Source organism: Gopherus flavomarginatus, chromosome 16 (assembly GCF_025201925.1).
Source record: "Gopherus flavomarginatus isolate rGopFla2 chromosome 16, rGopFla2.mat.asm, whole genome shotgun sequence".
Taxonomy (NCBI): Eukaryota; Metazoa; Chordata; order Testudines; family Testudinidae; genus Gopherus; species Gopherus flavomarginatus.
The window spans coordinates 17838715-17977908 of record NC_066632.1 but is presented as its reverse complement, the minus strand read 5'-3'; the positions used below and the strand labels follow the sequence as shown (position 1 = coordinate 17977908).

Sequence of the window (139194 nt, the reverse complement as noted above, 5' to 3'; positions counted from 1 at the left end):
GTGTCCCTAACGACGGATGCCTCAGATCTCGGCTGGGGGGCCCACCTGGGAACCCTGAGAACACAGGGCCTGTGGTCCCCGCAGGAGGTGAAGCTGCACATCAACATGCGGGAGTTGAGAGCGGTCCGCCTTGCTTGTCAAACGTTTTATCACCAGCTTCAGGGTTGTTGTGTCGCGGTATTTACCGACAACACGACGACCATGTACTATATCAACAAGCAGGGCGGCACCAGATCCTCTCCCCTATGTCACGAGGCGATGCGACTCTGGGACTTTTGTATAGCCCACTCCATTCACCTCATGGCTTCCTTCCTCCCTGGAGTACGGAACACGCTGGCGGACCGCCTGAGCAGATCCTTCCTCTCACACGAGTGGTCCCTTCGCCCGGACGTCGCCCTCTCGATCTTCCAGAGGTGGGGTTGTCCCCGTGTGGACCTCTTCGCGTCCGGGGGGAACAGGAAATGCCAGGCGTTCTGCTCTTTTCAGGGCCGGGAACCCGGGTCTATAGCGGATGCCTTCCTTATTCCGCGGACGACCCACTTGTTCTACGCGTTCCCCCCGTTCCCGCTGGTCCACAGGGTCCTTCTGAAGGTGCGCAGGGACAGGGCCCGCGTGATCATGGTAGCCCCGGCGTGGCCCAGACAGCATTGGTACCCCATGTTGCTGGACCTGGCCATAGCCGACCCAGTTCCCCTGCCCCTTCACCCGGACCTGATCACCCAGGAACACGGAACTCTCTGTCACCCGGACCTCCAGTCGCTGCACCTAGCAGCGTGGCTCCTGCGTGGCTGACCAGTTCTGAGTTGCACTGCTCCACCCCGGTACGGGAGGTACTCTTGGGCAGCAGGAAGCCTTCCACTAGAGCGACATACTCGGCCAAGTGGAAGCGTTTCTCCTGTTGGTGCGTGGAGAAAGGTCTCCGCCCGATGGAAGTTTCGGTGGCCAATATTTTAGACTATATTTGGTCCCTCAAACAACAGGGCCTGGCGATATCGTCCCTGCGGGTCCACCTGGCAGCTATCTCCACCTTTCACCCGGGTGGGGATGGCCGCTCCATTTTTTCTCACCCGACGGTGACTAGATTCCTGAAGGGGCTGGAACGTCTATACCCTAACGTCCGACTCCCTGCCCCGACCTGGGATCTTAACCTGGTGTTGTCTCGGCTCATGGGGCCCCCCTTCGAGCCGTTAGCTACTTGCTCCCTACTCTATCTTTCTTGGAAGACTGCCTTTCTAGTAGCTATCACCTCAGCTAGATGGGTGTCGGAACTCCGGGCTCTCACGGTAGACCCCCCGTATACAGTCTTCCATAAAGATAAGGTGCAGCTGAGGCCACACCCTGCCTTTCTCCCCAAGGTGGTCTCAGCCTTCCACGTCAACCAAGAGATATTCCTCCCGGGTTTTTTCCCGAAACCTCACTCTTCAGGCAGGGAGCAACAGCTCCACTCGCTTGATGTCCGTAGGGCTCTCGCGTTCTATGTGGAGAGGACCAAACCGTTCCGCAAATCCCCCCAGCTTTTCGTGGCAGTAGCGGACCGCATGAAGGGGCTTCCCATTTCTTCGCAGAGGTTATCCTCATGGGTAACTTCCTGTATCAGGACCTGCTATGAGCTGGCCCATGTTCCTACGGGCCGTGTGACTGCGCATTCTACCAGGGCGCAGGCGTCGTCGCTGGCTTTCCTCGCCCGTGTGCCCGTCCAGGAAATCTGTCGGGCAGCGACCTGGTCATCGGTCCACACCTTTGCTTCCCACTACGCCCTGGTCCAGCAGTCAAGAGAGGACGCGGCCTTCGGATCTGCAGTGCTCCATGCCGCGACTTCTCACTCTGACCCCACCTCCTAGGTATGGCTTGGGATTCACCTAACTGGAATGGATGTGAGCAATCACTCGAAGAAGAAAAGACGGTTACTCACCTTTGTAACTGTTGTTCTTCGAGATGTGTTGCTCACATCCATTCCACACCCGCCCTCCTTCCCCACTGTCGGAGTAGCCGGCAAGAAGGAACTGAGGAGCGGGTGGGCCGGCCGGGGTATATATCGAGCGCCATGGCGGCGCCACTCTAGGGGGCGACCTGCCGGCCCACTGGAGTTGCTAGGGTAAAAAGTTTCCGACGAGCGTGCACACGCAGCGCGCACACCTAACTGGAATGGATGTGAGCAACACATCTCGAAGAACAACAGTTACAAAGGTGAGTAACCGTCTTTTCCGAGGAGGGCCCTTTGACGCGACCATTCATAAATACCTCAGAACCCGACCCCGAACCCTCATGACAGGGCCGGCTCCAGACACCAGCCCACCAGGCACATGCTTGGGGCAGCACCTCGGGACAGGGTGGCATTCGGGATTTGTTTTTGTTTTTTTGTTCGGTCAGGTGGCGCTTGGGGGAGGGGCTTGGGAGGCATGGTGCCATGCTGGGGGGCAAGGACTTGAGTGTCATGGCGCTCGGCTGGGGAGGGCTTCAGCGGCACAGCGCTCGGGGAGGCGGGGACTTGGGCGGTGTGACACTCGGGAGGGGCGGTGGACTTGGGCGGCACGACGCGACGCTGGGAGGGGGTGGGGACTTGGATGAGGTGACACTTGGAGGGGCAGGGATTTAGGCGAGGCGACGCTCGGAGGGGCGGGGACTTGGGCGAGGCGAAGCGACGCTCGGAGGAGGCGGGGACTTGGGCGACGTGACGTTCGGGGGAGGCGGGGTCTTGGGCGACACCACGGTTGGGGGGGTGGGGTCTTGGGTGACGCCACACTCGGGGGGCCCGCGCTCTTTGTTTTCGCTTGGGGCGGCAAAAATGTTAGAGCCAGCCCTGCCTCATGAAGAACCCTGATGAGTGTGATGGCCTCTCATTGTCCACCCCCCCAAAGTTGGAAGACGACATGACTTGGTTGAGTCACCAGCGGACAAGGTGAACGGGAAAGACGTCGCTCAGGTAAGTGAATGATTAAGAAGCAACGATCAATCATGGGGATATAATGGGGTTAAGAATCGACCTGGCATTGCATAAATCTAAGAACAAGGAGGGGAGGGCTAACACTGTTTTTTGTCTGAAAATCTCTCAACAGCTCGACGATGCCTTTCAAGAGGCCTTTGAGAACTTACACATCGGTAGCCCTGTCGTTCATCAGCTGTTTTTGTTCCTGTCTGAGACGCAGATCTCAAGAGGAAAATCCGGAAAAGGACAAAATAGAAAAATGTACCAGATCAGAGTCCCTCATTGTAAGGGTTATGGTGTCCATTTTTACAGACAGCTGTCAAAGGTTGTGTTAAACCAGGCAATTAATTAAACTTATTTAAATGTGTCCATATGACTGCATCCCCCTCCATGCTTGTGTTAGTAAAACACGGTACCAGAAACAGTCCCGTCTCCACAGACAGCTCTGTTAGAGAAAATATATTATACCCCCAGGGAAGCGGGGAGCTTTGGTGAGGTGAATCCTCTTTTTCGAGTGGCCAAAAAGCATAGTAAAACTTTCAATAGAAGACAGGCAACTGCTTGGCTTTCACACCAGGAGGCTTACACTTTACACAAACCGGCTCCAATACGTTTTAAAAGAAACAAGACCATTGTTTCAGATGTGAACGCGCAATAGCTGGCAGATTTGGTAGATGTGCGCCGGTTCTCCAAACACAACAGAGGCTTTAAGTACATCTTAAAGGTGATAGACATCCTATCCAAATATGCCTGGTCCTTAGGCCTAAAAGATAAGACAAGTGGTGAGGTATCCAAGGCCTTTAAAGCTATTTTTAGCGAAGGTCGAGCATCAAAAATTACAAACCCATCAGTGGAAAGAATTTTTAAACAAACCTTTTAGCAGGTTGTTAAAACGGACGGCGTTCACCATTTTGTTGCTAATAATGAAGTCAAAGCAGTGATTTAACAGAAGTTTAAAAAGATATGGAGGATGTGGAGATATTTTACAGCCCATAACACCTTTCGCTACATTGATGTGTTATCTGACTTTATAAAAAGTTACAATCAGAGCTTTCACAGAATTATATGTACCAGACCCGCTGATGTTAATCCTTCACATTCTCTGAAGATATGGAAAATGGTTTATAGAGATGGTTTTAAAATAAAACTGCTTGTTGCTTTTTTAGAAAAGGTGAGCACGTGAGACTATCTAAAATCAAAGGAGCCTTTGAAAAAGGTTACAAACAGACGTTTACTGACGAGCTATTTATAGCAGATGAAGCCTTAACCAGGAGCCAGAGACCTGTATACTGATTACAAGATTACGAGGATGAGACAGTTACTGGATCTTTTTACCCTGAAGAATTACAAAAAGTAAAACCCAAACAAGACAGGATTTACAGGATCAAAAATGTTCTAGTGGATAAAGGAAAAGGGAGAAAAAAGCAGCCACTGTTGAAATGGTTGAGGGGTGATAAGTTTAACAGCTGGGTGGAAGCTTTTCAACTCTGTGACATTTAGACATGAACAAAACAAACAAACAAAAAGATTCCTCCTGCAAAGACAGAGAGAAAAATGAGCGACAGCGGATTCTACATTTCTTTGCTCAGCAATGCCAGCTCTGCAGTTTTTCCTCAAAACACAGCTTGAACTTTACAATACGGCTAATTAAGCCCTGGGATCTCCGGAGTGCCTGGGAGGTGAGGTTAGTGGAAATACAATACCCGCACAGCCGGAACGCTATCAAGAAAGACACCTCTTTTGAAATCACCTTTGGAGATATGGCATGGAATTTTATCCTATGACGAGGTTATTAGTGGTCCGTGTTGTCAAGAGGTGTTGTCAGATGCTACCAGTGTGGTGCTCTGCTGTCTCCTTGTTGGTATCAGTCGGCTGCGTGCGTGTGCTCGCCCCGTGTGCTGCCCCAGCTCTGGAGATAGCTGATGCAGCAGACTCGACGAGAACCTCCAATGACCACAGACTCTAGTAAGGTGCAAAGTCACGTCTGCTAGGTTTATTGAGATCTCGGACACAATGGCAGTTCCCTGTAGGTTTCTTAGCCTAACTCAGGGCATACTACGAGAAAGTGTCTCTTAGCAATCGATCCGGCTCAGTCAGTGGCGGGACTTTCCACTGCCCCCTAGGCCAGACAAAGACACCGCCCCAGGGATATATTCTTATACACAGGTACAAACAAGTTACACATCACTCCTGACGTATTGAGGTGCAACCCTTCTACGTAGCAAAGTACAATCCCTCTACGTAGTAAAGTGCCACCTCTCACCTTGTACATGTTGGTTCAATCAAAACAACTCTATCCATCATTTTACCCTTTTGCCCGTCATTGGGATGGGTCGGCCTGTTCCTTGTTATCTGTGTGGAATGTGCAAGTATGTGAATGTTCTGATCTCTAATGTCCAGTACCTTTTAGGTATGTATCTTCTTGCAGCATCAGCCCTTTCCTTGCCAGCTTCTGTGAGCAGGGCCTGCCTCTGGCTCACAGCTTCACTTTGCTTTATGTTAGCAAAGTCTTGACCATTACTTTAGTTCAGGCCTTAGGCCTCATACCAGGCCTCTGATACCAAGGTTTACATCTTAGGGCCTCCTCTTACTACAGTCCATACCCGAATTATTGGATCATATGAACAGTACTGTGGCTCATCATCCCAAACCACCTGAGGTGGTCATGAACTATGACCCTGTGCGTAGAAAAGTTAGTCTTAAATCTGCCGATTTTACTTCTATGTTTTCTACCAGCGGGGAGCTAGCTAACATTCTAGGTTTGGGCCCCAAGCACAGCGTCCAAAAATTCCCCTTCTCAGCAGACCTCACAGGGCTTTTAACTTTTTGTGTCTGTTCACAGATATTGTAGAACACCAGTTTGTGGGGGACTTTTCTGTTCCTCTGTTACGCTGTGTTCCTGTCCAAGGAAGGAACAAGGAGTTTGTCACCATCACCTACGATAAACCTCATTACGTTCCTGTCAGAAAACACCACATCGATACCATTACCATTGAAATAAAGACAGATCAGAAGAGATATGTCTTATTTCGCTTTGGCAAGGTGATCATCAAGGTGCACCAGTGTCCCCGGAGAGAGCGAGGTTTCTAAAAGGTAACACATTAAGGCGATCCTAAAAAATTACAGCAACCCCACCATCTGCAGGAACTGTTACAAAGCCCAGGTGGGATATGACCTTCTTGGATGTACGGGGCTGGCGTGGGTGGAATATTCCGTAACCAAGCCTCTGCAACCAGGCTTCAAGGCAGGATGCTGCATGAGAGAATACATGAATCTGGTACAGACAGCTGGTAAACACATGAAAGATCATTCTCTGTTAATCAACCGTGAGGAGTTTGCACAGAGTTACACCTTGTTTGCCTTTGACCTATCTCCCGACCAGGAATGCGCCGATCGCTGTTCCCTGATTAAAATTGGGAACCTGAGAGCAGAAATAGGTTTTGGGATGGCTTTAGCCATCACCGTCAGTATGATCGTGTATGGGGTTTTTGATAACGTCATAGAGACAAATCAGAGAAGAAATGTTCTGCTTGGCTATACGTGAACATGGGCACCGTGCAGCTCTCACGTGTCTCATCAACGTCCTCTTACATGAAAAAGAATCCCCTTATGATTGGCTCCCTGGCAGCAAGCTGTCTCAGACATCCTTAGGTTTGGTGGTCATCACGCATCCACGTAACCAACCTGGTGAACACTAGCTCACCTTGTATTTGGCGAAGTGTAACTGTGGAGAGTTTTTTTACTCATACGGGCACCTCCCCGAATAGCGTGTTATTTCCTAAAAGCATTATGATATTTTTAAACAAAAATGCCACAGACAATGTGTTTCACAATAGACAATTACAAGACCCCCCACCCTGTCGCCAGCAGAGATCATTGCGTGTTTTTCTTACATCATCGTGGCAAGGGTTTATCTTTTGACTGGATTTTAAAATTGTATTCTAACGACTTAGTGCAAAACGACCAGATGGTGATGAATTTTGTAAAAACTAAATTTAAATGCTTGGGCATATCTAGCCTTGCTCAAAACTTGTTTCAACAAGTCCAGACATGCATATCTTGCGATGATTTTTATAGCCATGTTATCCAATACTCTTAGGCATAACAGACAACGTTTGTTTGGCATTATCCAATACATTTTTTATAAAGTAACTTTTCCCTTAGTTGCTGGGCCCCTCAAGAATTGCAGAAAAGGGGTGTTTCCACCTTGGATCCATTTTAAAAGCCGTAGGACAGGGTTTTAAACTCTTACCTTAGGACCCTCTTATTGAAAACGACTTTCTGTGTTTTCTTAAGGGTTTTTATCTCTATTTGCCACTGGTTTTTGTTCCTTATGATAGAGGGCTGCTGCACCTCTATCTTTTTGGAGGTGTTTTCTCACAGGCCTGTGCAATAGTCCAGGACTAAGTCTTTCAAACTGTGAACGTTGATCTTTTCACAGTTTGCTACGTTCAGGGTAATACCTTTTGACTTTCATACAGGCTTTTCCTCCCAACAGCTTATACCCGTATGTTTTCGGGCCTGCCGACACAAACTCGAGGATGCGTTGATCTGGTGGAATCTTGCTTGTGAGGTCCCCTAAATAATCCCGCAGAGGGGGATTCCAGTCACCCTCCCTTTTCACAAATATCACCAAGTCAGTGTCATGATACGGGCACCGCTCTTGCAACCTATCTAGCAGGTTTTATAGTTCTAAGCGGGCATAAGCAGTGGTGAAACAGGCCATGAAAACTTTGGTAATTCCAGAGACAGAGTACCGGTCTTTTGCATCCTTCCAAGACACTCATGCTGTTTCATCGTCGATAAACTCGCAGGATGAAACCTTGTAGTTGGAGCAAAACAGGTACTGAAAGAGTTTGTCAGGGTCTCTCACGCTGCTGGTGTTAGCTAGGTTTGTGAAGCAGAGAATATTATTATTATTACTATTATAAATCACATGAAAATGTCTTGTAAACTTAAAAATAAAACATTAATTAAGGTATTTTTCTATTTAAAAAGTCATAGCTTTAAAACAAACTAATCCATTTCAGGCTGTACAACATACAGGAGTTTTGAGTTTATTTCTACCACTTTAAAACAACAAACCCACAAACTTTTTTTTAAACACACCTCATTTTGCAAAATAAAAACTAAACTGCTTTTAAAATCAACTTTTAAAATCCAGTTTAAAACACATTTTGTACACCAAAAAAACCACCTTGTTAGTTTGAAACACACGATTACCATCAGTTTGCAGTCATATACTTTAAAAAAAAAAACCCTATGTTTTACAGAGAGAGAGTTTGAAACACAGTTTGCAACAAAATAGTTTTCAATAAACCCACATGCACTTAAAAGCCAATTGCAGAAAGTTATCTTCTACTATAGGATAAAGTGTTGCAGGCACATGCTTGTTCTGTTCCCTCCATGTGTGTTTGGGCCTTTTGGATTAAAGAACCAGCAAAAACTGTTAGTTAGTATTAGCCCCAAATCCCTATGCAACCTGTGTAGTATCTGAAGTTATTAAGCAAAACTACAGTTAAAATGGTTTTTACCTTGGCCTGGTGATGAAATGCAATTTCAAGTTACTGGTTCCATGCTAAACAGATCACACTGCAATAAACACAGGCATCATTATTTACTAAGACAGCATGGTCAAGGAGTGATATTATATATAATATATATTTTCAGAGTTTAAAACAGGGAGCATACCTCCTCTTGCAGTCCAGCAGCCATTCAAGAGAGTTTCTGTTGAAAACAAATAGTCTCCAAAATACCTGAGGTTTTTATATCATCCTAACCCTTTGTTTCAAACAGACTTCAAAATAGTAGCTAGCAGGTTGATTTGATTGCTACAGCTCTGAAATACTAGATATTTAAGGACTTTAGGCCCCTTCCTAACATTCCCTTTTGTGAGCTGGGGTGGAGGAATTAAGCTGTCTGAACAACTGAGTTGCTTTCGGCTACATTTTTTTCTTTTCTGTAGGGCCTTCTTACAGTATTAAACAGTAAATCCCCAATCCTTAATGTAACTGTCCCCATTCCCAAGTAGGGACCTTTTCCAGATATCAGTATATCTCTTTGGGGCTTGTTTTTTAAAATGTTTCTTTCATGCATAAAGTTTGGGGTGGCGATTGAAATAAAATGGTTGTATCACAACCATAATAAGCCCCCCAGAGCTTTTAAATGTTTGATTGTCTGTCTTTAGAGCAAATGCTTGTTCTAAAGCATGGTGAAGGTTTGTGAACTCTTGAGACAGTTCAGTTTTGGCTTAGACCCTTGTGTGTGTGTGTGGGGTGTGTTTGTTTTTTAAATATATTAATTTAAACTTTTAATGGCTTTGAATTGCTAGAAAGAGTGACCCATAGCATTCAAACAACTCCCAGGTCATATTTAAACTGTCCAATAGAGTTCTGCCAACTCCTGGGTCCTTTAAACTGTCCAATAGCGCTCGATCAACTCCAGGGGTTATATTTGAACTGCCCAATAGCAACTGCGAATTCCTGAGGTTTTATTTCATTTCATATTAATCAGAACTCACCCACCCACCTCTCTTACTATGGGTGCACACCAGTCAAATTTATCCCTATGGCAACAAGGGTAAGTAATCACAATTACCTTTGCTATTCAGTGGGGGTGTGGTTAAAACCATTCAGTTCAACAGAATGAGTCAACTCTATTGTACTCAAACACGTCTCTGAACCATCCCTGTTTGTTTTACTGTTGTAAGCAGAGTCAGGATGAGATCTGCCCTGACATCTGGTGGTGAGTTGTGGAAAAGAACGTCAGGGGCTGGTCATGAGCCCACAGTAGCCCAAATAGTCATTTTGGCTATGGTGGGATCCCCAGTTTCTCTGTTACTGAGGCAGGAAGAATAAACTGTTGTTATCCTGATTATGTAAATCAAGGACAGTGGAACTGTACTTGGCCTTTTGTGACGGAGGACTCACCTTCAACTAAGTAGCACTCGGTAGGCAAGGGACATGGGTTCCAAAATTCAGTAAATTGAGAGAGACTGGGGACAGGTATTTGTACCTGGTGATGCACTGACCCATCCCCCAATTCCATTGCCTCTACTGCATAATGTTAGTGCTAATTTTGAGTCCAAGAGGAGTTAGGTTACAGACTGCAGAGCGGTATTCATTTTGGGCTAATGGTGAACAAGTACTGAGGTCCTCCTACAACTTAACGCAGTAAGTGGTGATTTTAGCTTGTAGTAGGGGAGTCTCAGTGCCCCACTGGCTCGGGGCTTGAGCCAATTTTGCATTGTGTTATTGGAATGGAGTTCCTAGATACTGAACCCAGTCCTTGTTGTTGCCAACACTGATGGGCAGAATGGTTACACCGTAAACACATTTTTAGGATTTCCCCCCTCCCACAACATACATTTCAGCTTTTTGCTGTAAATGGATGTCTTTTTTCACAAGAACACAAAAATTAGATTCTCACAAACCATTTTTTTTTTAATTTAAAAGACATACAGCTCCTTGGAAAGAAACCAAGAGGCTCTATTAAAACTTTTAGCTCACTTAAGGGCCAGAGACCTTCTAACAGAAATGCAGATAGTCACAAAGCCCCTTTCAATAGATGGTTTTTTAATTTACATATTTAAATTTACATATAAAGTTGAAGTCCAAATCACACGGTCATGGTGGTGTTGGGCTGGGGCATCTATGACACAGCCCTCACAATCTTCAAAAAGCTTTTCCCTAAGATAGTGATTAAGAACAGGACAAACAGCAACGCATACAACAGCCCACATAAATTTTTACGCTCATGAGTGGCACTGGCTCAGCGAGTTCTATGCCAAACCTTCTTCTAAACTCCTTATAACCTTCATCCTCGAAGTCCTCTTCAACAATTTTTAGCGGCGTTCAGCAAAAACAAGGCGGGCCTGGTTCATCTTTGCTACTTGATGCAACGTTGTCCAGGGCCTCCGGGTCCTCTAGAAAGGCATCGTCAAGCTGTCTCAGACAAGAAACAAGGGTAAGTTCTCACTGCTTGTTTTTTAGATTTCACAACCCCAGGTTCCTAACCTCATTACACCTCATCATCAACTGTTGCTTCTTAATCATTCATTTACCTGAGTGACATTTTTTCTGTTCAGCTTGTCCGCCGGTAACTCCCCCAAGCAATGATCACCTTCCTCCTCCAGGGCGGCGGACAACGAGAGGCCACCATGCTCATCGGGGTGTCTCATGAATGGTTGGGCTTCAGGTTCAGGTTCTGGTATATCCATCAATGGCTGGGCCAAAGGAATCCCCTCGGCTGCTCCCTCCTCCTCTTCAGAACTGTTGCTGCTGTAGCAATTCTCCACACAAGTCCAAAGGTCCGTGGGGCTAAAACAAAGTCTGAAGTTCTCAGGGGAGTGGTAAAGGAGTCCACGTTTCCTCTCAGCCTTTCCACAATTTCTGAAACACGTCTTCTTGGTAAGAGATGGCCTCCTCTGCCCAGCGCTGAGACTTATGGGGTGATGGTGCTGCACTTTGATTGGCAGAGGGCATTGGGAGGAGTTCTTAGAGGGGTCACACGACCCTCTTCTGGGTGGTCACACCATCCCAGAACCTGCCCTATTTTGGTCAAGTCTCCTTTCGGGGCAGTCCTCTGCAGCCGAAATCCATCGCGACTGGTAGAGGGCGCTGGGAGGAGTTCTTAGAGGGGTCATACGAACCACTTCTGGATGGTCACCCTGTCCCAGAATTCCCCCCAATCGGTCTAATCTCCTCAGGGTGGTCTCTAGTGGCTGAAGCCCCTCCTGATTGGTAGAGGGCAGTAGGAGGAGCTCTTAGAGGGGTCACACACCCCAGAACTCCTCTTGATTGGTTAAATCTTCTCTCAGGGCGTTCCTATCGGGGCAAAACCTATCCTGATTGGTATAGTGGAAGGAGTTCTTAGAGGGGTCACATGACACACCTTGCTTCTGGTCATGTGTCCGCCTTGATCCCGGAAGTCATACCCCCATGGGGTGGGGCTTCTGATGACCAGTGGGCAGGGCTTATTGGGTCAAGGGATGGGGTTAACTTTTGATTGACAGTAGGGCCTTTACACTCCTCGCTCCTGCTACCCAAAACTGGAACAAGACAGAGACAACTATAATACTGGGCAGTAGTCGCTGTTGTCCTACTGCTCAGATGCTGTAAGTAAGAGAAGGATCAGGCCCTGTAAAGTAGCTTGTGTTGATTTTTATTACTCAAAGCATTTTTATTACACAGCAGGACATCTGGTCATTCTGATGGACATGCAGCCTCTGGACAAGCTCCGTGATAAGCATGTGCATTGTACTGGTTGCTCGGGGGTCATTACTATAGTAACAGCCAAGTACTAGCCCAGATCCTCAAATACAACTGAGCTCTAGGCTCTGGGTTGTTCTAAGTTATGCTGTCTCGTAACATCCATTGCTGCACTGGAGATAGCTATAGCACAATGCACACCGTGTGTGCCATCTTCTGTTCCCAGCTCATACCCCATATACTTGGGTGGGAAGCTAGGAGTTGGTGACATACAGCCAGCTACACTGCCTGTACACTCTATATGCTGGTTCTCTGGGTGTTAGGGATTTGCGCATGTTGGGGAATTCCTAGCTGCCTCTTAGGGCAGCTTTATGGCTACTTTGCCCTGCTCCACTGCAACATAGGGCAGCAAAAGGGTGACTTTACAACTAACCCCACCCCTAGTGATCCACCTACCCGTGGTTGTTAGGCGTCTGAGTTTAGGTATCCGGGGTTGGAAAACCCACTCACCTGGCATCAAGTTGTCTGATGCCTTTAAACATCAGTCCCCTTGTTTTTCAAATATCTATTTGAAACACTACAATGCTGATAGAGATTTAAATGCCCTAATCAGGACCTCTGCAGGTGGCTATAATGGGTATTTAGGCTTCTGTCTGCAGATTTCAGTGCTTAACTCTAGCCGCCCAAGGCCCTTGTATTTGTCTTTCCCAAGCCTAGGAGTTGCTGAGTGTTCTCAAACTCCCAGTGGTGTTATTGGGAGATAAGGATGCTCTGCCCTTCACAGAAGGTGCTCAGCAGATTAACTCATCCTCCAAAGTTAGCTACTATGATCCTCCACCTCATAGCAAAAGGTCACTGAATGGTCAGGTTTCTAGTCTCCATCACCACCTCATTCTCCAGTTTACTGTCCCCCTGGTTCAGGGCCTGTGAGGATTCACCAGGCAGCAGTTAGCAGAGGAGGGCGAAACTCAGAGGGAGTCTGGGATGTTGTTGCTTATAGTTCTCAATGGGGTGACAATGTTCCTGTAACAGTTGACTATTGGAAGGGAATCAATAGAGACCCCTGTTGAAGTGACACATTCTGCTAATTCAAAAGTGACTCTATTAAGTAATATGGGTTCTCCTAATCTTGTAGTGTTTCCTGTTTTGGTGATTGTTTTCTCTACCGTATCCAGGCGGCTTATCCCCGGTCCATGTTCTCATGTTGTTATTCCCTAGTATTCTCCACTCTTTTCATGTGTATTAAGGGGAACTGGACAAATCCTGATGACTCTTCACATTTCTTTTTCAGGTGCTGGCTGTGTATCACACAGACAAGGTCATATGTAAATAACCCAGCTGCAGATTTTGTATATACTGTGTACATATTTCCTATTAAACTGTTTGAAGTATCTGTTTCAATTCAGAGGCCTGATTTCGTTTTTCAGAGAAATTGGGGCTTCTTCAATGTCCACTGTAACCATGATGTGGGGGCTTCCTCCCTTGTCCTTTCTCCATGGAGCTGGAAGACTTCAGCTCAATGCCTCTCTAGGGTCTCTAATCACTCTTCCGGGATCCCCACAAAGTTAGAGCTAATCCCTGTAGTTAGTGATTGGGGGGTTGGTTCTTAGTCATATTCTCTTCTTTGTTTTTCTGGGAATTCAGTGTTGCTGATGAATTCTGGGTTGTAAGTGGAATGGACTGTGTTCTGGTGAGTTATCCTCCCTCCTGTCTAGCCTATTTCTGGGTCAGAAGGCTGTCTGTGAACTGTGTCTGTTTACTTACAGACTTAGGATAGGTGCCCGTAATAGTGTGTGAGGGAAGGCATCTCTGCTTTTCTAAGCCCTCGTCCAGACTAACCCGCGGCATCGGCGGGTTAAAATCGATTGCTCGGAGATCGATATATCGCGTCTAGTCTGGACGCGGTGTATCGATCCCCGAGCGCGTTTACATCGATTCCGGAACTCCATCAATCCGAACGGAGTTCCGGAATCGACACGGAGAGCCGCGGACATCGATGCCGCGCCGTCCAGACTGGTGAGTACCTCGATTTTAGAAATTCGACTTCAGCTACGTTATTCCCGTAGCTGAAGTTGCGTATCTAAAATCGATTTTAATTCCTAGTCTGGACGTGGCCTAAGCCAAGTGCCTGTTTGTGTACTGCAAGACTTTATCCAAGAAGAACCATTGGATTCCCTAGCTTCCCCCACTGCACTACAAGGGAACGACTGTCATTGGGTATCTCTGATAGGGAATGTCCTGCTGTGCTCTCGGGTCTTGTGACGTCTTCATGTGGGGGACCAGGTCATTTTGTTAATAATTCACATTGGACTAGAGCTGGGTGAAGGCTGATGGGGCAGTTCACTGCAGGGCTCACCAGTTAAACTCCACAGTTCAGAGAATCCTAGAAATGCAGGGCTGAGAGGGTCCTAGAAATATCATCCCATCCAGCACTCTACTTAGACCGTCCCTGACTGCTCTTTGTCCAATAGGTTCTTTAAAACCTCCAATGACGGGGATTCCACAACCTCCCTTTGAACTTAACTACCTTTATAGTTAGAAAGTTTTTCCTAATATCTAACCTAAATCTCCCTTGCTGCAGATTTAGCTGATTCCTACTTCTCCTGCGTCCAGTGCACATGGAGAACAGTTGATCAGGAGGAAAATTTTCTCATGGAGCTGATATCTAGTCAAGCATAACACCACCAGTCTGTTAGCCAGCCTACCAATCTCCATAGGGCTCTGCCAGCCCTGGCTCTGCCTTGCACGGTAACACTAGTTGCACCGCAGCCCCCAAAGCCCCTCTGAAAGTGTCCCCCAGTAGCATCAGGTTACTGTCACAGGACACTCACTCAAATTACCAGGGAACAGAATCTAAACAGCTTGATTGGTACAGCTCAGGATCAGATCTTTATAAGCTCACAGCACTGAGACATAAGTATAGTGGAATAATCCTAAATTTATTATCAAAGATTAAGATTTAAGAGGTACCGAGTCAAGATCATGGAAACAGAACTGGTTACATATAAAATGAAAATCATAACATGCTTCTTAGCGTCTAAAATCAATTATTACAGGAGTTTTTCACCTAAAGCAATCTCCCAGCAGCATTAACCAACATGCCTGGGATCCAGCTTTCCTGAGGAAGGAAAAGGGCTTTTTGTATGCTGTTCCCAGCTGTGCCCGTCACTTTGGGGGTTGGCTCATTTATCAGGGTTACTCTTCTAGGGGAGAGGTTCTGTAATTCTATCAACGTGCTGTGAAAGTCGCTTGTGTGTTCATATGGAGCTCTACTCCTTCCTTCTGCAAGTCCCCTTCCAATGGAGCTACCCTGCAGGACCTAGGTTCCCCAGGTATTACATGGGGGGCGGGGTCATGAGCTGTCAGTCTGCACCCCAAACCCCGCTTTGCCTCCAGCATTTATAATGGTGTTAAATTTAATTTATAAGGAGGGTCGCACTCAGAGGCTTCCTATGTGAAAGGGGTCACCAGTAGAAAAGTTTGAAAACTACTGTGCAAATAGATCCCAGAATGAGGTTTGGTTTTTTTGCAACAGCAGTAAACTTTTGACTCTTATTTAGCTTGGGATCCATGGCTTCATGGTCTGGGATACCGCTTTGTGAGGGTTGGGAGGGTACTTCAGTCAGGCTGAGAAAAAGATCCTGGCTGTTGGGGAGAACGGAGAGCTGTGTGCTCTCCTCAAGCTCGTCGTCCTCCTCCTCCTCCTCATCTTCTCTGTCCGCAGAATCCTCAGGCATGACTGAGATTACCCCCTCCTCGGAATCCACAGTCAGGGGTGGGGTAACGGCGGCGGTCCCCCCTAGAATTGCATGCAGCTCAGCATAGAAGTGGCATGTCTGTGGCTCTGCCCTGGGCCTTCCATTTGCTTCTTTGGTTTTCTGGTAGGCTTGTCTGAGCTCCTTAACTTTCACATGGCACTATAGTGAGTCCCTATTGTGGCCTCTCTCTATCATGCCCCTTGAGATTTTTTCAAAAGTTTTGGCATTTCGTCTTTTGGAACATAGTTCTGCTAGCACGAAATCCTCTCCCCGGACAGCGATCAGATCCAGTACCTCCCATGCCGTCCATGCTGGAGCTCTTCTTCAATTCTCAGACTGCATGGTTACCTGTCCTGATGAGTCCTCCATGGTCACCTGCGCTGATCAGCTCTCCATGCTGGGCAAACAGGAAATGAGATTCAAAAATTCGCGGAACTTTTCCTGTCTACCTGGTCAGTGCATCTGAGTTCAGACTGCTGTTCAGAGTGGTCACAATGGTGCACTGTGGGATAGTTCCCTGAGGCCAATATCGTCGAATTGCAGCCACACTAACCCTAATCCGAAATGGCAATACCGATTTCAGCGCTACTCCCCTTCTCGGGGAGGAGTACAGATATTGATATTAAGAGCCCTTTATATTGAAATAAAGAGCTTCGTTGTGTGGACGGGTGCAGCATTAATTCAGTTTAACGCTGCTAAATTCAAAATAAACGCATAGTGTAGACCAGGCCTTACTTAGCTTGTGATCCACTCTGACCCCCAGAGCCCTTTCTGCAGGGCTCCTTCCTAGGCAGTCATTTCTCATTTGGTATGTGGGCAACTGATTGTTCTTTCCTAAATGGAGAACTTTACATTTGTCCTAGTGAACTCCATCCTATTTACTTCAGACCATTTCTCCAGTGTGTCCAGATCATTTTAAATTTTAGTCCGATCCGCCACAGCACTTACAAGCCCTCCCAGCTTGGGATCATCTGCAAACTTTATAAGTGTTCTCTGTGTGCCATGATCTAAATCACTGATGAAGATATTGAACAGAACCGGACCCAGCACTGATCCCTGCGGGACCCCACTTGTTATGCCCTTCCAGCTTGACTGTACACCACTGATAACTGCTCGCTGGGAACGGTTTTCCAACTAGTTACGCACCTACCTTAGAGTGGCTGCATATAGATTGTATTTCTCTAGTTTCTTTATGTCACGTGAGACAGTGTCAAAAACCTCACTAACGTAAAGATATACCCCATCTACCGCTTCCCCCAGCCACAAGGCTTATTACTCTGCCAAAGGAAGCTATCAGGTTGATTTTACAGGATTTATTCTTGACAAATCCATGCTGACTTACTTATCACCTTATTATCTTCTAGGTGTTTGCAAATCGATAACAAACCTTCTAAAACTTCTGTAGTTTTGCTAGCGGCTGGTCCCCAGACTTACATACCCATTGTCTTCCTGCAGGAGAGCACTGAATCTACAGCCCATATACTCTGATTTCTTCTGCTGATTTTCATGCTGTTTCTTTCCAATATGCACTTCCGTGTCTCTCTGCATCTTCCTTCACTTCCTCTTTCCTCTCCCAACACGGAGCACTACAACATCTGTAAAAGACATGTGCCAGGGGACTGCTCTCTGGCTGCTTTCTGTCAATGCATCCAGCACCAATGTGAACAAAAAAGGGCTTAGTCCCAAGCCTTGATGTATTCCAGCTGCTACTAGAAACTGTTTCCTTTCTCACATGAACCTTTCGCTGTGGCAACAGAACCATTGTACATGTCCTGGACACATCCGATATAAAAGCTTTATTCACTCAATGTGGGGTGTCAGGATCAGGTCCCTGCATAAGGCAAACACCAATGTCGATCGCCCTTCCACAGCTGCAGAACTCACCCTCTGCCCTGGGTCTCCCTGCAGGGAAAGCGGAGCAGCAGGAGCAGCAGTTTTTGCTCTTTCTTTATTTCAACGTTAGACAGTTTCATGTCCACGTCTGGAGATGGGAGTGCGGCGTTATCACTGGAAAGGTGAGGCTCCGCCCCTTAAATGTGCCCTGCAGGCTAGTGCCCCTGAGTGTGCCCCAGAGCTCTGCGTGCTGCTGTGCCAGGTTAGGATTCTCACTGGAGGGGAGGGAGACATATAGATACTCCTCAGACAAGATCTGTGCCCTCCACTGCTGTGGGGAGGGGGGTGCACCCACTAGTGGTGTTTGTGTGAGTGCACGTTTGTGTTATCCACCCACATGCGCACTCTAGTGTTCAGAACTGTTGTTGTTCATCAGAGGTGCTATACTGCTAACAGTTAATGGGGATCGTCCTTCAACTCATCTGTCAGTGACCTGAGTGTTTCAGGCAGCAGGATCTGTGCCCTATCCCTGCCCTGCCAGACATTTCTGAGCAGCTGCCTGATGCAGCATAGAGACAGCCTAGGAAACCATGGGCTTGTGACAATGTTGTTCCCTGGCATCTGTAATGGAGGGATGGGGGAGCAGGAGTGAAGAAGAAAGGACAAAGGGTTCTAGCCCCAGTTAGCTTCAGGTCCCAGTGGGGCCCTGAGTCAGCCTCAGTGAACCTCCCTTGTATAGGGCTCCCCCTCTGAGAGCACTGCAACCCCTGAACTGGCATTGGCTGTGATGCCCGACACCCCCTGGGAACACATGGGACGTGGCACCTGAATCCCTGGGTGCCTCGCTCCCAGGGCTTTTCCTTTCCTGTCCCCAGAATGTGACTCTCCCTTTCAATGCCCTCCTGAAGAGCACCTCCCTCTGGGACAGCGGAGACATGGACAGGTCGGCCGTCATGGTCCTGCTGCAGAGCGTGGGACTGGCTGCACTGGCCACTGCGCTCCGGTCTCTGGAGAGGACAACACAGAACATGACGACAGAGTCTCTGGGTGAGGGGGGACGTGTGGCTCTCAGCGCCACCTGCTGGCTTCTGTGAGCTATGGGGTTACACTCTGTGCCCCAAATCCATTGGAAGTTAGAGCCTGTATCCCATTGTGATGTGAGCCTGTGTTCAGTACAGACAGAGAACCCTGCACCAGGTGCCCCTGCACCAGGAAATATAACCCAGCCCCGCCAGTGCCCCCAGGAGCAATAGCAATGCCCGAGAAGGGTTTAAATGTCAAATTTGGCATTTCACCACTAGGGGCTGCCACGCTGAGCCAGGTGCTTCCCCCCACTCACACTACTCCCCCTGCTGGGGTGCAGCATCCCCAGGGAGACACAGCCAGAATGGGGGGAGGGGTGATCAGTGCAACTCGGGGCGGGGAGGGACACGAACCTTCCCCCTCCCATAGTGCGGAAGAGCTCTGAAGCCCCTCCGGCTCCACGTGGAGTGAGATGGGGGTGGATCTGACCCAGAATGGACAGATTCCAGGGAAGTGGTTTCACAGCAAGGGGCTCTGTCATTCCTCACCCCCACGCCCCGCAGCTATCCAGACGTGGCTCGTCACAGGGAACTGCAGCCAGCACAGCGAAGTCTTCACGCCGAAAGCTCACAAGGAGACGATGGACGTGCACTGTGATACGGTCACCGGGGCAGCCACACAAGGTACCATCCTGGGGATGGCAACACCCAGGGCCCAAAGCACGGCACAGAGCGGTTCCCTGGCACCGAACCCCAGTCTGGGTTCCCCCGTTCCTTCCTCCCTCTCCATGGATCCCCAGGCTGGCCCCGGCCGCTGTCTCTAGCCCTGGAGTGCTCCTTGCTGGCTGAGCCAGTGGTTCTCAGGCCTTGGGCCATGAAGCTGACACCTTCTTTCCTGCCTGTCCCACAGCTTGAGCCCCAAGCACTGGGGATTTGGGGGTACAGAGGGGAGACGGCTCATGAGAGGGTCTCTGGTATGAAGTGAGCCCAGAGAATGGAAAGGGCAGGGACACCCTAGTCTAGATAGACCCCCAACGGAGATGTGGGGGTCCAGAGTAACGTGGACCCTCAGCTGCCTATTCAAGGCCTCAAATCCTCACTGTGACCCCTGGGCACCTGGCCGTCTCATTCTTTGCCCTAGCAACCCCATCTCCCTAATGAGGGGTCATCTTCTCTCCCAGCAGGTTTGGGGGCTGCTGCTTTTATGTCCTACTCCACCCTGGACTCCATCATCCGTGCAAGACGTCTCAGCGAGGGAAATCAACCAGGTGGTGGGAAGCTGGGGAAGAGTCACCTCAACTCCAGGGTGGTGAGTGGGGCCGTCGGAGACGGGAGACCCATTCATCTCTCCAGACCCGCAAACTTCACCCTGCTCTACAGACAGGTGCGTGGAGGGAGAGCCCCTGGCTTTGCTCCATAGCTGGGGCTCCAGAGGGGTATTTAGAAGGTATCATCTCCTTCTGGGCATTTGGACCGTGCTGCCTTTCTGGCTCCTGATGGTCCTGAGAAGAGGAGGTCTCCTTATTCCTGATGCACTGGGGCTGTGTTACTGGAGGAGGTAACCAGGGGTCACACCACAACACAGGGCTGTGCAAAGTGCTCTAGGGTTAGAGCTCCACCTAGCTCACTCCTGAGCCGGAATAACTGGAAAGCCGCTTTGTGTAGATAGTGAGGTTCAGGGAGTCAGCATGAAACTCTTTGATACGGTAATGAAGTGGTTAGGGTGCGTATGTGTATGTGTGCACACAGCACTGCCCTCTGCTGGATGCTGTCGGAACTGCTCAGCTCACATTCCTTATTGTGCTATTGGCTGGCAAGGATTTATTACCCTTTTTTCCAATAGCAGGGCCTGGGCTTTTGCAGCAGCAGGATCTGTGTTCTCTCTCTGCTGCCACTGGGATGGCCCCAGTGGGCACTGGGGGCTGCGTGGGGAGAGCCGTGGAGCTGTCAGTGGCCTCGGGTTTGCAATAGACATATGATAACAGAAACAACGTTCTGTGTTCCCATGAGGATGAGGATGATTCTGTTGTGTTTCCAGGCCAAAAAAGAGGAGGAAGAGGCTCTCTGCATCCAGGGCCAGTGCTTGCATTTAGGCAGCCTAGGCAATGGCCAAGGGTGCCAGGATTATTAGGGGGTGGCATTTTGCTGGAAGGGGCGGCAGACGGCTCCGGTGGAGCTGCCATAGTCATGCCTGCGGATGGTCCGCTGCTCCCGCGGCTCCGGTGGACCTCCCACAGGCACGACTGCGGCAGCTCCACCAGAGCCGCGGACCAGCAGGACCCTCCGCAGACACGACTGTAGCAGGTCCATCGGAGTCGGGGGACCAGCGCGTGGGGAGGCGAAATTGCCGTGCGCCTAGGGTGCTAAAACCCCTAGTGCCGGTCCTGTCTGCATCTACTGGAAAGTAGTGGCCGAGAGCGGCAGCTGGTCTCCGGACAGCTGCACCGCTGCGCACACGAACACCACTCACACCACCTGCAGCTGTGACCATCTCTCCATCTTCGCTGTCCTAATGGCTCCCATCGCAGTGACGATATCTCACCGTGAGACTCGGGTCACAGGGCAGGACCCTGAGCTCCTCACTCAGCCATGGGCAAAGCTCTCCCTGAAGCGACTGGAGGCTTTGCTGGGGAAAAGGCTGAGTCGGAGCTGAGGGGGCTCGGCTGGGATCACTGGTGATTTCCCCTTTGCTGTGTTACAGGAGAGTTCCCCACTGACCATCATCACCTACGTGGGACTGACCTTCTCCCTGCTGTGCCTCTTCCTCGCCATCCTCACCTTCCTCCTGTGCCGCTCCATCCGCAACGTCAGCACCTCCCTCCACCTGCAGCTCTGCCTCTGCCTCTTCCTGGCCAACCTGCTCTTCCTCACCCAGGTGACACGCATCCACACTCAGGTAAGGCCTGATTCTCCTCTGCTCTGTTCCTCCACTTGCAGCAGGGCTGGGGTGTGTGGTTTTGAACCCCTTTGTGATCCTGGATTCTGGGCTATGCAGGACACAATGGGGATTCCTGGGGGGCTATGCAGGACACAATGGGGATTCCTGTACCTCTCCACACTGGGCACAGTGCTCTGAGTGTCCACAATCCCTGGAGTTCATCCAGTTCTATCCCTATGTCATAGTCTCCCTGTGCCTCGATTCCTCTCCTACATGACTTGCCTATAGTCAGCCAGGGACTCTGTGGCAGGGCTGGGAACAGAACCTGGATCCCCTGAGCCCTGCTCCCCTCCTCTAACCACTAATCTCCGCTCCCTTCCTGCATCAGCAATGTGCACCTACAGGACTCTCCAGAAACCAAGGTACCTTCCATCTCTAGGTCACGGAGCACTATACCTGGACAGCTGTGCTAACAAGAATCCCGGTGTGACCCCCCCCCCCATACTCAGCATTTCTCTTCCCCATCGCAGTGTCCCGGGGCTCTCTCTCCCCCAGGTGGCGTGTGCTGTCATTGCTGGCCTCCTACATGACCTCTTCCTGGCCTGCTTCACCTGGATGTTACTGGAGGGCTGCACCTCTTCCTCACCATCAGGAAGCTGAAGGTCATGAATTACACCAGCGCCAGCCGGTTCAAGAAGAGATTCATGTACCCATTCGGCTACGGATTCCCAGCCCTGGTGGTGGCTATTTCTGCAGGGGTGAATTCTGAAGGCTACGGAACTTCCACACAGTACGTGCAGCGCCCATCCCGAAGGGGAGCTGGGATGTGGCTTCCATGTGCTTGTCTGGCTCACCCCAGGTCTGACTTGAACCTAGATTTCCCTGCTCACCCTGCCTGGGAGCTGAATGTCCCCCCGGGACCCTTCCCATCCCCAGGGACACTAAGCTACCCAACATTGAGGTGCCCCCTGTCAGACATCTGCACTCCTCACCCCACTGATGATATGGAAGAACAAGCCAGAAAGATCCCACTGGACTCCCAGCTCCCAGGCTGGGTTTGTGGGGCTGGTGGGTAGGAAACAAATGCACCTTCTTACTGTGAGCAAATCCCTGAGCATCCCCTCTCTAAAGTGAGCGACTCCACTAAAACGGGGGGTGGTCTGTTCTAGACATCTCAGGCTAGATCCTCAGCTGGTGTAAATCAGGGCAGCTCCACTTCCTTCAGTGCAGCTAGGCCAAGGTCCCTCCGCTGCATGTCTGGCCCTCCTTCAACACTGGCCCATCCACCAGAAAGGGTCATTTGAGGAGGTGGAAGAGGAAGTGGTGGCTGAAAGCAGGAGATGCTGAGGCACATGGGGAGGGCTGTTTGCCTGCTACCTGCAAGATAGTCGGCCATGTCACAGGCAGGCTGAGATCCATCTTGCTTTTGAGACCCAGCTGCCCTGTGACACTCCCTCTCTGCCCCTGGGGCTGAAAAAAGGCAGTAATCCCATTAAAGTCACTTTCTTCTTCCTCCCTGCCTGTAGCTGCTGGCTTAGCCCTGGATAGAGGCTTTCATTGGAGCTTCCTGGGTCCAGTCTGTGCCATAATCCTGGTGGGTACCTCACAGAACCACAGGGCCCCATTCTCCTCTCACCTCTGAGACCCCATTGATTTCAGTGAAGCAGGGAGGGGAATGTGGCCCATAAAACATAAGGAAAGACCCAGTTAGGTCCCACCTGGCTCATCAGCTGTGGTCAATCCCTGGATGAGTCCCTGTGCTGTATCCCCAGGCCTGCAGCCGTTACCCAGGCACAGCTCCCAGGGACATCAGCAGGAGTTTTGCCAAGTGAAGACAGAAGAGTTTGGTCTAGTTGAGTTAATGACACAAGGAACAAGGAAGGGAGAGGGCTCCACTATGCAGTGGTTTTTGTAGGGGAGGAAACAAATGTCCCTACATATTCCTCCCTACCCCTGGGGAAGTTGGAGGGGTGTGGGAATTTGTTACAGTCTGAAAATGGCAAGGAGTATTCTACAGGCAGGATCTGGAATCTCTGAGCCGGATCCTGCTCTCAGTTACATCAGTGTAAACCCCAAATAGCTCCTGACTGCACTGGAGAGGCTCCATATTGAACTCTGAGCAGCATCTGGCCTCTGTGATCCCATTGATCCATCTCAGCCCTGGCTGTGCTGCCAGCGCTATGCAAGCGGACGGACAGAGAGCTTCCAGGGGATATTACGGGGAGGGGATAATTCCCACTGGAAATGAGCAGTCTCCAGTTCTGCAGCGTTCGGCTCGGTCCCCTGGGATCGTTCTCTGCCTCAGCTGGTGTCACTGGCCCCGAATGGGATGTTTTAAAGGAAATATTTCCCAATGTTCCCACAGATAAATATAACGTTCTTTGTGCTGACCCTGTGGATCCTGAGAAATGGACTCTCCTCCCTCAATGCAGATGTGTCCACTGTCAGAGACCACAGGTGAGAGGGCAACAAAACAGTCCTGGAGGGTCAGATGTCTTGGTTTGGAAGGTCCTTGGCACCAGAGGGTGTGGGGGATTGCAGGAGGGGAACAGCATATCTAGGATCCATAGGAATGAATTCCCAGTGTGTTTGTATTGACAGTAACCCTGTCCCAGATAGGAAAGCCAGAGATGGTAGCTCCACCCTACTCTGCCTGGATCCTCCTGACCCAATTGCTCTCCACAGAGTTATTGTAACGGGATCTCTCCATCTGCCTTTATCCAGGTTACTGACCTTTAAAGCCATCGCCCAGCTCTTCATTCTGGGCTGCACATGGAGCCTTGGTCTCCTCCAAGTCAGCCCAGCAGCCACAGTCATGGCGTATTTATTCACCATCGTCAGCAGCCTGCAGGGAGCCTTCATCTTCCTGGTGCACTGTCTCCTCAGTGGCCAGGTAATGCCCACAGCCCATCAGTGCCCACCCAGCACCTTCATCGGCCTCGCAGTGGCCACGTCTGATCTTCTCTGTGTTAGTTACATAGTGCAGTGACTGTGTCCCTCACTCTTCAGGTGACAGAGGAGTACAGGAGATGGATCAAGGGATTCCGAACGTTCAGCACGAAATCTCAGACATCCGATCTGCCCATGTCTGCTGTCCCACCGCCAGCACCAAGATAGTAAGATGTCCTCTGCTCTGTTCCAATACCAGCCTGTGACACAGTCATCTCTAGCTGGGTCTCATTGCTGCTGTAAAGGTGCTTTGCCCCCTGAATGACGCAGGATTGGTTATGAGTCAGCTGGGAACATCACTGCAGGTGTTAGTGAGAGTCGGTCACTATCGAGGATTATCCTAGATGTCTTAGGCACCAGACCAGAATGTCCTGTCCTGGCACTTCCACGTTCCCTTCCCTTGGCTCTCCTGGGAGCTCCAGGGGTCACTCACTGTGGACTAGGCAGGCATTGGCTCTTGGGAGGTGGTGGAATCTCCATCCTTAAAGGTTTTTAAGGCCTGGCTTGACAAAGCCCTGGCTGGGATGAATTAATTGGTGTTAGTCCAACCCCTTGCTCAAAGCAGGACCAGATGACCTCCTGAAGTCTCTTCCAACCCTAATAGTCTCTGATTCTATGAAGTCATCTGTCTAGTCCCTTGCACTCAAGGCAGGACTAAGTATTACCTAGACCATCCCTAACAGCTGTTTGTCTAACCTGCTCTTAAAAATCCCCAATGATGGAGATTCCACAACTTCCCTAGGCAATTTATTCCAGTGCTTAACCACCCTGACAGTTTGGAAGTTTTTCCTAATGTCCAACCTTAACTGCCCCTGCTGCAATTTAAGCCCATTGCTTCTTGTCCTATCTTCAGCGGTTAAGAACAATTTTTCTCCCTCCTCCTTATAACAACCTTTTATGTACTTGAAAACTGTTATGTCCCCTCTCAGTCTTTTCTTCTTCAGACTAAACAAACCCATTTTTTTCAATCTTCCCTCATAGGTCATGTTTTCTAGACCTTTAATCATTTTTGCTGCTCTTCTCTGGAATTTCTCCAATTTGTCCACATCTTTCCTGAAATGTAGCGGCCAGAGCTGGACACAATACTCCAGTTGAAGCCTAATCAGTGTGGAGTAGAGCGGAAGAATTATTTCTCGTGTTTTGCTTAGAACACTCCTGCTAATACTGCCCAGAATTATGTTTGCTTTTTTTGCAACAGTGTTACACTGTTGACTTATATTTAGCTTGTGATCCACTGTGACCCCCAGCTCCCTATAAATTGCACAAACTGGGTTTTAGAAAACAAAATAAGTTTATTAAGTGATTATAAGGGATAGCAAACAGATCAAAGTAGATTACTGAGCAAATAAAGCAAACACGCAAATTAAGCTTAATACACTAAAGAAAGTAGCTACGAGTAGTAGTTTCTCAACCAAAAATGTTGTTTTAAGCAGGTTGCAGAGATTCTGGAAGACAAACTTGTTTTGCTTGCAGCTTAGAATTCCAGATATGCCTTTCATAGGCCAGACACTGGGTCCAGTTCTTCCCCAGTTCAGTCTTAGGTGTTTTTAATAGTTCGATCGGAGCCTGCTCTATGGGCTATCTGGCCAGAGTCAGTGCAGCATGCAGAAAGAACACACACACACAGCTGAATATCTGGTGGCATTGGTGACCCCAACCGTTGATCTGGTAAGTAAGCAAGCTGCCCTCTGTAGGAATTGTGATCTAACATGGCAGAAAGCTATGTGCTAGGGACCCCCCCAATCCCTTCCTGAAAATCCGCAGAGTTTGATAAGGTATGGACATGCTGGGTTGCCAGCAAAGGAGGTCCATATGAATTTAAAAAATATAGCGTGGAAGAAACTTGGAATGGAATCAATATCGTCAGATGTTCAACAGTGTTCTTTCTGCATGCTGCACTGGCTCTGGCCAGACAGCCTGTACAGCAGGCTCTGATTGACCTCGCAATGACCACAAGACTTGGTTTAGTTGCAAAGGTGCCTGGCTAGGTTTATTGCTGAGGAAGCACGGTCCTAGCTCTCTAGATCAATATCTACAGTTACACTAGCACATATATACCTGTGACAATGGACGCTGCTGAGTCAGTGGCAGGACTTTCCACTGCCCCCTAGGCTGGACAAAGCGTTAAGGTGAGTTATTCCAACATTTATTGACTGAGACAATGAAGCTGGGATAAACAGCTTACAAATCACCTTATGCATTTCATGACATGTTTGTTACCTTCCCTTGTACTTTCATTCCTGATGTTTCAGAGAAAATAGCACTATTCATCGTTTTGCAATGCCAGGTGCCCCAGAGGGAATGAATCTAACAGGCAGTGAGCAGGTGATCTCTCTCCTGCTAACCATCTCCACCTCTGACAAACAGAGGCTAGGGCCACCATGCCTTACCCATCCTGGTTAACAGCCATTAATGGACTTAACCTCCATGGGAGGAGAGAGCCCCTTGCCAATGGAGCAGGAAGGACCACATTGTGCTAGGGGCTGGGGGGTCTACTGCCTGTGGGATGAGAGTGTCATAAGAGGCCCATCACACCTGCAGGAGTAGGATGGGGCACAGAGTCCCCCACAGCGGGTCAGGGGGGCACATCACACCCACAGTCAGGGCTCATGGCCCTGGGGGCCACAGGCCAGACCCCGTGTGTGGAAGCAGCGGGGGCGGACCCAGTCCCGGTGTCTCGGGCCGATGGGTGGATGTGCCCGAGCAGGGCGCGGCCAACACTCCCCGCACGACCGCCCCGGACAATGCGGCACTGGGAGCTCTGTCGGGTCACGTGAGGGAGGAGCGGTGCGGGGCCCTGCACGTGATGCGGGCGGGCTGCGCGCTGTCGCTTCCGCTCGCACAGCTGACGGGCTCGTGCCGCCCGCACCATGTCCGCTCCCTGCCGCCCGCACAGCCCGCCCGCAGGTGAGGCCGCCCGGGTTCGAGCCTCCCTCCCGCTCGCTGCCGGCGGTGCCTCTCGGGGCCGAGCTGCTTCGCTCCCCGGCGGCTGCAGCAGCGCCCGCCCCGTCCCTCGGCTCAGCGGGCCGGGCTTGGCACGGCTCGGACTGGCGCCCGGGGTGGGAGTCCCGTGCGGCCCCGAAGGGACGGGGGAGGTTGGCCGAGCCCGGCTTTGCTGCGTCCTCCCCGGGCAGCAGGAACTGGGCTTGAGTGAGCGGGCGGCGGCCGGGAGCTCCCTGCGGGGAAAGCTGCTGGGCTCCTCCTGCTTGGAGCTCCTTCTGGCCCCTGGGGGAGACGAGGCCCTTTCTAGTTCCCCTCCTTTTGCGGGGCTGCTAGGGAGAGCATGCACTGGTACTGCCCGGGCAGGGTTCCCAGTGCGCTGGGGGCTCATCCCTTCCCCTGTCCCCAGCAGTTCAGCCGCAGCTCAGTGTGTGTGTGTGTCGTTTTTCGCAGGGCCAGGCACAGTTGGAACGGCTTGGGTCCATTCTGAAAGTTGGGAGAATTTCTCATCTTCCATCATAGTTTCTACAGTGGAGTAGAGAAGTTGTCCCCACTGCTCCTCTGTCGTGCTGCAGGGTTGCCGTTCTCTTGGTTTGCAATGTCCTCTGCCTCCCAGTTTCCATGTCAGGTTTATTGTCAATGATTTTGAGTACCTGGTAGGCGTTTGCCTTAGCTCTGCATGTTCCACTGCTGGGAAGTATCTGCAGGTGTGGTTGTTTTACCAAGGGATCTATAATAGTTCTCCTTAACCTTCCCAGAAGCCTGGGTGTTTTATGTTTTGGTCCAGTGGCTTTTAGCACTCAGACTCCTGGTGGCCAGGCTGTGTGTCTCCTCCTGATTGTTGTGGGAGAGGGCTGGGGGCTTCAACTATTCAACCCCTTCCCCAACTTCAAGGCTTTTGTGTTCTATTTTTTTTTTTCTGGTGGAGGAGGACCACCCTTTGGATTGTACTTGCTCCAGTGCTTGTGGTAACAGAACTTTTTCTCAAGCAGCAGCTAAGCAATAATATCGTTCTCATAACTTCCTCTGCTGCCCAAGGGTTCTGAATAGTAGAACTGGCCCTCTTCAAAATCTTGTTACGATTGCTTGGGAAAACTCTGAGCTGTGGTGGTGGTGGAGCTGCCTTCCAACGTGGCTTCAGTCTGGAAATCTTTATTCACAAACCTAAGTAGGACCAGGCCATTGAGCTGTTATCCCCCTCCTAGTGCACATGCTGAGGTGACACTGCAGTTATACCCGTTTCCCATGCCAGGACGATACAGAAAGTTCCTCTGACAAGGGACCATATCACAGAACAAAACACACATGCACTTGGACCTTTGGGGGAAACAATAGCCTGATCCTACAGGGTATCTTACTCCTTGGTTCTAGAGCTGCAATGAACTGGTGTCTCATGAAATGCTGTGTGGCCTGGTCGAACTGTAATGAAGATGTTACCTTGCTTAACCATGAGATCTTCCTGCTATAATCCGAATGCCTCCCATCCTTGTTTGTTACATTCCTGTCTAAATCTAGGCTATAGGCTCCTCAGGGCAGGACCCTGTGTTGTTTGTAGCTCTATAAAGCACCTAACAATTGTCTAGGTGGCGTTCTTCTGAGTCCTATGAGGACATGAAATCATCTGGCCAAACCCTAGGGAGTTGGTATCTAGGTCATTGCTGAGGCCACTGCCAGGTAGTAAATAGACCACCTTTCTGATGAGAAATCCATTTGGCCTGTTGATCGTCTTGTCTGACTCATCTGAGGAGCCAAAGTGGCTGGATCCATGAGGCTCCTGTCAGAGGGCACACCAGATAGATCAAGGGGGAAGAAGTCATTTTTGTTGGACGTACAGATGGTGAAGGGTTCAGTTGTAAGGATTATTGAGCCTGGGGGTTTAGGCTGCTTGAGAAACACCTGGACCCCCACCTCTAAGGCTATGGAAGGGAGGGTGTCTTGCCCTCCCCCTCCAACCACCCACTATTCAGATCTTTGTTTAGTGCAGTTAAGTTAGGCTGAGGTGACAAACCACTTTGCTGGAGCCTGAGAGCGGGAAGGGAGGCTGGTGAATAGAGCAGGCTGGCTAAACCTGGCCATGATCTGAAATCCCTCCTAGGGTTTGGGGCAGGTGAGTGGCTCTGGAGCATCTCTTATATCAGTGAGGTGAAGACCATGGTGACTTACATTTATATTCCTGTCTCTTCTACCTCCTGCCACTCTCCCCCTCCCAGAGACACAGAGGCTGCTGACCCCTGTGAATAGCTATGGGTCTCAAGACGGGGGGGCCGGGCCGGGCGTGGGCTCCGCCTCCCTCCTGCCTGAGGAGGAAGACTTGCGCAGGCGCCTCAAGTACTTCTTCATGAGCCCATGTGACAAGTTCCGCGCCAAAGGCCGCAAACCCTTCAAGCTGGTGCTGCAGATCATCAAGATCATCATTGTCACCATCCAGGTGTGTGGGGGCTGGCTGGGGGGGCATGGAGAGGAAAAGCACTGTACTCTGGCCTACGGCAACCTGCAGCCCATGACATTCGGGTTCCATTGTTCAGGGTAACTCTAGTCTCCTGTGATATATCAGGCAGCCTAGGGGACTGCTTTCTCTTGGGTAGTAATGCTAGGCTGGGGCACTCAGGCAGGCTCTGTGTGCAGGCTGAGCCTGCTGAAAGGAAAATCAGTACTTTGAAACCACGTGGTCTGTAGTCAGGCACATGATGAGAACATGAGGAAATGGCCTGACTATCTGACTGAAAACGAGCTTGGGACACTAGCCAATGGGCAGCATATTCAGCAGAGCGGGATCTACCGTGTAAGTGTGTGCTCCGCACGACCCCTCTGTTAGTGCACTGAATGCACAGAGCTCCATCAGTGCAGCATGAAGGCTGCCTCTTTAGGCTTGTGCTCGGTCGGTCTTGCAAAAATGGAAGGGGCCCAACTGGCTCAGTTCAGGTTTTATAAAAACACAAAATCAGTAGAAATATCTCCTCCTCAAACTGTCATCCTCCAGTGGCACTTGCAACTTAGCCATACCATTGCAGCCCTGTGCTAGCACATGAGAGGCTGGACACACAAATTAACATGAGCCCTGTCAGAGGAAGTCTTGCTCTTCTGCAAAATGTTTTTGATAAACTGGTGAGCTGGTCTCTTCATTTTGCAAGTGGAGAGCAATGCAAAAGGGAGAACTATCATGCGAGTAAATTGGATTTAGTAAATTAGAATAATTAAGCAAAGATGGTGGTAATAATACGGGGAAGGTAACTTTTTGTAATTATTTTAAACCCGAGTTTCTCCTAAAAAGGAATTCTCAAACTGTTGTTATTGCATGCCCCCTTCCAGATCTGGCAGCTGCCCTTCTCATCATTGATACTTCTTCTTAACACTACCTGTCTTTAGCCACCTGTCCATATTTCACTTATAGTGTGATGTGTACAACCAAAAAAATAACCCTGACTAAGTTCTGAGCTCAGTTAGATTGGATAGTTGCTAGGCAACTAAATCTACGCTGTACAGTCATTGGAGGTGAGGGCTCTGTATGTCAGCGTTTCTGTATATCTGTGTTCTCACTGGAACATCGTGAAGTAAATTAACTACTGTATTTTATAGAACAATTTCCCACAGTTTTAAAGCTTTGTCTGAGTAGCCTATTATGAAAATGCAATAAATGAAATCCACTGTTACACACTTTCTCCTGTGTTCCCCTTGAGATGGCTCGTGTACCCGCAAGGGTACGCATACCACATTTGGATCTCCTGCTTTAAAATTGTCAGAGAGGTTAATGAGGACACACTGCACATCTAATGCTCTGACCAGCATTTGCAAATGAGATGGGCTTGATCCTACTTTCCCATTGATTTTGAGTTCTGGGTGCTCTAGATATGTAACAAAAAGGGCAACAAAAATCATTAGAGGTTTGGAACAGCTTCCATATGAGGAGAGGTTAATGAGCCTGGGACTTTTCAACTTGGAAAAGAGATGATGAAGGAGGAGAATATGGTAAATGTCTATAAAATCCTGACAGGTGTGGAGAAAGGAAATAAGGAAGTGTTATTTACTCCTTCTCATAACACAAGAACTAGGGGGTCACCAAATGAAATTACTAGGCAGCAGGTTTATAACCAAAAAAAGGAAGTATTTCTTCACACAACGTACAGTCGCCTTGTACAGTTCTTTGCTAGAAGATCTTGTGAAAGCCAAGACTATAACAGGGTTAAAAAAGAACTAGATAAATTCATGGGAGATAGGTCCATCAATGGCTGTTAGTCAGGATGAGCAGGGACGGTGTCCCTAGCTCTTTGCCAGAAGCTGGGAATGGGTGACAGGGGATGGATCACTTGATGATTACCTGTTCTGCTCATTCCCTCTGAAGCACCTGGCACTGGCCACAGTTGGAAGACAAGATACTGGGCTAGAGGGACCTCTGGTCTGACCCAGTATGGCTGTTCTTATGTAAGATTGGGACATATGTGCAGTTTGACATGATTGATGTTGCTATTGGAACCTCTGCGTGTGCATTTTCTGCCTTGTGTTTGAATTGCACAATATAGTTGTGCAATTCAATAGGCTTGAAACTACACCAGGCTCTTGATAAACACAGGGACTTGGCTGCCCCCTGGGTAACTCCTCTGGATGCAGAGGTGATGTGATTAAAAACCACCCTCAACTGTTCTATTCTGCACTCATCTAAATGTTGGAATTGCTTCTAAAGCTGCTGTTCAAATCCCTTCCCAAGCTTGTCCATCAGTAGCTCTTGCTGAGGGTGAGCTGTGTGAATTATTCATTAGGATGATCTCATCTGATACCTAGGCCAGAGAATCTTCACCCAGTGAGTTCTGCATCTAGCTTGTTCAGTGGGAGCATATCTCTGTATTAATGTGTGAACGTCAAGGGGAAAATCCAAAGCACTTAAGAGCAGGGAGAAGAACAGTTGGTGGAAGGTGAATAATGTTCACATAGCTGTTGGCCAAGCAACTTGTGAAAACCCTCAAGTCTGGGAAGGCCTTCTGCAAGCGGCTCATCTACTGATGTGAAATGCTGGAGTCTAGATCTGAGCTGAGACTGAAACTTCCCTCCTCAAATCCACTGACAGAGGGAGCTTTAAATACCGCAATTGTGGCATCACCTCAGCTGCTACAATATCTTCTTCTGGGGCCTCCCAGGATCTCATCTTCTCCCTTCCCTCCAGCGTATCCAAATGTAGCAGCAAAGGTCATCTTCCTCTCCTGTCTCCTTCTGTTTCCAGGCCCCTCACTGGTCTTGTTTGGTTCAAGGTTGTTTACTCCCATTCTGCCTATGTATCTCCTTGCATCTGTTTCCCATCTAGGCTATCACTACCATTTCCCTTGTCATTTCTCCTCCTTTCAGCAGCTAACAGGCAGTTCGAATGAGTGGGAAGCTTTCCTTGGACAGTGGCACCAGGGAGGGTGTGAAAGGAGGGTTGGGACTCCAGATTTGGATAAGGGATGCAGCTCCCCTTTAACTCCCTGTGTGGGTGGGAGTGACTGTTCATGCTCCCTCTTGCACCTCTAAGAACTGTTCTAGGCTTGGTCTGGACTTAAAACTTGTACCAGCATAGCTGCCTCAGTCAGGTGTGTGAAAAAAACACCTCCCTCAGCCACAGACCAGTGCTCACAAATCCCTCAGTGTAGACATAGCAATGCTTACAGAAGGCGGCTTTTCTTGGGTAGCTAATATTCAGAGAATTGGCGTTCCTGTACCAGTAGAAAGACTCCTGTGGATGTACGCTGTGTTTATGCTAAGGGGCTATGCTGGCACAGCTATGACAGCATGGGCTCTGTAGTGTACACGCAGCACTAGTTAATCACTAGTTTCTCATTCTGGCATTCTGTAAAAAGCAAACTGTGTTCTCTGAAGCCATCAGATCTGGCTGACTTCCTCCCCCACATCTGCTGAGTACAGGAAACCCATTTGTCACTTGGGCAAAGCTGCACTTTTATCTTTAAAAATATCACCAGCTGGTAAGATTTCATCGATAGCGGTAATGAATAAAGACAGTTCGTAAAGACACACTTAAAAGAAAGCAATAGCTGGAGTAAAATCCCTGTCAAGAGGAAGGCCTTACCTCACTGAGTAGCTGCCTGATTTAGGGTAGGGAATTTGACCCATCAAAAAGTAATTGGTCAGTTGACCTGTCAGGCACTGGTCAAATATTCTAAAACTCTAACGTATTGTAACACTTTTTTTTGTTTTTTTTGGTTAGTAAGCCTTTATGGTCTCCAGTAGGCTCAGCCTTCAATACTTATGCCTAATTACAAAAAGTAAGTTACTTTAGCTATTTTAACTCAGAAAAATGCAAATTATGATGAAGTTTTAAAACATGAAAGTATGGCACCATGGTGCAATCAGAAGGGTAGGGTGGGCTGCCACCTGTTCTTGCTGGAATATTTGACAGTATTTGACTGTGGTCAAACATGTTGCCAAGCCTAGTCTCATTCTAATCTAAGATCCAAAGTATTACCTAACCAGACTGGATGAACAGGCAGCACGGTGGCATAACATTTCATGTTGATAAATGCAAAACATGTTGAAGGAAAAATCTGAACTCCTTCACCTGGTGGGTGTAAATTAGCTGCCCCCAGGAAAGGGACTTGAATGTCATTGTAGACAGTGTAGTTCTGCTCACTGTGCAGCTGCAGTCAGAAAAGCAAATAATGCATAAAGAGTAGGATAGTGAATAGTCAGAGAATATTCTAATGCCTTTATCCAGTAGGTGGTGCAGCCTCATCTGGATGCTGTGCGGTGCTGAGAACCTCATAACAGATAGGATACTGAAGCAGGGCCGCCCAGAGGGGGGGGCAAGAGGGGCAATTTGCCCCAGGCTCCGCAGGGGCCCCCACGAGAGTTTTTTGGGGCCCCTGGAGTGGGGTCCTACACTCGCTTTGGGGGCCCCGGAAAATTCTTGCGGGGCCGGGCCCCAGAGCTTCTTCCACTCCCGGTCTTCGCCGGCGGGGGGATCCTTCCACGCCGGGGCGGAAGGACCCCCCGCAAGCAAATTACCGCTGAAGCAGGACCTGCTGCTGAACTGCAACCTGGTCTTCAGTGGTAATTCGGCAGCTGGGGGCCCTTCCGTTCAGGACCCGCTGCCGAAGTGCCCCGAAGACCCGCAGCGGGGGCCCCCCCCCACCGAATTACCACCGAAGAATGGGCTGCACTTCGGCGTCGGGTCCCACTTCGGTGGTAATTCGCCGGCGGGCGGCCCCCGCTGCGGGTCTTTGGGGCACTTTGGCGGCGGATCCCGGAACGGAAGGGCCCCCCACTGCCGAACAGGGCCGGCTCTAGATATTTCGCTGCGCGGGGGGCGCCCTGCCGCTTGCCGGTCCCGCGGCTCCAGTGGACCTCCCGCAGGCGTGGCTGCGGAGGGTCCGCTGGTCCCGCTGCTCTGGTGGACCTCCCGCAGGCACGCCTGCGGATGCTCCACCGGAGCCGCGGGGCCAGCGGACCCTCTGCAGGCACGCCTGCGGGAGGTCCACCGGAGCCACCTGCCGCCGACAGCCCCAGGCCCCCGGAATCCTCTGGGCGGCCCTGTACTGAAGAACTAGAGGGGGTTCAGAGAAGAGTATTGAGAATGATTGATGGCCTGGAAAGTTCTCCTATGAAGAGAGACTGAAAAGACTGGGCTTGTTGCCTAAAGTAATGACTGAGGGAAAAGATATATCCTCTTTTCAGCTTTGAGTTTCCCACCTGTCAATTTGGGATCAGACTGTGGAGCTCTGTACCACAGTTCTGCCTTGAGTCGTTGAAGCCAAGAACTCAGCAAGATTTGAAAAGAGATTGGACGTTTATACAGCTAATGATAATATCCAGAGTTGTAATTGATAACAAGTGTTGTGGAAGGGGATATTGAACCCTCTGCTTCAGGTCTTTAGGCAATCTGCAGCTACCAGTGACACGTGTGAGCCCTAGGTGGGGACCGATATCCCTCATCTGCTACTGCAGGATTCTCACCCACTCCTCTGCAGCATCTGGTGCTTGTCAAGATGCATCTTGGTTCTAATCCAGTCTGTCCGTCCTGTGTTCCAGTCAGAGTAGCTCTAGTTAGACAAGGGGAAATGTGACGTCTTTGACATTTAATAATGATATATGTTCTTATTTCTCCTTATTCCCGCTTTTCCAGTAATTGATGGAGGTTAGCTGTGTTGAAGCAGAAGGCGTAGTGTGGAGGGGAGTATGGCTTTCTCCTTAAAGATGACTCCAACTTAATTCCTAAAACTATCAATGACAAGGAAGCTTATTGCAGAGATTGGGGCCATCACCGTGCTCTGAGACCCCAATAGCCTAATATAACACCACTTACGACTGCTGTCGCAAACCGTATGTCCTCTGTGGAATTGTACTGTTCAGTGGAAGCTCGTAGAGTGCTCTGCTGTTGCCAGAGATGATTGTCGGTCATTGCTTCTCTCCTCCAGCTCTTAATGTTCTAGCCAAAGAGGTAGTTCTAGTGATTCTAGAAACCAGCTTCTGGGTCAGGTTGACTGAGATGAGATTGTAACACTCAAAAGGCTGATGTAGCTGTGTAATAGAGGCTGTGTGAGTGAGTGAAGCTTGTGTTTCTATAGAATGACACACTCCAATGGTAAACTGTTGCTAGGGGCAGCGTTCTCAGCTGGTTTCATCCTCTTCTGCAGCTCATCCTCTTTGGGCTCAGCAATCAGATGGTGGTGACATTCAAGGAGGAGAACACCATTGCTTTCAAACACCTGTTTCTGAAGGACTATGTGGATGGGTCGGAGGACACATATGCTGTCTATACGCAGAGGGACCTCTATGATCACATGTTCTATGCCGTGGAGAAGGTGAGAGGAGCGCACTGGGGTCCTAGGAGACCTAGGTGGGCTGGGCAGGAAGCCATTGGTAGACCCCTGTGTGGGAGTATCCACATCTGATCCACATATAAATCCACAAGATTTGTATCCACATCTGATCTGCAAACATGGTATGCGGATATCTGTGGATACAAAGCGGCTATCTGCAGATTTTCAGGGCATTAGCCTTTGGGTTGAGCAGAGTGAGGGAGGAGTGGTGTGGGCTCAGACAGAGGGCTCTCCATGGCTCATAGCAGAGCATTGCTGACATGGGGGCTTTGGGGCAGGGTAGTAAAGTCTCCTCCTTCCCCAGTACCTGGCCATTCCTAACGAGACGATCGGGCGCTACGCCTACGTGCATGGGGAGTGCAGCGGGAACCAGTCGGCCCTCATGTTGTGCCAGCAGTACTATCGCAAAGGGCAGATCGACCCTGCCAATGACACTTTCAACATCGACCCCAAGATCATCACAGGTAAGTAGCCCCAGGCTGCACGGTGCTTCTGGGTCCCTGGAGTGCTGTCAGGCTCCCTGATGGATCTCTCTGCTGGGCCCCATGGGCTGGTGCTTACTACTGCCCACTCAGCTGTGTGCTCACCCTGGCCTTGTGAGTATCGGGTGGTGCCCAAGCTGCATGACAGCTGAAGAGGTGGCAACAGGCATTGACTGGCTGGCAGAGTTGAGGGCTTAGTTGGGTAAGGTGGCAATGCCCTGCAAAGTGTGGGCTTGCTGTCTGTGCCCCTGTCTCTACCTAGGCTTTTGTCCTGCACCTCTCCATGGGGTCCCCACACACCTTGGTGGGGAAAAAGTGAGTGCCAGTGGCTTATAGCCCTAGTGGTGCCTGGGAAGGGAAGTGCACCCAAGGCCTTGCTCAGGCTCAATCCAAGGTGGTGGGTGAGCTCTCTTTTGGCAGGTGAGTTCCTGGAGCCTTGCTGTGGCCTCTGTGGGGGCGGGGAGGGGGGTGCGTTTGCTGGGAGTGCCTTAGGCAGGCATTGCCTGTTGCACCCAGCCTGTGATGGCTGCCCATGGCGTAGTGGGACAGATGCCATGCTAAAGTGCTCTGTAAACATGTGAGGGGTGGATTGGCTTAGACTAGCTCAGGGGTAGGCAACCTATGGCACATGTGCTGAAGGCGACATGCTAGCTGATTTTCGGTGGCGCTCACGCTTCTCGAGTCCTGGCCACCAGTCCGGGGGGCTCTGCATTTTAATTTAATTTTAAATGAAGCTTCTTAAACATTTAAAAAACCTTATTTACTTTACATACAACAATAGTTTAGTTCTATATTATAGACTTATAGAAAGAGACCTTCTAAAAACATTAAAATGTATTACTGGCACGCGAAACCTTAAATTAGAGCGAATAAATGAAGACTTGGCACAGCACTTCTGAAAGGTTGTTGACCCCTGGACTAGCTCCTACATCTTGTTTGAAAAGCAGGCTTAGGTCCTTGTTCTCTGCTCCTTTCTGGCTCAATCCTGGGGACAGGCTGGTCCCTGATGGTGGCAAATGGTGCTATTGTGTGTGGGGGGGCGTGGTGGGGGGGGCTTTCCTTGCTGCTGGGAGGGGACAGTAGGCCCTGTTTGGGTGCTGGCTAGGCTGCGTCTCTGAGGACAGCCTCCCCTCCCTCTGCAGACTGCCTGGGTGTGGACCCCATAGAAAGGATGCCTTGGCCCCTGCAGTCCCACCCCAGCTACCGGAACTTCACCCTCAAGTTTCACAAGTAAGTGCCTTATCTCTCCCGGCATGTTGTGCGTGAGGTGGGGTCTTTTCTATTACCAAGGGCAGTGCACGGCTAACTGCTGAAAACAGGAGATGCAGTCAAAGCTAGGATCACTGGCAGTGTTACCTGGGGGAGGTGTCTCTAGAAGCAGTTTGGCTGGGACAGTGTGGAGGTTGAAGAGTATTGGCTCTTGCACTTGCTATGGGGTGTAGGCTGGGATTCCCGGTGTGGCTGGGAGGAAGTCCTTGTTTATTGCTCCAAACCAAAAGGGGCAAACAAGTTGCTGAGCACGGGAAGGGGGCTAGACTTGTTGCTGGGATACTATTAGGGAGCCGAAAGGGGTGAAACTGAGCAGTGGCTGGGTCTGATGCTGGTGGAGGGGAGACCTTGTTAGTTCCCTGGCAGCATTACCCAGGAGGCAGTTCATGCAGCATCATGTGTGGCTTCAGCTCTTCGAAGTTTCCTGCTGCGATGATTCCAAATCTAGGGCCTTTGTAGGAGAAACAGCCTCCTTCATGAAAAGGGTTGCTGGACAGAGATGAATCAACTTCCTCAGCCAGAGGGGGAGAGTCACTTGCTTGAGCTCAGTTCAAGTATATACAGGTCTGACTTGCTTCTGTGGGCCCTGCTAAGCTGGCACCATCTCCCACCACAGCGTCACTCAGTTCCTGTCACAGATCTGTGCAGTGTGCTGCACAGATGCCTAGTGAGGCACAGCCCCCACCCCCAAAAGCCTTATCTGAGTAGACAAGACAAACACAGGATAAGAGGGGAACAGGCATGGGGAGGGAATTGACTCTCCCAAGGTCACCAAGCAGGCCAGTGGCAGAGTCCCAGGCCGGTGCTCTATTGGCTGGACCACACTTCATGCAGAATTATTACTAAGGGCTTGTCTACACTAACTGGGGGTTCGATGCACAGAGGTTGATGCGTCAGTGGTCGATTTAGCAAATCTAGTGAAGACCCACTAAATTGACTGCCCGTGGACTCCTGTACTCCACCTGAACAGCAAGCACAAGGGGAGTCGATGGGAGAGCGTCTCCAGTCGACATAGCATAGTGTGGACCCCGCGGTAAGTAGATCTAAGTTTGTCGACTTCAGTTATGTTATTCACATAGCTGAAGTTGTGTAACTTGCATTGATTTTCCCCGTAGTGTAGACAAGGCCTGATGAGTGTAAGAGGCAGAAGCCCTGCAGCTGAGGGGTGAAACCGTAGGGTGCAGCAGGGACAATCTTCATATTTCTTAGTGGGGCAACCTGGGCCTGAGAGTGATGGAGAGTGAGTGAGGGACTGAAAGTGGCTAGGCTCTGTGGCAGGGTAAAGGCATGGCCGGGGGGGTAAGAACTTAGGTGGGCTGGCTGGCAGGATCGAGTTGGTGGGCGGGGGAGAGGGAACACTGGTGGGCTGGCTGGCTGGGTCGAGTTGGTGGGTAAGTGGGTGTGAGCGGGGGAGACGTGGGTGGGCTGGTTGTTGGCACTGGGTGCTGATGGGGAGACATGTGCTGGCCCACTGGCTGATGGTAAGTTGGTGGGAAGGGAGACAGGTGTGGGGGCTGGCAGAGCCAAGTTAGTGTGTGTGTGTTGGGGGGATGACAGGTGTGGGGGCTGGCTGGCAGGGCTGAGTTTGGGGGATACTGGGGGGCAGGCTGACTGGCAGAGCAGAAGCCTTAGTTGAGCAGAACAGTTCAGTATCCTAAAAGCTTCTGATCTTGTTCAGTGGCTCCTAGGGACTCCTGCATATGAGCAGGGTGCTCAGCTGGGCTCTGAAATGCTGAATCAGCTATTCTCATTGTTCCTGTGCCCTGGATCCGTCTTTCCCCTTCCCCTTCCTCTTGTGTGGGCTCTGGGGCCTGTTTCAGCCTGTGCTAGCACAGTGGCATTGTTGCTGCATTGTCTACCAGAACTTCTGCTTCCTGAGTGGTTACTCAGCATGCTGCTAAATCTGGGGACTCAGCAGCTGAGAGACCACAGCTGCCAGGATCTGGCCAAGCTCTGGAAGACCATGTGATAGAGACCTAGGAGGTCTGTGGTGTTGAGGATGTGTGCGGTGACCACTGTATAATGTGAGTGAGCGCAGGGTTGGGGAAGATACCACCAGCTTGAGCTGAAAGACGTACGTCCTAGTTGTAGCAGGACCAGTCTGAAGGTGATGGCTCCCTGTTGAATTGAACTATGGGTTGCGGGGTGAGGGGGAATGCTTCCCACACACTAACAAGCAGGAGGTGGTGTTGGTGGGGGGAGGTGGCTCAGAAGGTGCCCACCAGTTAGGCCCATGGCATTATTTTTAAAGGTACAGCTGTGCTGCAGCGGGGAGGTGTGGCACGTGCGCTACTCAATTTAACACAATAAAAACAGCAGCGTGGCCACTGTGGCCTGGGTGGCGGCTCAGGCTAGCTGCATGAGTCGTACCTAGGATCTTAGCTGCGGTTGTACTAGGATGATTAGCCTCAGCCACGGTGGTCACACTGTCATTTTTAGGCACTAGCACAAGCAGAACTAGTGCACATGCATCTACTGAGGCGGAAATAATACCTCCCAGCTGCAGTGTAAAGACGTTACCTTGGTTTCTGTTTCGGCTGTGTTATCTAGTGGTTGGAATGGAGCAGTGACTCAGAATTCTGGGTTCTGCTCCTGGCTCTGCCACTGCCCCCTTGAGTTCAGCTAAGTTGCTGTTTCCCCATCTGTAAAATGGACAAACACCTGCTTCTTATGGGAGGAGGGCCTGTGTAACTTTGGCTGAAAGGAGTTGTGTGGTGCTGAGTTTCTAGCTGTGAAGAGCCGTTCCCTTTTGGAGCAATGGAATGGAACGTACCACTTAGAAGCCATCCTGTTAGTCTGATCGCTGTCTCCTGCAGGCTCATTAATGTCACCATCCAGTTTAAACTGAAGGCCATCAACATCCAGACGATCATTAACAATGAGATCCCTGACTGCTACACCTTCACCATTACTGTGAGTAACCCCGGCCCAGCTCTGAGCCAGGGCTGCAGAAGGCCTGCCTGCACCAGAGAAATACATAGCCAGGACTCCCCCAGGGCTGCAGCTGCCTGAGGGAAGCATGAGCATTAGAGATGGACAAGCTGTTAGCCTGTACTACCTTCTTCCTGGGAGACCACCCCACAGCCTGGTTGCTCTTGCTGTCAGCGGGCGCTTGCTCTTGAGCAAAGGAGTGGTCAGGCTGAATTCCTCCAAGCAACGTGCAGGTAGCTCCTTGGGCTGTGTCCCTGGGGAGATGAGCAGCCATGACATAGGAGGAGGGAGCCAGGGAGGAGGCCAAGGTTTCTGGCTGTGGTGCAGTTCTAGTGGGAGTCTCAGGTGGAAAGCCACTGTGAAAATTGCCCTTGCTCCACAGTGCCACCTGCTGACTCAAGTGACGGAAAAGTCTGCTGCCGCTCATTCTTTTTAGCCCTGCAGAACCAGCTCAGGAGCTGGATTCCAACTGGCTTGTGAGCCAAGAACTCTTCCCAGAGAGCCAGCGGGAGCCCAGTTGGGCTCCCTGAGCCTGCGGGGCTGCCAGATGCACTCTCTCTGCATGGCTGCTAGCTGAGCAGGTTCTCCGTCAGAGGGTCAGCGTGAGACCCAGCTGTGCTGCTGGCACATGCTGCCCTGCAGAGCAGGACTGCAGTAAGGGAGAGTGAGAGTCCTGCGGTGGGAGCAGGACTGGTGAGGACTATCCAGCCAGAGAGGTTCCTGGCCATCCCATCCCCTCTTTGCTGTGCAGTAGCAGTCTTCCTCTTCCTTCACCAGATCACGTTTGACAACAAGGCTCACAGTGGCCGGGTGAAGATCAGCCTGGACAACAAAGCTGACATTAAAGAGTGCAAGGACCCCAGCATCTATGGCCGAGGTAGGGGATGGGAAGGGCAGACAGAATTGAGGGCAGTCTTCCTCTCCCCCCACCCCTGCTAACCGGAAGGGCCATTGGTGTGGCTGTGCTAGCGCTGCTGTGAACCATTAAGGCCTGTCCATTCTAGACATTCCCTTTCACATCAAATGTGACCTCGCCTCTGGGCTATGCCTTCCTCAGCTAGATCTCTGCCGGGGGATGATTTGGGCAGGTGGAGGGATCTGTTCAGCAGTGTTGGAGTGATCTCTAGGTGATGTGACTCAGGGCAGGTGTCCATGGCAGACCGTGCACTGCTCCTGTGATTGGAGCAGACATGCTTACTCCTTACTTCCACATAACTAAAGTCCTGGCTTCAGGATGGGCACTGGGTATCACCCCTGCTGTCTAGCAGGCTGATGGTGGTGGCTGCTCTCTGCTGGGCGTTCTAGGCTGGTGTGGCATGTGGGCTCTGGGCACTGCAGGCAAAGTTCTCAGACCCTTGAGCGCTCAGCTCTTGTGGAGGAGCCTGTCTCCTTATCTGCTTCTCCTGTACTGGGGCTCTCCCACACTGTACTCTGGGCTCCGCTTGGCCGCCCTGGTGTTACCTTGCTGAGGAGATCCACTGCCTCTTCCAGGAGACAACACCTTCCGCATCTTCTTCGACGTGGCTGTGATCTTTGTTTGTGTGCTGTCCTTCATCCTGTGTGCCCGCTCCATCATCCGGGGCTTGATACTGCAGCATGTGAGTACTGGCCTAGCCTGCTGGGCTGAGTGCAATTGGGCACAAACATCGGACTCTGACAGCACACCCCTTGCACTCCTGCAGCCTCTCAGGAACAATGGGTCTCCACTTGGGTGTAAGGCTGTGCTTGCTGCAGCGATCCCCTTTGAGGATTGGTCTCTCTGGCAGGAGGGAGGGTTCCCAGGGCATTTCCTATGAATCTCTTGGGGCACACAACTAATGAATAAGGCTGAGGGCCATGGGCATCTCTGGGGAGGGAATGGCTCAGCTGTCAGAGCCTGGAACTCGCTGTCCCCAGCTGAGTTGCCCTGGAGGTGAGCAGAGCATCAGACCAGTGAAGTGAGAGAAACATGGTGATCTGACCTGGTCAAAAGGGCAAATGTGAATTTTATTTTGAGCCAGATGAAAATCTCACTCTCCTGGAGCACTGGGCAGAGCTGGGAGTTTTGCTTTGTCTATTTCTCCCTCTGCAAGGGTGAGGATTCTGGGAGATGGGGGCCCTGCTGCTCCCACTGAGGCCTTCTCTGCCCGGCAGCCATGTTCTAACACAAACATCCCCAAGGGACTCTTGGGAGTTCACCTCAGTCCCCTGCCTGTGGAGCTTTGTCCCTGCTGTGGGTTCGTCACTGCTCTTCATTCTGCTTGCAGGAGTTGGGCCATTTCTTTCAGAGACGTTACAACCAGGACGTCTGCCTGTCAGACCGCATGGAGTTTGTGAATGGCTGGTATATCCTGCTGGTGGTGAGTGATGTCCTGACAGTGTCCGGGACCATCATGAAGATTGGAATTGAGTCAAAGGTGAGGGGATGGACAGGTATCCATTCCTGTGTGCTCTCTTCCCCATGGGGCCGTGCCAGGGAACCCTCTCAGAGAATCTCTCTGGCAAAACATCTCCTCTCCACCCTGGGAATGCTGCCAGGGCAGGGGCACTGGCAGGGTGTGCAGGGCCACTGGAAGGCCACACCTTTGATCCCAGCGGGTGGCTGCTCTTCTCTTGTTGCTGGGGTGCTGGGATTCCGCCTTGCCCCTACCTGATAGGGTTAGGGGCAAAGACCCTGCTCAGCCAGGCCAGAGGAGGAGAGGAAGGTGCTGGTCCTCTGGGAATGCACCATTTGCCCCCTGCTAGAGTTGTTAATAGCTGCAGTCTGAGGGGATTTGCACCGAGGAACTAGAGGAACCAGAGCCCTAGCGGCCCCAGGGCACTCAATGGGAGTGGGTCACAAAACAGACAGGCAGCCAATAGTCTTGCTGACAAGTGACTTTGGCTGTGGGGCTGGCAGCTTGCTGGGCATGGCGATCCCAGCCTAGGTGCAGATGTGGGCACTGCTAAACCGCCTGCCTTGGGGTCATGTTCCCTCCTAACTCAGAGCTTTTTGTAAGATCAGTGCGGTAATCATGTGGCTCTGTAGCCTCCTGAAGAACTTGAGGCACCATTAGCCTGGTCTGTTCCCAGCAGGGAGAGAGGGACAGGGAAGGACCGACTCTGAGACTGGGTGGCTCAATAGCTGCATATGGGTGCCGGATTGCTGCTGTCCGCATACTCTGGAGTGAGGGAATGGAGTGTTGTCATGGTCTGCGCAGATCCATACTGGGCCCTGAGTGACGATCCCCCTCCTCTGTACAGGCCCTCCCTGCCACAGACCGTAAAAATCAGGCGTAGGGGACCCAAGGCACTAGGTCCTCATGGCAGGTCTTTGTCTAGTTTAAAAGGGCCCGAGTGGCTTCCTCCCTTCCCTTGGGAAACCATGCCAGGTACTTAGCCAACCCTGTCCTGATCCTGAGCCCAACTTGTCCTGGCCCTTGGCCCATCCCAAAAGGGACCCCTGCCTGGGTTAGGACTGACAGACTGTGCTGTTGTCGTGGAGCCAGGCTTGGGAGTCATCAGTCTCCTCCTCTCCCTTCTGATTGGTCCTGTTGCTTTTTGCTGACCTGCCTTCCCCTCGCTGCCTCCTGAGAGCACAAGGTGTCATGCCTGGCAGTGCTGGAGCGGCCCGGTGAGGGACTGTCACCTCCCTACTCCAGATGCTGTGAGGCCTTTACTGATGCAGCCCTTGTCCAATCCATCATGTTCCAAATGCATAATGGGATGCGTGCTGCCCTCAGCGTCTTGTATTGCTGCTTCTCGGGCTCCCCTGTCCACCTGCCGGAAGCTGTCAGCTGGGTTCTGCTCCCCTGGCTGTAATGGATTCATAGATTCCAAGGGCAAAAGGGACCATTGTGATCATGTGGTCTGGCACAGGCCAGAGAACTTCCCCAGAGCAGAGCTCTTAGAAAAACATCCAATCTTGAATTAAAAATTGTCAGTGATGGAGAAACCACCACAACCCTTGGTGGAATGGTTGTGAGTGATGGGTAGTCTGGGACACTAAGCTCCTAAGCTCATGTTAATGATGGGAGGCACATTTGCTGTGAGGTCACCTGATGTGTCTGTGTCTGTCTGCAGAACTTTGCCAGCTATGACGTGTGCAGCATCCTTCTGGGCACCTCCACTCTCCTGGTCTGGGTCGGGGTCATCCGCTACCTCAGCTTCTTCCAGAAATACAATGTGAGTGATGCCTGCATGCAGATGCACACAGCATGTAGGGAGAGAGCTCTGTCCCAGTGAGTGGCAACACTGCCCGAAGTGCTATATTCTGCTCGAAGTGAAGGCCTAGGCAGACTTTGCCCCCTCAACCCTGACCTACAGCATGCCACTGCATCTCCCTACCCCTGGCTCTTCTCTCTCAGCTCTGCCGATGCCCCTCAATCCTGACTTGCAGCCATGCCCCTGTGATTCCAGTTGGCGTGCACCCTTCCCCCAGCTCTGCCAGTACCCCTCAGTGCTGACTTGCAACCCCCTGCTATTCCAGCCCTTCTCTCTCAGCAAACAAAAATGGAGCAATTCAGTGGAAACCTGTTGTGCTAGCTAATGCTCTGTCCACTCCACATAAGTGCTTCGAAAGGATGGGACTTCCAGTGCTCCGAGAATCATTTTGCAGCCTGATCGTTCGCCCTGATACTCTGCTTCATTGCCCTGTGATATCATGCCATTGCACCTGGTCCTCTTCCTGGGCCACCTAAAAACCCCTCCTCCCCTGGGTTGACATGTCCCTCCTATTTCTAGGAGCAGCCTCTGCCACAGCAGCCACTAGGGTCTCGCCAGCTATGCACACTCAGCTCCCTGAATCTTTCCTCTGGAGGATTGCTGCTGGCCTGGGGACAGGACTCGGTCCCAGGTGCTGTTTCTGCAGGAAAGTTTCTAGCAAGACATATGCCTCCCTGCTCTATGACTTGATGCCGTTGCACGTTCAGCACAGAGTAGCTGTGGCCTTGCTGGCTGCCATGCAACGCTGCAGGCCTCTGTTGCATCTGCTGCCTCCTCTCCCAGACCTTTGTGCAATTATTATTGCTCCCATCTGATCTCTGTGTGGTGACTGATCCCATCATCCCTTGGGGATACCCAGCTCCATCATGGTGTCCCCTTTGGCGTTGCCTGCTGATGCTGGGTGCCCTGGTGGAGAGTCCCTGCACTATTAGTGTTTCACAATCGCATCTGTCTCCTCCAGATTCTCATAGTGACCATGAGGGTCGCCCTCCCCAACGTGATCCGCTTCTGCTGCTGTGTTGCTGTCATTTACCTGGGCTACTGCTTCTGCGGGTGGATCGTACTGGGCCCATACCATGTCAAGGTACCACGGGACACTGTACCGTGTCAGAGTTGGTTGGGGAGACCAGGTCTGCAGCTGGGAGTGATGGGGGCACTGTACCAACTGGGGGGAGTCAGACTGTAGCTAGGAGCATGGGGGGACTGTACCATGTTGTGGTCCAGGGAGGGACTAGGTCTGGCTAGGGGCATTGGGGAGGGGACTGTACCATGTTGGCAGGGGGGAGGGGCAGGTCTGGGTGGCTAGTAGCATAAGAGGAGCAGGTCAGTGTGTCTAGGGGCATTGAGGAGGGGACTGTATCATGTTGGGGGGGCAGGTCTGTGTGGTACAGGGCACTGGAGTCATGCCTTTGCTTGGGTGGAATTCCAAGTCCCTAGCCCAAGCCAGAGATCCCAGAGCCTTGGAGTCTCCTGCTGTGCGGGTGGTAGGTCTCCCCTGTAAAATGGCAATAACCCTCCAAGCACTGCCCTGCATTAGGGGAGAACACAGCCACTCCTGATCCTCATCCCAGTCCCTTCAGTGGGGGGAGATCCATAAGGAACCTCCCAGTAGAAACAAAATGCAGGAGACACCACAGCCCTTCCTCCAACCCAGATGGCATCGGCCTCTCCTTGCGCCGTGGGTACCAGCAGCGAGGAATTGCCCTCTCTGTCCCATTGCACTGTTTAGTGCAGCACAGGGTCTGGAGCAGGTGAGGCTACTACAGCAGAACCTCTGGCCCATGGCTTGGCTTGGCTCTGCCAGAGTCTCTGCTCCTGGTCAGGCAGCACCAAGCAGCGGATGCTGAGAGAGGCATGAGGCAAGCAGGAAATGGGAGCCCTCGGGGGCCTGCTCCTGTTCCTACTCTGCTGGGGGATGTTGGCTAGTCCCTTCCCCTTTCTGCATCCATTTGGGAAAGGGGGCTAATGGCTGGATAGAGCTTAGGGCCCTTTGCTATGAAGGGGGATGATCTGTGTTGGTGGTAGCTCTGCTGCCACTGAGCCTAGATGGTCACACAGCACTGCTCCAGCTCCTCATGTGGCTTTGCTCCAGGGTTTGCCTGGCCATACCTGAACTCAGGGGCTTGGCTCTTTCTGCCCTATGTACAGTTCCGCACCCTCTCCATGGTGTCCGAATGCCTCTTCTCCCTCATCAACGGGGATGATATGTTCGTGACCTTTGCTGAGATGCAGCAGAACAGCTACCTGGTGTGGCTCTTCAGCCAGCTCTACCTCTATACCTTCATCAGCCTCTTCATCTACATGGTGCTCAGCCTCTTTATTGCACTCATCACCGGCTCCTATGAGACCATCAAGGTCAGTCTGGGGAGTGCTGCCTTCCGTGGGCTGCAGGCTTGTCAGGGCCCGAGAGCCATGTCCAGCCTGCATGAAATGGACCTTGTCTCAGGTTCCCTCAGCCACCTCCATCTTTGGGTGAAGCACAGCATATTGTGACGCGACACCCTTCCAGCAGGGAGTATTGTGAACTCCTTGGGCTGCTCTTTAAGAATGGTGCCAACAGTGGGCTTAGTTACCCAATGACAGGCGCGTGAGGTAGGACACATCCACTCCCCCTGACCTGGCTGCAGCTGGCAGTCATCGCCTGGAGACATGGTTTGGAGACAGCTTTCCTTGAGACCATAAACACTTGTGTGCCTGAGCCAGCCTGTTCCCAGTACAACCCATGGGCTCCACCAATTTAAATTCGAAATGGCACCACCTCTGGTTCCTCTGGCCCTAGCACGTGTGGCAGTGCTGCCAGTGCCCTGTTGCTGCCAGCCCTCTGAGGGCTATGGGGAAGCGGAGTGAGGGCCCTGGAGCCTGCCATCATGGTTACTGAGTTGGGAAGTCCTCTCTGGGGAGGCTTTGGCTTATCTTCAGTTCTGTGGAACTTTTCCTTCTAGGCCTGGACAGAGCTGTCCCTAGGGTACAGCAAATAGGTGTGACTGCCACAGGCCCCATGCGTTGGGGGGCCCCTGTGCTCCATACGTGCTGACCCTGGGGGTGCTCAGCACTCACTGGCAGCTAAGCTCTCCCTTCCCCTCCCACCTGCTGGTGGCTCTGCTGATCTTTCCTCCCCCTCCCTCCCAGAGCCTCCTTTCCGCTTCCAACAGCTGTTTCGCTGTGTCCCGGCCCCCTTTGGGAGGGAAGGGGAGAAGTGGGGGCTGGGTGCACTTGAGGGAAGGGCGGGAAGAAGTGGGGTGGAATGGGGTTTGAGGGAAGGGGTGGAATGGGGGTGGGGGGCTGATTTTGTCCTTGGCCTTGCACCCTCACAGGACCGCCCTGGGCCTGGAACATGAGCAGCGTGGGCAGCACAGGGCAAGCTTTCCCTAGGCTGCACCAGGACATGGCAGGGCTGCCTGTGAGGTGAGGGGATTGTTTCTGGCCCATCAGATCCTTGGCCTCTGCTAAGATGATCAGGGTCTCTGCTACGCCATGCTCAAGACTCCAGCGTGCTCACACAGGCCCTGACCAGCCATTAGTGCCCTGGATTGGCTCCCCCTCCCAGTGTCCCCAAGAGCTCGCTTGCTGCTGAGAGGAGGTAGGAGCCTCTGGGGGGAGGTTATCAGTCCAGGTTTGGTGGGCAGGCAGCCTGACTCCTCTCTGTCCATTTCTGCAGCACCAATGTGAGGGTGATGTGCCCATCACACAGCTCCATATGTATATTGCCGAATGCAAAGACAGCCCAGGGTCTGGCAAGTTCCGCCGTGAGAGCAGCTCCTCCTGCTCGGTTTTCTGCTGCTGCGAGCGGTATGTATGCAGGGCGGGAGCCAATATGCTCCCAGGGCTGGACCCAGCAGGATGGGCTGAACCACTCTGCTCTAACCCCATTCCAATAACTCTCTAGGGTCAGAGTTGGGGGTGGCTGTTAGGAGGGGGGTGTGGGTGTGGGAGGGGGGGATGGTCCCCATGTACTAAGCAGATAAGTGAACTGCACGTTGTACCCTGGTCAGTAGAAAGGGCTTTAGAACACGCTTATAGATTAAACAGTAGTAAGTTACCAGGACCGGCTAGTGTTCTCCCAAGAGTTCTGAAGGAACTCAAATGTGAAATTCAATTCAGTGTTACTAACGGTGGTATGTAATCCATCACTGAAACAAGCCTCTGTTTGAGATGACTGGAAGATAGCTAATGTAACGCTGATTTCTAAAAAAAAGTTTACTGGCCAGGATCACTTCTGGAGCTTAACTTCAGCACTGGGCAAGTTGGTAGAAACCATGGTAAAGAACAGAATTATCTGACACACAGAGAAATGTGATGTGTTGAAGGAGCCAACATGGCATTTGTAAATAGTGAGGCATGACTATGAGGGGTCAGCAAGCATGTGAATAAGGGCAAGCCAGTGGATAGTGACTTTCTGAACATCCAAGGTCCTACCAATGGCTCTTAAGGGACTAAGTTGCTATGGGAAAACTGGTAGGCGACCTCACAGATCAGTCACTGGTTAGATGATAGGAAGCCAAGTGTGGGAATAAATGGTCAGTTTTCAAAATGGAGAGAGTTAAACAACAGGGTCCCCCAAGGATCTGTACTGGAACCTGTGGTATTCAACATATTCATTAAAGATCTGGAAAAGACATTGAATAGTGAAGTGGCAAAGTTTGCAGATGATACAACATTATTCAAGATAGATAAATCCAAAGCAATAGGCTGGAAAAAATAATCCCAACTACATCTATATAATGATGGGTTCTAAATTAGTTACCACTCAAGAAACTTCAGCTCAATGCACAGCAGCAGGCAAAAGTGCTAACAATGTTAGGAATTATTAGGAAAGGAATAGAAAATAAGATCGAAGATGATACCATCCACTATATAAATCCAAGATGTGCCCACACCTTGAATACTGTGTCCAGTTCTGGTCGCCCTATCTGAAAAAGGGTACAGTGGAACTGGAAAAGGTTCAGAGAAGGGCAACAGAGATGATGAAGACTATGGAATGGCTTGCATGCAAGGAGAGTCTGAAAAGATTAGGGCTATGCAGCTTATAAAAGATGATTAAGGGGAGATAGGATAAGGATCTGTAAAACCACGAATGGTGTGGAAAAAGTGAAGAGAAGTATAGCAAGGGACTGTGGGTTGGGACTGAGGAGCACTGGCAGAGATGGGATAGCAGGGGGCAGTGGGTCAGGAGTGAGAGGCACTGGCAGGGCTGGGATAGCTGGGGGCTGTAAGTCAGAACTTGGGGGGGGGGGACCAGGGAGCCTGTAATCTTAACAAATGTATTAGTCCTTTGCTTTCATGAGCTCCATGTCAAACAACTGGCAGGAGCATACTTAGAGCCTAGAATGGGAGGCAGCTCTTGAGTCCTTCCCCAGGACTTAGGATGGAGAGGGACATCTGGACAGATTGTTCTGTCTGGGTATAAAAGATCCTCCTCAAACATCAGGCTAAACAGCAGCCAGGTCAGTAACTAGCAACCTGCTGAAGAACCTCCTGGCCCAGCCATTTCTCTGCAGCAGGCATCACTGCATGGGGAAGTCATCAGCGCAACATGTTATGCAGATCAGCTCCTGCTTGAGCTGTGCAGCAGGCAACAGGCTGGTGGGAGGTACATGATGCTTCCAGATGTTGCAACTGTTTATGGTGCAGTCAGTCCTCGTGCAGCTCTGAGCTCCGCTGTGCTGCATGGCAGCCTCACGGCCAGCTCTGCCCTGGGGCTGGATTCCGTCTGCCGTCAGCATGCCCGCTGGTGCGTGTGCCAGAGGCCAGCCTCTGGCTGGGGCTGTGCTGCTCACACAGTGTCCTCTGCTCACCCTGCAGGGCTCCACTGCAGGACAACACACTGGTGGTGAATTGACAACGCAGCTGCGGGAGAGCCTGATCTGTGTACCTATGCGGGAGAGCGCTGTCTGCTGTACTGCTGGGGAACTGAGCCTGTACATGGAACTGCCTGGAGGGGACTGGTCATGGGGACAGTCCCAGCCCTGTGACCGCACCCACTGGCAGCTGCCTCCCTGGCTGGACTCCAAGGACTGGTAGCAGGAGTGGGGCTGTGTGGCCCCCAAGCAGAGACATGGGTGAGCTCTGTCCACCAAGATGAACCCTGGATCTGCTGAGTCAGCCCTTAGCTATAGCACCAGCTGGGCTCTGCTCCGTGTGTGCTGGCCACGTGGGCTGGAACCTTGGGCCACAGCTTTTATGTAGCACATTTTTTATTTACCTTCTGGCTTTTACCAGGCTGTGTGATCCGGTAGGGGAGAGGAAAAGGGCTGAGGACCCCCCCTTTGTCACCGCCTTGGGTTGGGGGAGGGAGGGGAAATGGCGTGGCTCTTCACATGGAGCCATGCAAAAATGGAACCTGAATGAGATGAGCACTGCAGTGATGCCAGCACTCCTGTCCCGTGGCAGTGCCATCCCTGAGCAGAACCCTCCCTTGTCCCTTGCAGCCCGGGGCCCAGCAGAGACTGCTGAGTTTATGTAGCGGAAGGAGCTCCCCTGATGGAGCCCTTCCTCCCTTAGGCAGGGGAAGCCCAGCTTTGCAGTGGGCTAGGAGAGTTCGGGAAAGATACTGCTCTCCAGACCTTGTTGTTGCTCTTGAGGACCCTCCCCACCCCCGTTGGGAACTGGTGCCATCCGAGGGGCTGTGTTCTGGGTTCTCTGTCATTCTGCATCTTGCTTTTTCCAGTCCCCGCTCTCTTCTGACTGCTGGCCTGTCTGCTGCAGAGAGACCCTACTGAGGGCATCACTAAGTTGCACTGTGCTGGGTGCTGTCGGCAGCCTGGACACTTGATAGGCTGGGTTTAGTTTTGAAGGTGTTTCTAAAATGTTTTCAAGCTGCCTCTTCCCCCCGGCCCCCAAATGCCATGCCTGGGGGGAAGGTGGGGAGGAGAGAACTGGGCCCTTCCTGCTGCCTCAGGATGTTTAAAAAAGCCTTTTGGGCCTTTATTTTTTGTCTACATTTGTTAACTTTAGAAACAGTCTGCTCTCCCCTGTTCTTACTGGAGGTCTCCTTGGAGGAACAGAGAGTTGGGAGGGAGGTATGGCTTCTGCCTGCTGATGAGGGAGGGCATGCTGGGCTGGGGCCTTGCACAGACCTCTTCCACCTTGAGTGTCTGGCAAAGCCTTGGCCTGGTCTACACTGGGTGGGGGGATCGATCTAAGATATGCAACTTCAGCTATGAGAATAGTGTAGCTGAAGTAGACGTATCTTAGATCGACTTAGAATCACTTACTTCACATCCTTGCGGTGCGGGATTGACAGCTGCTGCTCCCCCGTCGACTCCGTTTCCACCTCTCGCCCTGGTGGAGTTCTAGAGTCGACAGGGAGTGCGTTTGATCCCTGATGGATCGATCACTACCCACTTATCTGGCAGGTAGTGTAGACATACCCTAGGGTTCTGTACCAATCCCTTCCTCTCCCAAGGGCTCTTGCTCTCTGATGTCACAATTCTGCTATACCCCAAGCCCTTCAGAATCCTCCAGTGCAGAGAAGAGGGGAGCCTTGGTTTCTGATGCAAATGCATGTAGGAAAGGACAGGTTCTTTCTGTGCCAGCAGCAGCATAGCCCCAGGGCCCTTTTCCAGTCACCTTGCAGTTTTAATACTTTTAAAATCATGTGTTTTTAGGACTCGCTGCCTCTCCTGTGCGTTGTTTGCAGCCGGGCAGTAGTGTGTGTGCTGAGAGTGGCTGCTGGCTAAGCCTCTGTGGAGTCAGATCTTTCCCCCTGGTCCTTAGAGGGGTGTGGCCAGCATCCACACCAAGGGAATAACTCTGAATCCTCAAGGTCTTGGCCTGCTCTTTGTTCTAAATCCCTCTCATGTTGCCAGGGTCTCTAACATCCCCACAAGTGGCAGCAGAACTTGCCTCCCCTGCACACAGCCTCTACACTCTGTTTGGCTTGTGCTGTTACCGGTGAGCACCTGGGCCAGGCAGTGCAGCTGCCCCTCCCCAGAGGGCTGGCAAACAAAGGAAAGTGGACTAGGAGACCTTCCCTTCCCCACTCACTCTCTGGGGTGCAGCCAGCTCTGGTGTGAAGACTCCTAACAGCTGCAGGTACAAAACAGGCAGATGGAAAGGTGCAATATGAAGGGGATGGCAGTGGTGGTGATGTGTAGTGCACACATAGTTACATGCTGTAATGAAAAGTGAGCCGTGTCCACACTGGGTGTAGCTACACATCAGTGAAAGGCTATGATGGGGGAGGCCAAGCCTTTCCCTGCAGCTGGAGACTTTCCCTGCAGTGGAGGAAGGGCAACAGTAGCAGGACATTACCCTGCTAAAAACAGCCGTGTAGATAGGGAGGCACAGCTTGGGTGAGTAGAGCTGTGTGGGCTATCTATCCGAGTACATACCCACCCCCTTCAGGTGTGTCTCCCCACCTAAGCCTTGCCTCAGTCTACATACACTGCCGCTGGGTACCAGAGGCACAATCTCCCACCACTGTGCTTTTAGCTACATAGCCTTAAAGGAACAGAGGCTGCTTAAAACCATTAGAGATATGTCTACATTGCCCCAATCTCCCAGCAGCGTGTAGTCCCCTTCACGTGGCTATAAACAGTGTAGACTGTGAGGCAAGGCTTAGGTGGGTAGCTAATAGTGCCAGCAGCTGAGCTGGGGAAGACAATGATGAGGCATCTTTCAGTGCTCCAGCTACAGAAAATGATCTTGGCTGCTGCCTGCCTGTCTGTTCATGCAGCCCTTTCCTCCAGGGCTTGGCAGTGCTGCTAATTTGTGACTTTAGTGTGAGCCTTGCAATATTTGGTGTGACTCCCCCCCCCGCCCCCCTTAAACTCACAGCATCATGTGCTGTCGGGGGAATCTCAGCTTTTGTTTTAAAGAGTTTCTAGCCTTCCTGGTTGTGGAGAAAAAGCCTAAAGGCTCAGAGACCAGCATGTTTTGTGAAAAACCCTAAGTCAGAACCCTCTTGATGTGGGGGGACAGACTGATGATTTTTGAAGGTGTCTGTGTGTTGGTGAGGAAGGAGGCCACACTGGGTTGGGAATGGACCTTTTCATTAGTACATCACTACAAACTCTGTGAAGCTCTATCATGCACCTATGTCTTGGAGTGTCACTCACTGCTGACCTTTCACCTGCTTTCCTGGTGATGTGGGACCAGAATGCTATCTGTGCCACAGACGTGCACAGGCACACTGGGGGGGCTGTAGAGCTGTCACCACGCTACACCCTAGAGCCAGATAGGGCTGTTTGGCAGCTATTGTAATGCTGCTACTACTACACAAACTGTGCCCAGTGGCTGAAGCCTTCAGGTGTGCAAGGATGCACCTGCCTATGGACCTCTCTCACTTTTGGCAAGATGTTTGTTTGGATTGGGCTGTGAAAGCTAAAGCAGCCCTTGTACTTCTGTTTGTGGTGGTGGGCAACACTAAGGCTGTGGGATTGGTGTAAAGAGTGCAGCAGGATAGTCACTGGCAATTGATAAATAAAGGTAATCTTGGAGAAGTGGCTGTTCTCTGGTGGGGATGTGCAGCTGCCTTGTTTCTTAAGGGCAAATTGCACCAACTTTGGCTTCAGGGAGAAGTGAGTTGTCTTTTTTTAACCTCTCCTTACATAACTTAAAATCATGGGTGCGGCTAGGTAAGTTCTGTGGTGCCCTGAAGCGCTGTGCAGAGGCCAACAGCACAGCCCACGGTACTCATGGCAGCAACAAAGTGGTATCTGCTGTCCAGGACATATTTACAGCCAGCGTGCATCACTGTCTGTCTACGCTAAACTGCCTTGTGCAACCTAGTACGTGATCATCTATGACCCTGCAGCCAGTGCAGGTTGTGTGTGAAGCATGAAAAAAAGTCCTTTGTCACCACGGGATTTTTGTTTGTGTCCCTCAAACAATAAGAGCCTTTTAAAAGCATCAACTTCTGGATCAGACAGGGCTTGTCTGATAAGGTCCCCTGTCCCTGAACATGTCAGTATAGGCATGTGGAAGCCTGGAGGCTTGTTGAGGGTGCTGGCTCTGGGACAGGTAATGACCCCCTTATGTAGGAAGCCATGGGGACAAAGCTGCTCAGGACAAGACACCTCTTTGGCAACAAAGTAATAGCTACAGCCTGAGGGTAGTGACTAAAGAAGAGTTGCAGGTCAGTGGATAATCAGCTGAACATGCGCTCCCTGTGTGCTACTCTGGCCCAAAGGGCTAATATAATCCTGAGATGCATAAATAGGGGCCTTTTAAATAGGAGTAGACTAGATATTTTATGTTTGGATTTGGCAGTGGGGTGACTGCTGCTGGAATATTGTGGCTGGTTCTGGTGTCTGCAATTTAAGAAGGATGCTGATAAATTGGAGAAGGGAAGAGAAGAGCCATGAGAACGATTAAAGGATTAGAGAACATGCTATTGATCAAGCTCCTTGAGTCTATTTATCTTAACAGATGAATAAGAGGTGATATGATTCGAGTCTGTAAGCACCTATATGGGGAACAATTATTTAATAAGGAGCTCTTAAGTCTAGCAAACAAAGCTATACTATGCTAAAATGGCTGGAAGTTGAAGTTAAACAAATTCAGGCAGCACATAAGGTAATTTTTTTTTACAGTAACAGTAATAATCATTGGAACAATTTACCAAGGGTTGCGGTGGATTCTCCAGCACTAGCAGTTGTTAAATCAAGATTGGATGTTTTTCTTCAAGAGCTGCTGTAGGAATTTTTTAGCAAAAGTTCTCTGTGCATACAGGGCATCAAACTAGATGATCAAAGGAGTCCTTTTTGGCCTTGGAATATATAAAAAGGAAGCCCCTGTGCCCAGTCTGATTTTCCTTTGGCCTACTCCCAAAACTACCTGTTGCAGGCTCCAGGGAGGGCCAGAAGTGGAAGGAATTTACTGAGCCCACGACCAGCTCTATGTCCCAGCTACTACATGCAGGGCCCCGTTCCAAAAAGCCAGCCAGGCATTCGCCTTCACTAGTGTGTCCTCTCTCAAAGCATTCCCCCCTGCCCCTGCCACTGAGCAACTCACAGCAAGGCTCTGGGACAGCAGGTGTTCATTTCCATCGAGGGGGTCTCAGGAGCCCTCCCCGCTCTATTGTGTTGCTGGGGGGGGAAAGGTTTTTGGCAATCTCTTTCTCTATCCGTTCCCCTACCCGGTGAGCAGCCCCAGGGTGCCAGGAGAACAAGATGCACAGCAGGCTGATTACCCTTCCCCCAGAAGCTTGGTGCTTAGGGCAACTGCTTCTGCCACCTATGAGAAATGGCCGTGTGCAGCTGCTAGGAGCTGGGCCAGTGTGAGTAGGCCAAAGTGACACATCATAGAGCATTTGGTGCAATGCCAGCTGGGCAAAGACATTTCCCCCCCCATGCCCAGGGCCTGCTACCCTTCCAGAGCAACTCCCTTTGTTCCCCAGAGTCTGCTGCCCCCTCTGTGTGTGGGGGGGGAGATGGGGTTGCTCCTCCCCCTTGAGTTTGCCACCCCCTTAGTCTACTGCTCCCTCGGGGAGCCAGGTGGCCAGTTTTCAACAGAAACCCCCACTCGAAAAGGGACTCTGGTGGGGAACACCGACCAAACGGTTACAAGTCTGGTTGGCAGTGCAGTGGGGAGCTGGGGCTAAGGCAGGCTCCCTACCTGCCCTGGCTCTGCACCGCTCCTGGAAGCGGCTGCCAGGTCCCTGTGGCTCCTAGGCGCTGGGGTGGCCAGGGATGCCCCGTGCGCTGCCCTTGCCCTGAGTCCTAGCTCCACCGGCCAGGCCCTGTGACCTTGGAGCTGTGGGGGCAGTGCCTGTGGGCACGAAGGCAGCATAGACCGTGCAAAGCTGCCTGGCCGCCCGTGCGCCTAGAGGCTGTGGACACCTGGCTGCCGCTTCCACAGAGCTGTGGTATGTGGCCCTGGGACCCTGCACGCCCCCCAGCCTGGAGCCCCTTCCTGCACCCCAAGCCCCTCATCGCCCCAGCCCCGAGCCTGTCCCAGCCCAGCAGGGGGGAGGGAGGAGGCGCAGGGAAGGGCTGGGAGGTTTTCTGTGATGAGACAGTTGACGCCCCCTCCCTGCCACTCCCGAGGGGGAGGAGAGGCCCCCGGCTGGGGTTTGGCTCCGGGCTCCCCCGAAGCCTCCCTTGCCTCACTCAAGATGGAGGCGGGAGCGAGCTGTTTCGTTTAACGTCGCTCTGACGTCACCGAGCCACGCCTCTGCCCTCACAAGATGGCGGCCGCATTGGGCTGCTCTACGCTAGAGGGGATCGGCCTGGGATAGGGCACTTCAGCCACGAGAATAGCGTAGCTGAAGTCGACATATCTTAGGTCGACTTACCTTGCGTCCTCGGGGCGCGGGGTCGACTGCCGCCGCTCTCCCGTGGGCTCCGCTTCCGGCCCGCTGCGGTGGAGGCAGAGCGATCGGGGATCGATTTATCGCCTCTATAGTAGACGCGGTAGATCGATCACTGCCCACCGGTCCGGATCGGCGGGTAGTGTAGACGCACCCTTTGACTCTCTTAAGATGGCGGCCGCAACATAAGTGTCGCGGCGTCAATGACACAAGGCTGCGCCGGGCGGGAGGCGGTGGAAGAGGGAGAGTTTAAAGGGACCATGTACTAACGGCTGCGGAGACGAGCCGGGCAGGAGGCTGCAGCGAGGCCGCTGAGGTAGGGGCGGGGTCTGAGTGTGCGATCCTGAGGGGGTGGGTATGTGTCTGGCAGCGCAGGTGGGGGCGGTGCATAGGGTGGGTGTCGGGGAGGGGCTGTGGTGGGGTTGGGTGGGTATGTGGCCGGCAGCGCAGGTGGGGGCAGTGCGTAGGGTGGGTGTCGGGGGAGGAGCTGTGGTGGGGTCAGGGTGGGGGGGTATGTGGCCGGCAGCGCAGGTGGGGGCAGTGCGTAGGGTGGGTGTCGGGGGAGGGGCTGTGGTGGGGTCAGGGTGGGGGGGTATGTGTCTGGCAGCGCAGGTGGGGGCAGTGCGTAGGGTGGGTGTCGGGGGAGGGGCTGTGGTGGGGTCAGGGTGGGGGGGTATGTGTCTGGCAGCGCAGGTGGGGGCAGTGCGTAGGGTGGGTGTCGGGGGAGGAGCTGTGGTGGGGTCAGGGTGGGGGGGTATGTGTCTGGCAGCGCAGGTGGGGGCAGTGCGTAGGGTGGGTGTCGGGGGAGGAGCTGTGGTGGGGTCAGGGTGGGGGGGTATGTGTCTGGCAGCGCAGGTGGGGGCAGTGCGTAGGGTGGGTGTCGGGGAGGGGCTGTGGTGGGGTCAGGGTGGGGGGGTATGTGGCTGGCAGCGCAGGTGGGGGCAGTGCGTAGGGTGGGTGTCGGGGGAGGAGCTGTGGTGGGGTCAGGGTGGGGGGGTATGTGGCTGGCAGCGCAGGAGGGGGCAGTGCGTAGGGTGGTGTGGGGGGAGGATCTGTGGTGGGGTCAGGGTTGGGTGGGTATGTGGCTGGCAGCGCAGGAGGGGGCCGTGCATAGGGTGAGTTTCTGGGCTTGGGGGAAAGGGCAGTTCGTGGGGTGTGGTGCTAGGTATTGGGGTGGAGGGGTGGTGTGAGGGAGTATGTTGTTGCCTAGGGGTGTTATGGCAGATAATGGTGGGTTGGTGGGGGTAGGTGTGTGGGGATGATGTAGTACTGGTTAGCAGTGATGGTGGAGGCAATGCGTGGCTGGCAGGGTGTGCGGGTACCTAGTTTGTTCGGTGCCAGTGGGGGAGGTATTAGTACCTGACTGGTTGGAGAGTTCATTGGGCTGAGTAGTGTGTGCGCATGTGCGGGGCAATAAGCAGACGTTTTGTCTGGGTCCACAGGGCTCGGTCACAGGCTTTGTTCGGGAGGCCAGGGTGCCTGCTTGTGCAATGAGTCTGTAGCAGTGGCCACAGAGATTGGTCTGTGTTCCTGATGGCACTGGCTGGTTTGGGCACAGTGATGCTGGGTGACTGCTGGTGGGCCCATTGGTGGGGTTGGTTGGCAGCTAGTGTATGTTGGAGTAGTGGCCTGGGACATTGGCAGTGACTGGCTGGGGGCAGGCAGTAGTGAGGAATAGTTTTGTTGGGGCAGTGCTAGGGGGTGTCCAGGAGGGGATAGGTTGCCAATTGGTGCTGCATAGCTGCTGAGGCTACTTACGGGAGGCGGTGGGCTCTGCTTGGTTCTGGGGGAGCCAGTGCTAGGTGCTTCAGAGAGGTGCTGGAGGAATGGGTGGTGCCGGGCAGGTTGGGGAGGCACTGAGTGGGACAGCCCAGGAATTGGGCTGCAGTGGGACTTTGTATGGCTGGCGCAGCACCTGCCTATCACTGGCACTGCAGCAGGAGTCCAGAGGTCACTGGCTCCCAAATGCCATTAGCTCAGCACATAGCATGTATGAAGCATGCACTGCCATGCAGGACAGACCCATCTCTCTCTCTCTCTCTCTCTCTCTCTCTCATATGACCGATCTTCTCTGGGCTGCTGCTCTTATTAGCCCTGTAGCGGAACACCCTTCAAGCCCTGCCTTGGGGCCTGTGGGCCCAGCTCAGTGTGACTGTCGAACAGTTCTAGGGCACTGATAAATCCCCTTCTGTAAGGATTCTTGCCTGGGCTCCGTGATCCATTCCCAAGGGAGGAGCAGCTCATCTGCCTCCTGTTGGGTTCTGGCAGTAGGACAAGGCCCCTGCCAATCTGGGCACAGGCTAGAGTGTTGATTTCCAGGGGTGGACATTTCTGTTCCCTCATCCTTGCACCAGTGATTACTGTCACAGGGCAGAGTGATTGACAGCTCCTCTCATCTCAGGAGGCATAGGCGCCAACTTTTCCTGGTGCCAGTGGTTGCTTAACCCCCCTGCCCCACATCCCTGGCCCCACCCGCATTCCAACCCCTTCCCCAAAGTTCCCACCCCAACTCTGCCCCCTCCCTGCCCCTGTTGGACCCCTTCCCCAAATCCCTTCCACAGCCCCGCTTCTTCCCCAAGTGTGCTGCGTTCCCCCTCCTCTCCCCTCCCTCCCAGCGCTTGCTGTTTTGCAGTGGGAAGCACTGGGAGCAAGAGGGAGAAGCGGGGACACAGCACGCTCGGGGAAGAGACAGAGCGGAGGCGAGTTGGGGCAGGGAGTTGCCGGTGGGTGCACAGCATCCACCAATTTATCCCTGTTGGTGCTCCAGCCCCAGAGCACCCACAGAGTCGGCGCCTATGCTAGGAGGAGCCAGCTGATATGTGTAGGGGGTAAGGGGAGCTGTCCTAGAGTAGACTTGGAGGTGACTCATCATCAACCTCACTGTGCCTGGGAGGGATGAGTCATGTTGATCCGTGAGGCCGTTACTCTCAAAAGCGCCCCCGGGGCCTGCAGCTAGACACTGGCTCTATGAGCTTGCAAGCAGCTGACATTAGTGACACAGTGGGCCTGGCTAGTGGCTCTGAGAGTGAAGGAGCGGCCTGGCCAGTTGGAAACTGGTCCATGAGATCTCTGTGCTTCTCTTGAGTTATGTGGCTCCTAATCATTGTCAGTTCTCAAACACGCCAGCATGACCCCCGTTCTGAGTCCTGCAGGTCTAGGAGAGCACCAAGCCCCTGCTGTGCCCAGTGATTCTGCTACAGAGAACTACAACCCCTGGCCCTCTCAATGAGGCTCTTCCCTCTCCTGCCTGGGAGCTGACCTTTTAAGCACACTTCCCTGAATTTGTATGAGGTGTGCTTTGTAGATTGGGAGAGTCATTTGGCCTGTTTCACAGAGGAAGTTGGTGGCAGAACTGAGCATGGAAACCTGGAGTCCTGGCCCCCTGCCCACCCGAGATCCTGCTCCACAACCCCCCAGTGTATTATCTGGTTTGACCTACATGGTTTCAGTGAAGGCCTGGCTGTTCACCTGCCTTTGTAGGGACGGTGTGCATGAAAGGCCAGGATTCTCAGAGTCTCGGAGGTGCTGCTGTTACCCTGAGTAATGGTGGAGTGGAAGGGGATTGAAGGCCAGAGCCTGAGAGGTGAGGGTCGAGGGGCTGCTCATCTGTGCCCACTGCTAACTCTCCACCTTGAGTGTGTTGCTTTGGGCCCGGTCTGGCAGAGCTGCACCCAGGTCTGCACTCTGCAAGGGCTGGGCTAGTGATGGGGATGTGATGTGATGAAAACCCTCATCTAATCTGACAAGGCCCAGGAGACAGTATCTGTAGCACCAACTGACTCTTGGGTGACCTCAGCTGAATTGCTCCCCTCTTCACATGGGGCCAGTTATCCCCCCAGTAGGGGCACTGGGGTTCAGTAACTGGTTTGTGGTGGGTGTGGTGTCTCTGATGAAAGGCCAAGTATTAATAGTAGATGCCCACCATATTGGCAAGCTTCCTGAGTGCCAGTGTCACAACAGTGCTGCTGCCTAGCTCTGCTGTGGGTCAAGGGCCAGGAAACTTGCTAGGGAATGGGCACTTCCCATGGGTACACACTTGTGCAGCCCATGTAGCTAGCCTAGGTGCGGCTGTATGTCAGAAGCCCAGCTTGGCTGTGCCCGGTACCCTGTGTCTTAGTGCATGTGCAGTAGTGTACTGACAGCCAGGCTAGAGTATAACCTGGGTATTAGGGCTGCTGCTCACAGCTGGTGTGGGCATGCTGCCTCCTTTGCTATGCGAGAGCCATGCCTGGCACTTCCCATGCCAGACGCCCTGCGGCATCTCTCAGCAGGAACCCTGCCTTTAAACAGTGCTGCAGCTGCATTTGCTGCTCCTGCTGCTGCTGTAAGGTCAGATGCTGGTTCCTAATGGGGATCATCTGTTAGCGCCTGCTCTGCTGGTGCCAGTCACCAGGGCAAAGTATACTTGGCAAAGAATTGAAAAGAGAAAATGACAGAATGAATGCCAAGCTGGATACCAGGGCTTCTGGGAATGCCAGCCTGGGCCCCCAACTACAGCTAAGGAGGGTGGCAGATCTCAGGCCTTCAGAAGCCTGTCTGTGGCCAACTCCCCCTTCTGTCTGAACAGCGTCATGCCATGCTGTCAGCCCCTCTGGCGGTGCAGTCAGCGTCTGTCTCACAGTTGTCTTGTGGCTGATCTGCCCAGTGTGGGGGCTGCTTCACTGAGGTGTTGAGTTTCCTCTTTTGCCCGGCACCGTCTCTCACTAAGGCTGTTGGCCCTCTGGAGCATCCTTCTTTGCATCTGGCTTGCAGCTGAAGGCACAAACCTTGTGTATGAGAGCAAGTTGACACCTCACTGCCTCCCACCAGGCATCACCATCTTGTGCAGGGGTGAAGTCACTCCCTGAGGAGTTCTCCTCACAAGTAGCTGCTCTCCACTTTTTCACATTGCCCTTCTCAGCTAATGTATGCGGACACAGCCCTTAATCTGAGCAAAGACCCGGACCATGTAGCTCTAGGCCATCACTGCTTTTGATACGGTCTCCCACAGTATTCTTGCCAGCAAGTTAAAGAAGTATGGATTGGATGATTAGACTATAAGGTGGACTGAAAGCTGGCTAGATTGTGGGGCTCAATGGGTAGTGATCAACGGCTCAATGTCTAGCTGGCAGCCAGTATCAAGCGGAGTGCCCAAGGAGTCAGTCCTGGGACTGGTTTGGTTCAACATCTTTATTAATGATCTGGATGATGGGATGAATTGTACCCTCAATAAGTTCGCAGATGTCACTAAGTTGGGGGAAGGTAGATACACTGGTGGGTAGGGATAGGGTCCAGAGTGACCTAAACAAATTGGAGGATTTGGCCAAAAGAAATCTGAGGAGGTTCAACAAGGACAAGTGTAGAGTCTTGCACTTAGGAAGGAAGAATCCCCTGCACCGGTACAGGCTGGGAACTGACTGGCTAAGCAGCAGTTCTGCAGAAAAGGACCTGGGGATTACAGTGGATGAGAAACTGGATATGAGTCAACAGTGTGCTCTTGCTGCCAAGAAGGCCAATGGCATATTGGGCTGTATTAGTAGGAGCACTGTCAGCTGATTGAGGGAAGCGATTATTCCCCTGAATTTGGCACTGGTGAAGCCACACCTGGAGTATTGCATCCAGTTTTGGGCCTTCCACTACAGAAAGGATGTGGACAAATTGGAGAGAGTCCAGCGGAGGGCAACGAAAATGATTAGGGGGCTGGGGCACATGATTTATGAGAAGAGGCTGAGGGAACTGGGGTTATTTAGTCTGCAGAAGAGAAGAGTGAGGGGGGATTTGATAGCAGCCTTCAACTACCTGAAGAGGAGTTCCAAAGAGGCTAGAGCTTGGCTGTTTTCAGTGGTGGCACATGACAGAACAAGAAGCAATGGTCTCAAGTTGCAGTGGGAGAGGTCTAGGCTGGATATTAGGAAACACTATTTCACTAGGAGGGTGTTGAAGCACTGGAAGGGTTTACCTAGGGAGGTGGTGCAATCTCCATTCTTAGAGGTTTCTAAGGCCTGGCTTGACAAAGCCCTGGCTAGGATGATTTAGTTGCTGTTGGTCCTGCTTTGAGCAGGGGGTTGGACAGATGACCTCCTGAGGTCTCTTCCAACCTTAATATTCTATGATTCTATGACTGTGGGGCTCGCACCAGCTGCTGGGCAAGAGGGACCCTGGTTTTGATCCCATCCGGCAGTTCCTGTGGTCCTAGACAGCAGCAGAGGCAGGTTCAGGAGACTGGGTGTTCTGCACTTGTCAGACTCTGCGCTGAGCTCTGGGAGCAGGTGGTGAGAGTGGGTGGGTGGATGTGCGTCTGTGGTATGTCTACACCAGTGATTCTCAAACTTTTGTACTGGTGACCCCTTTCACATAGCAAACCTCTGAGTGCGACCTCTCCATATAAATTAAAAACACTTTATATATATATATAAAACACAATTATAAATGCTGGATGCAAAGCAGGGTTTAGGGTGGAGGCTGACAGCTCACGACCCTTCATGTAATAACCTCGTGACCTCCGAGGGGTCCTGACCCCCAGTTTGAGAACCCCTGGTCTACACTGCAGTGAATCCCACAGCTGACCTGGGTCAGCTGACTTGGGCTGAGGGGCTATAAAACTGCTAGCTGGGGGACCTGTGCTCTACTTCCCTGCAGAGAGGTGGGGGAAATAGCCTCCTTGGTTGCTAGGTGTGACTGCCCTAGCTTTTGGGCTCCCGTTGTCTTTTTGGATCGTCCACTGACACGGGTCTGTTTCAGCCAGTCCTTAATGACCCATTCATTTCACTGCAGACAGTGTGACCCAACATCTCTTAAGAACAGCCATACAGGGTCAGACCAAAGGTCCATCCAGCCTGTATCCTGTCTTCCAGCAGTGCAGAGGTACTGGAACTAGGTGCTGGGCGGTGTGGCAGAACCCTCTTGCTTGGAGTGGTTTCCATCATATACTGCATTTAGTTTTGTTCAGTGGCTTTCAGCACTTCCACTATAAAAATTGTGCCAATGCCATTACAGCAGTGGCTGGTGCCAGACGCTTCAGAGAGAATGAACAGAACGAGGCACTTTCGAGTGATCCATCACCATCATCCAGTCCCAGGTTGGCACTGGCATTCAGTGGTTTAGGGACACCCAGAGCATGGGGTTGCATCCCTGACCATCTTGGCTAATAGTCATTGATGGACCTGTTCTCCATGAACTTATCTAATTCTTTTTGAACGCAATTATATTTTTGGCCTTCACAACATCCCCTGCCAATGAGTTCAACAGGTTGTCTACGCATTGTGTGGAGAAGTACTTCCTTGTGTTAGTTTTAACCTACTGCCTATTAATTTCATTGCGTGACCCCTGGTTCTTCTATTATGTGAAGAGAGACATAACATTTCCTTATTCATTATTTTCATACCATTCATGATTTTATAGACCTCCCTTAGTTGTCTATTTTTCCAAGCTGAGAAGTCCCAGTCTTTTAAATCTCCCCTCATACGGAAGCTGTTCTATACCCTTAATCATTTTTGTTGCCCTTCTCTGGACTCTTTCCAATTCTAATATAACTTTTTGAGATACAGTATACAACGTGTGGGCGTACCATGGATTTATATAGAGACATTATGATATCTTCTGTCTCATTATCTATCCTTTTCCTGATGATTGCTAACATTCTGTTTGCTTTTTTGGCTGCTGCTGCACATTGAGCAGATGCTTTCAGAGAACTATCCAGAGTGACCCCAGGATCTCTTTCTTGAGTGGTAACAGCTAACTTAAACCCCATCATTTTATATGTATAGTTGGGATTATGTTTTCCAATGTGCATTTCTTTTCACTTGTCAACACTGAATTTCATCTGCCATTTTGTTGCCCAATCACCCAGTTTTGTGAGATCCCCTTGTAATTCTTCATGGTCTGCTTTGGACTTAACTGTCTCGAGTAAGTTTATATCATTTTAACATTTTGCCACATCACCATTCACCCTGTTTTCCAGATCATTTATGAATATGTTGAACATCCCTAATCCCAGTACAGATCCCTGGGGGATGCCACTATTTGTCTCTCCCCATTCTGAATAATGACCATTTATTCCTATCCTTTGTTTCCTGTCTTTTAAGGTACTGGCCCATGAGAGGACTTTCCCTCTTATCCCATGACTGCTTACTTTGCGTAGGACCCTCACCAAAGGTTCTTTGGTAAAGGCTGTCTGAAAGTCCAGGAACCTCATGTCTCCTGCTTTGCCTCATGAGCATTTTAACCCTTCTGGACCCATTGAGTAACAGTGTGAAGTACAGAGGGAAACTGAGGCATGCCTAGGATTAATTAAAAATATTACAGACAATTCCCACTTTATTACGCTCTGGTTGGTTTTAAACATGATGCTGCATGTGGAAATGTGTCCAGCTATCTGTCAGGCATGGGCCATGCTCCTTGTGTGCTCCTTTCTCTCCAATATCACACTTGTGACAGAGTGCTCCCAAGCAGGGCACAGCTGGGCACCTGGGAACAGAGCTGAGCCTCCCCTGAGCACAGCTAAGGTCACTGACTCTTAGGAGAACTGGTGGCTTTCTTAAAGTCCCAGCTCCTGGAGTCATGTGAATTTATGACAATTGCAGCTTTTGCTTAGCCAATAAAGTCAGTGTCTAGCACTCTTGGCTGGGGAGTACAGTCCAGCAACTCCATGAAGGGATGACTAAAGAACCCAAACTGATTGGGTTTTGTAATCCCATGATTTTGAGGGGCTCACTTCTGAGCATTGAAGCTGGTGACGCTGCATAGATGGTGGGTTCTATGTGCCTATGAGCTCCAAAGCATGCTAGTAACAACCAGCACAGAGACCTCTTTTGAAGTGGCCGACACTATTCATCAGGGGAGCTGCGAGGCTTAGCTGACCCACTGGGTGGGAAAGGGTGGGTGGTGGGGTGGGATACTGGGTGGGGCAGGGCAGGCTGGACAGAGTGAGGTGGTAAGTGGGGAAGGCTGACTTGGCAGGGTGGGAGGGAAGGCTGGCTGAGGGTGGCAAACTAGGAATGGCTGGCAGGGAAGGCTTGAGGGGAAGGTGGGGGCAGTGGTAGCAGCAAGTGCTGGGTGGGGAGGAGGGGTGGCAGGCACTGGGTGGGGAATAGGGAGGGTGTCGGTTGGAGGCTGGGCTGGGGGAAGCAGGTGCTGGGTGGGAAAAGTTGAGGTGCTTGGCTGGAAAAAGGAGGTCATGGGCGGTGGGCTGGGAGGGGCAAAAGCTAGGCTGGGATTGGCAGATGCGAGGCAGGAAAGGCTAGGCTGGCAGGGTGGGGAAGGCCACGGGCTACAGGCACTTTGCTTGGCCATTACACACAGCATTTATCTGTCCAGCCCTGTTATCAGGGCATGGCCTTGCTTGGTGATCAGTCTTCAGAGGCTGTTGCTGCAGTGCGAAGGCAATCAACAGCTGGATTAACCCAACTGCTTCTGCCCCATGCCTCTGTGGGCATCCTGAATGAGAGCCAGTGGAGGGACCCTTGTGTCCTGAGCAGAGCTCCCTGCCAAGGGGTCCTCCCAAGCAGCCTTTCCTTCTGCGCCAGAGCTTTGGGGTGAGAGAAGATGGCGACCCTGGAAGGAATCTGAATCCTATTGATCCAACACCCTTTGTCCCTTGGGTGGCTAGTAACAGCATCACGGGCTAGTCTGTGAGCCTGTGTGGGATAGAAGTTGGCTGCTGTTCATTGATCCCTTACCCTAGTTATCTGTAGCCTCTCCCTGGCCAATAAGGGGGCTACAGTGTGAGCAGGGCTGGCTCCAGGCACAAGCTAAAGAAGCAGGTGCTTGGGGCGGCCAATACCAGGAGGCGGGCACGTCTTGGTCTTCGGCGGCGGCTCCCTCAGTCTCTCTGAGTGAAGGACCTGCTGCCGAATTGTCGCCAAAGAGTCGAGCAGTGCAATCGCGCTGCCGCAGTTTTATTTTTTTGCCGCTTGGAGCAGCAGAAAACCTGGAGCCGGCCCTGAGTGTGAGGGCAGTGCTGGGGTCCGGAGCCTGAGCTTTGGCGACCTGCCACCGACTGCCATGCTAGTGTTATGGTAACACTGGGACTCTGATTTGAACCCTGCTTCATGCTGTCACCTTGGGACAGGAGCTTCGCCACCTGGCGTTTGCCTGAGGGTGGTGAGTGGTTTTATTTCAATGTTTATGCAAAATCGGTGCAGCTATTTGAGTTCCATAAAGTGGGTCCTTATGCTGTGATGTGGAGAATAAACTCTGGGGGTGGGGCAAGGGGTCTGCCACTGGGGCAGCGGGGGCCTGCTCTCCAGGCCAGTTCTCTTAAAATCAGTCTTTGTATCTTAAGAATATCCATGCCGGGTCAGCCGAATGGTCCATCCAGCCCAGTATCCTGCCTTCTAACAGTGGCCGGTACCAGGTGCTTAAGAGGGAATGAACAGAACAGGGCAATTACCGAGTGATCTATCCCATCGTCTAGTCCCAGCTTCTGGCAGTTAGAGGCTCAGGATACCCAGGAGTTGCCTCCCTGACCATCTTGGCTAATAGCCATTGGTGGGCCTATTCTCCATGAACCCTTGGTGCTGCTTGTGCTCAGCGAGGCCTTGATTCTACCTCCCTGAGCTCAGTGGCAGCTGTGTGACTGATTCAAAGGGCACGGGGCAGGCCCCAGGTCCCCTTCTTATGCTTGCAGTGCTGCTCCTACCTGCAGGAGGCATGTGGCTAATTGGAGGAAGCCAGCTAGAAACCTTGCTGATTGTAGCACAGCAACTGCTGCAGCCTCCGGGGTTTGGCAAGTCCAACTCCCCCGAGATTTCCCTGTGGTGAACTGCAGGCAGCGAATTCTGTGTGCAGTGGGAAGGGCTTGCTCTGTCGCTGGCTGGGATGGAGCCCACCACCATTGTGCTGCAGTTGGATGGTGAGGGGGCCTTGACAGATGGAGCTGGTGATGTGCTGGCTGTGAGCGCTCATCCTAAACCAAGTTCAGGCAGAGCTAAATGAATGTAGCACCTGGGTTGCCGTATCTGTGCTCTGGAGATATTCCCATTACCAAGCGCTCCGTAAGATCTGACATGGTGACATTCACTGCTGAGAGTCCAAGCAAACCTGTAACCTTGGTGGCGAAGATGTGGGGGGTGGGGCTTGCTCACAGGACTGGGGCAGGATATTGACCAGACTCTGTGTTTGGTACCATGCACCACCACCCTGTGATGGCCCCACATTAGCCCTGCCCATGTGCTGCACAGAAAGGGGCATGGGTTGATAGAACACTCAGAGCTCACCGCGTGTCCATCGTTGAGCTATTTCCCGGCCGCGGTTAGGACCAAACCACAAATGAGTGTGGGGGTGAACCAGACAGTGAGTGGCCAGTGGGGGAGAGGCCTGAGGGAGAAATGGGGCCAGGATGGTAGTAGAAGCAAAAGTGCAGGGTCCAGGAGCTGCCAGAGATGGCAGGCTGAGATGGGACCCCCAGAGCAGGGCCTGCAGCATAGGGGCATTGCCCAACTGAAGTAGGGGATGGGGAGCCCTGATATGGCAAGAGGGATGCAGAGATGCTGGCATGGCTGCAGCTCAGGAAGTGTGCGGGTCTCTGCCTTGCCCACAGCTGACCCCACCCAAAGAGCAAAACTCCTGGGTGAGACCCTGGGGCCGTGGGGGGTGAAGAGTATTCCTGCAGCAGGAGGCGGAGCTACCAGCTCATGACTGGTAAGGGTGGGCTGGCTGCGGCAGGCCAGTGGGCAGGCCAAGAGGAGCAAGTGGTGGGCAGGGGAAGCCAGCAGGGTCTCAGGGCACAGTGCAAGCGGAGCAGGCCAGGGCCCCTTCTGAGCATGGGTCCACAGCCACTGTGCTCTGCGGGTCCGCTAGCATTGGAGGGCAGGGAAGAGGTCAGCTGGTAGCTAACTGTATGGGGCCTTCTTCCTGCAGCTCTGTGTTAAATGCTGTGGCTGGCAAGAACTTTCCAGGAAACAGCAGAGAGAGGAGCAGGGGGGTGGGGAGTTACACCGCAGTGACGTCACCACTGCTCTGCTGCGTGGGTTGGGTGCAGCCCGGTCTAACCCGGGAGCAGCTCACAGGGGAAGCTTTCCAAGCCGTTGGCACTGCACCCCATCACAGAGCCTGGGGCACAAGGATACAGGTATTGTCCCCATGATTGAGGGGTCTGCACTCTGCCCAGTGCCCCTGCAGTGCAGCCCAGAGCTTAGAGGAAGTGTCTTGGGGTGAACTTTCTTGCATAATCTCCTGTGAGTGGAAGGGGGTGAGGGGTTCACAGGAGTCAGTTTGCACAGCTTTAGTTACCCAGGTTCAAAACACGACATACGCCTGGGCTCCTCCTCCCACAGCTTGCACACCAACCAGCTCTTGCTCCTCAGCACTGGCTGCCAGACACATTGCTGGGCACTATTCTGAAATGCTTTCTTGCCTCTGCTGTGTCAGTCCCTGAGATGGAGGAGGGGCTAAGATGGATTTCCCCAATGGGCCCGGAGTCCAGGCTCCTTTCTCACCCTAAACAGTAGCTCACCTGAGCACACGCGTCCAGCGTTAGAGCCAGGTTAATCCTGGGTGCACGACCCTCACTAGGGGACTGGTGCAGGCCTGGTCCTCCAACAGCCTCTCCCATGTGCTCCCTGGCCAGCCAGGGCTCTGTTGGCATCCCCTTCCCCTGAGACCAAAGAGCTCTGCCTTGGCTGGCTAAGGTTAAGCTGTCCCTGTGTATTGCCACTTTGCCTGGCCTGCCCATGTGTCCGAGCTGCAGCAAGCATGTTCCCGGTGAGGTCCTGGTGTGCAGTGAGAACGTTCTGCTGGAGCCATTTCAGCCCAGGATCTGCACCCGCACAGGGTGCTGGGGCAGGGCAGCATTGGCAGGAGAGGTTGCAGGGGCAGCACTGGCTATTGTTAGTCTGATGGAAGCCAACACAGCATGGAGATAAGGTTTCTAACAAGGGTGGGGGAGAGGGTTGTCCCTGCTGAAGGGAATGAGTGAGTCTCTCTTGTCACCTCCACCTCTGTAGGGGCTGGCACCCCTCTTGGACATCCTTCCTCATCTGCCCCAGGTAACACACTGCCTTGATGGCCTTAACTAGCCTCTCCCTTCCTATGTCTATCTACACAGCAGCTAGGAGGTTGCTCCCTAGCCAGGTAGACAGAGCACAGTTCTACTCAACCTAGCGCTCTAACAGTAACTGTGGCCCAAGTGTGCGGGTGGCCTCCAGGGTACAATCCCACTTATCCTTGGGGAACATACTCAGGTGGGAGTCAACCGTCTGCTGTGGCCCCGCTGCTATTGGAAGCAGGTTAACTCATATGTACCACTCTGCCCATGCTGGGAAGTAGCCCTTGCATCTCAGTACAGGCCTGATCCCAAGTGCCCAACCCTGTCCTGAGCTGGAAATTGCCCACTTCCACAGTGCGAACTGGGACTCTCTCCTCCACACCCTGCACTGGCTGGCAGGGGGCTTTGAGTCTGAGTCATGGTACCTGTGTCTGGTCATTGACAAGGAAGTGACTTGAAGGGCAGGTGCAGAGGACCCATCTGCCCTGGAATGGGGCAGGGACACCACTGGCTCAGGAGGTGAGTGAGCAGGGTCTGGACTCTGACTGGGACCTTTCTCCGTTGGCAGATCGTCAAGCAGCAACACTCCTTCCCCCAGCAGTGGGGCTAGCACTGGTGGGGACCTGCACAGGGCCAGCTGCTCCCCAGGTGTGTCTGCAGGCCAGGGACAGTAGGATGAGGATCAGGGAGGGAAGGGCCAGCCCCATGTTGCCCCATGACCTGTGCTCCCAGCCAGGAACCAGCAGGAGGTAACAGACTGTCTGAGAGGGTGCTGTCTTGAGGAGATGGGGTGGGGGGAATGAGACCCTCTTTTAGGGAGGGAAACTATTGGGAGGGTGAGTAAGGAGATCTGTGGTGCCGGGGGGTGATGGGAGCTGTGCATGGTCGACCCTGGCTTCTCCCAAAGGGCACACCATAAACGTCTCTGCTTGTTCTCAGGCACGTTTCTGGGACCAGGGCCAGCAGCAGACATGGGGCAGAGTGAGTCCGAGCTTCAGGATGAGCAGGAGGTAGGTGCTGTCTAGTTCCTTGCTGGGGCTCCTAGCAACTTGTCCATTGTAGCCTGGCAGTCACTGAAGTGAGAGAGTTCTCAGGCTCTCAACCCATCATTCCACTCCTGCCACCCATGTTCAGAGAGCTACCCCTGCTGGTGCTGTCCACTGACTGGACAAGAACCTGAAGAGACCCTCCCCACCAGCACCATTTCCTGGGGGCTGGGGACACTTCCCTAGTGCAGGGCACCTTGGCTGGGATCCCAGTCAGAGTCCTCCCCAGGACCCCCACTTGTCCCAACAGGGTGCCCCTCCCCTCTGACTGGGAATGTTAAATCCAGCATCCAAGTCACGTTCCAGCTCCACAAATCCCTCATCTCCCATGGGAATCTTCTTCCCAGATGTGGTACTGGGTAACTGGGTTCGGCAGATGCCTCTCCAGAGCCCAGTGGCCCTCTAGGATGTGTCTGGGTAGGTGTGGTCTGCTGGGGCCTGCCCAGGACACAGTGTCCCAGGATTGCTGGAGGCTTGCCCTCCACTTCAATGTCCTTTCTACTTCTGCACTGTTATGTGCCCCATTGAACAGCTGCCAGCCTCACTCCAGGGTTGGCTGCATTTCAGTGTTGGGCCCGTGGTCACTGCACACTCAGCAAAGCATGTTGGGATGGAAGGTGCTATAGACAGACCCTTATGACCAGATGTTGGGTGACGCGGCTGTAGGGTTGGGCCCATGGGCTTTGATGGTAGCATCAGCCTGCCTGCTGGTGCTGAGGCTCTGTCTGCATCTTTGTCCACACAGGATGCAGTGCTCACAGCCGTGCTGCCCAACCTTAAGCTCTTTGTGGAGGATCAGCTCCAGACCAGCATGGTGAGGAGGGGCTGCTGGGAGGTTATGCCTGTGGTGTGGGGTCTCCTGAAGGGATTGTGTTCCTGGGGGATATGGAGGAGTGTAGTGGTCTCTCTGGTGGGCAGTGGAAGTGCTGGCCCGGTGGCATAGCCCATGGTCCCCGACCCAATCCCAGCTCCTGGTGGGATGGGAGGCTCTGGTACTTGCCCAGGAATGTGCTGGCACCTTTGGGGCTCAGCCATCCCTGGACAAGTCTTGGCTGGTGAGTGGAGGGGATGGTGGGGTCAGACACTGTCCTTGGACTAGGGGAGGGGCTGGGAAAGAATTTCCCCCTGGTTTGAGCTGTGGGGATCCTGCTGGCTTCTGATTCCTCTTGTGTGGCTGCCCTCCCCCCACTCCCAGTGGTCCCTCTGACAGCAGGGGTGGGGTGTGTGGCAGGTGGGAGCAGTTACTAGCTGAAGGGCAGGCTGGGGGGAGGAGGGGCAGTGTTTTCCCAAGGAATTGAAATTGGGGGGGATGTTCAATTTTATGAGGTCAGGGCCAATGAGTGGTGAGACCATGAGGATGAAAGTGGGCCATATGGCACCATACTAAAAACTGAAAAATGTTTTGTGACCATTTTATTAGGTTAACTCATGTTGCATCTGACGAAGTGGGTATTCACCCACGAAAGCTTATGCTCCAAAACGTCTGTTAGTCTATAAGGCGCCACAAGATTCTTTGCTGCTTTCATGTTTTAAAGTAATCACACAAATTAAAGTTGGCTACTCAAGCCTTCTATGAAGCACAACGTCTATGTCCTTCTTGGTTTCTTGTCATAATTTTGCACAACTCTTAATGAACTTCTCGAATGCAATGCATTCATCTTTGGTGGCTTCTCATGTGTCCAGTACTTCCATTCCTTCAATTGATATGCTCATTAGTTCATTCACATGATCAGGCAGAAGACGACTTCTTTCAGAACACACAATTCTATTCAGTGATGAAAAAGAACACTCAGCTGTAGCTGTTGTGACTGAGAGTAGCAAGAGATGAATTCCTACTTCTCTCATCCCAGGAAACATAGCATAAAGATCAGGTCGAGCCACTAGTGATGATAAAAAAGAAGTTGAAGTCAAATCTTCATTCATTCGTCGTATCAATATTCCACTCTGTGTTCAAATTTTCTATTCTGTCCTGAGCAGGTGTCACGGAGTGTGGGGAAGTCGGGGCCCTGCACCCCTCTTCCTGAGATTCACTGTGACTCTCAGCCAGCCAGTAAAACAGAAGGTTTATTAGATGACAGGAACACGGAGCATGTAGGTACAACCAGAACCCCTCAATCAAGTCCTTCTGGGGGGGTTAGGGAGCTTAGACCCCAGCTTGGGGTTCCCTGCATTGGACCCCCAAGCCCAACACTGAAACCAAAACCTCCTCCAGCAGCTCTCTTCCCCCTCCCCCTGCTCCTATTCCTTTGTTCAGTCTCCCAGGCAGAAGGTGTCACTTCTCCCAACCCCCCTCCTGGCTCAGGTGACAGCTCAGGTAGCTTCCTTCAAGGGAAGTCCCTCATCCCCAATGTAACTCCACTGCAACATTCCCAGGTCAAATCCGCCCTGCTTCCTGCTCCATCACAACATGGCAGCCCACTTGCTGGTAGTACCTCACTTCACTCAACTGTCGGTGTTTTATAGGACAGGGATCTGTAAAAGCTAAGTAGAGATTGAGTAGAATCTAGAAGTCACTGTTGTACATTTTTAAGAATCAAGTCTGTGCACTTTTTCAGTTGTCTTAACAAACACTTCTTGTCCTCTTCACTTAAGGATTCAATATAAATGCCTTCATCAGTCAACTTCTGGACTGAAGTCTTTGTTTATTCCAGTACTTTCTCAGATTGATCCAAATGTAACTTCTATTGCTGGACATTCCTGGATGGCATTGTTTAATGACCCAAGTGGTTTCATCAGTAGACTTACAAGAGAGAGAATGGCAGTAGTCTTCTCTGAATGTAGTAGCAAAAGTAATCCACCAGCCTCACTACTTAGATCCATCTCGTCTTGGTAGGTACTTTCCAAAGTCAGTAATAACAGCTGGAGTAATTTTAAGACAACAGCCAAGGATGGCTCATGAGAAAGCCAGAGGGTTTCCCCAGGTTGAACAAATTTGAACTTCATTCCCAGTGTATCTTCACTATTTAAGAGTCTGCGGCTCGTACAGCACTAGTTGGCGTAAATGGCCTCTGCAGTGCATATAGGAGAGATTAGGGTTACACTTTTCTCTGAGCAAAGCTTGTACTCCACCTTGTCTTCCAGCGAAGTTTGCAGCTCCATCAAATGCACAAGCAGTCATCTGTTTGGAGTCCAATTGACAAGCATTTAACTCTTCTAAGGTGTAGGTTGTCACAGATGCAGCTGATGCATTTCTAGATGTTCAAGCTATAGAAGGCACATCTACTGGCTTACCACTGACATCAAGATAACGTACACAATGACTTGATGCCCATTTGCATCGGTGCATTCATCAGCCACATATGCAAATTTTTGAATGTGGTGAGAGACTTTTTCAGCTGTTGGGTCTTTCACTGTTGCACCATATGCTTCCAGCCAGTCAGTTGAGTTTCTTGCAGAAAGATAGTGAGCATTTGCTGGTCTTGTTCAGAACCAGTGTTCAACTTTAGGATGAATAAGCGACAGTGCACTTAACCTTGGCCTCTAGTTTGTGGTGCATGGTGTCTCTTGCTTAAATAGAAAGTATGATGTGTCTCCAGCATTCAGAACAGCCTCATTAACACTCACCAGTGTTGTTCTTGGCCAGTGAAGACTCAGAGTTCAGAGGTGCTTTCACATGAGTTCACCTCCCATGGGGGGGGCAAGAAGACACCTTGTTCATTCCTCCAGCTGCTCACTATTCACTCTGACCACTGTTGTTCATTGTGTCACCATTCACTCCATTGCTGCCAATGGCCCTGCACCATCATCTTCTGCTGCCACCTACCACTGTGACCTCTGCAAGTTGGTCTCTTGAGGCAGAAGTGGCTCTGTTTTTTGCCCCCAAGCACGGCAGTCAGGCAGCCTTCGGCGGCATGCCTGCGGGAGGTATACCGGTCCCGCACCTTCAGCGTACCCACTGCCGAATTGCCGCCGAAGCCATGGGACCAAAGGATCTCTCGCAGGCATACCACCTCACAATGACCAGCAGGCCTCTCCCCGCAGCTTGCCGCCAAAGGCACGCCCTTGGTGCGCGGATGCCTGGAGCCACCCCTGTCTTGAGGTTCCACCCAGCTCTCAGTGATTTCAGCTGAGCTCTCAGTGGGGGAACCTCACTGCTAGTGCAAACTGGGCTGTCTCTTCCACGGAAACACTGTCCCACAGCAGGTCTAAGCACATAGACCTGATTATCAGTGACTTCAGCTGTAGTGGTCACTTAACAAAACAAAAGACTATCTGTGGAGCCTAATCAGCTCTGTCTTTAAACAGTGGAGGGGGCAGGACAAATAGTATTTTGACTCAGGCAGACCATCAAGCGAAACACCTGTCACCACCCTCTGTCTTGATACCCTCAATCAGCACAGGCTAAGTACAGTTCCACTGCCCTTTACTCATCTCCCCCCCCCCCCCCCCCCCGGCATTCATGTGATTTGTAATACAACTCCAGCCAAAATCTATCACTTGGGCAACACAGCTCTGTTTGCTGGATACCTAGGTAGATTGTATTTATATTCACGCCTAATCTGGTCCTGAAGCCTTTCTCCCCACCAGCTCATCACTAGCTATCAGGGAGAGCTCATTTAGACTTTGCTTACAAAATCATCATTTGAAATTATTAGGTTGTCCAACATCACCAAAATAAATGCACTGACATTGTCATAAAAAACAACAGCTGTATAAGGAAGTTAGTCTATGTTCATACTTTTCAAATCTGTTATACTTTTTCAGATACACATTTTATGATACACTTTAAAAGCATATAAAGTGTGAATTAATGTTTCAATTTCAATTCAAATTTCCAATCACTAAATTTGCAACACTGTGTCAGGGACTCTACCCCAGACGGCAAAGTTCGTTGTCTGACCGCGAGAGAGACAGGCAACACCAGCAAGGTCCGATCAAAAGCTCTTTATTGACAAGTGCACGCATCAATAGAGAGCAGCTCGTCTCCCGAGAGAACCAGCCCCCTCTTTACATCTTAGTATAAGCCTATATAGACAGTTCCGTCGCGTCATAAATTATTCACTGGAGCAACCCACCCCCTTCTTCTAACAACTAGAAACTAGACACCTTTAGTATACATGCATGCCTAAAGTTAGAAATGTAGGGGAGTTCAAAACAAACAAAGAACAAAACCAGGGAGCGAAAACAAGGAGGCTGGGAAACTAGGACTCTTATCAGTTCTTCGAAGGAGCTGCCCGAACACAGCACATCTGGTACTATGCCAGGAATGCAGCTTCTCTCTTATCTCACTTTTTCCCAGCGCTTGTGAGACATGCTGCTGCTTCTCAGTGTTTTCCACTCAGGGATTACCCACAAACCTCTGTTAGCCTGACTTTGGTCAGGTTGGCATACCTGGTTTTGTCTGCTATATCTTTATTCAGGCCTAACAACTGCATGTAACTAGTTCACAAAACTGGGGGGTGGGAGAGTGTTGGGGAAGTTCAGGGGGGGTGTAGGGAAATCCCTGGGAGGAGCTCTCCCTACTCTCCCAAGACCTGGCCTGGGGCAGCATTGCTGAAGCAGCAGCCAGCCCAACTACTGTACAGCCCTGGCACCCTGCAGTGCAGCCCCCCTCCCTGTGATGTGGCCCATGCAGTCGCTGCCTGTGCCGGTCAGGTGCTTGGCTTGTGGTGCTGCACTATATGCTGGGACCGGCTGTTACTGATTCACACAGTCTGTGCTGTGCTGTGCCCTTTGCAGAGCATTCTGGGAGTGACCCCTGTAATGCATTAGATCCCAGGGGTCACATAGTCTCAGCAGGGCAAGCCACACAGCCTCAGCACCTCTGAGTCTGGGCCTCTGGGCTCCAACCTCCCCTGCTGCTCACAGTGAGGTCATGTTTGGAGACATTTTCCCTGTCGGATTGCTGCATCAGCCAGTACCTACAGTGACACTGTGCGGCCTTTCCAGAGTGGGGGTAGTTACTAATCACTTAGAATATGGTGTTGGGGACCCTTAGGTTAGCATCAGACAGGTGAGCATGGGACAGATTGTCTTGGTGGGAGCCAGGGCTGTGCCACATCCTGATCCTTTGAACTCCATCCTCGTGTTTTCCCCCATTCGAAGTCTCTGCTCCCAGAAGCACCCTGCAGCCATCTGTTTCCTCGCCCTCCCTTGGTCTCCAGCCAGGCTGCATGCCCATGCCCAAGTCTGCCTCGGCTTAACTGTGAACAGCCCAGTCCTTGGGCCTCTGTTGTCTCTTTGGGATCTTCCACCACAGGGGCTGGTGTGACGAAATGGGAATTTTTTGTAGTATTTTTGAGTTCTGCTGTCTCAGTTTCCCCTATATTTTGCATGGCTACCCAGTGGGGGGAAAAGGATTATTTGCTCTCGGGGCAGACTGAGACATGAGGGGGAGGGCTGTGTGTGTGTGTCCTCGCTGTCTGAGCGGACTGAAGTGGTCATTTAGAAAGGATTGGCTGAGGCTAACCCATATTAATGGAAAACCCCGGTCACCAGCAAATTGACAGCTGGCAACCAGTGCCCCACAACCTCTCAGCAGGTATCTGAGCAGAGACCCTGGCTCGAGACCAAAGGACTGGGTGGTGGGAACTGCGGGTAAATGACTGCTCTTCTGGAAGAGGCTGGGAGCTCTCACTGCTTGGCCTAAGGAAGAGAGTCAGAGACGGCTGTCAGGGCATTGCTCTGAGCTGACGGGATCTGTCTGTGCTTTAACGCTGATGGTGACCCGAGCACTTCCCATGCTGGGTTCCAGCTGCCTAATAAACAAACCTGTGTGAGTATCTCTGGTGCCATTGGTCCCTGCGGAGTGGACTCTACCAGGAATCTCTCAGTTGGATTAGCTGAGCAGAGCTCACGGGGTGAAGCCGGAGTGCTGATGCCACTGCAGCAGTTCAGCCTTGGGAGGCTGTGAGGCTACATGGCCTGCAGAGGTGACACGTGCGGGGGGGGGGAAGTGTGCCATACGGCCTTGTGGGCTGCAGCACTGCCTCAGTCACTCACTGTCGTCTTCAGTGCAATGCAGGATAACTTCCCAGCTCAGAGCCAGCTTATTTCCATGTCCCTCCCCAGCCTGCCTTGGCCAGTCCTGCCTGGTCTTTGGCCGCAGGATCCCAACCCCAAACGCTCTGTTCCTGGCTCTGGGATGGACTCTGTGAGGTGGACAAGGCAGCTGGGCCCAGGTCTGAGGGCTGCAGGTGCAGCCCCTGCACACATGTGCCCACACAGCTGCAGGAGGTTAAATGCCAAGGCTTCCCCTTCTCTCTGATAAGGGATTCCCACTTCACTCCCAGCGGCGTGCTGCAGCTTGTGAAGCACTCAGAGCCCCTCAGAGCTACACTGCTGGAGCAGGGCAAGCTGCTTGAGGGAGACGCACCCCTTTCCCACTCACTGCATGGCAGGACAAAGCCCACAGGGAAACTGAGGCACACACTACTCATAAAAACATTGACTGAATTTCCACCTCCACACAAGTGCTCCACAGGATGAGGGCTACTCTCGCCTGCTCTGTTCAGTTCCCTGGTGCGTGGCTGGTTCTGCCTTGGACCCACCCGCGGCCTGTCTGGAAGCCTGGTCTGGAACATGCCTCTTCCCATAGGTGCTGGGTGTCATGATTGGCGTTGGTGTTTCCATGTTGCTCATCGCCACCTTGATCCTGGTGCTGGTCCGCAGGCTGCGCCACAAGAGTAAGTGCCCATCCCTGCAGGGAGCATATCTGATCCCTTTCGCAGCCATGGCTCTGGCATGCTGCTGCCCATCAGGCCATCTCGGGCTTAGCGTCTGCATGCCTGTATAGGCAGTGAGACCATCATAGCTAGAGCAGGGGGCTGGCAACTTGGACTGCTGGGTTCTCTCCTACTGACTCACTGCCTGGGCAAGTCCGTTCACTGCCCCGTGCCTCAGTTTCCCTACATACAAAGGGATTGTGAGGGGTATCCAGGGACTGATTGGGAAGGGCATAAAGTCCTGGGGTTCTTTGCAGGCAGCCCAGCTTCCTGGGGCTGGAATTGGGGGTGAGGGGCAAGCAGAACTCTGCCATCTGTACCCTCAAGACCTCCATACCGCTCCCTGGATTGGGAGGTGGATTGCAATGGGGAGTGCAAGCAGGGAGTCCGATTGGTGGGGAAGGGGGCAGGCTCCAACCCTTGCTTGGGGGGGGTGCCGGGTTCTCTGCACTGGTAACCTTTCATGTCTCCCCCCTCCTCTCTCTCTCTCTCTCTCTCTCTCAGAGGTTCAGACTCAGGAGACGCCCAAGTATCGATTCCGCAAGCGGGACAAAGTGCTGTTCTACGGGCGCAAGATCATGCGCAAGGTGTGAGGCTGGGGCAGAGCACAATGTGCTGGCCCAGGCTGGGGAGTCAGTGGGTGCTGGCAGTGCAAGTGTTGATGGCTCTGCCAGCTCCAGTGTAGTGCTCTAATCCCTGTCCCCTCCCTGCCCAGAAGCCTGGCTGTGGCCAATGGCGTAGCCAGGTTTTCAGTGTAGGGAGAGCAAAAAACATAAAAAAGGCCCCCCCGCCTTGGCTCCCCTCTGATCACGCCCCCAGACCGGACCCCCCCCCCACCTTCCCTTCTGCACTGCCGCCTGTCCCCGGCTCCTGTCCCAGCGCTCGGCTGTGCCTGCACCGGCTGGCAGGTGCAGCTTCCACCCCGGCCTGCTGCCCCGCGGCTCCTCCGGCTGTGTGGTGGGCAGTGCTGGCCGGCAGGCGCTGCTTCCGCGCCGGGCTGCTGCTGCTGCCCCGCAGCTCCTCCGGCCTGAGGGGAAGTAGCTGCTCCCACTGAATCCCGCCAGCTATGCTACTCGCTGTGGCCAGCTGTGACCTGTCTCGGGGGGTTGTTCAATTTCACAGTTAGAAACTGGTGTTGGACAGGGTGGTGGCTCCCATGGCACCGCCCCCAACCTATGCTCCTCTCCTCACGCTGCAGCTGAGGAGTAAGAGCTCTGGCAGGTGAATCATTGCAGGTGGGCCTGGTCTCTGGCATCCCTGTCACACAGCCACAGAATCTGGCCTATGCCAAGGGACTGGCTGCAGGAGCGGGTGTGACCCCTTCAGTATGATGGGTCCCAAGGGTCACAGGGTAGGTGCAGAACTTGGTCTTTGGGCATAAGTCCTGCCTGTCTCTCTGCAGCAAATCTGGCTGAGCCAGACTCCTGGGGAGGCCTATGCTGTGCCTTTTGGGGCACCATGCTCAGTGAAGAGTGTCAGTGACACCAGGTAGCCTGTTCAAGCCAAGGGGACAGTTTATTACTCAGCTGGCACACAGGCTCCAAGAGATCCTAGCTTGGCACAGAGAAGAATAAGTGAAGACTGAGTTCAGGCTGACCAGCGCCAGGCCTCCCTCAAGCCAAGCTGTTCCTATGTCTGCCCCAGGTCAGCTCTGTGTCTCTGGGGACACATCTGCACTGCAATGAAAAACCCACAGCTGCAAGGCTGGGCCTGGGCCAATTGACTTGGGCTCACAGGGCTAAAAATCACGGTTTAGGCATTTGGGCCCAGGCTGGAGCCTGGGCTCTGAAACCCCACGGGAGTGGAGGGCCCCAGAGCACAGACTCCGGCCTGAAACATCTGCACTGCAATTTTTAGCCCTGCAGCTTGAGTCAGCTGACCTGGGCCCGCTTGGGTTGGGCCATAGGTCTTTTGTTGCAGTGTAGACATAAGCTCTCGCCCCAGCCACCTGGTTTTGTTCTCTGGACCCAGCCACGCTGTGCTCATCTGCCTCTGAACCAGGTGTCTGTCTCCGGGCACTGAGGGTCTGCTGCTCAGATATGTTGATTCCAGCCCAGAAAGTCCTAGCAACTCTGTCTCAGATCCCTGGCCAGCTCTCCCACGGCCTAGGGAGAGAATGAATTCTTTCTCCCTGGGGGTAGTTGTTCCAGTCTGCTAGGTGCAGAATAATGCAGACAGCTCATAAACACCTTATGGAGCTTTGTCGCACTAAACAACAGCAGTGGGGTTAGCAGATAAGGCAGGGTGTGTGGCTGTCTGCCCTGGCAGTCAGGAGCCTGCTCGGGCAGGCTCTCAGGAACCCAGCATGCAAGGCCCCCAGGAACCTGCCCTGAGAGGACAGTCTGGCTGGTGAGAGGGACCCATCCAGGCCCATGCTCCAAGGGTGGGGAGAGTGTTTCTAAAGCACTAATATCCCCAGCCTCTGCCAGCCTCACTTCTCCCTGCTCCCCCTACTCACTTGGCCCTGCCTTGGGGCAAAGGGGAGGCAGCGCTGGCCCAGATGCTGATGGGGGGGGTGTTCATGGGTCAGTTTGGGATGCAGGGGCGGGTCTTGTGGTGCTGGTTGTCTCTGCAGGAAGCAGTGAGGGTGAGCTGGGGCAGAGCTGGGGGTGGGGAGTGAACTCCAGCTAGGAGCAGTGGCAGGAGGTGGGCTCCTGTGAGGGACATGCTGCAGCCCAGCTGGTTCATGTTGCCAGGTACTGGGGCACAGCAGCAGATAGCTCTGCCAGAGCCTGGGCCTGGGGAGGGTCCTGTGGGGTCACTAATCCCAGAGACGTGAACAGGACCCCGTCACCTGTACTGAGAGTCCTGTCCAGCAGGTCCCCACTGTGCTGCTTGCTGAGCAGCTTGGGGCGAGGCAGCAGGGGGCTGGGCTTTCCAAAGGCCTCTGGCCCAGGCCTATCATCTGACTGCCTGTGAGGATTCAGGGGGGCAGGGAACCAGGCACCAGGAGCTGGGAGGGCTGGCCCTGGAGGTGGGGTGACTTGCAGGAGAAGGCCAGTTCCATGAGGACTCCCCATTGTGGCACAGAGCCAGGCACATGATGCCAGGCGCCATGGTGTCCTGGCAGGGCTCCCTGCTTTGTCTCCTGCCTGGCTTGCTGGCAGCACATGGCTGGCTGAGCGCCAAATCTTGTCACCCAGATGGCTGGCTCCAGCGGGTGCTGTCTGCGGGAGTGGCTGGTGGCTTACCTGGGCTGTCTCTGCAGGTGTCCCAATCTACCTCCTCCCTTGTGGACACAACCATCTCCAACACCTCCCGGCCCCGCATGAAGAAGAAACTCAAGATGTTGAACATTGCCAAAAAGTAAGTGGGTTCACTCACCCTCCGTGGTGTGAGACAACTGGGACTGGCCCAGCCCTGCCATGAGGAGTAGTGGAGGCACCCATGTTCCCAGCCCTGCTGTGGGAGTGGGTGGTACACCTCCCCCCCCCCCAAGCCATTAGCGCTGATTGACCTCTCCTTGCTCCGCAAAGCAGCTGCACCCCAGCCTAGACATCAGCCTGAAGAACCCACCCCCAGAGCAGTTGACTGGCACCATATCAGCCTGCGACATGGTGCTGCTCAGCTCCCTGTGTGAGGCCCTATGCCTCAGGCCCCTGGCATGAATGAGGGCCTTGGCTCAGGAACAAGTCTTGTCTCCTTGATGCATGATGCAGATTCTTTCCTGCCCTGGGTGTGTAGGGGGGAATCTGCCCCTGCAGGCAACTCTGGTTGGCCCTGTCTATCCCCTCCCCTGTCTGTCCCTGTGCCCAGGATCCTGCGCATCAAGAAGGAGCTGCCTATCCTGCAGCTGAAGGAGCCGCCGCCCTCAGTGCTGGAAGCGGATCTGACTGAGTTTGACGTGGCCAACTCCCACTTGCCGTCCGAGGTGCTGTACATGCTGAAGAACGTCCGGTGAGTGCCCCCATGCACCAGAGCCCAGGCTCAGCTGCAGCCACGTTTTTCCCCCTCCCCGCAAGCAAGCTTGAGCTAGAGCGGGCACCTCTGAGGTACAAAATCCAGGAGAGCCAGGATGATCCTGAGACCATGACCTGGCCAGCTGGCTGTGTGTAATGGAGCACTCTGTCTGACTGATTTCCCAGCATGGTCCTGGGAAAACCTGGACAAGTGGCCTGGACACAGTGTGAGCCTGTCAGATCATCTAGTCCAGTGGGTGTCAACCTTTCTTTATTTGCAGATCCCTCTGGAAATTTTGAATGGAGGTGCAGACCCTTGGGAAATCTGTCTGTATATACAGCTGAATTCTGTTCAGTCTGTTTTTAACCTGTCATTTGTGGACCCCTTAGGCATAGTGTGTGGACCCCAGGGGTCTGCGGACCACCGGTTGAGGACCACTGGTCTAAGCTGTGCAGGCTCCAGCCCATTCAGACCATGGGTGGGAGAGCTGCCAAGAAAGCTCTGGTGCAGCAGGAATGGTGGCCTTGGTTCTCCAGTAGAGAGCACCCTTCCCTCTTGGCTGATACAGAGCTAGTGCTCCCCAGGGCAGGGGAGCTGGAGGCAGCCTCTGTAGGGTAAGAGCAAGTGCTGGGTGCTGGTCCTTGTGGACTCATGTTGGGACCCAGCACAACGTTAGTCTTGGCTGAGTCCCGGCTATGTTGCCATGAAGCTATTGCGTCAGACAGACTCTTCCCCAGAAGTGGCTGTGTTTGGGATCAGGGAGAGAGCTCTGTCCCTAGGGGTGACAGCTTGTGGGCACTGGGATCCTGGAGCAGGGTAGTGTCACTGGAGGGTTGGCCCTCTGAGGCAGCTCCCACTCCCCTATGCATTGAGATGGGGACTGGGGGTATGACTGACAGAGCCCGCCTAGCCTGCTGGGCTTTGGGCAGGTGCTCTGGCCCATGTGATGCAGGAGCATGGGCTGGGCCCCAAGGGTCCCTCATGACATGAGCCCCAAGTCCCTGCCATGAGTTGCTGAAGGCTTTGCTCCCCTGCTGCCCGCTGTGACCTGTCCTTCCTTGCAGGGTGTTGGGCCATTTTGAGAAGCCGCTGTTCCTGGAGCTCTGTAAGCACATGATCTTCCAGCAGTTCCAACAGGGCGAGTACGTCTTCCGGCCTGGCCAGCCTGACAGCAGCATCTACGTGGTGCAGGATGGCAAGCTGGAGCTCTTCCTGACCCAGCAGGTGAGGGGGGCCTGTGCCATCCCACCGTGCCGTGTCCATCTGCTGAATGCAGCTATCTGCCAAGCAGCCACCAGCAACCCCTCCTGCCTCAAGCCAGCTGGGGAGGCTGGTTGTGGCCCCAATGCTCTGCACCCCTTGGCTGGGTGGTCCCCTGCACCTGGGGACACCTTGGGGCAGAGGGGCATACAGGACACAATGGCTGAGGCCAGCTGCCAAGCAGCCCTGCCCTTTGGGATCACCGTGGCTGTAGGCATGGAGGCTCCCCTGGGGCTGCCTCCCTTCCAGGGAGGGGCTCATGAAGCAGGCCTCCACAGAGCCTGGTGCCAAGCGAGTTCTGGTGGCAGGGACGGCGAGGGTGGGTGATGGGGGAGGCCCCCTAAGGAGAGTTTTGCCGTGTTGCAGGACGGGAAGGAGACCCTGGTGAAGGAGGTGTTCCCTGGGGACAGTGTGCACAGCCTGCTCAGCATTCTTGATGTCATCACGGTACCAGTCCTGTCCCTCCACCTCCTGTTGGCCAGCTGGCCCCATCCCACTCCCCCGCACCTCTGGTGCTGGAGTGAATAGTCCAGCTCATTGAGTGATTGGCAGCCATGGGCTCCCCCCAATTTTGCTCATGCCCCTCAGTCTCAATCCACAACCCCCTGCTCTCCTAACCCTGGGTCCCTAACAAAAAGATAAATCTGGGTAGGCCCTGTGGGATGTGTGTGGTAAACCCACCTGACCCCCCCCATCCCTTGATGGGTTTGCAGCCTGGGTCCCAGGTGGTGATATGCCACCATCACCCTCCCCCGTGCTTACTATCTTCCCCCACACGAAGTCTAGAGGAGATTAACCTTTCCTCCACTGGCCCTGGGTCTCGGCCTTGGCTGGCTGCTGGGCTCGGGTGAATGTGGATGTAGGCTGCTCTCTGGACCTTTTGACCTGAAGCCATGCGGTAGCCCCTCAGATCCCTGGCTGTCCTTGGCAGTGCCCCCCACTGGTAGGCTGCTCTACCCAAAGGAGGAGGCGGGGGCACCCCAGCCTTGGTGCAGGGATCCATGGGCACCTGGTTCTCGCACAGGGGCACCAGCGGCCATACCGGACCGTGTCTGCACGGGCAGGCGAGGATTCCACAGTGCTGCGGCTGCCGGTCGAGGCCTTCTCTGCCGTCTTTGAGAAGTACCCCGAGAGCCTGGTGCGGGTGGTGCAGGTGAGTGCGGCCTCAGCCTCTGTCCCACATGCTGATGCCCTCCCCTCCCCCACATCATGCCCCCCACGCTCAGACTCTCCCCTTCCCTTCCAGATCATCATGGTGCGTCTGCAGCGAGTCACCTTCCTGGCCCTGCACAACTACCTAGGGCTGACCAATGAACTCTTCAGCCACGTGAGTGATGGGCTCTGCCCTGGAGATCCTCCCATGGGAGTGGTGCATCCTGCTTCCTGCACCAGAACCTTCGTCCTTCACATCTCCGGTTCCTCCTGCCCATGGCAGTTAGGGCCAGACTTGGGCCAGTGTCTAAACCCTTGTCCCACTAGCGGGGCTGGAGGCTGGCACCCAGCTGGGGAGGGGACAGAAAGAGCTAGAACCCCCCCGAGCAAAGTCCCTGTGTCTGCAAGGGGTGGATCCTGGTGCAGCAGGGATGGAGCAGGGCTTGGCAGGGTGCCCCCTGCTGACAGTAACTCACAGCGAAAGGCCTTAACACTTGGCCTGGTGGCTCTGGAGAGGTGGAGAATTCTGTGCCCAAGCAGCCCCTCCCCCCGGCACAGCCCTGCTCTGCCCTCAGACTTGGCTGCTGGAGCAGCGTTCCCTGCCTTGCTGGGTGGAGCAACTGACTCAGGGTGGGCCAAGGCCTTTGGGAACAGCCGGGTCCGTCCTCTGATGCCAGAGGAACCAGACCAACTTTGAGATGGGTCACTGGGCCGGCACTGTGACCCCCTGCGCCCCAGCTGCCAGGGAGTCAGCACCCCGAGAGCAAGCTTTGCGGGGCCGTTGTGTGGTGGCAGCACTTGGCGCTCTGGGCTCTGTACTCTCCTTGTCTACAGTGGCACATCTGGCCCCTCCCACATTATGTGGCTTGGTGGACACAGGTCTCCCCCACACAAGCCATGTGGCTGCTGGCATGGAGCATGTTCCCTCCTGGGCCATCAGTCAAGTGAGGGGAGCCAAGCCGTCCCTGTGCCCGTCCCCATCCCTGTCCTGCCCACTCTCCCTCAGCTCTGCTCTGGGGTGGGGGCAGGACTCACTGAGGGAGGTGTTGCACCCTGCATGATGCGGGAGGTCCGACAAGATGCTCTGAATGGCCCCTACTGGTCTTGAGTGGTGGGTGTGGCTGGTCCCCAGGCTGGCACTGCCTAGCCTTGCCTGGTGCTGATGCCAGCTGTGTCTGTGGCAGGAGATGCAGCCGCTGCGGCTCTTCCCCCAGCCCAACCATGCCTCGCGCACCAGCCCTGTCAGACACAGCAAGCGTGTCATCAGCATCTCCTCCATTGACGACCATAAGGAGAGCTCTGGGAGGCAGCCAGATGCCAGCGCCAAGGACCTGAGTAAGGGTTTCCCTGGCTCAGGAAGGGGAATGCAGCAGCTGTGCTCCCCCTCAGAGCAAGTGGACTGGACAGGGGTGGAAGAAGTCATGGGTGCCGAAGGGCTCAGTACGGGGTGCTGTGCTGCAGGGAGTGGGGTGGAAGCTTGTTAGGGGGCACACTGTGCTGCCTGTCCCTGGCACTCCCCTTGCATTTAACTGGTCCACACCATCCATATGCCACAACAGCTATGGAGTGACTCTCGGCACCAGTCCTGCCCCTGGAGGTGGCCTGGCTGCAGGGTCTGACCCAGGGCAGGGGAGGCTCTGGACTCCTTGTGCTCGCTGTGCCAGTGTAATGGGATGTGTGTGTCACCCTCACAGCTGATCAGCTCAAGCTGGGGTCCCTGGAGCCCTCTTCAGTGCCACTGCTGAGCCGCTGCATCTCCATGCCAGTTGATATCTCAGGTGAGTGGAACTCCCCCAGGATGGGGCCAGGTGTGGGATGGGATCCTGGGGCAGCAGGCGATGGTGGGGAAACTCCTGGCACCCGCCTTGCCCCGCTGCAGGGTGGGGTTGCTGCCTGGCCAATGGGAATGGTGGTTGCTGCCCCAATTGAGCTGGGGAGGAGTTAGACTGCAGGAAGGAGGCTCGGGGCACTCTGGGGTTTGGAACCAACTGGGGAGAGCCCAGAGACCACAGGTGCCAAGGGACCAGGGGCAGGCGGAGGGTATGAGACGTGCCTCCAGGACACGGGCATCCTAGGGAATGGTAGTGAAGCAAGGTTGAGGGGGAAGTGCTGGGCTAAGCTGGACCCTTGTTGACAAAGGCGCTGAGCAGCCTGGCCTGGACAGAGACCTCTGTATTGCTGGCTTTGTTGGGCACCCAGTGGGGAGGGGCGGCATCCTGGCACTGCGGTGAGCGCTGCCCCTGGCTTCTCTCCTGCACAGGCCTCCAGAAGGGTCCCCGCTCAGACTTCGACATGGCCTATGAGCGTGGCAGGATCTCGGTGTCACTGCAGGAAGAGAGCACTGGCACCATGGCCTCCTTCTCCCAGGTAGGTCCCCTGCACACACCTCTCTGACTGGGCCAGCGCTGGATGCCCTCCAACCTGCTGCAGAGCTGGGGCTGCTCTCTCCCCAGGCACAAGGTTCCCAGTGGGGTCTAGTGTGGGGCAGAGGCTCCTCACAAAGCGTGTGAAGGCGCACTGCCCGCTGTGGGGTGGGGCCGGCCTGTGCTCTGTCACACGCCCTTGTCCAGGACAGCGCAGAGCCAGCCGTCAGGCAGCAGGTTGGCAATTCTGTGGCTAGCAGAAACGGCCTGGGTGTGCCCGCATAGAAACATGGGGGTTTGGCAGCTGGGCACAGAGTAGGAGGGGCGGGAGGGGGGCTGAAGCAGGGTTGGCAGGTGGCAAAGGCCCAGGCAGAACTGAGTCACTGCAAGGGATGGGGAGGTGCCCTCTGGGGTGTGGGCAGTGGCCGGGGGCAGAGCCAGAGTCTGTGGCAGTGTCCACCCCTGTCTCTGCAGTCTGTCTCCCAGGAGCCCAAGGAGCGCAGGTCAGTGACGGTGGAGGAGCAGTCCCCCGGTACTTATCACTACAACTACTGCGAGGACGACTCGGCAGGCGGTGCCTGCCCCTTTGGGCCTTACCAGGGCCGCCAGACCAGCGCCATCTTCGAGGCTGCCAAGCGGGAGCTGGTGAAGCTTATGAAGATTGAGGTGAAGGGGCAGTGAGGGGCACAGCCATGGGGGGCAGGGCAGGTTGGACTCCCAGGATGTGATCAGCACAGGGCGGTTCCCTGGGGTCTGCCTGGGAGATGAGAGGAGAGGGCTGGGCGGTTCCCCGTGGGCTGTGCCTGGGGGATTGTGGGGGAAGGGGCTGAGTGAGTCCCCGGGCTGTGCCTGGGTGATTAGGGGTGGCGGGGCCGGGTGAGTCCCCGGGCTGTGCCTGCGAGCTCCAGCTGCCCTTAGGGAGTCTGGGGTTATTCTGGCTCTGGAGGCCATGCCTGGGGGACTCCTCATGCCGTAGGTTCTCCCTCCTCCAGAGCCACAGGTCAACCAGGCTGTGGCTAGTCCTGCTCTGGGCTGCACAGCTGCTGCCTCCCAGCTTGGCCCTGGACAGCTCCTGTGCACAGGCTCTGCGGAAGAGCTGGGCTGGAGTGTCTGGCTCCTGGATTCTCGGCCCTAGGGGGAGGGGGTGGCCCAGGGTGGGATGGACACTGGGCTCCCAGGTGGGTAGGGCTGAGCTGCCCTGTCTGTGCTGGGAGGGGCTGGCCAATCCGTCAGGCCAGGGCAGGAAGGGCTGGAGGGGAGGCCCCAGCATGGAGGGCAGCTCAGTGCAGTCCCAGTTGGTGTAGCAGGGCTCAGCACTGCTAGGGCCCTGCCTGCAAGCCCCTCCGCCCCCATTGCTGGGTGCTCTGCCTGGTCCCTCACCGCTGCTCTCCCCACAGGACCCCTCCCTTCTCAACAACCGGGTGCTGCTGCACCACGCCAAGGCTGGGACAGTCATCGCCCGCCAGGGGGACCAGGTAGGTGCCAGAGGGGTGCCAGTGCCCAGCAGCCACGGGGAGACACTGGTAGCAGGTGCTCTGAGCTGGTGCTGCCACTGTCTCTCTGAGGCCTGGTCCCCACTGCCCTGCGGCAGCCCCAATGTGGAGTGGGCAGGACGTGCTGTCTGCTGGGGTGGGGGCACCTCACCGACTCTGCACTGGTGCTGATGGCTGCGTGAGGAGCAGGGCAATGGGGCTGCCAAGCTTCCTGGAGTGGCTCATGAAGGTGTGTGCCAACCTCAGGGCAGACTGTACAAACCAGGGCACAAACTCCCAACTGGCGACGTGCTCTGTAAAGATTTCAACACGTAACATGCATGAACTCCTAAAGCACCATAACCATGAAGTCACAGACAGTGACCATGAAGCACCATGAAGTCACAGACAGTGCCCTGGGGCCCCTGGGTCTAGCTTGCCATCCAGGCAAACCGGCCTTTGTGACAGATGGGCCCTTACACCAAGAACTACAGCAGCGTTCAGGTTACTTCCTGACCCAGCGGACTAGTCACTTACCCCGGGTCAATTGTGCAGTAACTCCTCGCTTAACACTGTAGTTATGTTCCTGAAAAATGCAACTTTAAGTAAAACAGTGTTAAACTAATCCAATTTTCTCATCAGATTTAATGTAAATGTGGGGGGTTAGGTTCCAAGGAAATGTTCTGGGGGCAGACAAAAAGCATTATATACTGTACAGTACTGTACTGTGGTCGAGAGGTGCCCTTGGCTTACCCCTGGGGCTCAGGGCTGGGGGTGCGGGAGGGTGCTCAGTGTGGGGTCTGGGAGGGAGTTAGGGGTGTGGGAGGGTGCTCGGGGTCTGGGAAGGAGTTAGGGTGCAGGAGGGTGTTCAGGGTGGGGTGCAGGGTCTGGGAGGGTGCTCAGGGTGGGGTGCGGGGTCTGGGAGAGTTAGGGTGCGAGAGGGTGCTCAGGGTGGGGTGCGGGGTCTGGGAGGGTGCTCAGGGTGGGGTGTGGGGTCTGGGAGAGAGTTAGGGTCTGGGAGGGTGCTCAGGGTGGGGTGCGGGGTCTGGGAGGGAGTTAGGGTGCAAGAGGGTGCTCAGGGTGGGGTGCGGGGTCTGGGAGGGAGTTAGGGTGCGAGGAGGGGGGTGTGGGGTCTGGGAGGGAGTTAGGTTGTGGGAGGGTGCTCAAGGTGGAGGTGTGGGAGGAGGCTCAGGGCTGGGGCAGGCAGGAGGTACAGAGCACTTATCTGAGGGAGCTCCTGTTTGGTGCAGGGGGTGTGCAGGTGGCTCTGCGCAGCGTGGCCGGAGGACTCAGGAGGAGCAGGGGTAGCCGCGCAGCCAGCGGCTGGAGAGAAGCGGTGCTTTTCCCTTCAAAGCGCCACTTCTCTCCAGCCAGCTTTGAAGCCTCCTTTGCAGCTCCTAACAAATGGATCCAAGGGCTACTGCCCCCAAGTGCCCTGCCCCAAGCACCCCACTCCTTCCCTCTGCACCTTGTTAGCCCATTGCAGCGCCCTCGCCAGGGGGCAGATGATACTTCCCCTTCCCAGTGTTGCATGGCTGTTGGGCAGGTGGGACAGCAGGCCCCCACCCCGCACTGAGCCAGGTGCATATCCAGGGTGCTGGGAGTCAGGACTAGGGAATATAGGGAGGGGTTGGTTCCCATGGAGTTGGGTGGAATTTATGTTGGGCTGTGGCTCTGCTGACATTAATGGGGCGCTCCTGAGAGTTCAGGCTCAGCTGGAGCTGTAGGCTGTCCCTCAGGTCTCCCTGGCAGCCTGTCTGTGGGTGCGCACCTTGGGGGCAGGCCTGCCCCTTCCCCTGGCTCTAGGGCTGACATTCCTCTCTATCCTCTGCCCCACTCCCCCTCCAACAGGACGTCAGCCTTCACTTTGTGCTGTGGGGCTGCCTGCATGTCTACCAGCGCATGATCGACAAGGCGGAGGATGTGTGCCTCTTCCTGACGCAGCCCGGTGAGATGGTTGGCCAGCTGGCTGTGCTGACCGGGGAGCCTCTCATCTTCACCATCAAGGCCAACCGTGACTGCACCTTCCTCAGGATCTCCAAGTCGGACTTCTATGAGTTGGTGTCCCCCTTTCTCTTATCCTGTGGGCAGGCTCTACCCACCTCCCACCCCACTTCCATCTAGACTGGTGGCCCTGCCCTGGGCCAGTGCCTTCTACAGGGGAAAGGCATCGTATCCCATTCCCTGTCCCCATAAACCAACCAATCCCCTGCCCTGGGGCTGGATGGGAGCTGCCGCTCCCTAGAGGGGAAAGGCCCCATATCCCAGTCCTCCAATCGTGCACTTATTGCACGGGCCTGAATTCTCCTGCGCTGGGCTGTGATGTGTCCTGGTGCCACGTTTTCTTGGCTGGCTCTGTTCCAGAGGAAGTGGGGTGACTCAGAGATGGGATGGCTGCAGTCAGCAGCACACTGGCAGCAACAGGGCCACCTGTGCGCTGACGAGCTGCCTGCTCTCTCCCCAGGATCATGCGGGAACAGCCCAGTGTGGTGCTGAGTGTCGCCCATACTGTGGCTGCACGCATGTCCCCATTCGTGCGCCAGATGGACTTTGCCATCGATTGGATGGCAGTGGAGGCCGGACGGGCCTTGTACAGGTGAGTGAGGCCCGTGCTGCGGGGCTGCTGGGAGACCCTGGCTGGGGAACCCCAGCTTCTGCGCCAAGCCCAGGGCACAGCTGGGATCAACTCTTCCTGCTGTGTTTAACCCCTTCTGTGCCAGGGTAATGGACACCCGTGTTACTTTCAGCCTTGTCCATGCCCTTCCTGCAGCATAAATGACTCGGGCATCCCAGAGCTCTGGGCGGGTGTTGTCCAGGCCAGCAGCCATGCTGTTTCCAGAGGGGCCAGGTGAGAACTGTCCAGGTGCCTGTGACCCCTCCATGGGACTCAGGTTTTCACCTGGACTGACCTGACTTCAACCCCTTCCTGCTGCAGGTGTTGGATTGAGAGCAGCCCGGGTGCTCTGGGGATGGGGGCGTCCCAGCCCAGGGCAGGTGCCAGCTGGGGCTGTCAGACTCGCCGCTCATTGCATGTGCTCTCCCAGCCCAGGTGCTAGAGGGCGCTCTCCCTGGGGCAGACACTGGCTCAGCTGGCCAACTCACCACTCTCCTAGCCCAGATGGTAGGGGGCGCTCTCCCTGGGGCAGACACTGGCTCAGCTGGCCTACTCACCACTCTCCTAGCCCAGATGGTAGGAGGCGCTCTCCCTGGGGCAGACACTGGCTCAGCTGGCTGGCTCACTGCAGGCGCTCTCCCAACCCAGTCTGTAGGAGGTGCTCTCCCTGGGGCAGACATCGGCTCAGTTGGCTGACTCACTGCTCGCTGCATGTGCTCTCCAGGCAGGGCGACAAGTCGGACTGCACCTACATTGTGCTGAATGGACGCCTGCGCTCTGTCATCCAGAAAGGCAATGGCAAGAAGGAGCTGGTTGGGGAGTACGGTCGTGGTGACCTCATTGGAGTGGTGAGCTTCCTCCCAGGGCATTGCTTGGGTGGGGGTGTCCGCTCCTGACCAGACCCTATCACTGCTCTGTGCTCTCCCACCAAGGAGATGGGGTCAATCTCTGCAGACAGTGCTGAGGTGGTAGGTGGGCCCCACTAGCAGGGTGGAGTGGATAGGTGGGTCCGTCTTAGGCTTGTTGTGGTGATGAGCAGCTGAAAGTCGTGGGTGCTCAGGTCAGGCTGCTCCAAGGGTGCAGCCAGGGGGTACAGTGTCCATTCCCTGCTTCCAGACCCTCCTGGTTTGGGTGCTGGGCAAATCATTACCTTCTGCTGCTAGTAAGTGGCACTCCACCTCCAGCCAGCGACTGTCCCTTATGCTCTCACACTGCTGGCTGCTCCTGGGACATGGCTTGGCCTAGTATTGGAGACTGGCAGAGGAGTCTCCTGGCTGGACTGCGGAGGGTGAGGCTGGGCATCAAGACTCCTGAGTTCTCTTCCCAGCTTGGGAAGGGCTAGTGCAGGGTGGCCAACCTGAGTCCAAGAAGGAGCCAGAATTTACCAATGTGCGTTGCCAAAGAGCCATAGGAATATGTCAGCAGCCCTGCATCAGTCCCCCACTCCCGCTCCCAGCGCCTCCCGCACATCAGCAGCCCTGCCCATCAGCACCTCCCCCTTCCTCCCCCCACCTCCCAATTAGCTGTTTCATGACATGCAGGAGGCTCGGGGAGGGGGGGGGGAGGGAGGAGCAAGGGCATGGCAGGCTCAGGGGAGGGGGTGGGAAGGGGTGGAGTTGGGGCAGTGCCTGTGGCAGAGCCAGGGGTTGAGCAGTGAGCACCCCCTGGCACATTGGAATGTAGCTCCAGCCCCAGGGTTGTTGCCTATACAAGGAGCCACATATTAACTTCTGAAGAGCTGCATGTGGCTCCAGAGCCACAGTTTGGCCACCCCTGGGCTAGTGGGTTAGAACAGAAAGCCAGGATGCCTGGGTTCTGTACCTCTCCAGGTGCCTCTCCCTGTGATGCCAGGCAGCCCTTGGGCTGAGAGGGCAAAAGACTCCCCTCCCCGGTCTCTAATGTGGCCTTTGTGCTCTTATCTAGGTGGAAGCCCTGACCCGGCAGCCCCGAGCCACCACCGTCCATGCTGTGAGAGACACAGAGCTGGCCAAACTGCCCGAGGGCACCCTGAACAACATTAAGCGCAGATACCCCCAGGTACCAGGGCAGGGTGGGTGCCATCTCTCCCTGCAGGAAACAGCCCATCCCAGTCCCTCAGCTGCCACGCTGTGGGTGGTGCTCTTGAAGCAAGGGCAGGCTGGGGTGGAGGCAAGCTGTGGTGAAGCAAGAGCTCTGTCCTCTTGGGGAGAAAAATATTTAAGAGCTAGTCCTGAGAATCGCACCACCGCCAGGAGGAGGCAGGTCTACGTGACTGGGGACTGCCCTACTAAGAAGAACAGACAGGCCTGTCACCAGAGCTGATCCGGAGCACAGAGGGGTGTGCTGTCTGCCAGGAGCTAAGATTCGGGATGTGGACCTGAGGTTGAAAATGATCCTAATGGGGAGCAGGAAAGAATCCACTGATTGTCCCTCATGTGGGAACAAATGACACTAGATTCTCTGTGCCAGGCGGGGGAAGATGCTTAAGGAAATGGAGGCTCCGGGGATCTTCAGTGGGATTCTGCCCTCTCTAGAGGAGAAGAGTGAAGGTGAGACTAGATTAAGATGATCAATAGATGGCTCAGGCAGTGGTGCTATGAGGAGGGCTTTGGGATGTTTGACCACTGGGAGGCATTCACGAACAGAGGACTGTTCTCATGGGATGGACCAAAACCTGAGCAGGGACAGAAATAGCCTTTTGGGATGGAGTTGGTGCAACTGATTAAAAGAGCTTTAAACTAGGAACTCGCAGGAGATGGTTAAGAGATGCTCATGTAATCTCCATACCTGATTCTAATATTGACCTGGAGAAAAATCAAGAAAGAGAGGACACAGCAATGGAGAAAGGACCAGCCGTGGGTAGGCAAATGGACATTAAGAGGAAGGACAGTGCTGATACCAGTCAGGAAGGCGATACTGGAAGCAGAATGACTGTACCCAACTGGGTGAGGAATGTGGGTGAAGCCAAGCAGCAGCAGTTAAGATGCCTGTATACCAAGGCAAGGAGGCTGGGTAACAAAATGGAGGAACTAGAGCAACTGATGCAGGAAGTGAAACCAAACACTGTAGGGATAACAGAAACCTGGTAGAATAGGCATGTGTCAGGGTTCCCTCCCCACTCTGAACTCTGGGATACAGATGTGGGGACCCCCATGAGAAAACCCCTAAGCTTATTTCTACCAGTTTAGGTTTAAAACTTCCCCAAGGCACAAATTCCTTCCTTGCCCTTGGTATCGCTGCCACCACCAAGTGATTTTAAACAAACATTCAGGGAGGGCCACTTGGAGCCCTACTTCCCCCAAAATATCCCCCTCAAACCCCTACACCCCCATTCCTGGGGAGGCTTGAGAATAATATCCTAACCAATTGGTTACAAAGTGACCACAGATCAACCCCCCTGGGTCTTTGTGTTTCAGTGTCCTAATCAGGTTTTTAAAAGAAGCTTATTTTAAAAAAAAGATAAAAGAATCACCTCTGTGAAATCAGGGTGGAAGATAACTTTACAGGGTAACAATAAGATTTAAAACACAGAGGATTTCCCCTCTAGGCAAAACTTTAAAGTTACAAAAACAGGGATAAACCTCCCTCTTAGCACAGGGAAAATTCACAAGCTAAAACAAAAGATAATCTAATGCATTTCCTTGCTATTACTTACTATTTCTGTAATATTAGATGCTTCCTTCAGATATGGCTTAGGGAGATGTATTTTCCCTACCCTGGTTCCTCACTGACCTGGAGAGAACAAAGGAACACAAAACAAAAACCTTCCTCCACAGATTTGAAAGTATCTTTTCCCTTTATTGGTCCTTTTGGTCAGGTGCCAACCAGGTTGTCTGAGCTTCTTAATCCTTTACAGGTAAAGGAGGGATTTTATGCTACCCTTAGCTATATGTTTATGACAGCATGAATGGAGTACAAGGATTGAGGGGTATGTGCTGTTCAGGAAAGACCGAAACAAAGGCAAAAGTGGAGGAGTAGCATTGTTAGTGATGAGGTAGACGGTAAAGAAATTAGAAGTGATGGAATGGATAAGACAGAGACTGTTTGGGCCAAAATCATTCTGGGGAAGAAGTTACTAGAGAGTCCCCTGGGACAGTGCTTGGGATGTGCTACAGACCCCCAGGATCCGATCTGCATAAAGACCTCTTCAATGTTTTTAATGAAATAAATACTACTGGGAATTGTATGATTATGGAAGACTTTAAATTCCCGGAGATAGATTGGAGGACAAGTGCTACTAATAACAGCAGGGCCCAGGTTTTCCTGGATGTGATAGCTGACAGATTTCTTCACCAAACAGTCACCGAACCTACGCGAGGTGATGTCATTTTAGATTTGGTATTGGTGAGCAGTGAGGCCCTTGTAGAAGAGCTGGTTGCAGGAGACAACCTTGGTTTGAGTGATCATGAGCTAATTCAGTTTAAACTACATGGAAAGATAAACAAAAATTGATCCACATCAAGGGGTCTTCATTTCAAAAGGACAAACTTTTAATAATGAAGGGAATTAGTTAGGGACATGGGCTGGACTGAAGAACCCAAGGATCTGAATGTAGAGGAGGCCTGGAATTACTTCGTCAAAGTTCAGAAGCTCTCTGAAGCCTGCATCCCAGGCAAGGGGAACAATTTTGTCAGGAAGGGTTGCAGACCACACTGGATGAACAAGCATCTCAAACAGATGATTAAGAGAAAGCCTATAAGGAATAGATGATGGGAAGGATCAGCGAGGAAAGCGACCTCTGAGGGGTCAGAAAGTGTAGGGGAGAAGTGAGAACTGCGGAAAGCCAAGCACAATTGGACCTTGCAAAGGAAATTAAAACCAACATTAAAGGTTCTTTAGGCATATAAATAAAAAGAAAACAAGGAAAGAAGAAGTGGAACTGCTAAGCATTGTGGATGGGGTGGAGATTAAAGATTATCTGGACATGGCCCTGGCCCAACCCCAACTCCTAAATGAATACTTTGCCTCAGATTTTAATAAGAGTAATGAGGAGCTTAGGGGTAGCAGTAGAGTGGATAATGGGAATGAATATATGGAAGTAGAAATTACCACATCCGAGGTGGAAGTCAAACTCAAAGTTTAAAGGGGGAGTGGGGAGGCAGATAATCTCCATCCAAGAATATTAAAGGAACTGGTACATGGCAACTGCAGGTCTAATAGCAAGGATTTTTAATGAATCTGTAAGCTCTGGGATCGTGTATATGATTGGAGAATTGCTAATATGGTTCCTATTTTTAAGAAAGGAAAAAAAGCGATCCAGCAAACTGCAGGCCTGTTAGTTTGACCTCAATTGTATGCAAGGTCGTGGAACAAATTTTGAAAGAGAAAGTAGTTAAGGACATAGAGGTTAATGGTAATTGGGATAAAATAGAAAATGGTTTTACAAAAGGTAGTTGTTGCCAGACCAATCTGATCTTCTTCTCTGAAATAACTGCTTTTCTTAGACAAAGGAATTGCAGTAGATCTAATTTACCTGCATTTCAATAAGGAATTTGATGCAGTTCCGCATAGGAAATTATTTGTTAAAATGAGAATTGAAAGGTGGATGAAGAACTGGTTAAAGGGGAGACTACAACCGATCACATTGAAAGGTGAACGGTCAGGCTGGAGGGAGGTTACAGTGCAGTTCCTCAGGGATCTGTCTTGGGACCAACCTTGTTTAACATTTTTATTACTGACCTTGGCACAAAAAGTGAGAGTGTGCTAATAAAACTTGCGGATGATGCAAAGTTGGGAGAGATTGCTAATACAAAGCAGGACTGGAATATCACACAAGAAGAGCTGGATTACCTTGAAAGCAGGAGTAATAGAAGTGGGATGAAATTTAATAGTGCAATGTGCAAGCTCATGCACTTAGTGATTAACAACAAGAATTTTTGCTATAAAATGGGGACGTATTAGTTGGAAGTGACAGAGGAGGAGAAAGACCTGGGTGTATTAGTCATCTGGTGATCAACCATGAGCCATCAGTGTTATGTGGCCATGAAAAAGGCTAATGCAGTCCTAGGATGCATCAGATGTGGTATTTCAGTAGCGACAGGGATATGTTAGTACTATTATACAAGGCACTGGTGAGACCTCACCTGGAATACTCCATGCAGTTCTGGTCTCCCATGTTTAAGAAGGATTACTTCAAACTGGTATGGGTGCAGAGAACGGCGACTAGGATGATCAGAAGAATGGAAAACCTGCCTTCTGAGAGGAGACTCAAAGAGCTTGGCTTGTTCAACCTAACCACGTGAAGGCTGAAGGGAGATCTGATTGCTCTCTATGAATACATTTGAGGGATAAATATTGGGGAGGGGGAGGAGTTATTTAAGTTAAGGGCCAATATGGACACAAGAATAAATGGATATAAACTGCCCATCAGTAAGTTTAGGCTTGAAATTAGATGAAGGTTTCTAACCATCAGAGGAGTGAAGTTCTGGAGCAGCCTCCTAAGGGGAGCAGCGAGGACAAAAAACTGTCTTCAGGACTAAGCTTGAGAAGTTTCTGGAGGGGATGGGATGATGGGACTGCAACGGCATGTAGTCCATCTGCAACTGCTAGCAGCAAATATCCCCAATGGCTGGAGGTGGGACACTAGATGGGGAAGGCTCTGAGTTACTACAGAGAATTCTTTCCCAAGTCTCTGGCTGCTGGGTCTTGCCCACATGCACAGGGTCTAACTGATCACCAGATTTGGGATCGGGAAGCAAGTTTCTCCTGGGTCAGATTGGCACAGACCCTGTGGGGTTTTCGCCTTCCTCTGCAGCATGTGGCACGGGTCACTTGCAGGTTTAAACTAGTGTAAATGGTGGATTCTCTGTAACTTGAAGTCTGTAAATCAGGGTCTGAGGACTTCAGTAACTCAGCCAGAGGTTTGGGGTCTTTTACAGGAGTGGGTGGGTGAGATTCTGTGGCCTGCAATGTGCAAGAGGTCAGATTAGATGATCATGATGGTCCCTTCTGGTCTTAAAGGCTAAGGGTACGTCTACAGTATGAAATTAATTTGAACTTATTCTATTCGAATTTTCGGAAGCGATTTTATACATTTGGTCTTGTGTCCCCCCACTAAAGCGCGTGAATTCGGCAGAGTGCATCCACAGTACCAAGGCTAGCATCAAATGTCAGAGTGGTGCACTGTGGGAAGCTATCACACAGTTCCCGCAGTCCGTGCCGCCCATTGGAATTCTGGGTTAAGCTCCCAGTACATGATGGGGCAAAAACATTCTCGCAGGTGTTTCTGGGTGTGTGTCGTCACTCACTCCTCCCTCCGTGAAAGCTATGGCAGATGCCATACTGCCAGCAGCCTATGAATCCACCTCGCATGTCCTCTCGTCTTTCTATCTACTCTTTTATCTAACCATTTCCTGCCTTTTTTTGGCCACTGTGAACTGAGCAGCACAGCTTCCGCCACAAACTCTGCTATCCCGCTTTTGCATCGCTAGCTAATTTCTCCATGTTGTTCTTTGAGTGATTGCTCATATCCATTCCAGTTACGTGTGCGCGCTGCGCATGCACGCTCGTTGGAAGATTTTTACCCTAGCAACCCCGGTGGGTCGGCAGGGTCACCCCCTGGAGTGGCGCCACCATGGCGCTGGATATATACCCCTGCTGACCTGACCGCTCCTCAGTTCCTTCTTACTGCCCATGTCGGGCGTTGGAACAGTGGAGCGCGGCTTAGCTGTCCTCCACTTCCCTAGCTTCTCCTTGTTCATTCGATATCTTGTGTACATAGTTGACTTAGTCTATAGTGTAATTAGTTTTATAGTTATTAGATAGATAGTATACATAGTTTAGCAGGGTTTGGGCATTAGCCCTTCCCCGCACCCGGTGCCGGGGCCCATGCCTGGTTCACCGGGGTTCAAACACTGCTTGGCCTGTAAAAAGCCAATGCCCACGAGCGATCCCGACGACTCTTGCCTGAAGTGCCTCGGGGAATCGCACATCTCAGATAAGTGCTGCATTTGTAAGGCTTGTAAGCCGTGGACAAAAAAGGAGAGGGACTTTCGCTTGAAGACTCTCCTTATGGAGGCAGCCCTGAACCCTCCGTCCTCGGCACCGAGTGCTGACAGCTCTCCTCCGGCACCAGACCGCGCCGGCTCCGCCAAGACACCTCGGCACCGGCCTTCTCTGGCACAGGGACCTGATCGGAGGCCCTTCGCTTCCTCCACGCCTTCGATGCAGACTCACCCTCGTTCGGACTGCCCGGCACCTACTCCTGCTGTGGCACCGATGACTGTGGTACCGTTGATTCCAGTCCCAAGAGGGCCATCGAGTCCGGTCCTTGAGAGCTCCCTGCTGAGGCCTGTGGTTGAGCTTACGGTCCCTTCCACACCGGAGACATTCTCCTCAGCCAGGGACCTTATAGCGATGACTGAGTCTGCCCTGCCTCAACCCCTGGCACTGCCGGTGCGGGTACTACATTCCAGAGGCAAGCCAGCCACTATGAGACCTCCTTCACTGAAATCAGCAAGCTGGCACCAATCTTGATCCAGGTCCTGGCACTGCTCGCGGTCTCATGGACGGTCCTGGTCTAGACGCCGCTCGCAGTCCCGACACCGCTCACCTAGGCAGTACTGGTCGTACTTGCTGCACAGATCCACTTCTCGTCCTGCCCAGTACTCTCGGTACCGCTCCGGTTCTAGGCACCGCTCCCGGCACCGAGACTCTTGCAGCCGGTCCCGCCGCAGACCTTCGAGATCCAGGACAACCTCCCGGCACCACGCTGGTTGCAGGTCCCGGTCTCGTTCTCGGCACCAATATGACTCCCGGTACCGATCCCCGGCACCGAGGAGATCTCCAGTGACGAGAGCAAAGGACTCATACCAGGCTCGCTCGGCTCCTCACTGGCCATCCCGACATCCATCCATGTCTTCTCAGGCGGATAGTGCATACGCCCCAGACACCGACATGCCTGCTGCTTTATTCCATGAGCCTCGGCCTCAAGATCATGGGCTGCAACAGTGGGGTTTCTGGACGCCTTGGGCGTGCCATCAGGCCCAAGGCTCTCACCCAGGTCCATCGCGCTTGGCCACCTCAGAACACCGGTTGCAGGAAGCCACGATCACCCGCCCTCTTCCTCCTCCTCCTCCTATGGAGGAAGGGTTGACCCAGCCTCAGGACTCCCAGCTTCCCAGGGAGACAGAGACAATCCACCAGGAGGAGCCATCGTCAGACCTGCTTGTTCCAGGTCTCTCCTCTTCATCCTCCCCTGACGAGGCTGTAGCTGGAACCTCGTCTGTTGGCCCTCCACCAATCAACCTCAGGGCCCACCAAGACCACCTCAGACACGTTGCACAAAATATGAACTTGCAGGCCGAGGAGGTCCTGGAGGTCCAGGACCCAGTGGCGGACATTTTGTCATCAGATGCTCCCACTAGAGTGGCTCTTCCCTTCATTAGGACCATACAGGCCAATGCCACTACCATCTGGCAGTCCCCGGCCTCTGTCCCACCTGCTGCGCAAGGTGTAGAGCGTAAATACATGATGCCCTCCAAGGGCTATGAATATCTCTATGTCCACCCTCCTCCTTGCTCCCTCGTTGTCCAGTTGGTTAACGAGAGGGAGCGCCATGGGCAGCAGGCTCCAGCCCCTAAATCAAAGGACGCGAGATGCATGGACTTGCTAGGGCGCAAAGTCTATTCCGCAAGGGCACTCCAACTCCGCGTGTCCAATCAGCAAGCCCTCCTTAGCCACTATAGTTATACCACCTGGGCGGCAGCGGACAAATTTAAGGAGTTGCTTCCGCAGGATGCACGACAGGAGTTCTCGGTGATCCTTGATGAAGGAAAGAAGGTGGCAAGAACTTCCCTCCAGGCTTCCCTGGACGCCGCAGACTCAGCTGCCAGGACTCTGGCCTCTGGCGTGACTATGCATCGTATCTCGTGGCTGCAGGTCTCCAGCCTCCCCCCGGAGCTGCAACACACTATTCAGGATCTTCCCTTTGAGGGCTAAGGGCTGTTCTCCGATAAAACTGACCCTAGGCTGCAGAGCCTAAAAGACAACAGGGTCATTATGCGCTCGTTAGGCATGAACACGCCAGTGACTCAGCGCAGGCCCTTCCGGCCCCAACCGCACCGCCCTTACCCTCAGCCCCGGCAGAGGCAAGACTTCGCCAGATGATGAGGCAGAACCGGTCGCCAAAGGCAATCGGGCAACCAAGGGGGCCAAAACCAAGGCTCCTCCAAGCCTTTCTGAGGGCCAAAACCTTCCTTTTGAAGGTGCGCCCAAGGGCGTTGTACCAGTTTCTTTAAAGGATCCGTCCCCTCCTTTCTCCAACCGTCTTTCCTTTTTCCTCCTTGCGTGGTCCCAGCTAACGTCAGATCGCTAGGTCTTATGCACGCTGGAATTTGGATACCACCTCCAATTTATTTCAAACCCCCCCCCCTTCCACCCTCCTCCCTTGTCCCTCTTCAGGGACCCCTCTCACGAGCAGCTCCTCCTCCAGGAAGTGCAAACACTCCTCGCCAAAGGAGCCATAGAGGAGGTACTGGAGCATGAATGGGGCAAGGGGTTTTACTCCTGCTACTTCCTAATCCCCAAGGCAAAGGGAGGTCTCAGACCTATCCTCAATCTGCGGGAACTCAACAGATACATGATAAAGTTGAAGTTCCGTATGGTATCCCTGGGGACCATTATCCATCCCTGGATCCTGGAGACTGGTATGCCGCCCTCGACATGCAAGATGCCTACTTCCACATAGCCATCTTCCCACCTCACAGGAGGTTCCTCTGGTTCATGGCCGACCGCCAACATTTTCAGTTCGCGGTCCTCCCGTTCGGCCTCTCTCTACAGCCCCAAGAGTATTCACCAAGTGTATGGCTGTAGTCGCTGCTCACCTCCGCCGCAGTTGGATACACGTGTTTCCGTATCTAGATGACTGGCTCATCCGCGGGACCTCTGAGGTGCAAGTCCTCCATCACATCCACATTGCCAAGGACCTTTTCCTACATCTAGGCTAATGATCAATGCGGAAAAATCGACTCTGATCCCCACTCAGAGGATAGAATTTATTGGCGCCACCCTGGATTCCAATCTTGCCAGAGCCTGTCTACCACTGCCACGGTTCCAGACTATGGTAGCCATCATCCAGAGTCTGCGAGCGGCGCCATTGACTTCGGACACACTTGCCTCGCTCTCCTGGGCCATATGGCGGCCTGTACATTCGTAACAAAATATGCCAGACTGCGCCTCCGACCCCTCCAGTTGTGGCTCAACTCACGATACTGACCAGCCAGGGATGCTATGGACATGGGCGTCACCATTCCCCTGACCATCCTAGACTCCTTAGAGTGGTGGCTGGATCCCTCCATGGTGTGTGCAGGGCTCCTGTTCCATCCGCCCCAGCCCTCGGCGTCCCTGACAACGGATGCATCATCCCTGGGTTGGGGGGATCACCTCGGGCACCTACGCACCCAGGGCCTTAGCTCATCTCAAGAGCTGACCCTGCACATCAACGTCCGGGAGCTGAGAGCGGTCCGCCTCACTTGCCAGACGTTCCAACAGCACTTACAGGGCCATTGTGTGTCAGTATTCACCGACAACACAACGGCCATGCACTATATAAACAAGGAAGGCGGCACGAGGTCTTCGCCCCTGTGTCAAGAGGCCTCACGACTCTGGGACTTTTGCATAGCCCACTCTATACACCTCATTGTGTCCTTTCTCCTGGGAGTTCGGAACATACTGGCGGATCGCCTCAGCAGATCCTTCCTTTCCCACGAATAGTCACTTCACCCGGACGTTACTCTTTCGCTCTTCCGGAGGTGGGGGTTTCCCCAGATAGACCTCTTTGCGTCCCGCGGGAACAGGAAATGCCAGATGTTCTGCTCCTTTCAAGGCCTCTCACCGGGTTCAGTGGCGGACGCCTTCCTTATACCATGGACGACGCACCAGCTCTACGCCTTTCCACCATTTCCACTCGTCCACAGAGTCCTACTGAAAGTACGCAGGGACAAAGCCCACTTAATCATGATAGCTCCAGCGTGGCCTCGGCAACACTGGTACACCATGTTGCTAGACCTATCCATAGCCGACCCTGTCCCCCTGCCTCTTCACCTGGACCTGATCGCTCAGGACCACGGCAAACTGCGTCACCCAGACCTTCAGTCCCTCCACCTCTCGGCATGGCTTCTGAGTGGCTGACCCAGTCTGAGCTGTGTTGCTCTGCCCCAGTGCAACAGGTGCTCCTGGGTAGCAGGAAGCTTTCCACTAGAGCGACATATTTGGCCAAGTGGAAGCGTTCCACGTGCTGGTGCGTGAAGCAGAACTTCCTTCCCACCAAGGTCTCCATCCCTAACATCTTGGATTACCTCTGGTCTCTCAAACAACAGGGCCTAGCGGTATCATCTTTGAGGGTCCATTTGGCGGCCATCTCTACCTTCCACCCAGGAGAGAATTGCCTCTCGGTATTCTCTCACCCAATGGTGTCTAGATTCTTTAAGGGCCTAGAGCGCCTCTACCCCCAGGTGCACCGCCCCACCCCAACATGGGACCTTAACCTGGTTCTTGCCAGACTCATGTCCATCCCATTCGAGCCGTTAGCAACTTGCTCCCTTCTCTACCTCTCATGGAAAACCGCTTTCCTGGTGGCCATCACATCAGCGAGACGCGTCTCCGAGCTTCGGGCCCTCATGGTAGGTCCCCCATATACTGTATTCCACAGGGACAAGGTGCAGTTACGACCACATCTGGCCTTTCTCCCCAAAGTGGTATCGGCCTTCCATGTTAACCAGGAGATCTTCCTACTTGTCTTCTTCCCAAAGCCACATTTGTCTCGCAGGGAGCAGCAGCTACGCTCCCTAGATGTCCATAGAGTGCTTGCTTTTTATATCGAGCGAACAAAACCATTTCGCAGAACACCCCAACTCTTTGTTGCAGTGGCTGAGCATATCAAGGGCCTACCCGTTTCCTCACAGCGGATTTCCTCCTGGGTGACGTCGTGCATCCGCACGTGTTACGACTTGGCTCATGTTCCGTCGAGCCACGTGACTGTGCACGCTACCAGGGCTCAGGCCTCATCGGCTGCTTTCCTCGCTCACGTACCCATTCATGAGATTTGTCGCGCAGCTGCCTGGTCCTCGGTCCATATCTTCGCCTCCCACTATGCCCTGGTTCAGCAGTCTAGGAATGACGCAGCCTTCGGCTCCGCAGTATTACACTCTGCGACATCTCACTCCGACCCCACCACCTAGGTAAGGCTTGGGAATCACCTAACTGGAATGGATATGAGCAATCACTCGAAGAAGAAAAGACGGTTACTCACCTTTGTAACTGTTGTTCTTCGAGGTGTGTTGCTCATATCCATTCCACACTCGCCCTCCTTCCCCACTGTCGGAGTAGCCGGCAAGAAGGAACTGAGGAGCGGTCGGGTCAGCAGGGGTATATATGCGGCGCCACTCCAGGGGGCAACCCTGCCGACCCACCGGGGTTGCTAGGGTAAAAATCTTCTGATGAGTGTGCATGTGCAGCGCGCACACCTAACTGGAATGGATATGAGCAACACATCTCGAAGAACAACAGTTACAAAGGTGAGTAACTGTCTTTTGTCTGTCCTGGGCTCCCATGGAAGCTATAGAAGACAACCATTTACCAACTTTTATTGGCCATCTTGAACTGAACAGCTCTCCTACATTTTGCGCCCTTTTTCCAGGATTACCCATGCAGGTGCCATAGTGCGGCAAGCATGGAGCCCTCTCAGATCTCCGCTGCAGTTTTGACCATTGTAAATACCTCGCACATTATCCAGCAATATGTGCAGTACCTGCAAAACCAAGCGAGGAAGCGATGACAGCAAGATTACTATATCCATGAGGACATGGATACAGACATTCCTAGAAGCATGGCATGTGGTGATTGGGAGATCATGGTGGCATTGAGCCAGATTAATGCTGTGGAACGCTGATTCTGGGCCTGGGAAACAAGCACAGACTAGTGGAACCGCATAGTGTTGCAGGTCTGGGATGATTCCCAGTGGCTGCGAAACTTTCGTATGCATGGGGCCACTTCCCTGGAACTTCGTGACTTGCGGTCCCCTGCCCTGAAGTGCAAAGACACCAAAATGAGAGCAGCCCTCACAGTTGAGAAGCGAGTGGCCATAGCACTATGAACGCTTGCAACGCCTGACAGCTACCGATCAATTGGAAATCAGTTTGGAGTGGGCAAATCTACTGTGGGGGCTGCTGTGCTGCAAATAGCCAATGCAATCATTGACCAGCTGCTATCAAGGGTAGTGAGTTTGGAAAACGTGCAGACCATTGTGGATGGCTTTAATGTGCTGGGGTTCCCTAACTGCAGCAGGGTGATAGGGACATTCGTTCCATCTGTTCTGGCCCCGGCACACCGGGGCGGCCAGTACGTAAACCACAAGGGGTACTTTTCCATGGTGCAGCAAGCACTGGTGGATCACAAGGGACGTTTCACTGACATCAACGTGGGTGGCCGGGAAAGGTGCATGATGCTCGCATCTTCAGGAACTTTGGTCTGTTTGAACAGCTGCAGGAAGGGACTTACTTCCCAGACCAGAAAATTACTGTTGGGGATGTTGAAATGCCTATAGTTCTCCTCAGGGACCTAGTCTACCCCTTACTGCCATGGCTCATGAAGCCATACACAGGCACCCTGGACAGTAGTAAGGAGCAGTTCAACTATAGGTCTGAGCAAGTGCAGAATGGTGGTAGAATGTGCTTTCTGGACATTTGAAAGCGCGCTGGTGCAGTTTACTGACTCAGTTAGATCTCAGCACAACCAATATTCCAATTGTAATTGCTGCTTGTTATGTGCTCCACAATATCTGTGAGTGTAAGGGGGAGAGATTTATGGCGGGGTGGGAGGTTGAGGCAACTCACCTGGTGGCCAATTTCACATAGCCAGACAACAGGGTGATTAGAAGAGCGCAGCAGGGCGCGCTGCACATCAGAGAAGCTTTGAAAGCTAGTTTCATGACTGGCTGGGGTACAGTGCGACGGCTGTGTTTGTTTCTCTTGAAGTTACCCATCCCATATATATAAAGGAAATAAAGTCACAATTGTTTAAAAACCCTTCTTTATTATTTGTTGCACAACACATTGAGAGAAATCAGAAGGTAGACCAGAGGAAGGCGGTGGGTATTGTGTTACGGGGGTGGAGGAGGAGGGAAGGACAAGTCCAGAAACCAAATCAAAATTTGCATATGTCAACTTTCTGCTGCTTGGGCAATCCTCTGGGGTTGTGTGTGGGTCCCCGTAACCCCCCACTCCATGTGTTCTTGGGCGTCTGGATGAGGAGGCTATGTAACTTAGGGAGGAGGAAGGGCAGTTATACAGGGGCTGCAGCGGCAGTCTGTGGTCTTGCTGCCTTTCCCACATTAGATCCACCATACAGCGGAGCATGTCAATTTGCTCCCCCATGAGCTTGACCACAGCGTCCTGCCTGCTCTCATCGTGCGTGTCCCTCCTCTCTTCATGTTCCTGTAATGCTTTACAGGACTCTACAATTGGTTGCCTCCATGCATTCAGCTGGGCCCTGTCAGTGCAGGAGGACTGCATGAGCTCAGCGAACATGTCCTCCCGAGTTCATTTTTTCCGCCTTCTAATCTGGACCAGTCTCTGGGACAGAGTAGATAGGGGCTGCGTTGAAACATTTGCACCTGCAGGAGGAGAAAAAGGGAGGTAGTATTTTAAAATACATTTCAGAGAACAAAGGGGACACTCTTTCTCAGTGAAACAGGCAATTCATAGTATGTTCTTTCTGTACAAGTTAGCATTTTGCCTCATATATACTGAAGTGCCTGCCACTTTGGTGTGAGTAAGCCATCACACATGGGCAACAGAATTCATCTTGCAGGCAGCCCAGGTTCTGCTGCTTCCACATTCATTTCAGTGCTTTCAAACTGCTGGGCCCCTTTCCCATAGTAAGCGATGCCTGGCAGGTTTGCCATATAAAAGGAGGGCCTGGCGGCTCTCTGGGATGATTGCTTCACACAACACAACACCCACTGGCACCCACCGTGTAGCTCTGATGAGGCTCTGAGCAGGGATGAGCCCTTTAAACTAAACGCGAACAGCCCAGCACAGCTGGGTTTCCCCCTCTCCCCCACCGCATCGCTCCGATCAGGCTCTCACTCACCAGAAGTACCTTCTCCAGGGTCATGGTCTGGGAGCCCGCCTTGGGAGTGAGGGGAGGCTGTTGGCTCCAGCGTTAAGAATAGTGCCTGGCTAGGTGGGAAAACTGATTCCCCCACTTGCTGCCTGTGCACTCTCCTCCTCCTCCTCCTCTTCGTTCTCCAATGACTCATCCTCCTTGCTCCGTGCAACTCCCCCCTTGCAGGTGTCCACAGACAGTGGTGGGGTAATGGTGGCGTCACCTCCCATAACTGCATGCAGCTCATGGTAGAAGCAGAATGTATGGGGCTGTGACCTAGAGCAACTGTTCGCCTCCCTGGCTTTTTAGTACACTTGCCTGAGCTCCTTGATTTTTGTACGACGCTGCTCTGTGTCCATGGAGTAGCCTCTTTCCATCATGACCCTGGAGACTTTAGCATACATATTTGCATTCCCTTTTTGGAATGTAGTTCTGCCATAACAGATTCATCTCCCCAACATGCAGTGAGATCCAATGCCTCCTGTTTGGACTATGCTGGAGCTTGTCTGCGAATCCGGGACTGCATGGTCACCTGTGATGATGGACTGTGCTGATGGTCACCTTGTGCTGATGGTGACCACACAGGAAATGAAATTCAAAAGTTCACAGGGCTTTTCCTGTCCACCTGGCTAGTACATCGGAGTTGACAGTGTTGTCCAGAGCGGTCACAAGGGAGCATTCTGGGATAGCTCCTGGAGGCCAATAACATTGAATCGCATCCACAATACCTTTAACCCAGGATTGTGATCTCGATTTAAGCGCGACTCCACTTGCTGAGGTGGAGTACAGAAATCAGATTAAAGAACCCTTTAAATAGAAAAAAAACAGTAAGGTCGTGTGGACAGAATCTTCTTTTTTTTTCGAATTAAGTCAGCTAATTCCTAAATAACCAACTAGTGTAGACCAGGCCTAAGTCTGTGAGCTTCCAATCCAGCATTCTAGCAAGCTGAGGCCAGGGCCACGTTGAAGCCCTGCTCAGGGATGGTGGCTGTCCAGGGAGGACCTGAATGTGCCCATCTCTGTAGCAGGATGGGGCTGTTCTCTCTGTTCAGGCCATGGGGGAGCAACACCCACACCCCTCCATGAGGGTGAGGAGTCAGAGTTTCTGAATTGCACAGTGTTCTCCAGTTCTGGCCATCCGCTGGTGGAACCTGTGGCCTGATGTACTCAGCTCCATCCCTGCCCCTTACATGATGATTTGACTCCAGTCATGCCTAGGAAGCATGAGGGGGCAGAGGACATCTTGGTCTAGCCCGGGCTGGGTTTGCCAGCCTCCTGCTGTGTCTGGCCTCTGCACTGATTAAGGGAGAGCTCTGATGCCCACGTCCCACTGCCATGATAATGCCAGCATTCTGTTCCCTGGGTCATCCCCTTCCTGAGTCCCACAGTGCAAAGGAGTAGCATGTGGTTCTGGGCCCAGCCACCAGGGGGCGCAGGAAGTGTTTCACACCTGCCCCTCCAGGGCAAACTGCACCTCATGCCATGTCCAAGCCGAGCAGGACCCTGAGCCCTGCTCCCTGGTGCCCTAGCACTTGTTCTCCCCACACACACATGCGCCTGGGCCCTAAGAGGTGGGCTGGCAAACAAGAGCATCCCTGGGATTCCTAGGAGGCTGACTGGGCTGAGTCCTGCCCCTCTCCACATGCTCCACACCCACCCCAGGTCCCCTCGTCTCTGACCTGGGTTGGTTGCTGTTCCTGACAGGTTGTGACCCGCCTGATCCACTTGCTGAGCCAGAAGATCCTCGGGAACCTACAGCAGCTGTGCGGGCCCTTCACAGGTAGGGGCTTTGGGGGGAGGGTTAAATTGCAACTTTCCCTAATGGGGATACGGCCTGTCAGAGTTCCAGAGGCCCCGGCATGTCCTGCAGGGCCCTCTGTCCCTAGCCGGGGCTCCAGGCTGTGACTTCATCACCATGCAGGGGAGGTGGCTTGCTGCTGGCATTTTCCTGCTTCTCCCCCAGCCACAGTCAAGACTTGAGGAGCAACTGGCAGACCTGCTGGGGACTGACCCACCCTGGGGATTAAAGCAGGGCTCCAGGGCTGGAAGCAGGAGCTGCTATGGCTGGAGCAGAGAGCCAGGCTCCCTGGGTGGGGTGGGAACTGGCTCCTCTTGCGGGCCAGGCCAGCACTGATGCTGGGCATCACAGAGCAGAGCTCCAGACCAGGTCCTGCAGTTGTTCAGTTCATAGGGTTGCCAACCCTCCCAGTTTTGCTAGGAGTCTCCCGGAATTGGGCTCTATTGCCCGGAGGCTACTGAAGCCAAACCAGGAGATTTTAAGCTGCTAAAAGTTTGGCGGCACAGCAGGGCTAAATCAGGCTCCCTACCTGCCTTGGCTCCGCACTGCTCCCGGAAGCGGCCGGCACATCCCTGTGGCCCCGGGGGGCAGGGGTCTCCACATGCTGTCCACGTCCCAAGCACTGACTTCGCAGCTGCCATTGACCGAGAACTCTTGGTTGGTGGGTGTCTTACCCTCTGGGTCCCTCAGACGGTTGGTCACTCTGTCTTTCCCACAGGCTCCAGTCTTGGTGTGGCCTCCAGCTCAGAGCTAACCAACCCAGCCAGTAACCTGTCCACGGTGGCAGTGCTGCCAGTGTGTGACGATGTGCCCATGGCAGCCTTCACGCTGGAACTGGAGCATGCCCTCAACGCCATAGGTGAGTGAGGGCCAGAGCCTCGCTCTGCTCCTGGTCATGCTTGGGGTGCAGGCCTGGCGTGATGGTCCTATTCACTCTTCCAGGTCCCACCCTGCTTCTGACCAGTGACATCATCCGAGCACGGCTTGGTGCCTCAGCACTGGACAGGTAGGGGATTGGCACAGGCGGTAGGTGGACTGAAGGAGCTGGCTCCTGGTCTCTGATCTCTTTGTTCTCCATAAAAGGCCCCCCCACCATGTGAGGCCTGCAGGGCTGTGCTATGGGGCTTGTGTCACTGGGGCACAGAGGGTGGGGTCTAGCTGGAACACAGCAAAGAAAGTCCTTGGCTAGCACAGAGAAAGAGAAGTTACAGCAGAGTCCATCCTGGTCAGCCCAGAGCTCTGTCCCTCTGATTGCTCTGTCCCAGTTTAGGTGTGCCCCCAACTGATTCCCACAGCTCACACTTAACACCTCCATCTCCCCTCCCCCAGTTCTCTGTTCTCGAACTGGGGAGATGCAGCTCAGTCCCCCTGCCAAGAGAGGAAGTCCATCTCTCTGGGTCGTTGATTGCTAGTGATCCATGTCTGGGCAACTGGATTTGCCATTGTCTTCTCAAGAGCTAAAGCCCCAGAGAGCTAGGAGCTGTTCACACCTGTGTTTTTTAGCCTGGCCAGAGAGCAAACAGACCTTCCTCACACCCCACTAGCTAACAATGCAGCATATAGAGGAAACTCAGGCATACATAGGCTTCATAAAAATATTACAAAAAACCTTCCACTTTGTCAGAGCGTGCAGCTGGGGAACTGCATGCTGGGAGCTTGGGGGAAGGGTCCCCATTGGCATCCGGGCATTAGGTAGAGGGAAGGAGGGGCTGCACGGTGGGAGCTTGGAGCAGGGCCAGAAGCAAGGGTTGGAGCAATGGGGTGGGGCAGGACAAAGCTGGAGGCTCCCTGCTCACATCCTCTCCCTGGCAGCATCCAAGAGTACCGGCTGTCAGGCTGGCTGGCGCAGCAGGAGGACATCCACCGCATTGTGCTGTACCAGACCGACTGCACACTGACGCCCTGGACTGTGCGCTGCATCCGCCAAGCTGACTGCATCCTCATTGTTGGACTGGGGGACCAGGAGCCAGCCCTAGGCAAGGTGAGGCTGGGGCCCTGTGTACAGTGACTGGGGGAATGCTGCATCCCGAGCCCATGGAGGTGGCCAGCATGGTCTGGGATGCTGCATTGGCCTGTGGAGTGCAGCTTGGAAGCACCGTCGGGGCTCCCTTGTCCCCACTCTCAGATGACAGAGCGATTAGGGTCACTTTGTGAGCTGGACACAAGCAAACAGTCTGTTTTGATCTGGCTTGGTATAAATGTCTACATCTACGAGCAAAGCCTGTAGGCCAGGGGTGGGCAAACTTTTTGGCCCGAGGGCCACATCTGGGTATGGAAATTGTATGGCAGGCCCTGAATGCTCATGAAATTGGGGGTTGGGGTGCGGGAGGGGCTGAGGGCTCCAGTTGGGGATACAGGCTCTGGGGTGGGGCTAGGGATGAGGGGTTGGGGGTGCAGGAGATTGCGCTGGGCTGGGACCAAGGGGTTCAGAAGACAGGAGGGGGATCAGGGCAGGGGTAGGGGGTTGGGGCACAGGAGAGTGTCAGGGGTGCAGGCTCCAGACGGTGTTTACCTCAAACAGCTCCTGGAAGCAGCGGCATGTCCCCACTCCAGCTCCTACACGGAGGCGCAGCCAGGTGGCTCGGCGCACGGCCCCATCCACAGGCACCGCCCTGCAGCTCCCGCTGGCTATGGCCAATGGGAGCTGTGGAAGGAACCCTTTGACTGACTCTATGTATAGGAGCTGGAGAAGGGACATGCCGCTGCTTCTGGAAGCTGCGCAGAGCTACAGGACGCATGGAGCGAGGCAAGCTCCTGGCCGAAGTGCTGGAGCGGGGCAAGCCCTGGACCCCGCTCCCCGGCATGAGCTTGAGGGCTGGATTAAAATGTCTGAAGCGCCAGATGTTGCCCCGGGCCGTAGTTTGCCCACCCTTGCTGTAGGCCGTGCTGACAAGGTGGGGAGCCCTGTCCTGGGAAGCAGGGACTCCTGAAAAAAACTTGGGGGTCGTGGTGGACAATCAGCTGAACATAAGCCCACAGCATAATGCTGTGGCCAGAAGGGCTAATGCGATCCTGGGATGTATAAGCAGGAGATTCTCGAGTGGGAGGTTTAACCTTATATCTGGCACTGGTTCAACTGCTGCTGGATTCCTGTGTCCAGCTCTGCTGCCTGCAATTCAGGAAGGATGTGGATGAATTGGAGAGAGGTCAGAGATGAGCCATGAGATTAAAAGATTAGAAACCTGCTTTAGAGTCAAAGTCAACGGGCTCTATCTAGCATAACAAAGAGAGGGTTAAGGGGTGACTAGATCTCAGTTCCTACTTGGGGAACAGATATTTGCTACTGGGCTCATCAATCTAGCCGAGGAAGGTCTAATGTGATCCAATGGCTGATAGTTAAATCTACAGCCCTGCACAGATACAAAAATGTATATCCGCATCTGATCCGTGATCCACAAAAATTGTCCTTGGATATCTGCATCTATGAATGGGGATATCCACAGATATCCAGGGTTCTACTAACAGCTTCACAGGTCACCATGCAGCACTGACACAGGACTGTGCCAAGTCCCCGACCCTCAACTGCCCCCTCTTCTCCCCAGAGACCTCCTGCCCTGCCGATGACTCTGTCCCTGCTACCCCTCCTGCCTAGGGTTGTCAATTTTGGTTGGATATATTCTTGAAGATTTCATCATGACATAATCTTTAATTAAAGAGTAATCTTTAATTCCTGGAGACTCCAGGCCAATCCTGGAGGGTTGGTAACGCTATGTCCTGCCCTGCTCCAGGCACAGGCTACAATCCTGAGCCCTCGTGTGTAGCACCATCCTCCCAGTGGCTCGGCCAGTCCTATACAGCCGCAGCAGGTCTAGCGTAAGCAGACCCGGCTGGGACTAACAGGCTGCTGTCCTCACAGCACCGCAGTTGCCGCCAGCTAATTTAGAGTACAACTACCCCTCTTTCAAATGGTGCTTGGCTCACTCCCTTCTGGGAGCTGTGGTTTATCGCCTCTGACCAAGCAAGCTGGGGACTACAACTCCCAGAATGCTCAGTATCATATGATTGAGAGAGCTGAGCAGGAGCCTGAGGGCTGGTGACAGCCCTTCCCTTCGGGTTAGCGTATGCTGCAGAGCCCTGCACAGAGACATCATCTGTGTCTGCATGGGAGCCACGAGCCGGAAAATGGTCCGTGGATATCCACATCCTCACATATAAAGTGGATATCTGCAGCTTTGCAGGGCTCTTCTTAAAGCTAGACAAAGTCAGAGTGGAGATATACAGAGAGATTAACCACTGAAACAACTGACCAATGGTCGCAGTGGAGTCTCCATCACTCATCATTTTAAACTCAAGATGGGATGTTGTCTTAAACAGTGGTTCTCAATCAGGGGCACATGTATCCCTGGGGGTACGCAGAGGTCTTCCCAGGGTACATCAACTCATCTAGATATTTGCCTAGTTTTACAACAGGCTACATAAAAAGCGCTAGTGAAGTCAGTGCAAACTAAAATTTCATACAGACAATGACTTGTTTATGCCGCTCTATGTACTCTACACTGAAATGTAAGTACTATATTTCTATTCCAATTGATTGATTAATTTTATAATTGTATGGTAAAAATGAGGAAGGAAGCAATTTTTCAGTAATACTGTACTGTGACACTTTTGTATTTTTATGTCTGATTTTGTAAGCAAGTAGATTTGAAGTGAGATGAAACCTGGGGTACTCAAGACAAATCAGACTCCTGAATGGGGTACAGTAGTCTGGAAAGGTTGAGAGCCACTAGCGTAAAAGAGCTGCTCTAGGAATCCTTGGGGACAATTCTCTAACCTGTGTCAGGCAAGAGGTCAGAGTTGATGATCACAGTGGTCCTTTCTGGTGTGGGAATCTATGACCACCTTCCATGTCCCTTCTGCAATTTCCCTCCAGACTCCTGCTGGGGAGGGCTGTGCGCTGGGTGACCAGATAGCAAGTGTAAAAAATCGGGACGGGTGGGGGGTAATAGGTGCTTATATAAGAGAGAGCCCCCAAAATCGGGACTGTCCCTATAAAATCAGGACATCTGGTCACCCTAGCTGTACGTGCCATACAGGGGTAGGGGGCTCATCCTGACGGGGGAGCTGTGAGCTGGACTGGGCTGCAGCGGCTCATGCTGGGAGGGTAGGGTGGGGTGGGGGGGAATTGCCCACTGAGGGGGCTGTGTATGTCATGCAGGGATGGAGGCTTGTGGGAGGTGGGGAGAGCATCTGTGCATTGGGATGGGGCTGTGTGTGCTGTGCTGGGGCAGGGATTATTCCACCAGGGAGTTGGCTCATTCTAGGGGCCCCTGTTCTGCCCTTGCAGCTGGAGCAGATGCTGGAGAACACTGCCGTGCGTGCCCTGAAGCAGCTGATTCTGCTGCACCGGGAGGATGGCCCCAGCCCCTCCCGCACCGTTGAGTGGCTCAACATGCGCAGCTGGTGCTCAGGACACCTTCACATCAAGTGCCCACGCCGTGTCTTCTCCCGCCGGAGCCCCAACAAGCTGGTACTGTCCCTCTCGTCCCCAGGACCCTTTGGGCTGGTGTAGCATGGTGCCACACGGTGAAGCTGTTTGTGCTAAGGATTATAAGACCCATGGGGGTGGGCACAGAGCTGCTGTCTCAGAAAAGACCCCCAGGCCAGTCTGGTCCTTGTGGTGCCTCTGCTGCCTTTCATGGCATTAACCTGGGCAGAGCTTGATGCCAGCCTGGCATAGGTCTGTGATGGCATCAGACCTCTCTGGAGTGCGGGGTGCAGAGCCAGGGGGTTCCCTGTTATAAGGGGGTGGGAGGGTGCCGTGGGGTTGGGAGTGAACTCTGGGGGTGCATGCATTCTGTATGGGGTTGCTTTGGGGGGTGGCAGCCTGTCTGACTCTCACTCCTGGCCCTGCAGAGGGAGATGTACACGAAGGTCTTCGAGAAGGACGCTGACCGGCACAGCGACTTCTCCCGCCTGGCACGAGTCCTGACTGGCAACAGCATAGCCCTAGTGCTGGGAGGAGGAGGGGCCAGGTAGGGGCTCAGACGAGGCCTGGCTGGGGCACTGAATTCCCATGGCACTCCTTTGCACCCAGGTGCAAACCATCCCCCAGTGGGGGGCCATAGGCACCTACAACCCCAGCTTTACAGTGGGCAGGGGGACAAACCCGGGGATAGAACCCAGGAGTCCTAGCTCCCAGCCCCATGTCCCTACTGGTACACAAACACTGCCTCCAAATAAGGGCCATGGGAGTGGGGCTGAGACAGTGACCCTGCCGCCCACCACCCTGCGCGGAGCAGTGCATCCTGGAAGCACCATAGCAGACATCCTGGCTGCCTGGCCCGTTGGAGGCATGGCAGCTGCGTGGCAGGTTGCAGAGTTTGGGGCCATGTGATGGCTCCTGGGGCAGGCTCCCTGCCTGCCATTGGGCTCTGACCCCTCCCTCCCCCGCACAGGGGCTGCTCGCACATTGGAGTGATCAAGGCCATGGAGGAAGCCGGGATTCCCATTGACCTGATTGGGGGCACATCCATTGGCTCCTTCATTGGGGCTCTCTATGCTGAAGAGCGCAGTGCTGTGCGCACCAAGCAGCGTGCCCGCGAATGGGCCAAGGTGAGAGGCAAGGCCAGCTGTGGGGTAGGGCAGACGCAGAGTAGGTGTGCTGTGGGGCAGGGCCAGACTTGGGAGGGTGGGAGCAGGAGAACTTCCCAAACCAGCCCCTCCCAGAGCTGCCACCCCGTAACCCAGCCTTCCCCACAGCCGCTGGCAGCCAGGTCCAGGCACTGGGACATGGCCCTCACAGCTAGCAAGTGCAATACAGAGGTCCCAGCCTGCACTGGGCTTGATCAGTCTGTCTGAGGGGGGCCTGTAGAACCTCCAGGCTCTCTCTGCTGCAGGTATCTCTGCCCCTGCACATGCTATGCAGCTCTGTCCTGTGGGTTCAGAGGCAAACCCCCTGCAGGCTGTGGGGATTTGTCCTCCCTTTGGGCCTGGGATGTCTGTTGGGCCTGGAGCAGCGAGCCCATGGTGTGCCTCAGCATTGTGCTGCTAGACACGACAGCCTCTGTTGTACATGCAGCAGGCTAGGGCAGCAGGGGGTTCCGGTGGGAATTGCAGCCTCCCCAGTAACAGCCCGTCATGCTAGTTGGCATACGGTGCTTTGGCTGGAGGACATGTCACACCCCCACCAGCGATTCCAGGGCCGGCATGCCAAGTGGCGTGGCAGCCTGGACTCAGAATGCTGCCTGTGCTGGGCCGTGCCACCCACGTAGTGACTCCTCACCCTCTTCCTGCAGAGCATGAACTCCGTGTTTGAGACGGTCCTGGACCTCACCTACCCCATCACCTCCATGTTCTCTGGCTCGGCCTTCAACACCAGCATCAACAAGGTCTTCCAGGACAAGCAGATTGAGGTAGGTGGGTCCAGGAAGCTGGGCAGGGTCCTGGTGCAGAACACTCAAAGTAGCCTCTTGCTGGGAAGCCCTGATCAATGCTTTCTGCTGGCAGCTGTGTTCCCTGGAGCCTGGCCTTGTCCAGCGGGCATGGTGCCTTGCACAGCCCCCACAACAGCATCCTGCACTGTAATGGTCTCTGATTAGCCCTTTGTGCTCCTGCAGGATCTGTGGCTCCCCTACTTCAACGTGACAACAGACATCACAGCCTCGGCCATGCGGGTCCACAAGGACGGTAAGCGCCTGCACCTCACACCCACGGTGTCTCCCAGGCTGCACTCGGTGCATGGTGCCCTGGATGTTGGGGCCCAAATCCTCAGCATCCTGCTCATGTGAGGGCCTAGGGCCAAAGGCCTCTCCCTGCCCCCTCAACCCCACCCTGAGCTAGTAGCAAAGCATGTGGGGTAGAGCCTGGCTGGTTGCTGAGAGTAACAGGCCTCACTGGCCTGTCTCAGCCCCTGCTGGCTCTCTCCGAAGAGTCCTGCTGCCTGTGTGCTGGATGGGTCCACGTGGCCACGCCAGGCCTGGGCTCAGCTTCAGTCAGAGCTGGCATCTCTATGCTATTTCGGGGGATTTTTTTTTCCAACCTGACATAATGTCATTTTCTTAAAATACCCTATTAAAATCTTGATTGCTTTCAATAGTCATCGGAAGATCGATGCTGGTTCCGGGAGACTCCAGGCCAAACCTAGAGGGTTGGCAACCCTAGCTGAGCAGTGCTTCCCCTCAGGCGCTGAGCCGATGTCTCCAAGGACAGGAATCGCCTGCTGTAGAAAGTGCCCCCTATCCCCCAGGGAGCAGTGCTTGTAACCCCTAGCCCACATCAGCGGGCATGGGTCACCCTACTGCCAAGCCATCCACTAACACAGCGAGGGACTGGGCCGGGCATGGCCATCTTGATGTCTTTGCGCTTGCCCCCTTTGCTCTCACACCTGGCAGGGCCCCTCAGCGTCCTGCTCTGCAGCAAAGGATAGTGTTAGAGGAAAGGGCTGAAAGAAGGGCAGGGGCTGTCAGGGCAGGGCCCCAGAGGTCTAATTAGGACTGATGGGCTGAAATAAAGGTCTCCATCCTTGCGAGAGAGCCGGGGCAGAAGCTGCCGTTGATGGCACAGGGAGCGCTTGGGCTCTGCTGCCAGGGCTGTGCTAGAGGCAAAGCCAGGCTCTGGGAAACCCCCTGTAGGGAGCACTGCACCTGAATTGACTGGGGCCAAACACAAGGGCCGGGGGCTTTCCCTACCCATGACTCTGCCCTGGGCAGCAGGAGCTGCTGGCTTTCCTTAATCACCTGGCCTCAGGGCCCAGAATCTCCAAACAGCCAGACACCATTCCTGTCTTTCTGGGGGCAGCAAAGGCCAGCCTGGGCCAGCAGAACCCAGGCCCAAGACCTGCTGACGCTGCTCCTGGTCAGAGTTGGGGCCCCACAGCGAGTCCCTCCCGCCCATCCCCACACTCCGCTGCCCACTTGGTCATTGTCTGGCTCCTCCCCAATTCCCTGCTTGTAACACTTCTGCTACTCACTAACCCCTGGTAACATCCCCCACTCCTAACTGTGTGGGGAGAACACACGATGGGGCTATGGGACACACTAACCTTGCTGCCCCCTGCCCCTCACGCCTGGCCTGAGCAGCCCTCCTGTCATCTGACACCCTAATTGGGCCAGCTGGATGGCATGTTAGCAGCAGCTGCTCTGAGTCACTGGGGGGAGTTGTGGCAGCATTCTGCCCTTACACTTGGGTGGTGGTGGTTGGGAGCTCTGGGTGGAAGAGAGGGCCTGCTGTGGGGGTGAGTGGGTGGGTGTGTGGTGAGGTTTGGGCTGAGGTAGACAAGGGGCAATGTTCTGTCCTTGCACTCAGGTGATGGTGGTTGGAGGCTCTTGGGGGAGGCAGCTAGAGGGGGGTGCATGTGCCGGGGCTGGGGCACACAAGGGGTAGCGTTCTGTCCTTGCACTCATGTGGTGGTGGTTGGGGGATCCCAGGAGAGGTAGGTGGGGGGGTGCTGCTGGTTCAAACTCAGTCTCTGCCCTTGGTCCTCATCTTATGCCTCATCTGTCACAGGCGCCTGATCTCACCTGGGACATTGATCCTTCCATGCCTGTCCACGGGGCGCTCCAGCAGCTGTAACTGCCTGGCTCTCACTCTGCCTGCTTGTCTGTCTTAATGCCAACTAACCCACACTCATCCCTAACTCACTGAGCCTGGGGGACAGGGACAGGGAGATGGGTTAGGGAGAGGCAGGGCTGGCTCTGCTGTGTGTCTGTGTGAGTGCTCTCTTCCTGGGGAGATGCCAGGGGAAGGCCTCCCCCCTACCAGGACCCTGCTGTCCTTCCCTGGGGTCCTCAGCTGGCATCCAGAGCCATCAGCCGAAGCCCTTCCCCCAAAGTCCATGGAATGGGGCCTCTGCCTCCTGCAATGATTGGGACTCCCTGCACCACCATCTCAGCATGTGCCTCAATCTCCTCCTGGACCTGCAGTGCCCAGCCTGTGCTGCTGCCTTCGGCCCTGGATAGTTCTGTCCTGGCGTCTGTTGCCCTGGGCTTGCCCCACTCGCCCTTTCTCTGATGTTCTGGCCGTGCTGGTTGAGTTACTGCAAGGTTACAGGAGAGCACTCTGCTGGGCTTCCAGCTCTGAGCCATGGCAGCCCATTGCCAGGGGAGTTTGGCCCAACCCCACTGCCTTTGGCCCTCCCATTGCAGTAGGGCACTCCTACAACCGATCCGGTCTGTGCCTGTTGCCGGGCAGCCTTCTGCCAGCTCCCCACCAGGCTGCTGTAAGGGCACCTAGCTGCTGGATGCCCAAGGTCTGAGCCCTCAGCTTCAGCTCCTTTAGGCATTCTCTTAGGGTGCTCCCATCTATCTAGCCTCTTCTCCTGAGCATACTGTGACTATATAGCCCTTCACCAGCCCCGAGCTCAATGCTGACCCCTCAGATTCCCCAGTAACTTAAATGCCCTCTCCCAAGCCCCTCCGAAAAGGTGAGCTGCTGGGTCCCCTCTTCCAGGGCCCTGGGCTAGGTGTAGCATAGAGCACAGGCCCTCTGCACAGCCGTGTGACACTAGTGCTCTTTACCTAAGTATTAGAAACACCCTGGAGATACAGATCCTATAGAAAACACCACCCTCCTGAGCACAGGTTCACTCACTTGCTCTCGTGTCCCAGGCAGTCCTTGGGGGCACCAGGGAGGCAGGGTCCCCTCTCCGAATCTGGCTCCCTCAGCAGCTTCCCTTACCTTGAGCTGTTGAAAAAGGGGCCGAAGACCTGCAGAGGCTGACTAGGGAGTTGCCTGGCAGGGGCTGGAAGCAGCTTTACCAGAACCTCCGGTAAAGCTGCTTCCAGCCCCTGCCAGGCAACTCCCTGGTCAGCCTCTGCAGGTGACCAGAATCCTCCCTCGTGGTGTTGCCAAGCAAACCAGTTTCTGGGGGACGGGGTCGGGGAGCCAGAGTCTTGGCTGGGTGTTCATAGCCCAGTGAAGGCCCAGGCCAGTTAATGACCCTCTGTGCTCAGCTCTGCACCATTGCCCTGCTGGAATGTCAGCCCAACAGGCAGTGAAGAGCTCTGTCTGCGATGGAGGCTGCAGGCTGAGGCCAAGTCATGCAAAGAGCTCCTGACAGCCAACTGCATTCATAGTCTGCACAGCCTCATTCTCTAGCTGGCCTGGCCCCAGGGTCCAGCAGCCCCTTGAGTGCTGGTCACAACATGCCCATGTGCCTGTTGCCGGGCAGCCTTCTGCCAGCAAGCACACAGCAGCGTCTTGTTGGGCCAGGCCCTGGCACTGCCCCATGGCAGGGAGAGCCAGCAGGGCGTTGGGGTAGGTAGAATAGCCCAGCCCAGTTGTCAGTGTAGCCACCACTAGCTGGAGTGGGCTGAGGGGGATGGGTGTTCAGGTAATTGGTCCCTCCTCTGGTGGTGGGGGGATGGATTTCTGGGTATGTCACAAGGGCCTGTCCCTGTATTAGGCTGGGGGTGGCAGGGGACACCTGTTCCCACACCCAGCCTGACCCCTAGCACAGACTGCCCCGTGTCTGAGCCGCTGTGCCCTCTCCCTGCCAGGCTGGAGAGACCTCCTAGCACCAATGCTCTAGCGGGCAGCTGGATTTCTAAAGCTTCTGTCATGTCATTTCCTGTTTTCTCTCCATCTGTGCTGTCCCCATCCCCTGTGACTGTCTCCTCTCCCTCCAGCAGGCAGTGTGTGGCGCTACATCAGAGCCAGTGCATCTTATCCCCCCTACCTGCCTCCTCTCTGCGACCCCAAGGACAGCCACCTGCTTGTGGACGGCTGCTATGTTAACAATGTCCCAGGTCAGCATCATGCGCTCCTCAGGCCCTGGGCCACAAGGATGACCAGCATGGCTTGGAAGGGAGGTCCAGGCTGGGCCGGGGTGGCAACTGGCTGCAACCCCTGCCCACCATACTCTGCCATGGCTGCTCCAAGTTGGGCTGCAGCCACTGCCTTCTTCCATGCCATGGCTTGTCCTTCTTTGGCAAGGGCTGGTTCTGACAGGCCTGAGGGCACAGGCTGGATCCCAGCACCCTGTCCAGACATGTGCTGCTCAAGCTGAGAAATCTGCACCTCGCGGGAGGAGGCACTGGGAGCCTCGGCCACCAGGCCAGGTGCTCGGTCTCTCCTGAGGCCTTTGGGAGTCAATTCAAGGCACCGCACCACCTGTTCCAGAGCAAGGGACAAGGATGGGCCCCAGCCCCCTGGCTGAGCTCTAGGCAGTTGGCTAGTCTCTTGCTGGCTCCAAGGGCCATGCCTATCACCGTGCTGTGCAGATTCCTCAGCCTGGGTGCCAGGGGCGCCTTCCCCTTCCCCAGGGCTCAGGGGCTGCAAGAGGCCGTCTCCTGACTGCGTCTGTTCCTGCCGGTTAGGCTCACTGTGGCGGTATGTGCGAGCGAGCATGACCCTTTCCGGGTACCTGCCGCCACTCTGTGACCCCAAGGACGGCAACTTACTGATGGACGGTGGCTACATCAACAACCTGCCAGGCAAGTACTTGCCGCCGATGGAGATGCTGCTCACAGACTACAAAGCAGGCCACGGAGGGAGGCACTGCTGCTGCCAGCGTTTTCTGCCCCCGTTGCCTGGCTCTGCCCTGGCACACATCTCCATCGCCACCCCCACTGGTGTCTCCGCAGCACTAGAGCCCTCTTCACAGCTGAGCTGGGGCCTGGGCCTCTTGCCCTTCTGTGGGCATGGAGGAATGTTATTGTTAAAACCAGCAACTCACCCGAAGTGGGGATCCTGCTCAGGGAGGGGGGCTTCCCTCCCACCACCCTGTGGGGCTGGTGCAGCACCTTGGCCCACGACCAGCTGGGCAGGCTCATGTTATATGTGTGTGTGTGAGGGGAGCAGTTCTTCCTCATTGACTGCTTTGCATTCTTGCTGTCTGCTGTCCCTGGCATCCCAAGTGGGGAATGGGGGTGGGGGATCCCTGCTTTCCTTCCCCCTTGAGGTCAGGCTGAGGACTGGACATTATGGAACTGCAGTGCTGGGGTCCAACCTGGGTGAGGGCTTCTTAAACTGGAGCAAAGGCCACGGAAGAACCCCAGGCTGCTCCCCAGCTGAAACCACACCCAGCTCTTTACCCAGGGACCTTTTCCCTCAGTTCCAGCCCCCAAGCCCCGGAGCAGAGACGGGAGGCTTGTCCCTGAGGCTCCAGAGCAAACAGTCTCAAGTCCCAAGGAACCGGGTTCCCTTTGCAGCTGCATGGAGTCACATTGAGCTCAGCCTTGTGCATCAGCACCTGCTGATCCATGCTGCAGCCAAATGGTGCCAGCGTGGGCAGGCAGCCACAGGGTCTGGCTTCTTGGAACTTAGCACCAGTCTTGTTGCTGATGCTCAGAAGAAGGAAACCAACCCTGTGCCGGGTGGGCTCCACGAGTGGTGGTTCCTAGTGCTAATGCAGGAGCTGGGCTGAGCGTGGACCTGTCAGGCCCTGGAATGTCCCTGTCCCCCTTCAGCCCCAGTGACGTGAGGCCTTGCCGGGTCTCCTCCTTCAGGGAAATGGCTGCTCCGAGCCAGGTGGTTCTGTCTGTGGACCGAGAATGCCTCAAGCCTTCTTCCCGTGGGTGCAGCAGGAGCAAACAGCAGCAGGCACATTCCTTGGTCCAGATTTCCCAACTGCCTGTCCTGTACCCCCAGAGCTCTGTCTCTGCTCCCTGTCATGGCCACCCCCACCACTACTGCTGCTGCCGGCTGCTCACGTTCAGGTCCTCACAGCTTCAACCAATCCCCCCTCTTTCCTGGTGTCCCAAGGTGCCCATCATGCTCAGGATGCCCTTATGGTTGTACTAGGCCCCAGGCCTCCTTTCTTTGCAAGGGCGAGCCCCACAACTCTGAGACTTCAGGTTCTAGCCCTCCTGTTTCCCACCGGGGCTCCCCAGTGAGTCCAGTTGAGTGTAGACCTCTGTGAGAGACTCAACCCCTTTGGCAGCGATGCAGCCAGCAGGGATTGACAGTGACACTGCACAGCCTGGTCAGACCACGCCCTCTTCATTAGTCTCCTGGACTCCAGGACCAAGGAGGGCAGGTTTGTCTGAACTCAGAGCCTTTGCTAGCAGTAGCCTCTGCTCCAATCTTCTGGGCAGCAGCCATCTTAACACCCTCCACACACATACACCTGCTCCCTTTGTCTCAGCCCCTGTCTTGCTGTGCTCCCCTCAGCTCCCAGTCTGTAATAGTCACTGCCTGGTCATTGTGTCTCCGAGGCAACTTTGTCCATATAGGGAGAGTTCTTGATCATTCAAACCACCCCAGACCTGTCTGCGTAATACCCACACCCCATCTCTCATCTCCCTGTCCCTGAGGAGACATTAACCCCTTCATACTCAGGGGGTGGCATTATACAATAGAGAAACTGAGTCACACACTTTCCAAAAAATATTACAAAAACTTACAGAGAAGCCTTCAGCCCATGCAGTTCAGCTTATGGTTGGCCTTGCCATGTGATCCACCCAGTGCCTTGGGCAATGGCTTCTGTTTACAGTTACCTCATAAAGGGGCTTAATTGCTCCTTCCATAGAGCCTAACAGAAGAGACTGCACCCACTGGCAGTAACAGACTTGGGTAAGCCTTCAGTAGGTCTTTGACAGACAGCCATTTACACACTGCTCCAGCAGCTGTGCTCTACCCCTGGAGCTGCACTGGGCCCTCCCCAGCACTGCAATGGGCTGTCCCTGACAGAGCTCAGAGTCCAGAGTTCAGCATGGGACAGTCCTGCTGCAGCCTGTCTGGCCAGAGGTCCTTGCATGGGATGACTTGCTGGTTCCTACTGCCCTATGAATGTGCCATGGAGGGGGAGCTCCCAGGCAGAACAGAGCCAGCAGGGGGAGGCTGGGTGAGCTGGACCTGCACTTCACACAGAGAAATTTAGAGGGGGCATGAGGAAGATCTGGCCATGCTGGACCCTGCACTGGGAAGCTCCCCGCCTGGCCAGCTGGGCAGTGCTAGTGGGAAGGTGTCCTGGACTCCCGGGTGCTGCAGAGCCACCCCCACATACCCCGCCTGCTCTCATGCTGCTCACGCCTCCCACGCAAATGCGGATGAGGGGAGAAAAGTGGTTGCTGCAAACCTGGCTTTGCTCCCCACCTCCTGCTTGTGGCTGGGGTTCTACTCTGCTCCCCAGCTGTGTTTGAGGGTTGGGGCATTGGGCGGGGAGCTGCCCTAATGGCAACAGGCAGGAGCATGGGGAGCCAGCAGTGCGACTGTCTTCTGGGCCGCCGCCCCTGATGCACTCTCTCTGACACTAGCGGACATTGCCCGGAACATGGGTGCCAAGACAGTGGTCGCCATTGACGTGGGAAGCCAGGACGAGACTGACCTCTGCAACTACGGCGACAGCCTCTCAGGCTGGTGGCTGCTGTGGAAACGCCTCAATCCCTGGGCCCAGAAGGTTAAGGTGAGCCCTGCACTGCCCTGGGGGCTTGCCCAAGAGCCCCCTCCAAGGGGAACCTGCTCCATCTCTCCTGTTGCCTCCGGGCACATCATCCCAGCCACCTGGGCCACACCTGTCCCATGCTGCAGGCCAGGGGGGCATGTGAGGGGAGGCAGGCGGGCCCCACTCACCCAGGGCTGGGGCTCTTCACTATCCCTCCCCCGCTCCCATACTCTCTGCTGCTGCCATCTCTCTTCCCCCTACCCCAAGGGCAGCGACAGCCCTAGGTTCTGGCAGGGTCCCTTCCGCCCCAGCCCCTGCCTCCCAGAGCTGCTCCTGCCTGAGCATGCAGGCCTGCCTTGGCAGCCAGGTCTTCCCTCAGGCTGGCTGGGCACAGTCACTCCTGATGCCCCAGTGGCAGTTGTTGGGATCCAGCTCCAGCCACTCAGCTGGAGAGAGAGAGAGAGAGAGAGAGAGTGTGTGTGTGTGTGTGTGTCCTTGTCCTGCAGAAAGTAGGAGAGACTGTCCCTTGCAGCCCCCTCCAGGATGCTGTCCCAGTCTGCAGAAAGTAGGAGAGACTGTCCCTTGCAGCCCCCTCCGGGATGCTGTCCCAGGTGGGGCTGATCCACCCGCTTGCAGTACACTCCTGTTTTTCCCCACACACGTACAGGTGCCCGACATGGCGGAGATCCAGTCGCGCCTGGCCTATGTGTCATGTGTGCGCCAGCTGGAGGTAGTAAAGTCGAGCTCCTACTGTGAATACATTCGCCCGCCTATCGACCGCTTCAAAACCATGGATTTTGGCAAGTTTGATGAGATCTACGTGAGTCCAGACGGCCTGGGCCGTGGGGCTGGGGAGTGTGGGAGGCCCTGATCAAGGAGTTGGGGGAGTGTCTGTGCTCAGCTGGGGACGGGGAGGTGGGAGGCCCTGATCTGGGTCCTGGGCTGCGCTTGGCCGGGGGTGAGGAGGGCAAGAGGCCCCAATCTGGGTGGTGGGGGGCGGTCTGTGCTCAGCCAGGGGTGGGGAGTGTGGAAGGCCCTGATCTGGGGGGTGGGAGGGTCTGTGTTCACCAGGGTGTGGGAGGTTGGGGGCTGCACTTGGTTGGGGTGGGGAAGGTGGGAGGCCCCGATCTCGGCCACTGGCTGTGCCCAGGTTGGGGAGGGAGAGGCCCTGCTCAGGGGGGCTGGGTTGGAAATCTGATGGCCACCCAAGCTGCGTCAGAATACCCAGGGCAAATCCATGTGTTGCTCTGCAGCGGGCGCAGCCTGGCCTGGCCAGTCCCCCCCGCAGCTGGCTGGGAGGAGTGGGCCCCTCACCCTGCCCATCCATCTCATGCAGGATGTGGGCTACCAGCATGGCAAGGTGGTGTTCAGCGGCTGGTGCCGCGGTGACATAATTGAGAAGATGGTGAAGGACCGGCACTTGGCCGACTTCTACGAGAGCAAGCGCATGGATGTGAGTGAGGGGGCAGCAGTGGGGTGGGGGCCTGCAGGGGATGGGTAGCTACAGTGTGTGCGTCGTCATACTCCAGCCACTTAGCTCCCTTTTGTGCCAAGCTGATGTTCCTACAGGGTCCTGGCTGTGGCAGCCCCATGGCACAGCACCAGTGCCTGGGGCAGGGGAACAACTAGCTCAGCCCTGATGCCCCAAGCGGTAGGGCTGGGGGCTCCAAGGGGAGTGGGGGGGGGCTTGGCAAGGAAGTGCTCTCCCTCATCTGTGCAGACTCCAGTTCCAGCAGGGGCCACCGTATGGCCCTGGTCCCTTTGTCCTTAGGCCAAGCAGGAACCCCAGCCCCTTGGGGAAGTGGGGGAACCCCCCCGGGGCTGGACTCAGAGCCACCTGTATGGGGTGAGAGCCTGACCCACACCCCTTGTCACAATGCCCCCCACTCCTTGTCCTCACCCACTGCAGCACTCCTGAACCACCCGCCTCTAGCTCAGTGCACATAGCACTTCCTCCCTATGTCCCAGCCCCCCCGGGCTACCTGTCAGGGGCATCTCTAGCCTGGCTCTCACCCCCCAGGTGCTGACTTGCCCCAGCGCGGGGTTCACTGATCTGGCCGAGATCGTGTCTCGCATCGAGCCGGCCAAGAGCTACCTGTCCGATGGCTACGCTGATGGTGAGTGGGGCAGGGGGCGCGATGCAGGGCTTTCTGCCCATGTCACTCCAGTAGGATTCTGGGGCCCCAGCAAGGCTGGGGGAGGGGGGCTAGGGCTGAGATAGAAGGGGGGCCTGCGGGTCGGGATTGAGGGGCACCAGCACCAGGCCAGGAGCAACTGCCAGCCCCATGTGTGCTCCCATCCCAGGTGAGGAATCTGACTACCTGACAGAGTATGAGGAGGAAGGGCTGGACCCCGTGCGGGGAGAGGAGGAGCTGTTAGCACCGGCTGAGTGGATCCACGCTGAGGTATTTGAGACTAAACTCTGGCCTCTGCTCCCTGGGGAGGGTTGGCCTGGGCCCAGCTGCTTCTGGGATCCTCTCACTGCCCCCTGCCTCCTCCAGATGGGGGAGCTGGCCCAGGTGGGGCTCCGTCTGTGCCACTGTTCTGGGAGCTGTAGGGAGTGCTGCTCCCAGATGCTGCTGCCCATGCTCCAGGGAGCAAGGGTGGGCCTAGATTCCCCAGCCCCTGGGACCATGCCCCCCTTCCCTGCACAAATATTGCAGGCGCCCCACGGTGTGCTCTTCACACTCCCCCACTCCTCTGGGGATGGGGTTCCCATTCACACGCTCCTTGCCAGCTCCTGGGCTCCTCACTCTTAGGCTGGCATTGCCCAACTCCGAAGCCCAGAGAGGCCAGATCCTGGGGGCGGAGCTAAGAGTCACGTGGGAAGGTGTGGGAAATGGACTTTCCCCTCTTGAGTATGGGAACCAGCCCAACCCACCGCAATATGGGGCTTGGCTGCACCCAGACGTTGCCCTGGATGACCCTGGTGTGCTTGGGAAGAGGGAGGCTCCCGGTCAAGTGGCTTGTCCTTACCTAGCTCTCACTAAACAGGCCTGGGAAGAGGCAGGGCGATTGCCCTCAGGACAGCTCTCCTGGAGCATGGGGGTCTCACTCTGGACTGGATGGAGGGACAGGGTGTGTGTTCTTCACTCAGCCTGAGGGCAAGGGCCCATCACGACAGCAGCACTGCTGCCCCCTCCTGCCCCTTGGTGGCTGGCTGGGCCCCATTCTCCCCGAGGGCTGGGTCTGTGGCATTACACGGTGTCTTCTCCTTCCAGGATGAGGAGAAGAGTCTGCGGCACCGCAAATCCCTGCCCCAGGAGTGAGTCCAGCCGCCTGCTCCCCAACTGGGACAGATGGAGCCTGCAGGCCCAGGGCTGGCACTTCGAGACTGCAGCCTGCATGTGGCTGGGGCACTGGAGCCCATCTTGCACTGGATCCCCTGGCCTGCATCTGCTGCTGGAGTCCGGAGGCCAGCCTGGTTCCACTTGGTTAATGGCCAGGGTTCTGCTGGGGTCAGCAGCCCTTCTGCATCTTCCAGTGTGCAGTGAAGCCTGGTCCAGGCTCACCTCAGGGTGGAGTGGCGGCCACTGGGCCCAGCACCCTCCACCAGCCAGTACTTGACCCAGGCCAGCGCTGCTGCAGGTCCAGGGGCACTCACAGCTACCCGCTGTATCAGCTACAGGCTGCTGCTCGCTCCAAGGCCCTGCATTGCTCCAGGGACAGCAGGGCCCAGCCTCCTCTGGTAGGGGGTGGGGATGAGGGTAGGATGCTGGGGGAGGACTACCCCAGCCCCTTCCCCGCTACACCCACACACACATCCCATGGCCCTGTGCCTGCATGCTCCTTGCTGTGGGCCAGGACTCAGCTCCTGGCCAGGGCTCAGCTCCTGGCCACGTGCTGCTGCATGACCCACTCAGGTGACGGGGGTTCCCAAGATGAGCTGCCTGAGGGGGTGAGGTAGATGCCCTCCGATGCCCTCAAGCCCTTCTAGGTCCAGCCCTAGCTTCTCTTCCCCTAGATCTCCACCTGGGGTCCTGAACACTGCACTGAGCCCAGAACCTGGGAGTCCCGTGTCCCCTCACCCAGGCTGAGTGCTTTGGTGAAAACACTGCCTCTCCCTCCTCCCCTACATGCACTGTGCATAGGGGCAGTATCATTTCCTCTTAGCCTCCTCCACATTGCTGCTATGGGACATGCCCCTCAGCATCTCTCCTGCAGCTGCTTCTTCCCAGCCCCACCTGCCACCCCTAGAGAGGACCTGGGCTTCCTGGGGGGCAGGGCTGGGCCCTGCACTCAGAGTCAGGGATCAGCAGGGCCTGCTATAGCCCCAGCTTGCCTGGCCTATAGGGGAAGCCAGGGGACTCATGGGTGGGTGATTTAGGCCATAGCCTTTCTCCCTGGCTGCGTGTAACTCTGCCAGGTCAGGCTGCTATTCCTGGGGCAGCCATTTTTGTCAGGGAAGTAAATCCTGGCCTCAGCAGGCATGAACACCCCCCATCCCCCCCGCTCCAAGCTCCTGGGCACGCACACACACATTCCTGGCTTAGCTGCTGGGATGCTGTTTGCACCTCCCTCCAGGTATCCTATCACTGTCATGGAGCCCCCTCATCCCAGCTGCAGCCAGGGTGGGAGCAATATAACCCTAGATGCTATGTATTTTTGTTAAGTTATTGTGGGGGGTGGGAGCTGCGGAGTGGGTTTGGGGGAGGTGTCAGGAGCTGGCACAGAGAGGCATGAGCACTGCGATTTTGTTATTTTTTATTTAAGAGAAACCTGCTTGTGGCTGCACGGCTGGGGCGGGGTCTGCCTATCCTGCCAGAATAAAAACTTCCATTGGCCGGGGCTGACAGTCACTCTTGGCCAACTCTCTGATCAGCCCCTGGGGAGGTGTTTGGGAATAATGAGAGTGGGCTTGTGGCTCTGCTGACCCCAACTCACAGCCCAGACTAGCTTCTGCAGGAGAAAGCAAAGCGCTCAAGAGCTACTGCCCCTACTCCGGGCAACCTGCAGAACCACTGCTGCTGGGGTGGTGGGTGCAGCCCCTGCCAAGCTGTGTGCCCACTGAGCCATGCACAGTTCCCTTCCCATTGTGGGATCTAGCACGTAGGAAACTGGGGTGGGCCTGGCCCCCCAACTCACTGCAGGGAAAGGTGCCTGGTGAGATCAGAGGAGGCTCCAACTCCATCCTCCATGCTGCACTGGGACCTAGCTCCTGTGCTCTCCAGGGCAGGCTCTGCACCTGCTTATGCCCTTCTCCCTCCCATCCCCCTGTGGTACAGAATCAGTCCCCAGCAGATCCATGAAGCGTGGGACTCCTCCTCTTCCACTGTGCCCACCTGGCTGCAGCTCCCATGGGCCCTGCAGCCTGCATTCAGTAGTGGGGAAGGTGAATCTACTCCCCTCCCCAACACTAGAACTGCTCCCAGCTGGGGACCCCCAGTCCCCAGGCCTGAATTCCCAGCAAAGTCCTGAGGGCTGCTCCTGTAGATGGCTTTGGCCCTGGGGCCAGCTCTAGCTGCAGGATGCCCTGGCCTGGGACCAACTGCAGCTCAGGGGGTGCACATCAGCACAGGCTCTTCGATGAGATCTGCTGGCCAAGTGGTCACTGTCACTTCCCCACCCAAGGACCAGGATCCATGTGGCCCCAGCTTCTGCAATTAACCTTGGTCTAGTAGCAGCAAGGAGAAATTGCAGCCCCCTGGTGGGGTTAGCCATGGCTGAGCAGGCCCCACACCTCCATCTGCTGCTTGCCTGGCTCTCCTGACAGCTGCTCCCCAGTTACTGCCCTTGGCTCACCGCACTCATGCCCTCCCGCCTTTGCAGCGGCACCTCCCACCTGCTCTAAGGGCCTCCCTCTGGCCCAGGAGATGTGGCCTAGTCTGGCTCCCAGCAGGGGCCAGCGGGAGTCCAAGACCTGCCCCCTGGCTTTGCTCTAGGAAGCCTCCACTATATGGCAAAGCTCAGGCCTGCCCAGAGACCCAAACTCAGGGTCCCCCCCTTACTGCAACCCCCAAGAGTCCCCTCCCCCAGGCACCAGCCCCCTAGCAGAGAGAGACACCTCAGCTGGGCACCTGTGACACCTACCCTAAATCCAGCGCCAAGGCACCCATGCAGCCCCCATCACCGGGAATCAATGCTCCAGGGGTTAATGGCCAGGGTGCCTGCTGCCAGTGACCAGGCCCACAGTAGCATGCAGCAGAGCTAGTGCCCCTCAGCCTGCTGCCTAGCAGGGAGTGTTCAGGTCTAGGGAGTTGGAACGATGAGGAGCTGGGGCTCCTAGGAAAGCCAAGACCCAGTCACTGCCCCTCTCCACCAGACCTGGGCACAGACCCCTCTGGCCTGAAGCCATCTCCCCTCTGCTCATTGTCGGCCGGCATTGCTGACACCAGGCAGTGTCTGCCACTCTGCACTGGCTGCCTGGCCATGCTGCTGCAGCCATGTCCCACCCCACAGGTGGGAGATGAGGCGTGAAGCTGATCTGGAGCTCTGGGCCCATAAGCAAGGCCCTGAGTCTGCTCAGGGCCACAGCGTGCTAGTGATTTCCATAGGCAGCTGATGATGGTGTCCTCATGCAGGCTGGTCTAGCAGCACAGCAGGACTGTGACCAGAGCCAGCTGAGCCCCGTCCCACCTGGTGGCCAGAGAAGCTGGGCTGGAAGAGAGGGCCGCATTGGGACTGCAAGCTAAACAGAAACCTCCAGCTGTGCTGCTGAGAGGCTGGGAAGTGAAATCGTTGCTGACATTGCAAAGGATTATGCCGCGCTGAACTGAGGGAGGCAGCTGGCTCCTCTCAGTGACAGGTGCGGACCAGGGAGGCGGTACTGCCCGTGTTCACCCACAATGTGGTGGCAACAAAAGCCCCCAAAGAGACATTTCTCCAAAATGGAGCCAGGATGCCGCAGCACAAATGAAGCCATAGCAACACTGAGTGCCTGTGCCCAGCTGGCATTCCCCTCCGGGGCGCTTGGTGCAGTCAGGCCATGAGGCCCAGTGCCTGCCCACTGCAGACACCACACAGCGCTCCTGGGAATTTGACAGGTTTATTTTCACTTTGTAACAAACCATTTTAGAAAATTCACTAGAAGCTGCGCCCCCACTCCCCTATCAGGGCAGGTTTTGGCTTGGTTGAGCCACATGCAGGGCCCAGGGTTTTGGAGTGGCAGCCCAGGCAGCACCAGCCAGCAAAAGGGGAGAAAATGGAGTCTGGCACTGCCTGGGCACAGCCCCCATTCCGAGCCCGACCCCTGAGCAGGGCCCCACCCTGCAGGAAGCTCTGCCCCTACGTTTGCTACCTGGGGCTGGAGAAACCATGACTGCTGGCAGCAGCTTCATTCACACTCAGTACCTGGATGGACAACGCAGGCCTGGCCCAGCTACCCCCATTCCTGGGCAGTGGGCGGGGGAGTGGCCATGCAACAGTGTGGACTCTGGTCAGACCAGGCCAGGACCATCCCAGCATGAGGGGTGGGGGAGTCACCAGATGCTGGTGACGTCCTGGAGGCTGGGATGTCACTCAGCAGCATGCACCCGCTGGTGCAGCAGGAGGTTGGAGCTGCGGGTGTAACCACGACCGCACTGCCCACAGAGGAAGGGGCGCTCCCCAGCATGGGAGCGCTGGTGGCGAAGCAGGGCTGAGCGGTGGCGGAAGCAGCACCCGCAGTGGGGGCACTCGTGAGGTTTCTCGCCCGTGTGCCGCCGGCGGTGCTCCACTAGGCTGGCAAGCTGAGCAAAGTGGCACCCACACTGGGTACAGGTGTAGGGGCGCTCTCCACGGTGTGCGCGCTGGTGCGCAGCCAGGGCTGAACGGTGCCCAAAGGCTTGGCCACACTGGCTGCAGCAGAATGGCTGCTCCCTGCTGTGTGTGCGCCCGTGCTCCCGTAGGTGTGCCAGCTGGGCAAAGCACCGCCCACACTCAGCACAGGTGTGAGGTCGGGTGCCTGTGTGGCCCCGCTGGTGCCGCAGGAGGTTGGCACGGTCAGCAAAGGCACGGCCGCAGTCAGGGCAGGTGTGGGGGCGCTGGCCAGCATGGGCACTGCGCTGGTGCTGGCGCAGGTAGGAGCTCTGGGTATAGCTGCGCCCACACTCCCCACAGCGGTAGGGGCGCTCACCTGTGTGCACCAGCTGGTGGCGCAGCAATGTGGCACTCAGGGCAAAGGCTTTGCCGCAGACCGGGCAGGGGAAGGGGCGCTCACCTGTGTGCGCCAGCTGGTGCCGGAGCAGGTGGGCTCGCTGACGGAAGCGGCGGGGGCAGTCAGGGCAGGCGTAGGGGCGTTCGACACTGTGTGTCTGCAAGTGCCGTGCCAGCGTGGAGCGCAGCCCGAAGCTCTTGCCACACTGAGTGCAGGCGTGGGGGCGCTGGCTGATGTGGGCACCCTGCTGGTGCTGTGCCAGGTGGGCACTCTGCCGGAAGCTCTGCCCGCACTCCCCACAGCGATAGGGACGCTCACCCGTGTGCACTCGCTGATGCACCAGCAGCGCCGAGCTGCCAGCAAAGGCCTTGCCGCACGCCAGGCAGGGGAAGGGGCGCTCACCTGTGTGCGCCCGCTGGTGCGTGGCCAGCGCCGTGCGGTCGCAAAAGCCTTTGCTGCAGGTGGTGCAGACATAGGGCCTCTCGCTCGCATGGAGGAGCTGGTGCCTTGTCAGCGTGGCACTCTGCCGGAAGCTCTTCCCACACTCGCTGCATTTAAAGGGCCACTTGACTGTGGGGTCTCTGTGCGGCGCCAGCTCTGCGTTACCACTACCGCCCGGTACAGCCTCCTCCACCCTGGCACTGCCTCCTGGCACAGCTTCCTCTGCCCCCGCAGCAGGGGCCCCCATCAGCTCCACATTAGTGCTGGTGCCGCCTCTTCCTGGTGCAGCATCCACTGCCCCAGCCACGCTTGCCAGCCTCTCACCTGCAGGAACAAATGGGCAATCAGGCATGAGCCATCCCCACAGGAGGCCAGGGCCCAAACTAGGGCAGTCAGAGCCCAAGGCACCACCCACATGGCCCGTCCCCTCCCTGGAGCAGGTTTCCGAACTGGGATTTTCAGGCTGCTGCAGACTCAGGCAGGCATCTGCATCACCCAGCTCATGTTTACAAGCCTCTCTTTGCCCCTGTGCGGGTTGGAAATATTTGCTTTTTCATATGGTTTGCTCTCATATGGTTCTGGGGACCCTGGTGCAGGTGGTGGGATGGGTGCAGTGGTGCACACGGATCAGGGAGAGGGTGATGACAACCTCTGGGAGGAGTTGGGCCAGGAGGGCTTGCAGGGGTGGCTGTGGAGGATCCCAGCTGCCCCCACCCCGCTCAGCTGGGCTTATTTATCCCTCACCTGTTTGGGGGTCCGACCAGCTCTCACTGTCCTCGCCTCTTCTGAGATCTGGGACTTGCACCTCTTCCCCTCGCTCCATCCAGTATTGGGATTGGGGCCCTGCTGGGTGAGAACAGAGCAGGTGGGATCCAGGTAAATACCCCCGAGCTTGGCGTTCATCTACCACTCTGGGCTGGCATTGACGGGACAGCCAGGAAATGCCCCTAGAAAGACAGAAGGGTCAATTCAGACACAAACAATCAGAGTGGAGGGGAGATGAACCCAAGGGCTCCCCCAGCCATGGTGCCAGCATGGCCCTAGAGCCGCTCACTAACACAGGGGTATAAAAGCCCCCTGCCAGCTTCAGACTTGAACCAAACTGGCTCCATGCAGTGCCAGGACTGAGCCTCTGAATGGGACTGGTGGGAAACAGCTGGCTTGGCTAAGGCCACCCTGTGTGGTGAACACCAACTCCGTGCAAAGGAGCAAGTCCGGGAAGTGCCAGTTACCTCAGCCCACACCCCTGAGCCAACGGCCCCGCCGGGGACCCCACTGCATGGGGCAAAGAGCCAGCGAGCCCCTCGGTCACAAGGGGCTGGCAGAGACTCCTGCACTTTCCAGAGCAGACAGCGTACTCAGGCCCTGCAGGGGAAACAGACCACGGCCTTCCCGAAAGAGCCCCAAACCAGCCTCAGAGCACACAGCCTGGCCACCAGAGCTCTACAGGGAACAGCTCTGTGGTCTTCTGAGCCACGGAGCCCTGAGCGTGCTCCTGCTGGAAACATCTGACAGCATCACCCTCTTGGACTGGACCTAGGGAGGAAGCGCCTCACCCTCCTCACCCCACAGCACACCCAGGGACCCCTGCCGCTGGGACAGCGCCCCAACTCCTTGGCGCAAGGAGCGTCTTCGTTCTGTGCTTGTGAAGGGCCTGGTGCCATAAGGCCTGATCTCCAATTGGCTCTGAGTGCTACCACTGGCCAAAGAGCAATCGCTAGCTGGTGCTGCCATTGCAAAGCAGCACCTCTCCCGATTCCCTCTAATCACAGAATTGAAAGGCACCTCGGGAGGTCGTCTAGTGCAGTGCCCTGCACTCATGGCAGGACTAAGCATTATTACCATCCCTGACAGGTGTTTGTCTAACCTGCTCTTAAAAATCTCCAATGATGGAGATTCCCCAGCCTCCCTAGGCAATTTATTCCAGTGCTTAACCACCCTGACAGGAAGTTTTTCCTAATGTCCAACCTAAACCTCCCTTGCTGCAATTTAAACCCATTGCTTCTTTATCCTCAGAGGTTAAGAAGAACAATTTACTTCCCTCCTCCTGGTAACAGCCTTTTAGGTACTTGAAAACTGTTACCATGTCTCCACTCAGTCTTTTCTTCTCCAGACTAAACAAACCCAGTTTTTTCAATCTTCCCTCGTAAGTCATGTTTTTTAGATCTTTAATCATTTTTGTTGCTCCTCTCTGGATTTTCTCCAATTCGCCCTAATCTTTCCTGAACGGTGGTGTTCAGACCTGGACACAGTACTCCTGCTGAGGGCATAGCAACATGGAGTACAGCAGACTAATTACTTCTTGAGTCTTGCTTACAACACTCCTGCTAATACAGGCTAGGATGATGTTTGTGTTTTTTGCAAGTGTCCCATCATTGACTCATATTTAGCTTGTGAGGCACTATGACACCCCCCCCCCAATCCCTTTCTGCAGTTCTCCTTCCTAGGCAGTCACTTCCCACTTTGTATGTGTGCAACTGATCGGTCCTTCCTAATGGAGCACTTTGCATTTATCCATATTGAATTTCATCCTATTTACTTTAGACTATTTCTCCAGTTTGGCCAAACCATTTTGAATTTTAATTCTATCCTCCAAAGCACTTGCAACCCCTCCCAGCTTGGAATCGTCCACAAACTTTTCTTTAGGCTATCACCTAAACCATTGATGAAGATATTGAACAGAACCAGACAGAGCCCTAACCCAAAACTGATTCCCCCACCCTCCCAAACACACACACACACAGCCTTGCACAGACACCGATCGCCTCCTGCCCCCGCCCTGCACAGACAGGGATCACCCCCTCCCCCTACCAGCTGTCCCGGAGCGGGCTGGGGTCGGGGCAGATCCGCGGGCTGCAGCTGTGCATCCCCCGTGTGGCGGCCTGGCTGATGGAGGGCTGCTGCCCGCCCCCCATGCTGAACCAGCCGGGGGCGGGGGAGCGGACCGGGCTGGCTGCAGCGGGCCCAGAGCCGCCCTGGAGCAGGCTCGGGGCGCTGGGCTGCACAGCCCCGCCCCGCTTCCGCCGGCTCGGCCCGGCCCCGCACAAAGGCCCCCGCTGCTGCGCCAAACGCCCGCCCCGCCCCCGAAGGACCGGGCTTTACCGAGCTCCGGCTGCAGCCCGCGCCCTCCACCCCGCTCGGCTCCAGCCTGGCCTCGGCTGTTTACCAGGGGCCGCTCCCGCCGGCGGCCGCGACTCTGTGCAGAGCGGAGACGCCTAGCGGCCGCACGAAGCAATACCGCTGGACGCTCCCTGCCTCTCACCGCAGGGCTGGCTTCGCTCCCGCAGGCCCTGTCCCGCTCCTGACACCTCCCGCCTGGCACGGCACCAGCAAGAGGCCCCGCTCCCGTGGCAATCACCTCTAGTTCCAAATATCTCCGGGCAAGAGCCCGTGTTCAGCAAGGTCACCAGCGTCCCAGGCGGCCTGTGCTGCAAAGCCAAAGGACAGTAACTGCCTGTTAATGCAATAGTCCGATGCAGAGCAGCCAGGTGGGAGCTGACAGACAGCCACACCCCACATAACCCTTCTTGTGTTCTGGAGAGAGCAGGCTATGCCACTCCCAGAGCCGACCCTTGATTTCTGGCCTGGTTTCAAATCCAGCAATAACGTTTTCACTCACTGTAGAGGGGTGCACTCATGTCTCATGAGCACCCCCTGTTGAGTGTGTGCAGTGCTTGCACTTCCTCTCCCTAAAGCCCGTCTTGGGCTTAGGTCCTCATCACTCTTGTAACTGCGCTGCTGTCGCCTCCTCACCTGCTTTTGCAGGTTCAGGTGCTGCATACACTGTAGGATAATGTGCGTGGTGTTTACAGTGGTCATAACTGCAGCACATTATCCTGCAGCATATGCAGTACCTGAGCGGGCTCCATGTTTGCTGCGCTACGGTGTTTGTGCAGAAAAAAGGCATGAAACGATTCTCAGCTGTTGCTCTTACTGAGAGAGGGGGGCCTGATGACGTACCCAGAACCACCCACAATGTTTTTGCCCCATCAGGCATCAGGAGCACAACCCAGAATTCCAGTGGGCGGCGGAGACTGCGGGAACTGTGGGATAGCTGCCACAGTGCAACGCTCCAAAAGTCAACGCCAGCCTCGGTACTGTGGACGCACTCCGACAACTTAATGCATTTAGTGAGGACACACACAATCAACTGTATCAAATCGATTTCTAAAAAACTGATTGCTATTAAATTGACCTAATTTCGCAGCGTAGACATACCCTTAGTCTAGTAGTGGTTTCGGCTCTGACAGCAGGCCTTACTCCAGGGCTTCCCCGTGGAGGCAATGTCCTCAGAGGGCAGTTCATGACCCAGCTCTCCTACTGGGCCACTAAAGAATTCAGTTCTGGAGTATCTCAAAATCCAGGCCATTTCCCCCAGTGGCTAATGGCAGGTGAGGAAGACCCTGGTCCGCTCACTACCCCTGCAGACAGCAGTTGTCCATCCTGCCCCTTTATCTACACCACACCACTGCTCTAATTCCCAGGGCCACTTCCCAGTAGACCCATCCTTTCCCCAGCAGCAACCAGGCCAGAGCTCCTTCTTTCCACCAGCACTGCTCTGTCTGAGGTCCAATAGCTCCCTCAGCCCACCACACGGCTCTCACTCTACTAAGGAACTGATTTCACAATGGCCCTGCATCTCATCTCATACTACGCTGCTGGGCCCCGATTGGCTGCTCCCTTCAGTTCCTTTCTGATGGGCTGTGTATCTCACAGTCACTCTGGGCAGCTTGAAGGACCCTCTCCACTGCCCTTTCCTGGAGCAGAGAGTGGCAAGGCCTCAAGGCCTCCAGCACAGGGCCTCCGAGCGTCTGGTACACCCCATCCGGGGACATTATACACTAGTTACATATGAAGGAGTTTGTTGTTTGGTGAATTAAGAACAGGAAAATGGCAACATTTATCTAAATTTGTTTCATTGTGTTAATAAAAAACAATAAAACACATTATTAAAGTTGTGTGTTTTGCGTGTTACGCAGCAAAATTCACATGAAGACGCTGCTCGGGCACAGCTGGCTCTCAAATAACCATGTTTATTAACTACGTGCAAACATCCAAGGTCTAGCTTAACCTATCCTGCAGTTCTGAGTGATTTCTGATGGCTTCTAAAATATAGACAACAGTGAATAGCACTACATTCCCCCCAAATCTTTGTCTTCTAGCCCTAATCCCATCACTATGGGGGTCGGATCTCTGAGTCCTTCAAATTTGAGTCTGTCTCGTAGCAGTAGAGTACTCACAAACTACTTCAAGAAGTACTACCCCGGCCTATATACTACACTAAGTTAAACCAGCTAGCATCCTTAGTGGTTTAGGGAGACTCATACAGCAGCAATGTGGCTTGGTATGTGTTAATAGAGTTTGGAAAACTCTGTCGTATGACTAGAATGCCTACACCTCCTTTCCTTTTGCATCTCCCAAACTACGTCATAGAAATGCCAGCTCTCGTGTTTGTGGAAGTATACAAAATGAGTCTCACTGTCGTGTGTTATCCCGACAGCTTTGAAGCTATCATGACATCTTTGCTTTAATACATGCTACTGTTTATGCAAATAATTTTGATGATTTCTATTGACCTAATCAATAGTTGAAACATTATTTTAAATATTAATGCTACATTCAAGTTACATGGAAAAGTGCTACAGAGAGGGTAGACGAAGAATTTTTG

The 139194-nt window shown here is 54.1% G+C and overlaps 3 protein-coding genes, 1 long non-coding RNA gene and 1 pseudogene across 19 annotated transcripts; 4 read left to right on the top strand and 1 right to left on the bottom strand.

The window, feature by feature from the left end:
* The first annotated feature begins 2881 nt into the window (after positions 1-2881).
* On the top strand, positions 2882-3297 carry LOC127035756 (uncharacterized). Its single transcript, XR_007769922.1, has 2 exons — positions 2882-2923; positions 3057-3297. It is a non-coding gene; the product is annotated as an uncharacterized LOC127035756 (long non-coding RNA).
* A 13857-nt stretch (positions 3298-17154) lies between these two features.
* LOC127035571 (adhesion G protein-coupled receptor E3-like) lies at positions 17155-24743 on the top strand (annotated as a pseudogene).
* A 2644-nt stretch (positions 24744-27387) lies between these two features.
* MCOLN1 (mucolipin TRP cation channel 1) lies at positions 27388-52107 on the top strand. The gene is made up of 14 exons (XM_050925881.1): positions 27388-27482; positions 29726-29943; positions 36131-36298; positions 36621-36780; positions 37941-38028; positions 40884-40980; positions 41776-41875; positions 42490-42596; positions 43245-43394; positions 45040-45141; positions 46142-46264; positions 47329-47535; positions 48839-48969; positions 50983-52107. The coding sequence occupies exons 1-14, from the start codon at positions 27446-27448 to the stop codon at positions 51017-51019; spliced, it is 1725 nt and encodes a 574-aa protein (XP_050781838.1). The 5' UTR covers positions 27388-27445; the 3' UTR covers positions 51020-52107.
* A 5532-nt stretch (positions 52108-57639) lies between these two features.
* PNPLA6 (patatin like phospholipase domain containing 6) lies at positions 57640-128829 on the top strand. 16 transcript variants are annotated; one of them, XM_050925748.1, is made up of 39 exons: positions 57643-57749; positions 65090-65139; positions 70966-71045; positions 71337-71407; positions 72189-72257; positions 78981-79068; positions 79612-79694; positions 82316-82413; positions 82864-83004; positions 84072-84231; positions 84634-84714; positions 85292-85420; positions 85514-85594; positions 86604-86754; positions 87114-87197; positions 87680-87786; positions 88257-88448; positions 89180-89257; positions 91106-91311; positions 91719-91850; positions 92593-92716; positions 93792-93905; positions 109656-109731; positions 110468-110608; positions 110692-110755; positions 111562-111730; positions 115034-115216; positions 115603-115721; positions 116145-116301; positions 116985-117101; positions 117306-117375; positions 121314-121433; positions 122004-122120; positions 124884-125032; positions 125679-125831; positions 126348-126464; positions 127032-127128; positions 127316-127416; positions 128233-128829. In XM_050925748.1, exons 4-39 carry the CDS (start codon positions 71369-71371, stop codon positions 128278-128280), a joined length of 4155 nt encoding a protein of 1384 aa, XP_050781705.1. In that variant the 5' UTR covers positions 57643-57749; positions 65090-65139; positions 70966-71045; positions 71337-71368; the 3' UTR covers positions 128281-128829. The 16 variants fall into 16 exon arrangements, with proteins under 16 accessions (XP_050781720.1, XP_050781710.1, XP_050781709.1 ...); XM_050925750.1 differs by lacking the exon at positions 65090-65139; XM_050925749.1 differs by lacking the exon at positions 70966-71045.
* Positions 128830-131982: 3153 nt separating this feature from the next.
* On the bottom strand, positions 131983-136708 carry LOC127035684 (zinc finger protein 883-like). Its single transcript, XM_050925913.1, has 3 exons — positions 136629-136708; positions 134271-134372; positions 131983-133850 (listed from the first exon to the last, which is right to left on the bottom strand). The coding sequence occupies exons 2-3, from the start codon at positions 134347-134349 to the stop codon at positions 132466-132468; spliced, it is 1464 nt and encodes a 487-aa protein (XP_050781870.1). The 5' UTR covers positions 134350-134372; positions 136629-136708; the 3' UTR covers positions 131983-132465.
* Between the last annotated feature and the right edge of the window lie 2486 nt (positions 136709-139194).

Excerpts from the sequence above, each read along its gene's own strand:
- LOC127035684 (XM_050925913.1), bottom strand. The coding sequence starts at position 134,349 with ATGGAGCGAGGGGAAGAGGTGCAAGTCCCAGATCTCAGAAGAGGCGAG. Across the intron at positions 133,851-134,270 it reads CTGGTCGGACCCCCAAACAG|GTGAGAGGCTGGCAAGCGTG; the intron begins GTGAGGGATAAA and ends TTGTTCCTGCAG.
- PNPLA6 (XM_050925747.1), top strand. The coding sequence starts at position 71,369 with ATGGGGCAGAGTGAGTCCGAGCTTCAGGATGAGCAGGAG. Across the intron at positions 79,695-82,315 it reads GGCGCAAGATCATGCGCAAG|GTGTCCCAATCTACCTCCTC; the intron begins GTGTGAGGCTGG and ends CTGTCTCTGCAG. Across the intron at positions 88,449-89,179 it reads TGAAGCTTATGAAGATTGAG|GACCCCTCCCTTCTCAACAA; the intron begins GTGAAGGGGCAG and ends CTCTCCCCACAG.
- MCOLN1 (XM_050925881.1), top strand. The coding sequence starts at position 27,446 with ATGTCCGCTCCCTGCCGCCCGCACAGCCCGCCCGCAG. Across the intron at positions 36,781-37,940 it reads CGACCCCAAGATCATCACAG|ACTGCCTGGGTGTGGACCCC; the intron begins GTAAGTAGCCCC and ends CTCCCTCTGCAG. Across the intron at positions 42,597-43,244 it reads GGGGCTTGATACTGCAGCAT|GAGTTGGGCCATTTCTTTCA; the intron begins GTGAGTACTGGC and ends TTCTGCTTGCAG.